The sequence below is a fragment of the Triplophysa dalaica genome, chromosome 7, assembly GCF_015846415.1.
Source record: "Triplophysa dalaica isolate WHDGS20190420 chromosome 7, ASM1584641v1, whole genome shotgun sequence".
Taxonomy (NCBI): domain Eukaryota; kingdom Metazoa; phylum Chordata; class Actinopteri; order Cypriniformes; family Nemacheilidae; genus Triplophysa; species Triplophysa dalaica.
In genome coordinates, this window is record NC_079548.1 from 1,901,055 (window position 1) to 2,045,233 (window position 144,179).

Here is a 144,179-nt window from a genome sequence, read left to right on the forward strand (position 1 = left end):
AAACTAAGCGGCATTAACCTAACAAGTAGACTTTTGACTAAAGTATTTCCATACCAAATATGAAGCCATTTTCATCAATTTGAAAATACTGCCCCTCCCTGACCATCATCATGTTTATATACATATCTCTATATGTATAATTTTCACACTACATGCTACATTTCTTTCTGCTTTGTTTCATTGGTGCCCTCTTGATGTTTCCCTTAAATGTGAGTGATTTGTACTTTCAGTTTTAGGTCATAGAAAAAGAACCTTTCTGAGGCTGAAATTTTCCTCCAGTGGTGATGTAGCTGCTGAGAGCGACAAAATCCTCCATCAGGTGACTTAAACCCCCACATAAATGTGTTATTTAAAAGAGAAGTGATATGCAAGAGTGTTTGATGTGTGTAAAACATGTGGAAATATATTTCATTTTAGCTTCAGTCTGCTCTGGGATTAAACAACTCTGGTGTTAAACTGTCCTGGACACAACAGCCAGTGAAAGAAGAGGAAGAGAAAGCAAACAGAGGCGAGTACACACACACACACAAAAGTCTGGTTTCTTTTCTTCAAAACCAACATCTTTTATTTCAGTCCTTGATTCATGATAAAGCTCAGCCTGTTGTACCTTATTGTTTACATAATCTGATTGATTTCTTCTTGTTTTTTTACAGGTTTTTGTCTTAAACATCTTTAATCTGGACACAAACTGAACGTTTAATGCAAATGTTCATTGATTTCATTCAGTGATTTATATTAATGATGGTGTCACTGCTGAATGTTAGAACATGAAGCTCATTATAATCATTCTCACTATGTTTGTGGTGTTAGTTGTGTATTGTGTGCTATAACCTGAGAGACTGTGTTTAGCACAACAGTCGTGTGTCATTGGTATATTTTATACATTATATATATTTATTCTATGCGTTTTACATCTTTGCTTTGCCTATTCGTTAATTTGCACTTTTGTAAATGCTCACAATTATGCTAATAAACATGTGACATGAATAAATGTTTGCTGTTCTTATTATCCTTCATTTTTGGTCTTATCTGCTTGTCTTTTATGCCCTTATAATGACGTTGTCCGTCAATTGAGGAAGTTTAACCTACTACAGGAGCTTCTGATCCAGTTCTACGGTCATCGAATCTGTTCTGTGCACTTCAATAAATGTTTGGTACGGCGCGGCCACCAAATCAGACCTACAAAGACCACAACGGACAGTTGGTAGTTCTGAGAAGATTATTGGTGCTCCTCTGCCTACACTTCAGGATCTTTATGATTCCATAGTGAGAAACTCCACACGCCCCGGACACACACTGTTGCCCTCTGGGTGGCACTTCAGAGCACCAAACACCAGGACTTCTAGACAGGGAAGCAGCGTCTTCCCCAAGGCAATCCCCCTCAGATACTCCGTCGTACACTGAACCCAACAGCACCGACAGAAGTGATCAATCAGAATCTCATCTGTTCTGTTGATCACATCCAGTTTGACATCAAATGAATCTGTGCTGAACTCTCTACTGATGTCAGACATTACAGGAGGAAGTTCTGCTCTTATCAAATCTTCTAGAAGTTTGAAATCATCAACATCATCATGTTTGACTCCACTGAAGTCACATCTGAGACCTTCAGATTGAAAAACTTCAACTTCAAATCAACATTTCCACTGATCTCTATAACATGTTGAGTAGATTCATGTGATGCTGTCATGACTAGAGAAATGTCCCCTGAGGTAAAAGTAAAAGAGGCGTGAGCCACCAACGCAGTTTTCTTTTTCCTTGTGATTTGCATTTCTTTGATTTGAATCTCTTAACATCACGTTAGCAAAATACTAACGTATTGGGCCGGTTTCACTGACAAAGCTTAAGACAAATCCAAACTTAAATGCACGTTTTTGAGCTGTCTTATCTAAAGCATGCAGTGTTGCAGCTGCCAAATTGCCGGAGCATAACAACAAGCTTGGACAAACAAGATATCTTGCACCATTTATCGTGCTGTTTATCTTTATAAAATAAACCAGTCATGCTTTGGCGCCATGTTAGGTACACAAACAATTTTTACCCATTAATCTTCCTCATAGCAATTTAGAAATGAAACTTCAAGTGGAAGCTCTAAATTTCAATTAAGGAAACTAATGTTTAGATACACAAAGTTGATTAAATATATTTTTGCCATATGAAACCTGTTTAATTTTTCCAAAGTTCTGTTTTTCATAAGTTCTGTAAAATGTATTTTTTTACTTTCTTTTTTTCTGATTTCCTTGTTTTACTATATTAGAGTTTACTATAGTAAATGTCAAAGTATAGGTTTTACCAAATACTACAAAATAGTACAAGTAACTACAGTTTACTGTTGTAAATAATATAGCGTACTAAAATATTTTTCATCCGCGTGTTAAAAGGACTTTTATTTTGGCGAATCGCCGCGAAGACGACTGATTTATTGTAAATGCTCGTCAAATAAAAGGGTGAAATTCCAACTGAAAGTGAAACATATATAACACTGCCCAGTCCTTTAATAATAATGATTAATTGCCCAGTGTATGATAGCTTAAGGTAATAAAAACACCTTGCAATTACCCCAAAGACCACTGGGGGTCAGCACACCCCTGTTTGAGAAACACAAGTTAGAAATAGGGAATGTTTTTGGAAAATAGGGAGCGATTGAAGGCATTATCACCAGTATTACTATTCAATAATAGACACTGTGTATTCATATTCAATATTGTATATCGTCTAACAACAAATACTTGCATTATTATGGCTGCCATATATATACAGACGTGTTCAAATCGGTTGGTGCCCTTACAGCTCATTGAAATTATGCTTCATTCATCCTGAAGAGCTCAGAAAGAAAATAATAGACAAGCATGGAAACATTGGTTCTCATACCATTTTTATGCAGATGATGTGCAGCTTTATTTCTCTTTTCAGCCAGACGATCCCACCATGTCTGCTCACGTCTCTGCCTGCCTTCTGGACATCTCTTCTGGAGCATCACCTACACTCAACCTCTCCAAGACAGAACTCCTGGTTATACCGGCACACCCATCAATTTAACACCCCCTTACCTTTCAGCTCGGATCTAAAAACACCCACCAAGTCTGAGAGGAATCTGGGGGTGATGCTCGACGACCCGCTGAAATTACTGTACTTTCTCTTCTTTATTTACTTCAGCTTTAATCCTCCTGGTAGCATGACATTTTAAACTAATGGTATTGTTTAGCGTGTTGATAAAATGTTTAGATGCTCTCCTACTTGTAAGTCGCTTTGACTAAAGCACCAGCAAGATGAATAAATGTAAATAAATGTAAATGTGGCTGCTGAGAGCGACAAAATCCTCCATCAGGTGACTTAAAACCCCCACATAAATGTGTTATTTAAAAGAGAAGTGATAGACAAGAGTGTTTGATGTGTGTAAAACATGTTAAAATATGACATGAGGGATGAGAGAGATATGAGTATTGAAATATTTGATGAATTTTAGCTTCAGTCTGCTCTGGTATTAAACCACTCTGATGTTAAACTGTCATGGACACAACAGCCAGTGAAAGAAGAGGAAGAGAAGGCAAACAGAGGAGAGTACACACACACACACACACACACATACAAAAGTCTGGTTTCTTTTCTTCAAAACTAACTATCTTTTATTTCAGTCCTTGATTCACGATAAAGCACAGCCTTAATCTGATTGATTTATTCTTGTTTTTTTACAGGTTCTTGTCTTAAACATCTTTAATCTGGACACAAACTGAATGTTTAAAGCAAATGTTTATTGATTTCATTCAGTGATTTATATTATTGTTCTTGCTTGTGTCACTGCTGAATGTTAGAACATGAAGCTCATTATAATCATTCTCACTATGTTTGTGGTGTTAGTTGTGGATTGTGGTCTATAACCTGAGAGACAGTGTGTAGTATAACAGTCGTGTGTCATTGGTATATTCTATACATTATATATATTTATTCTATACGTTTTACATCTTTGCTTTGCCTATTCGTTAATTTGCACTTTTGTAAACGCTTATAATCATGCTAATAGACATGTGATATGATTAAATGTTTGCTGTTCTTTTTATCTTATTATACTTCTTTTTTGGTCTTATCTGGTTGTCTGTATGCTTTCATAACAGTATGTGATATATGTGAAGAAACAACAGGGCGTGCTGCACTGTGGGAAAATGTGGGACTCTGTTTGCTTTTGCTAGACACTATGTTCACAAGCAAAGGGGTCATAATATTATTTTGATTTTGATGATGATCATAAAGTGAAGAAGGTAAATATTTTTACTATGACAAATCTTGACAATGCAGAATAAAATAAAACAAATGTGAACATAAGCAAAGGTATTCAAATAAGCATGGTAGGTTCTGGAATGGAGCTGGTAGAGAAATACAACAAGAAAGATGGATGTGTTAATGTACTGTGTGAAATCTTTCTTTGAGTTTGAATGAAGTAAGCGTAACTAAACTTAAGTACATTTTGCATTTAACTTACTAAAAGTATCTCAGATTTTTTAAAATATTTTTTTCTCAATTATTTTTACTCAAATATACTTAGAGGGACTCCCATAATTGGAAAAAATACAATGACAGTTAAAAGTGCCTCAGAGCTGTTTGTGTCCTACATTCTTCAAAATGTCTTAGTTTGTGATCACCAGAACAAAAAAATCATAAAGATATTATTCCTCCAATAAGAATCAAAATCTATCTACATACAAGCATTCTTTTTAATATATTTCGCTATATTAAGCAGAGAAATTTATAGAAATTTGTAACAACTCAAAGGTGAGTAAACGATGAAAGAATTAACATTTTTGGGTAAATTATCCCTTTAAATGACTCAATTGAACCTGTAATTTTATTTGAACTAATTCCAATATTTAATAGTCTTATTGTTACATACTGTTACTGTGTGTCAAGTCAAACACAATGAGCAAATAAGAAGAGAGACATCTCAGTACTGGCATGAGCACAGTTAATGCTCATCGCATTATACATAATGACAATGCTTTAAAAAAAAAAAAATGAAGTTAAATGAACTTATTTACATTTAGTGACTTTCTTGGTTGGCTTTTACAGTGTGAGATGTGATGTTCGCTGTTTCTCACTCCAAATTCTCTGAAATGCAAAAGCTGTTGAAGGGTTTGTGAATATTGGAACGAATGAAGCACCATTTCGCAGCGGCTCGGTTTTCACAACATAAGCGATGAGAATGTGTCAGAAATGGGGTCTGAATCAGAAGCGGGTTAAACAAGACTTAATAAAACAACACCGGGAACAGTCACAGTATAAGTCATTTCGGCCAGGGTAATAGGCAAGGCTAGAGGAGCAGGGCTTGGTGGCCTGAAGGAGCTCAGAGCTATATGCTTTTGTAACTGGGTGAACCACGTGATTCCTGCGTGGTCAGCTGAATTAATTTGGTTTGATTGAGTTGTGGGTATATGTGAGCAAACTCCGGCCACTTGGATGTGTGTCATGGTTGGCACTGCCTATTTCTGTTGACTTCATCAGCTGTCGTCGTCAGGTAGGAAACGTTATCTATAGCTTACCTCTTTGTATTGAGGATGACTGATAATTGAGTTTACTGCTAGCAGGAACCATTGTGTGTCCATTTGGCTGGGTCCTGGTTGCCTATTTTCTTGGGTATGTGGCTTTTTTAATTCATTTAAGAAATTGTTTAGTATTTTATGGTTTGTTGGGGCTCTTATATCATGTTGCTGGCTGAGGGCCTGTCAAGAATGGCATGAACTGCGGCGTTGGTATGCAAAGTAATATAGGCTATACTAATGTGTTGGTTTCTGCTTAAGTGATTTTTGGTTTGTCTGACAGGTTATGACCACGTAAAAGGGTTTCAATGATCCGGTGGAGCTAAAAGACTTACCACGTGGCTACTTCGCTTTCTTGCCTTTATTTGAACTTTCCTTCTACACTGTCTCAATAGCCAGCGACGCGTCACCTGTAGTGTGTGGCTCACCTGCCCCATTCTAAATGCTCAGTACTGGTGTCAGCTTGTGCTGTGCGAGTACCCTACTTACTTCGTTTGCATGTCGACTGCCTCAGGGGCATTGGTGCTACTGGCATCCGCTCAGTGTAGCATGTGTATGAATTTCATTTATTTTTTTGGTTTATTGTAATTTGTGTTTTGTGTTTAGTTTGGATTTGGTATATATGAATTTATTTATTTTCTTTTTTTACTAATGCGTTTTGGAAGGCAGTTAGTAAATTCCACCCTCGTTGGCTGAACTGGAAGTTTTTGTTTTTGTTTCTTTTTCATTTTTTCTATATTCTTCTATTTTGGGTAATATTATGATTGGTTCATTTTCTTTTCTTTTTGCTACAGGAGTTGAGGGCCAGGGCAGGAAGCCAGCTAGTCTCACACGGTGTGGTGGGTTCCTAGTCACAGAGCGCTGTGTACTGACGTTTCCTCCCCTCGTGTGTACAGTGAGACTTTTGCACCTTATGTTACGTGTGTGCTTCTTGAATTGGAGGCTGGTTGCTGGCTACCTACCCCTGGTGACCTTGCTCTCCTAAGCGTGGACGTGTGTAAGCGTGGACTTGGGAACTATTCGCTGTCCATGTTACTCTACTGTCCTATTTTAAGTATTTAACTTTGTATTGAATAAAAAATGTATTTCTATGTATAGCCACATCTTGAGTCCCTTGTTTGCCCTATTGAACCTGTGTGCCGTTTTCTCTTTTTTTCATTTCCCTGTTAACAGGGTTACGTAGTTTCAATTATTGTGTGTGTGTGTGTGTGTGTGTGTGACCCTTTCTCCGTACATCTCCGTCACACTTTATAAAAAAAAACATTCCTGGTGTGCATCTTGAGACAAAACAATGGCAATGGCTTATTTGACAATATGTCAGGGCAAGTTATTTTCGGTTAAAACAGCCTAAACATTCATTTTATTCTGAGACTATCCTTAAGCCTTGTATGTGAAACCAGGACATATCTACATTTCGGTCCATTGTTGAATACAGATTTTAGCTATATGTATTGCGGACGAAAATTACATAAATCTTAATTTAATCGTTTTGGGTCACATGCAAACATGTGCCTGAATACAGGAATTCAGAAAGAAACTTATTTGTAAGTACTCTGTCAATCAGTCACAAAAGTGATCAAATATGTTAATTATATCTTAACAAGCCAAGATCTTCACTTCCATTGAAACGAATGGAGAGGACCGCAATGCTCAATATGGCCACCCTAGCAAAACTTTGCTTATGTTTTGTAAGTAAAGCAACATGAGAAATTATGTTAAGCGCAATTTGATCGTATGAAACAAAGTTATGATGCAGTTTATGTCATTTATAAATGTTGTTTTTAAATATGTCCTTTAATTAGGATTTTAGCTGATGAGTGGCACGACTATGTAGTTCACGAGTTCACCTACACATATAACAGTGATGTTGATAGGGATAATGATAGAGCTTGGTTATGAAGGTTATGCGTATTTGGCGTGCTGTCCGGGAAGCGGACTCCGAGCTCGCCAGATCTATCCGAGCCCGAAACACTCTACCTTGGTACGAGTGAGTGCGCCGAGCTCGGAACCGGTCTGGGCCCAGAGCACACCCCCATAAAGCGAGAAAGTGGGACAGCCGCCGGAGTACGCATACCCCCCAAAGCGATGCTGAGCGCTGCGGAGGCGTGGCCTGCGTTCGGGTAGAGACGAGAGGATGAGGGCTGCTTAGGAGATGTGGTTCGTTATGAGACAAGGGGTAGGGGTTCCTCCGAGGATGGTTGAGACTGAGAAGGTGAAAGGTGTCTGCTGCAGTGATGAGAAGTTTGAATCCACGAGTGGCTGGTAGTAGTGCGTAGGGAGAGTTCCTAATATGGATTTTTCGGGAACCGTCCAAAATGAACATGGCTTCGTGTGTGTCCCTGTTGTGGAGACTTATACTGGAAAGAGGCGACTGAAGGAGGGAGCCGGCTGTAGTGGAGCGCCTGACGGAGGCTCCTGCTGGGGTGATCATGCTGTAATGCTTGCTTCCGTGGAAAGTCGTAGGTGGCAGGAAGCGAAGCACTGGCCTCTGCGGAGGCGATCGCTGCGGCAACGCTGGCTTCGCCGCCTTAGATGGAAGCGCTGGCCTCTGCGGAGGCGATCGCTGCGGCGACGCTGGCTTCTGCGCATTAGATGGAAGCACTGGCCTTTGGGAGGCGATCGCTGCGGCGACACTGGCTTCTGCGCATTAGATGGAAGCGCTGGCCTCTGTGGAGGCGATCGCTGCGGCGACGCTGGCTTCTGCGCATTAGATGGAAGCGCTGGCCTCTGTGGAGGCGGTCACTGCGGTGATGCTGGCTTCTGCGCCCTAGGTGGAAGCACAGGCCTTTGCGGAGGCGATCGCTGCTGCGACGCTGGCTTCGGCGCTTGTGGTAGGTGCATGGGCGTCTGAGGAGCCAATCCCTTCTGCAACGCTGGTTTTTGCGCCTTACATGGAACCATGGGCGTCTGTGGAGCCGATCCCTGCTGCAACGCTGGCTTTGGCGCTTGTGACAGAAGTGCTGCGGATGATTCCTAGTTGCAGCACTTGGTTCCTTGCTTGAAGTGGAAATGCTGGCCTTGGCTGAGGCTGTTGTGACGCTGACTTCTTTGCTTGGAATGGGAGTGCTGGTCTCTGCCAGGGTAGTCGCTGCTGCGATGTTGGCTCCTGCTGTTAATCTACTGCTGCAGAGCCTGAGACTTGGGCACTGGCCCCTGAGCCGGTTGAAGCAGTGGTGAGATCTCCTGCTAGAGAGATTTAGGCTGGCATGGAGGATGTTCGAGCTTGTGCGTGTGAAGTATGGATTCTCTAGATGATTTTGGAAATGAGGGTTCGATGGGCTTCCCTGATGATGGAGCGATCTGACCTGATGTAGCTCTTGAAAGCTTCCGATGTTCAGCGCCCTAGTGCTTGGATTTGAGACTGCGAGAGGCCTTTTTGGGCTGCTGTGGTTGCTGCGCCTATGCGGAAGGAGTGGCCGGAAAAGTGGTCTGCGGGGATACCGGATAGGAGCAGGACAGCTTTTAGGTGCTTTTGGAACCAGAAGCGTGTAGCTGGGCGGTTAGACTCGTTGACGAACAGAGGATCCGTTGTGGTTTTGGTCTGGGATTCCCTGAAGTGGAGGTATGCTAGGAGGTTCTGGTAAGGTTGAATTGGTGAGTGGAGATTGAATATATAGATGAAATGTCCTCTCCTGGTTTGGTCCGTCTTGCTCTGTTTAATGGAGAATGATATCCTCTCTGAATCGACTACTGACAGGTCGGATACCGTTGGATGGGTTAGGGGGTTGAAAGTGGATGTTGTGGAAATTTCTGAACATCTTAGAAATCCGAAGAATGCTAGGATAAACATGGTGTCGAGTGTGCGATCGACGTGTTTGGAGTGGTATCCTTTACGGAGGGTGGAAATGCAACTGGTCAGTATATCCAGGGTTATGGGTTGCCTTGCATCCTGGCGAGCAGGCTGGGTACGTTGAATGCCTTTGATAAGCATAGATGTTTGGGAGCTGGCTATGGGAGCAGATGGTGAATTGAATAAGAGTTTGTGGAAGAACTGGACTCCACTCATGTAGCCTTTAATTGAGCTGGCCTGGAGGTTTTTGAAGAGTTTAGGAAGGAGATGAAGGAGGTGATGGTGAGGACAGAAAATCGGGAAAGGGAATGTTGAACGCCAGGTGAAAAGACTTGAAGCTTTTCCATGCAGTGAGATAAGATTGGAGGGTCCTGAGGGAGACGGCTTGGATGATGGAGTTTAGAGAAGCATCGAGGAGGGTTTTTTTAGGGGGTGGTTAACCGGAATATCAGCTCTGAATAGGGAGGTACCGGTGTTGGCAAAGGGTCTGCTTCGGGTGCCAGCCGCCTGAACTTCTGCCAAGATCTGATGTTGTCTGGGACTAGGGGCGGTTCCAACGCTGGTGCGTTGATTGCTACTGGCATTGCTGTCGCCGTGGCCAATGTTAAGCTTTATCTCCTCTGTGGGAGAGAGAAAAGGGAGGGGATTGCAGCCGCCTGAGCGGCTAGCGGAGCCATGCTCGCGCTAGCGGCGGCTTCTAAGGGGGCGGTGATATGGCTGAGGACCGGCACCTGCATCGCTAGCTGAGGCAGCCTCACGCTAGTGGTCGATGGAGGAGCCGTGGGTCAAGAGCCAGGGGCAGGGAATGGGTGGGAAAGCACCGGAGCTCCGGGTGCTTGTGAGCTTGTCTCCTGGGTAACTAGCATTGCCAGCTGCTGGCGGGGCATTATTGGGAGACTTGTGCTGGAATGCGGAGTGAAGGACGTCCCGCCTAGGGGTTCCATAGCATCCGGGGAATCTGTGGTGCTACCCACGCTCGCCGATGGCCTGCTACTGCAACCTGACGATCGTGGCTCTTTCTTGTGAGGGAATGTCGACATGTGCGGCCGGAATCTGATGCAGAAGTCTGTGGACTTGTTTGCTTCTGACCAGGGACTCCCCGAGAGCCCATATGGCTGGCAGGCATGTGATGATGTTGAGTTACGCATGGCGAGGTTTGTGAACGTATAATGCCTCTGAAACCTCTGCTTGCAGATGGAGTTAATCCGGAGTGTGCAAGATGCTTAGCTGTGGAGGGTGAGCGTTTTACGGACACCCCAATAAATGTGCTGTTTTAACTTCAAATTGCTGTCCACACTGTATGGGTTGAACACAATTAATTATTTTGGAGTCAACATAGCAGCTGGGGTTTGATTCCAAGATGCGGTTGTGTTCATGTAGAGAGACGAGGGAGATCTTGCGGTGAAGCAACTAGTAAATATGCTTAGGCGTGCTGCTGTCTGTCTAACTTAAAGTAACAGCGGCAAGCATTGACCTTGTTCGAGCATCTACGATTTAAAACGTGATAACTGTATGGACGCATAAACAGACTGCTGGTGTACAGTTAACGAGGTTTAGTACACATTACAAAGCCTTGTTGTCTGCCCGACAGATACAGAAAATAAGTCATTAAGAACATATTTATTTTGTATTTGGCTGTATTGATTTAAAACAAAGCTCTATACGACCACTGAGAGAGTATGAAGCGGAACTAAAGTGCATGGCTAGTCCGATATTACGCGGTGACGTCACTGATGTGCAATTTAGCACTTGACGTCATCTGGCGACATTTAGCTATTTTTCGGGCAGGCTTAGTTACTATCAAATGAAAGGAATTGGCAACACTGGTTCACTGGACAGCACGGGCACAGAGTTCATACATAAAACATTGTCCCTGTAAAATAAACAACCAAGTGAGTGTGCTCGTGCCGGCCAGCGATATACCATTCTCGAGCGCAGCAGAGGCAACGGCGTAACGGTGGATAAAACTAAATGTATTTTCGAGTAAAAAGATTGTACTCACCCAGCTTCTTGCGTTTCGGCTGTTCAAACCCAAGTAAACTCAGTTTATAAATACATTGTGATTTATCACAATTTAATTTGGGGTTAATCCGAGTGACTGCATGGAACAAGAATTAATTATTTCCCCCAAGATGATTGTTTCTCTTCGCAGAAAAAATGTACGCCCCTTGAAACGACATCGTATTGGCGTATCGTATTGATCGGTTCAAAATGCGGCGACCTTGCGAGCCTTAATAGCAAATGCTTAGTGGTAGCCAACAGCCTGCGTCTGAAACACTGTCGTCCCTTTAGCAGTGAGCTCTCGCTAGCAGCACTGGCGTTACAACGGGCCGGCGTTTATCATCGAGCTGGCGTTGTGTTGCGAGCTAGCATGCCGGCAGCACTTGCTTATTCCAGCGGGAATACGTTATCACGTCCCGAAGCTGCGGGGAAGACGTATTGGAAATGTTGCTTTACGGATCGGGCCTGTCGCGTGGCTGGTCGGCGTTTAAAGATCCGTAAGGTCCCTTGAATACATGACGTCCTTCTTGTCGTGATGAACCCATTAAGAGTTTGGTTTTCATTGTAAATGTTTGTCGAAAAGCGGAAATAAGTGTATAATGTAAACAAGCTGCTGTTTTGCGTGTGCGTCGATGGGCATTGCAGTTGCGAGACGTTCGAGACATGATTATTAGCCTACTCATAGAGAATCCTCGGACATGGCTTCGAAAGAAGCGTATCGACGCTTAATCTTAGGAGATCGAGCAGGTAAGATGGTTTCCCCATTTATTAGCGAGCTTGCTAGGGCTAAATGTGTACAGCTGTGATTGCTGATTATAGCCCAGCCGGCTGATTATATGCTCCGGCTCCTCCCGAACTTTGTTAATTAAACATCATTTCTACTGTAATATTTGCCATTAGTACCATCCTCTCTGTGGAAAGGAACACTGATCTCAATTATGTTTTTTTTTTATGTGGTGTAGATGGCTTTACACAAGGGACATTAAACCCAGCAGCACTGACACAAGTGATCGGTCAGAATCTCATCTGCTCTGTAATTCACATCCAGATTTACATCAATTGAACCTGTGCTGAACTCTCTGTGGATGTCAGGCATTACAGGAGGAAGTTCTTCTCTTATCATGTCTTCTAGAAGTTTGTAATCATCAACATCATATTTCACTCCACCGAATTCACATCTGAGAGCGTCTGTATGAAAACCTCAACCACAAATCAACATCTCCACTGATCTCTATAACATGTTGAGTAGATTCATGTGATGCTGTCATGACTAGAGACATTTACCCTGAGGTAAAAGTTAAAGAGGTGCGAGCCACCACCGAAGTTTTGTTTTTCCATGTGGTTTGCATTTCTTTGATTTGAATCTCTTAACATCACGAACACAAACAGCGAGGCCCAATTGATTGTTTTTACCAGATGTGGGGACAAGTCACATATGGTCAAGTCCAAGCAAGTCTCAAATTTTAACCAAGTCTCGATTCAAATCTCAAGTCACAGTTAAGACAAATCAAGCAAGTCAAGTCAAGGGTTCACCCTAAGCAAGTCAAGTTGAGTCCTGATAAGTCAAGTCGAGGCACTAAAATAAACAGAGTTCATTTTTTTCAATACATGCTTATTTTTGCACAGAAAAGATGAACTTGTATACATATATTAAGGAAAATCAATTGTAAATATAAATGAGTTTTAAGTGATGATCACTTGCCTATGTATGTGTTTAAAGTTTGGTTCCAGCAGTCACACATTTTCATATGTTTACATAGACATGGGCACAGAAATGGAAATACATGTATCTGAAAGAATATAAGACTTTTAATCAGGCTATGAAGCTTATAAACTGAGTATTGTTACTGAAAATCTGCCTATTATGCAGGCACGTGCAGACGGGGCACCTGCCTCTTTGGCCCCTTATCCCCAAAGTGCCCTTTTCACAAGGCAAAAAACAAAAACATCTAATTAATATAAAATTAAAATTAAAATAAAAAATTGCAATGGCCTGCCCAATCTAACTATAAGTCAAATTAACTATTAATATTTTAGCAGTAATAAAAAAAGACCTCCAAGATGACCTTTCACCTGACGACCTCATCCGGAAGTAAATCTGGACGATCCGATTACGTTCAGTATTGACACCGTGCATGCCGGCTGCTGGCCTAGCGGAGTTGGAACGGTCTGCTTGTTTACTCATTTTATTTTTGTTGTTATTATTATAAGCAGTAGTAGTTGGTGGTAGCAGTGTAGTGGTCTTACTTCTACACATCTACACGTTTTTTCTGTTATGTTTCTTTTTTAAAACTACATGACAGCATTGGCTGGTATATCAAAACAGAAGCGTCTGTACTGATATGTATTTCTGCAAGGAATTTGTTACAATCTATCTAGCGCCTAAACTTTGAAATATTCTTCCCTGTTATGTCTGGGAGGCAGAGACACTCGATAAAACTAGATTAGGGTTAAAGACTCCTCTTTTTAATCCTGCATACACTACACTTCCATAATATTAATCCTCGAGGATTTAGGCTGCATTATTTAGATCAGTGGTTCTCAACTCCAGTCCTCAGGCCACCCCTGACAGAATACTTTGGATGTCTCCCTATTGAACACATGAACAAGTTAATGAGATAATGACGTGATGATTGATCAATAATGATGAACAGGTGATGTTAATCGCTGGAGAAAACATCATAAGTTCAAAAACCATTAAAAATGGTTCCTTTAGTGGGGCTCTTACCCTTGATTTATTTTTTATATCAGCTGTTATAGTGTGTTTCTGAACAGCCCGACAAAAGACAAAATTGTTGGAATGAAACCTTCTTAAATTGTTATGACAGATACAAATAAGGGGGATTTAAGTCTGACAAATATCGTGACACACCAAAAATCAACCAACATTTGCACAGCTATTACCAACACCAGGACGAAATAATTTTCTCTTTTGTCAGGCTCTTATAAATATGCTTCAGAAACAAACTATTTCAGCTAGCAAAAAATGTAACATAATAAACCAAGGGTAAGAGCCACACTTAATGAAAGCTCAACACTATTATGGTTTTTATTCTAGTGATTGTGTTTGTTAACATCACCTGTTCATCATTAATGACTCAATCATCACTTCATTATCTCATTAACTCGTTCATGTGTTCAATAGGGAGACATCCAAAGTATTCTGTCAGGGGGGGCTGAGGACTGGAGTTGAGAACCACTGATTTAGATCAACCGGAACCAGGAACACATCCAACAACAAATGATGTACTTGTTGCATCAAAGAGTGCAGAACAGCACTCTACTCTCAGCCAGTCTTGTCTCTTTGTTCCAAGGTTACAGCAGGATGGAGTTCATACCCAAACCCGATGTTAGACCTGAGAATGGAAAGCGGTGACCTGACAAGAGCTGAGATGATAGAGCTGGATAAAGGACGCGGCAACTTGACACGATTTTCCTAGAACACTTCAAATGCTTTTAGATTGTTAATGATAATCTTAAATCTATAATTTACCTTATTAGTAAGTTTATTTATTTTTATATTTAGCCTTGTTGTGCAAGCACTGTTGAGCTTGTGCAGAGGCAGCAGCTTTTGCCAGAGGGGAACTGGAATCCCCTGGTCGGGCCTGGGTTCTCCTGAGGGGTTTTTCTCTCGATTGGAGTTTTGGGTTCCATTTGCCTGGCCGGGGGGGCTGCTTCAGAATTCAGAAGTTAGACATAATTAATATTGCATATAAGAATTTATAGTCTGTTTAATGTATGACCTGTGGTTCTCTCTCCTATATCACAAATATATTTGTGCTTTCACTGTACGTGTGCGAGTGTGTTTGCGTGTGTGTTCCCCTTAAAGGTCTCTGCACGGCCCTGCTATATGTTTTATATATGATGTTGTAATACTTGTGCTGTCCATCATAGGGCACAGTAGGGAATTTACATCTAGTGATGGGAATCTTGGATCATTTTATTGGCTTCGTTCTTGAATCTCGTTAATCAAAATGAACTGATCTTTTTAATTTCATTTCAGAATATAAATAAAATGTATGTTAATATAGCCCAGTGATGAAGTTATAATGTTTTAATCGTCATCTCTGCAGTGGACGAGCAATATGCACATAATATATAATCTGTGAATATTTGTTTTTCATTTGAACGGCTTTTATTATTTACAGCACAAAAGGTCTTGTTTTTGTTGTGAGTGTACACAAAAAAATGTAGACACGTAGAATGATGAAATTATTCTTGTCAGTATATGTCATGGTTCCGCCATCTTGTCTATGTCTAGTCTATTCTTGGTCTTGGGACGAGGCCATAACATAGCCTAAGGTTCTTTGTGGAGAGAGAGGTTGAGCCCTAGGATCCTCTCTCTCTCTCTGAGTCTTGTCTGTGTTTCCCCCCCATCGTGGGCTTTTGTTTTTGTTCCTGTTTTTTTAGTTAAAATAAACCTTTGTTTACCCTTCACCACCGTCTGCCTGCAAATGGGTTCTCCCTGTTAAGTTCATGACAGTATGACCAATACGTTTTTAAAGAGTTTTTTAAGTGCAAGTGATCGCACCGGCGTGTCCATCAGCCTGTCATGCAGCGAGTTGCATTTGACAACACATAAGCGAGTTGCTATTCAGTTTCCACACGCTGTCCACACAAACACTTGAAAATGCGCACAGTTAATATAGACATATACTACATACATGTATATAGAGAAGCCCCTTAATTTTAAGATGCTCCCCAACATTAAAATTCCCCCATTGCATGTTTGATAAAATAATAACATATTGGCCCGGTTTCGTTGACAAACCTTAAGCCAAATCCAAGACTAAAATGCATGTTTAGAGCTGTCTTATCTAAAGTACTGTATGCAGTGTTGCAGCTGCCAAATTATCAGCCAGTTTTTACATTTAATCATTTAGCAGAAGCTTTTATCCAAAGAGACTTACAAATTGGATAAACAATGGAAGCAATTGGGACAACATTAGGACAACAAAAAGCATAAGTGCAATATAACTAGTCTCACTATGCCTACCAGAGTATTACAGAGCTATGTTTATTTTTTTATTCTTTTTAGATTGAGTAGAAAAGTGATCAAAATGAGGAATGATCAGTCAGGTGCTGCTGGAAGAGATGTGTTTCTAAAAGATGGCCACATAATCTGCTGATCTTGAGGCAGCGGGAAGATCATTCCACAATGTGGAACAGATACAGAGAAGGTTCATGATAGAGCCTTCTTGGGATGGCAGCACAAGACGTTGTTCAATGGCAGAGCATAAGGATCTGGCGGGTAATTGAGTCTTCATTAGTAAATGAAGATGAGGGTTTTTTTTATTGCTACCGAGCTGTGACGGAATAACCATGTCAGGTATTTATTTGTTCATTTAGCAACTGTACTGATTAAAATCCTAGTATTGTTTTTATTAGTTTCTATTCCTTTAGTGCCTTTTCCTAACAGTTCGCACTATCTTGCCAGGCAATTTTAATTACCTCTAATTGACTTTGTTACAAAGTCTTGTTTAATAATTAGTTTAAACTAAAGAATAGAATCTTTGCTCAAGAGAGATCCTCTACAAACATCATTAAGTATTGAGGAGGTCGCTGACTCAGACTTATATTTGCTCATATGAAATATTGTTGTTCATTATTTCTAAACACTATAAACTGTATTTAAGTGAAACAGAGAAACATGTTCATGTTTGTTTGTTTGTATGTTTTGCGATTTTGAAACTAGAAACAAACAAAACTAAACAGACACCTGATGACCCATTTTCATGACATGGGAAAAGTTTTTATGTTAATTCTGATTTAGCATTTACACCTGCTTGGATTTGTTAATTTGACCTAAAATAGGCGGAAGTGAGAAAATAAATGTTTTTCTAAAGATATAATGACAAGTAAATAAAATTCATCAAACAGCCAGACATGATGTCATGATGAGGGTGGAGACTGAAAGTCAAATGTCCATAGGGATGTATTTATAGAAGAGAGGAGGACACACCTCAACAGACCTTTAACAGAAATTTAAATTCTGCTCATCCATCCATATGAAACTCTATTCTCTTCTGGTCTCTCTCATCAGTCATCTCTGGATCTGCTTCATCATCTTTACACAGTGACATGGACAAACTTGTTCATCTGATTTTACTTTCTGGTGAGTACAGCTCACATCATCTCATATAACACAAATCATGTTAACAACAAATTGAAAATGAAATATTTCACACTACCATTTTGATATAAAAGAGAATTCATTAACTTATTATCAGTCTGAAATGCTGTAAAATGTTTCTCAACAGGTCTTGTGTCCACTTCGGGTATTTTGGAAGGTAAAACAATTCTTCATATCTCTGATATGCTTCTGAAACCTCATATCTCCACTTTTTATTCAGTATTCACTTCACTATTTTTTTTTTGCCATGAATCATGATTATTCTTTTGTTTGTTACTAGGTTTTGCCAATACCAAACCAATACAAATATCAAAGAGTGCTCCTCAACTACTGTGACAACACAGTATGCAAACGTTAAAAATGTTGTGTCTTTTTTCAGTCCCTGAAAAACTCATGCGAGCAAAATGCAAAAAAATATGTAAAGTTAGACTCGTAAAAAATAAATATACAAAAATGTGTTTGAAATTCATTTACTTCAAGCTAAGTATACTGTTAACACTGCTATAGTCTTTGTGGTATACTAAATTTGTATACTGAAGTCTGCTTAATTGGAACAACTAATTTTGCACTTACTTTAAAAGTGCAGAAATAGAGCTGAAATCCACTTAAAGATACATTTTTAGTGTATTTGATTGTGCTAAAGTGTAACTATTCCAAGTATGCTTCAGGTACACTTTAAATGTCTTCAAAAATCATAAAATCCTTTTCAAAAGTGACATTAGGGCACATTTTTATTTAAACACAGTCTTAATATGAAGAAATTTAATTGTGTATAAATAGTACTCCAAATAAAGTTGAATCATAATTTTATATTAGATAGTCATGTCAGTAAATATGATAATACATTTAAACTACACTTAGTATGAAATAAATACAGTTTAACTAAATTGTTTTTTTACTAGGGTAAATAAGTGCTTAATTCTGTTCATGAAGTTCTGATTGTTCTTTTTATGGTTAATAGTGGCATGTTCGTCTTTTTCATAACCATCGCTTATGGAATACATTCTGAATATTTTGGTCAATATTGTTTTCTAGAGAATTTGGCATTGAATGGAACAGTCACACAGTCGTCCACACATCTCACCTGGCTAGCTCAAAATGCCATAGATGGTAAAAAGTATGGATCTGAATACTGCTTTGCCACATCGTATCAAAGTAACCCATGGTGGAGGTTGGATCTCTTGGATGTTTATAACATCAGTACAGTGATCATCACTACTCATGCCAGCTATTTGGATCAAGCCAACGGAGCCGAGATTCGTGTTGGAAACTCACTGGAAAACAACGGAAACAACAACCCTGTGTAAAGTTATTCATGAAATCACTGTGATCGATTGTTTGGTTGATTTGAACTCAGATGAACTGATTTTCTCTATCTCTCATTCTCTCTCTCTCTCTCTCTAGATGTGCTGTAACTTCTGGTCTGCAAGCTGGTCGCACCATCACTTACTCATGTCGTGGGATGTTGGGACGTTATGTGAATGTGATAATGCCTGAACGTACAGCTCATCTGTCTCTGTGTGAGGTGGAGGTGTATGGAACTGGTAAATTTGACTCATAATTCTGTACTGTTAGCATAATTTCAAATAACCTGTTTTCACGTGTTCACATTCATATCAACAAACCAACTATACATAACACCGCGTTTATTGAGACTTGCCAGGTTTCTCCAGCGCAGTGACGTCACCATCGATAGTCCGTCTAATAATTTATAATGCTGCGTGGAATCAGTCAGAAGCTGTATTTTTATATTTATTCTCATGTCTGCAGTATACCTGTAACAATAGCTTTTCATTTATCCGCTTCAACGTCAACTGCATGACTTGAGCGAACCCCCGGTTCGGGAACTGCGGCGGCGGAGGGGACTGTGAGAGTGGGCTGCTTCACCGGTCTCTGCGCCAAGCGCAGAGATGAGGATCGGTGACGCGAAGACAGCTGGACAGGCTATCTGGGGAGTACCTGCCTCATACCACACAAACGCTTCTGGTCCTCTGTGAAACGCTGGATGACGGTATCCACAGAATCCCAGAATAGACCAGAAGGAGACAACGGAGCATTCAGGAGGGCTCTCTTGTTCGCCTCATGAGATCTGTAAGCGTCAGCCACAGGTGACGGTGGAGCGCAACCATGAAGCCCATGGTGCTGGTGATGGCTTGGGCTGTGCGCTTAGAGGCCATAAATGCAAAATCCATGGTCGCGCAGGTCCTTAACGCCGTCCAAGTTCCTGATGAGGTTCCTCCCGATTCAGAGAACTCAGCAGCTGGGCAGTCATCTGGCACGGCTAAGTTGGTAGCACTGCCTCGAAACGCAGCGATGACTAAGACAGACCCAGGTGCGCGCATAAATGCAGGCTTCCGCCCCATCCACCAGGGAGAAAATGGGCGACTGGGGCACAGAACACTCTTTCACGACCTCCTCGTGGGCCCCGAACATACAGTTGAAAGAAAAAGTATGTGAACCCTTTGGGTTTACTTGGATTTCTTCATAAATTGGTCAGAAAATATGTTCTGATCTTCATCTAAGTCACAACAATAGAGAAACGCAGTCTGCTTAAACTAATACCGCACAAACATTATACGTTTTCATGTTTTTATTGAACACAACATGTAAACATTCATAGTGCAGGGTGGAAAAAGTATGTGAAACCCTAGGCTAATGACTTCTCCAAGAGCTAATTGGAGCCAGGAGTCAGCCAACCTGGGGTCCAATCAATGTGATGAGATTGGATGTGTTGATTAAAGCTGGCCTGTCCAGTAAAAAACACACACCATTTTTGAGTTTGCTGTTCTGAAGAAGCGTTGTCTGATGTGAACCATGCCTCGCACAAAAGAGCTCTAGGAAGACCTACGATCAAGAATTGTTGACTTACATAAAGCTGGAAAGGGCTACAAAAGTATATCTAAAAGCCTTGATGTCCATGTGTCCACGGTAAGACAGATTGTCTACAAATGGAGAAAGTTGAGCACTGTTGCTACACTCCCTAGGCGTGGTCGTCCTGTAAAGATGACTGCAAGAGCACAGCGCAGAATGCTCAATGAGGTGAAGAAGAATCCTAGAGTGTCAGCTAAACACTTACAGAAATCTCTGGCACATGCTAACATTTTTGTTGACAAATCTACAATAGGGAAAATATTAAACGAGAATGGACTTCATGGGAGGACACCACGGAGGAAGCCACTGCTGTCCAAAAAAAACATTGCAGCACGTTTGAAGTTTGCAAAAGAGCACCTGGATGTTCCACAGCACTACTGGCAAAACATTCTGTGGACAGATGAAACCAAAATTGAGTTGTTTGGAAAGAACACACAACGCTATGTGTGGAGAACAAAAGGCACAGCACACCAACATCAAAACCTCATCCCAACTGTGAAATATGGTGGAGGGGGCATCATGGTTTGGGGCTGCTTTGCTGCCTCAGGCCCTGGACGGATTACTGTCATTGATGGAAAAATGAATTCCGAAATTTATCAAGACATTTTGCAGGAAAACTTAAGACCATCTGTCCGCCAACTGAAGCTTAACAGAGGATGGACAACGACCCAAAGCATAGAAGTAAATCAACAATAGAATGGCTTCAACAGAAGAAAATACGCCTTCTGGAGTGGACCAGTCAGAGTCCTGACCTCAACCCGATTGAGATGCTGTGGCATGACGTCAAGAGAGCGATTCACACCAGACATCCCAAGAATATTGCTGAACTGAAACACTTTTGTAAAGAGGAATGGTCCAAAATTTCTCCTGACCGTTGTGCAGGTCTGATCTGCAACTATAGGAAATGTTTGGTTGAGGTTATTGCTGCCAAAGGAGGGTCAACCAGTTATTAAACCCAAAGGTTCACATACTTTGTCCACCCTGCACTATGAATGTTTACATGTTGTGTTCAATAAAAACATGAAAACGTATAATGTTTGTGGGGTATTAGTTTAAGCAGACTGTGTTTCTCTATTGCTGTGTCTTAGATGAAGATCAGAACACATTTTATGACCAATTTATGAAGAAATCCAAGTAAGCCCAAAGGGTTCACATACTTTTTCTTTCAACTGTAAGTTGCAAATCGGCATATTGGAACACACGAGCAGAAGTATCCGATGAATTACTCTTCTCTGAAGCGTACCCTCAACTGCATGCAAAAGGTGAGTAAAGGAGGAAGATTCTTAGGAATGCGGTCTTGACCGGCATTGGCCGGTTACATTTTCTTTTCTCTGGCGTTGTTTAATAAGGATTCAGTAAAGGTGGGAGAAGGGGATTCCCCTTGCGTTTCATGCAATAAAGAGAGACCTCTCTTGAAAGGGAACTCAAAACTCTCTGGAACAAAGTGGCGCTCTAGCACGGGACACACGCAACCGCTTGCATTGTACGGAAGTGCTACTCTAAGAGGAGAGGGGCTAGTTTCAGATAAGTTTAGTAGTGAATAAGGGTGTCGGTCATAACACAGCCGAGAGAAGTTTTAACTAGCCGTTAAGATTGACGGTATTTGTAAACCGGTCCAGGTAAGATGCAGGTGGAGATGTAGAGATTTGCAGATGTGGTTTCCCTGCAACAAATAACAACAGACTTCATATTAACTCCTCAGCTTGGGTCTTTTGCAAATGCAGTGTTCTTCAAAAGGGATTTTCAAAAGTAAAACTTGATCGTAATGGTTTCAGTATCTCCCAAAAGTGCAAAATACTCAAAAAGGAAAGAAAACATTTAAACGCTCTGTAGGAAACTATAGTTCAATTCAGAAACTGACTCTCGCGCACTAACAAGTGCACTTGAGTGACTCTTAGGCAGGGAGGGAATCACGTCTCTTGCTAGATAACACGGTTCAGGAGCGACTTACATAATAAAACAGTAAAACCCTCAAAAATACTCATAATCGGGATTTGGAATGACAAGAACGACAGTGTTCAGGATGGGACTCACGGCTCCCGCAACTCTTTTCTCTCCCGTGACGCCGGTCTCCACACCGTACTGTTTCCGATAACGCACTCAAACAAACTTCTGCGTTAACTACGTCTCTAGTTTCACACGATAATGTTGGTGCACATTAAACTCACGAAACTTAAACTGACCGCATACCAGTATGTTTCATTAAATCTAAGGGGGAAAATACAGACTTTTCATGCGGTGATCGCGGCGTATCTGCCCTTAGCGTCTCTCCCCCTTCTCCTACCCAGACGTCTCTGCATTCCCCGTCAACAAACGGAGAATGGGACAACCTGTCAAAATAAAAGTCCTTTAAAAAAATTCCACCATTACACATTTTTTTCCAATGGAGACTTTTACTTTTACACTGTCAGGCGTGCGCACATAAAAAAAAACGCTTCAAATTGTTATTACTTGATGATCACAGATGTTTATATATATCTGCAGACTAACTGATCAACTGGCTCTCAATATATGTTTTCCAGAGAATTTAGCATCGAAAGGAACAGTTACACAGTCATCCACGGCTCAAGTCTATGTACCTGAAAATGCCAAAGATGGTGCAAGATATGATGGAGAAACATGCTGTGTTACAGAATATGAAATTAACCCATGGTGGAGGTTAGATCTTAGTGATATTTATAACATTGGCACAGTGATCATCAGTACCGGATGGTTCCCACTTGAAACCAACAGAGCAGAGATTCGTATCGGAAACTCACTGGTCAACAATGGAAACTACAATCCAATGTAAAGTTATTCATGAAGTCACTTTAACAGTTGATTGTTGAAACACCTCTATGGAGATTCATTGATTTTCTGTCTCTCTAGATGTGCTGTAGTGTCTGGTCTTCTAGCTATTCACACCATCAGTTACTCATGTTTTGGTATGGTGGGACGTTATGTGAATGTGGTCATGACTGGACCGACAAAGCGTCTTTCTCTGTGTGAGGTGGAGGTGTATGGAACAGGTGATTTATGAGTTTGCCTATGAGGTACGGGTATTTGGCGTGCTGTCCGGGAAGCCGGTCCCTGATCGGGGGGTGAGCTCTGGGTTCGGGCCGGTTCCCGAGTTTGGTGCACTCGCCCCGATCAGGGTTCAGCAGTTCCTACAGGAGAAGTGGCTCAAGGAGAGGAGCCGGGGAGGTGGAGGGATGTTAAAGTCTGTAGAGATGATGCAGGTAAGACTGTCTATTTATGGGGAACTCGCTTGACCTGATAGGGTAGATGTAGTGATTGCTGATTATCTGCTCTGGCTCATCCCGAACTTTGCTAATTAAACATCATTTTTTAACATATTTTAATACCATTCGTAGAACTGGGAATTAGGATTCATTTTTGTATATTTCAAATGTGATAAGGGCTGAACCGATTTAGATGATTGTTTGATTCTCTCAGTCGTGTTGATTTATCTGTAGACTGACTGATCGTCTGTCTTTCAATATATATTTTCTAGAGAATTTAGCATTTAAGGGAACAGCCACACAGCCATCAACATATCTCACCTGGATAGCTCAATATGCTGTAGATGGTGTAAGATATGGTTCAGTTGAAGCAGAACACTGCTCTACTACATCATCTGAGAGTAACCCATGGTGGAGGTTAGATCTTCTGGATTATTATGAGATTGATACAGTGATCATCGCTCCTAAACCAACCTGCTGTCCTGAATTTACCAACGGAGCAGAGATTCGTATCGGAAACTCACTGGACAACAATGGAAACAACAATCCAATGTAAAGTTATTCATGACATCACTTCCAGGGGATTGATTGATTGAAATGTCTCTACAGAGATTCACTCTCTCTCTCTCTCTCTCTCTCTCTCTCTCACTCTCTCTAGATGTGCTGTAACTTCTGGTTTTCAAGTTGGTCGCACCATCAGTCACGTATGTGGTGCAATGGAAGGACGTTATGTGAATGTGGTCATGACTGGACAGACAAATTATCTTGCTATTTGTGAAGTGGAGGTTTATGGAAAACGTAATACATACAAAATTATACTCTTTTGTTGAGCTGGCAAAAAAAATCTGAATTTTGCTTTGATTCTTTGGCGACCTCTTAAATGTGATTTAAATTGTATTTGTATGTGAATGTTGAATTTGTGTTTCAGGTCACAGAAAGAAAACTTTTCTGAGACTGAAAATGTCCTCCAGTGGTGATGTAGCTGCTGAAAGAGACAAAATCCTCCATCAGGTGATTTAAAACCCCACATAAATGTGTTATTCAAAAGAGAAGTGATATAAGAGTGTTTGATGTGTGTAAAACATGTTAATAATATGAGTGATGAGAGAATGAGAAATGACAGGATGTTTCATCTTGTGTGTATTGAAACGGTATGTTTGATGAATTTTAGCTTCAATCTGCTCTGGGATTAAACACCTCTGATGTTAAACTGTCCTGGACACAGCGGCCTGAGAAAGTAGAGGAAAAGAAGAAAGAAGAGGAAAATAAGACAAACAGAGGCGAGCACACACGCACACATCCAAAAGCCTGGTTTCATTTATCCAAAACAAACATCTTTTGAAGTTTTTGTTCTTTTTTGAAGTTGCACTTAATTTACTTACTGGTGCTTTAAAGATAGAAACATTGGAAACACGACAGTAAGATTTTCTGTAAAACGGCTCAAATGCTAAATGTTGATATATAAGATGCAAAATAAGATTATTTCCCTGTGGCGTTTTCAAGTGTAAAATGTGACATCTGGTTTCAGTAGATAGAGCGTCATGTCTGAGAGCAACAGGTTGAAGGTTTGAAATGAAATATATGGCCTGAATAAACTGTAAATTGCTTTGGATGAAAGCATCTGCCAAATGTAAATGTAAAACAGTTACTTCCATTCCTTGATTCTGGTTGGTCAATAGCTGTGCTATGACTCTGCCTCATCATGTCATGTGTTTCTTGGTCTTGCGGCAGAGTCGTGGCCTTTGGTTTTACGTGGAGAGAGGCGTTTTGGCACACTTGGCCTTCCACATGCTCTCTCCGGTCCTTGTCTCTGTGCCCGCCATCTCGTTTCTTCGTATAGCTTTCCACCTGTGTCTCATTACCCACACCTGACCATTGTTACCTTCTTTTGTTAGTCTCCCTATTTCATGCCCTTGTGTTTGCTGTCCTGTGCAAGTTCGTTTTGTAATGTTACCTAGTCGTTTGCTGTGCTACCTTGCCGTTTCCTTTCCCTTTCCTTTCCCTTTCCTTTCCCTTTCCTTTCCTTTCCTTTCCTTTCCTTTCCTTTCCTTTCCTTTCCTTTCCTTTCCTTTCCTTTCCTTTCCTTTCCTTTCCTTGCCTAGTCAGAATACCTTCTCTTGTTTAATTACCTGCTCGTGTTAGTTACATTGTTTTCCCCATCGTGGGCTTTTGTTTTGTTATTAAAACCTGGTTTTGTTACCCCTACCGCTGCCTGCATCTAGTTTCTTCTCCTAGCGATCCTGACAAGCTGTGTGTTATTCATGATAAAGCAGTCTGTCGTACCTTATTACTTGTGTAATCTGATTGATTTCTTGTTTTTTTACAGGTTTTTGTCTTAAACATCTTTAATCTGGACACAAACTGAAGGTTTAATGCAAATGTTCATTGATTTCATTCAGTGATTTATATTAATGATGGTGTCACTGCTGAATGTTAGAACATGAAGCTCATTATAATCATTCTCACTATGTTTGTGGTGTTAGTTGTGTATTGTGTGCTATAACCTGAGAGACTGTGTTTAGCACAACAGTAGTGTGTTTTTAGTATATTTGACATCCATATTATTATATATATATATATATATATATATACACACATGTTTTATGCGTTTTACATATTTTCTTTGTCTATTAATTAATGTGCACTTTTGTAAACGCTATTAATCATGATAATAAAAATGTGACTTGAATAAATGTTCACTGTTCTTATGAACTTATTATTATTCTCGCTTGGTCTTGTCTCCTTGTCTGCATGCTTTCATAATAGTCATTTAAAGAAACACATGATATATGTAAAGAAATAACTGGGCATGCTGTACTTAACCTCAGATTTATATTTGGAAAAATGTGTGGGGCGGTTTGCTTTTGTCAGACACCTTGTGCACAAGGGCCAAGATAGACACCAGTATGTTATTTTGATGATCATTATAAAGTGAAGATCGTCGTTTTTTTAAGACAAACTTTGAGAATGCAGAATTAAATAAAACAAATACAAGCGGAACCAAATGTGTTCAAATAAACAGGAAATGTAGCTTACTCTCTTAAAAAAAGTTTCAGCTTCTTCAAAACGTTCTTTAATGGCATAATGACCCTTTAACATCTGAAGAACCTTTCTGTTCACAAAAGGTTCTTTGTGACAAAAAGGTCCTTCAGATGGTACTAAAGAAAGAAAGAGATTTTTCTCCAAAGGAACCTTTGACTGAATGGTTCTTTGTGGTATGAAAAATGGTTCTTCTATGACGTCTCTGTGGAGAACCTTTAAAGCACCTTTTATTTTTAAGAGTGAACGTCATTATTGTTGTCAGAGAGTCTGACCATGTGTGTACATCCCCAACTGTATTTGTACTTCTTTAACATTGATAAAAAACACTACATGTATAAATAAATACATGATATTATATGTTTAATCAGTATTTTTGTTCTGGACGTAAAACTTCAATTTGAATGCAATTTGGAAACTGGATTTAATAATAATAATAATACATTTAATTTATAATGTGCATTTCTTTCACTAAAGGCGCTACAAAATGGTAAAACCATAACAATAAGAAGAATAATAACAATCATTAGAAACAATTAAACAACAATTACAGCATTTACTTCTTAAAATACCTTCTTAAAAGATAAGTCTTAAAACAATCAAGAGAGGTTTGAAAAGGGCAGTGAGTTCAACAGCCTTGGAGCCATACAAGAAAAATACCTTCCTCCAATAGTTTTACGTTTAAACATCACACATCACAGTCGATAAAGGACGCATATGTGGTTTTCACATCACCCCACACAAAAAAATATAAAAACCTATAATAAGCTCCTTGGATAGCCCTTATATCCCCCTTAAGGGGTCACTAGTAAAAAAGGGAAAAGTATTAAATATGCTGATCAATACATAAACACAGATAAAAACCGTGTTACATGGCTATCATGTCATAAATCCAGTATTCAAACTAAATAGTGAACAGGGCAAACATTTTGAACACCTTCAACCCCAACTGCAAACGAAAATAATAAACTCAAAACAAAACGGTACACTCTAATGATAAAGTGATTGTTAAGGCCTTTGAAAAAAGTGCTTGCTAAGCTGCTAAATTACTTAACGTTAATCAAACACAGAATAAAACACTAACTCTGCACAGCGACAGATCAAATACTGCATTAAACAGTGAAATCAGTATGCTCTTACCACAATTTATTAAAAATAGAGGAAAATAATCATATTATTGTCACCGATGTTAGGGCCGAGGCCAATAACCACACTCCGGAGGAGCAGACACCAGAGGACACCAAGAGGCGGACAACAAGAAGTGGATTTAAAAGGGTAAGTATTTTATTAACTTAAAACAATAAAAGCAGTGATGCAAATGTTCGTGGGTGAGACAGTGGCTTCCTTCGTCTCCTCGGATGTGTTCGTGAGACAGGCAGCCGACAATGCTCAGACTCGGCTGGTGTGTAAGTTCACAGAACAGTCCAGGGGATGACAGCAACTTCTCCTCTTCCCCGAGGGACAGACAACGACGGTGTTCGGGCTCGGCTGGTGTGTAAGTTCACAGAACAGTCCAGGGGAGGACAGCAACTTCTCTTCTTCCCCGAGGGACAGACAACGACGGTGTTCGGGCTCGGCTGGTGTGTAAGTTCACAGAACAATCCAGGGGAGGACAGCAACTTCTCCTCTTCCCCGAGGGACAGACAACGACGGTGTTCGGGCTCGGCTGGTGTGTGAGTTCGTAGACCAGTCGGCGGAAGGACAACAGCTTCACCTCTTCCCCGAGGGACAGGCAATGACGGTGTTCAAGCTCAGCTTGAGTCCGTCGCCACTCCGGGCACAAAGGAAAACCTGAACACAGCTTTAGACAGATCAATTCAAAAGGATCTTCATATGCAGACGTCAATTGTCATTCATCTCAGTTTCTGAAGAAACACAGTCGTTAGACCTCACCACACTCGTGCATAAATCACTCTTAGAAATCCTCACGCGTGTGTATTTCACTCTCTCAGACACTGCAAACTCACTTCATCTCCACAGTGATTAGTCGACCTGTTTCTCCTCTTGCTGTAGGGTGAATGACTCCAAGGATGGCGACTGCAGAAGTTTGACGTGAACACATCAGCGACCTTCCCCTCTGCTGTGTAATCTCTTCCCACTAGAACACCGATCAGACATCCAACCTTCAGCTCTCTCCGGTTACGCCGCCGTCAAGACACACACCAGCCCAGATACACCACTGCCTTGCTTGCCCAGAACACCACTCTTTTATACACCCTTGTCCTGAGCGCGTGCTTCAATGAAGCGCAGCTTAATTCACTTCAGCTGCCGCTTGTTATGGCCAGCAATCAAGCCACCCGGTGACACCCTCCCCCACCGGATCCGTTCTAGTCCCGAGAACGGGGTCCCGACTCCCATTCTCCGTATCTTGCAGGGGGTACTCCTCTAGTCTCCCGTTGGGAGCGTCGAGCTGGGGCCTCGGCCTCCCCCTCCCTGGGCTCAGGAGTGGGGGCCCTTCGGATCATAGGCCAGCCCACCCAAGTTGGTGCAGGGGCCACAGGTGCTGGCGGCGCCTCAGTCTCTTGTCGCAGGTAATTTGGACAAGGATGCAGCAGGTTTCGGTGCAGGACTCTCACAGGGCCTGACTTACCCTCGGGACGGATGGTGTACACGGGTTGGTCAGGCCTTTGCTGTTGCTCCACTACGTAGGGGGTGGTTTCCCACCGGTCGCTGAGTTTACCCTTCCCCTGGCGCCGGTTATCCCGCACCAGTACCCGTTCTCCGGGTAACAAAGGAGCCTCTCGAGCGGTGCGGTCGTACAATCTCTTGTTCTTCTTTGCTGCTGCCTCCAGATGCTTGGTTACCTTGTCATAGGCAGAGTGGAGTTGACGATGGTGTCGGTGTACCCATTCAGTGGTGGTGGCGGGGGCTTCAGCCGGGACTGCTCCTAACAGCAGATCTGTGGGCAGGCGCACATGCCTCCCAAACATCAGGTAAGTCGGGGCATACCCCGTTGTGCTGTGGATGCTGTTATTATAGGCCTGCACCAGAGCCGGCAGGCTGTCCGTCCAGTAACCTTGGTGGTCTGCATCTAGTGTTCCCAGTAGACTCAAGAGCGTCTGATTGAAGCGTTCGCACCCTCCGTTCCCCTGTGGGTGATAAGGCGTGGTGCGGGTTTTCCGGCATCCGTACAGACTGCATAGCTCCTGGATGACACGGGACTCAAAGTTCGGCCCTTGGTCAGAATGGAGCGTCTCGGGACATCCAAAGGGCTGGAAGACGTGTCTCCATAGGGCACCGGCAGTGGTGGCGGCGGTCTGGTCCAAGGTTGGTATGGCCCAAGCGTACTTAGTGAACAAGTCAGTCACTACCAAGATGTTCTGGTAGCGGTCTGTTGGGCGACTTAAGGTCAGGAAGTCCATAGCCACCATATGTAACGGGGCTCTGGGTCGCACCGGAACCATAGGGGCCCTCACGTCTCGCCGGGACTTGAACAGCGTGCAACGGGGGCATCCTTGTACATACCTCCCCACCGACTCTTCCATACCACTCCAAAAGAAGTGTCGACGCAGTAGTGATACGGTCCGTTCTTGGCCCTGATGTCCTAACTGGTCATGATAGGCCTGGAGCAACGGCTGAATCTGTGCTTCGGGCACCACCACCTGAGACACCATCTCATGGGTCCTCGAGTCCAGAACAGACCTACAGATCACACCATCTCGCAACTTCAGCCTCTTCCACTGCCCCAGAAGCTTCTTTACCCTCACCGGATGTCCCTGTCGTTCCTCCACCCCAGGGAATTTGTTCCTCTCCAGGTAAGTCCACAGGGTAGCCAGCCCTTCATCCTGCTCTTGCCGTTCCCTCCATCGATGGGGGTCCCATCCCCAATTTGCTGGTATGCCTTCCGCTCGTGCTCCAGGTGCTTCCACCACTCCCACCATCAGCCCTTCTTCTGGTTCTGGCCCTGAAGTTCCCCCTTCCCTAGCTGGTGGTAATCGGGACAGGACATCGGCATTTATGTGCTCTCGGCCTGGTCGATATTGTAGCCGATAGTTGAAGTTGGCGAGCTGGGCCACCCACCGCTGCTCCACCGCTCCCAGTTTCGCGGTCTGCAGGTGCACCAGCGGACTGTTGTCGGTTACTACCAGCACTTCGGCTCCCCACAGGTAATACTTAAACTTCTCGCACAGAGCCCACTTAAGGGCCAGCAGCTCAATTTTGAAAGAGCTGTAATTGGCATCGTTCCGTTCAGCAGGGTGGAGGCTCCGACTGGCGTAGGCAATGACCCTTTCTGTCCCGTCTTGTCGTTGGGCCAGTACGGCTCCCAGCCCGCTATTGCTAGCGTCAGTGTAGAGGACGAAAGGCTGGGTGAAATCGGCGTAAGCCAGAATGGGGGCCTGCAACAACTCCTGCTTGAGTCGGTGGAAGGCGGTCTCGCACTCCTGACTCCAGGTGATGGTAGGGGAACTTCGGCTCCGCGAGGTACCGGTACCGGCCAGCAGCTGATTCAGGGGTTTTGCAATTTTTGAGAAGTCCTTTATGAAGCGTCTGTAGTAGCCGACGAATCCAAGAAAGGACCGTACCTGCCTCACGGTCTTCGGAGGGACCCAGCCCTGCACTGCAGACACCTTCTCCGGATCAACAGCCACTCCTGCAGCGCTCACCCGGTGCCCCAGGAACTGAACCTCTCTTCTGAGAAGCTGGCATTTCCCGGGCTGGAGCTTCAGTCCATACCGTTCCATTGCCCGGAAGACTTGCTCCAAGTGTGACAAGTGACCATTGAAGTCAGGGGAGTAGACGATCACATCGTCTAAGTAAACCAAGGCGGAGTCCATCAGCTGCCCTCCCAGGCATCGCTGCATGAGCCTCTGGAAGGTCGCAGGAGCGTTACAGAGGCCGAAGGGCATACGATCCCATTCAAATAGGCCGAAAGGGGTGGTAAAGGCAGTCTTCTCGCGGTCCTGTTCCTCCATCCTCACCTGCCAGTAGCCACTCGCTAAGTCCAGGGTAGAGTACCAGCTGGCGCCGGTCAGTCCCGTAAGGGAATCCTCGATCCGGGGCAAGGGAAAGGCATCCTTCTTGGTGACCAAGTTCAGTTTCCGATAGTCTACACAAAACCTCCAAGAGCCTGTCTTCTTGCGGACCAGGACAATTGGGGCGGCCCATGGGCTGCTGCTCTCCCGGATAACTCCTCGTCCCAACATTCCTTTCAGTAGGGCTCGTACTTCCGTATACAAAGTCGGAGGGACTGGGCGGTATCGTTCTCGACTTGGTGGGGCGTCTCCAGTAGGAATGGCGTGCTTGACTATGTCGGTGCACCCATAGTCTTCGTCGTGGGTGGAGAAGACGTGTTGCCACTTGGCCAGTAGACTCTGGAGTTTGCAGGTTTGTTCTTCCGTTAGGCCCTCTCCTTCCAGGGACTCGCTCTGAAGGTGGCCCGGCATGCCCTGTGCAGTGGAACCAGGACGAGACTCCTTCTCCGCCAGGCCAACCTCGACCACTGTGGCGCTCACTTGGCAGAAGCGGACCTCCTGCTCCTCCCTCACCTGGTGGGGGTCTACAGGCGTGATACGGGTCAGTCGTTGGTGACGGTACAGATGGTCGGGTTTCTTACTTTAACTGCGACTCGGCCCCGACGGGCTACTGTTAACCCCCGAGCGACTTCAACAGTCTGGCACTCCCAGTGGGGTTCAACAAGGAGGCAATCTTCAGGGCCATAGGTCCGACCTGGCAGCCGAACCCAGACCACAGCTTCGCTCCGGGCAGGGACAGAGACAGCATACCGGCAGGCCACCCGACCCACGTCCTCCCGGTCGCGTTGGGAAATCGCCACCTGCACTCGCCGACAGTCAGTCACAACACGCTCCCACTCCTTCTTCTCGGCTGTGGAGGTGTAACGAAGAGGTCCAGCCTGGAACAGTTCCTCCCAACAGTCCATGATGACGTTCATTCCTAACAGGGCTCGATGTTCTCCCAGACAGGAGTCTCGCACGATCACTACCCCCTTCTTCGGGATTGTGGTGCCGTGAATTTCGAAGTTGGTGACCTGGTATCCGATGTAGGGGATGCTCAGGCCATTTGCCCCACGCAGGGTGAGCCAAGGGACTTCAGCTTCGGGTAAGTGATGAGCATCAAACAGGTCTTTGGACAAACTCTCAGACAACATAGTGACCTGGGACCCTGTGTCTACCAGGCACCGAACAACGCCATTGATCTTAATCTCCAGGAGGGGACAGCGTCCCACTAGGCCGTCTCGTGGAGCTGAGTCCACACAAGGGTCTATCCGGGGGGTCCCGACCACTTGACCCACAGTGGCCGGTCGTTCTAAAAACCCCCTTGCGAGCTACGTCGGGAACCGCATTGGCGGCTGTAGTGTCCGGGCTCTCCGCAGGTGTTGCAGATCGGGCGCCCCTGCTCATCCCACTGGAACCTGGAACTGAACGGACGGCTGGTGCGTCTTCCCGGACCTCTCCCTCCATCAGAATACGAACGTTCTCGAGGTAGGGGCAGGGGCTCTGGCCGTCCACGGCGGAGTTCTCCAAGAATGGATTTTGAGAGTTCGGCCATTTCTTCTCGGACGTCTTTCATTAACTCCGCACGTAGGGTCCGCTCCCAGTCGGTCGGTTCGGGCTGTGTTGGGGCACTCATTCCACTTGCAGCCATACACAGCGGTGTCTCTACAGTCTGATGGTGATCCTGTTCCAAGGCTAGGGCCTCCTTACGTACATCTTCGAATGTCAGGGTGGCGTCCCTTCGAAGCTGTAACCTCAGACTCTGTCGTATTGGACCTTCTCGTAACCCCAACAGGAACTGGTCTCTCAACAATGTCTCTTCCTCTCCCAGTCCATGATGTTCTCGATTCTTCAGCCTGGAGAACAGTTCCCGTAGTCGCAGAGCGAATGCTCGCAGTGTCTGCCCAGGTACCTGCTTACAGTTGAAAAACTGCGTTCGTAACACTGCCACCGGAGTCGAATCACCGTATTGCCCAGACAGAAATTCGAATATGGCCCGTGTAGTGGCTCGGACGGCTTCAGGTGCTGCTCGGACTTCTCTCTTCGCCTCCCCCTCAAGTGAATTCAAGACAAACTGTATCTTCTGGGCTTCACTGAGCCCTTGCAGTCCGGCCAAGTACTCCACTTGCGCCCTCCAGTCTGTAAAACTCAACTCAGAGCCAGATCCACCATACTTTTGAGCCCACGGAACTCCCATGAACATAGATGCCATCGGCTGCCGGACGGCTGGCAAGTCGTCGTCCGCCATCCTGGGTCCTCCGGCCGCTCAACTCCGAGTGGTAACCCTGCCGACTACGCCAAAAGTGATGTCACCGATGTTAGGGCCGAGGGCCAATAACCACACTCCGGAGGAGCAGACACCAGAGGACACCAAGAGGCGGACAACAAGAAGTGGATTTAAAAGGGTAAGTATTTTATTAACTTAAAACAATAAAAGCAGTGATGCAAATGTTCGTGGGTGAGACAGTGGCTTCCTTCGTCTCCTCGGATGTGTTCGTGAGACAGGCAGCCGACAATGCTCAGACTCGGCTGGTGTGTAAGTTCACAGAACAGTCCAGGGGATGACAGCAACTTCTCCTCTTCCCCGAGGGACAGACAACGACGGTGTTCGGGCTCGGCTGGTGTGTAAGTTCACAGAACAGTCCAGGGGAGGACAGCAACTTCTCCTCTTCCCCGAGGGACAGACAACGACGGTGTTCGGGCTCGGCTGGTGTGTCAGTTCACAGAACAATCCAGGGGAGGACAGCAACTTCTCTTCTTCCCCGAGGGACAGACAACGACGGTGTTCGGGCTCGGCTGGTGTGTAAGTTCACAGAACAATCCAGGGGAGGACAGCAACTTCTCCTCTTCCCCGAGGGACAGACAACGACGGTGTTCGGGCTCGGCTGGTGTGTGAGTTCGTAGACCAGTCGGCGGAAGGACAACAGCTTCACCTCTTCCCTGAGGGACAGGCAATGACGGTGTTCAAGCTCAGCTTGAGTCCGTCGCCACTCCGGGCACAAAGGAAAACCTGAACACAGCTTTAGACAGATCAATTCAAAAGGATCTTCATATGCAGACGTCAATTGTCATTCATCTCAGTTTCTGAAGAAACACAGTCGTTAGACCTCACCACACTCGTGCATAAATCACTCTTAGAAATCCTCACGCGTGTGTATTTCACTCTCTCAGACACTGCAAACTCACTTCATCTCCACAGTGATTAGTCGACCTGTTTCTCCTCTTGCTGTAGGGTGAATGACTCCAAGGATGGCGACTGCAGAAGTTTGACGTGAACACATCAGCGACCTTCCCCTCTGCTGTGTAATCTCTTCCCACTAGAACACCGATCAGACATCCAACCTTCAGCTCTCTCCGGTTACGCCGCCGTCAAGACACACACCAGCCCAGATACACCACTGCCTTGCTTGCCCAGAACACCACTCTTTTATACACCCTTGTCCTGAGCGCGTGCTTCAATGAAGCGCAGCTTAATTCACTTCAGCTGCCGCTTGTTATGGCCAGCAATCAAGCCACCCGGTGACATTATCATATTAACTTACTTTAAAAAATCTGCTTGCTGCGATGTGCTGACCGTCTGACAATAAGACGAGTGAAGCATCCAGAAAGTTTGATGAAGAGGAAAAATGAATAAAGCATTTTTAAGAAAAATTTATTTGGAAAGAAGGAAAACCAAGGGTTAAACAAGGTCTTACAGAACAGTAAATGAATAAAGTTCTATTCACTTGTTGAATTATTATACAGCCAATTTTGAACTGGATGCAATTGGATAAGGCATCAAAGTAAAACTGTATGCAAATTAAACCAGATCATGCTAAATACTTATTCATATTATGTAAACTCTTAAAGATGGGATGTTTAGTCAGACATTAAAATAACAGAAGGTACTTTAAACAAAACAAAGTTTAGATTTACATTTTACATTTAGGCATTTTGCAGACGCTTTTATCCAAAGCAAAATTACATTGCTTTTATCCTATACATTTCACATAGGTATTTGCAATCCCCTGGGTTCGAACCCAAAACCTTGCGTTGTTAACACAATGCTCTTAACACTGAGCTACAGGAAAGTTTAAAAGTTCTAAAAACCAAGCAATCTCTATTATGGCAAGAATATGTCTGAAAGATTAATAAAGATATTCAGTACTACAATAAAAACCCTCAAAGTATTACTAATTTTAGGATGCTGAAGAAGCTGAACTTGAAGTCCCCCTGTGGTGAAAATGGCATGTTTGATATGGTTGATACTGTATGTCCATGTGTGTGTTTTAAACCACCTCTGTGTTCTACATAACAACCATGTAACAACCACATCATACAGTTGAGCCAGTATAGACGCCTTTACTGTTATTAAACATTATGACACTTATTGTGGGCGGAGCTTGGGTGGAGGCAGAAAGATCCCCATACCCACATCATTAATAATAGGAAGCATGTTTTGTTTGTTTGCTTTTTGACAATGACTAGAAAAATCAGATTAAATTTTAACATGTAAAGTCACTCACTGTCTAGGAACGCGATAGTTTCTAGACAGTGAAAGTAGTTTCTAGAAAGTTAATATTGTAGCCTGTTCCCTGTTTCCAAATCTGCTTGAATCCCAATGACCTTTAGATATTTAAGAGATATTAAATCAATAAAAAAAAAGAGTTATTATGTGTGGTTGTAAGAGCTTTAAAAATATAGGCAGACGTTAAAGTACCTAGTTGTGTACTTATTTATTCTTGTTTCTGCTAATGGGTTTTTGTTGTGTACTAATGTTAGGTGTTGTTTTGACAAAAGGAAAAATTCAAGTGTCTTACTGCTTCATTAGATTATTATATTGAAACATGTTGAGAATACTCATGTGATGCTGACATGATCTTGCGCTGCAGAAGTTCAGTGTTCTTTTGAAAAGTTCTTTGCTCTTTTCTTAGAGAGTGTTTTCATGATGTGTCTTCTGAGCATCAGTCTTTTTTCTTTAGATCTTGCTGCTGAAGAATCCCATTTAACTTTCTCTTCAATTCTCTGATAATGCTTTCGTGATCATCTGTGATTATTATCTCAAATGAGGTTTTCCACTGAATCAGTAGCTCTGCATCTGTGACTTTAACAAAGAATTCTGACATTGATTCTTTCACGTCTTCACTTTTCTCTTTCAGTTTTCTTTAACAAACTCTTTCTTCAATCAAATCTTTTGTTAATTTTCTATTGTTGTGCTGTTTGTTCTCAATATTCATCATAGCACAGCAAAGAGTCCAGGAACACTTGATGTATTCTGTCTCCAGTCTCATGTACACTGAAATCTTCAAATAATTTGAAGCTGAACTCAAAGATTGTGAGGATTTACTGAATAAGCAATTTAAGAACACATCATTTTATCTAATTTTGTAGCCTGGTTGAAATAATTTCAAATAAAGATCCAAAGAGGATCATATTAAATTGTATGTCCTGTGAATAAATGGCTTCTTGATCTGCTCTTTTAATTTATGTTCATTTAAAATATGTATCCAGACTCTCAATAGCATCCTTTTTTGTGTATATTCTCCATTCCTCTGTTGTTTCACATCTGAATGTTCTCTCGTAGTATTTTTCCAGATCATCCTGGAATCTGCACATGAACCACTTCCAGTAGGGCAGCTCTGAGAGATCAGGAGTGATGCTCCATTCAGCATAAACTCCTCCTGCTTTCCTGTATTCTTTGTGATAGAACCACTGATCTGAGGTCTCTACTTTAAAACTGGCATGTTCCGCTGTCACTACAGTTGTACAAAAGTTAACACAAAGATGGTTTGATTTAGTGTAAAACCACCCATTGATTCCATCCACCCTGTGGAAAGGAACGCTGTGATCTCCATCATGGTTTTCTATTGTGTTGGTGCAGATGGCTTTACAGAACGGACACTGAACCCAACAGCACTGACACAAGTGATCAATCACAATCTCATCTGTTCTGTAGTTCAGATCCAGTTTAACATCAAATGAATCTGTGCTGAACTCTCTAGTGATGTCAGATGTTATTGAAGGAAGTTCTTTTCTTATCACATCTTCTAGAAGTTTGTAATCATCAACATCATCATGTTTGACTCCACTGAAGTCCTTCACAGAGAACATCAGAACATCTGAGAGCTTCTGTGTGAAAAACTTCAACCACACATCAACATTTCCTCTGTTCTCTTGAACATGTTGAGTAGATTTATGTGCTGCTGTCATGATCTTCTTCTGCAGGAGTTCAATGTTCTGATTCATCTTGAGCTGAACACTGACACTGAACTGATCTCTGATGTACTGACTCACTTCATCTCTGATAAAACTCTTGAAGTGATCTCTGGGATTATGAATGTAGTTGATGTATTTGTCAAAGTTCTCCTCTTCTGCCAGTCTCTTCAGGATGTGTTTCTCCAGATTTGATCTGTTTCCATTCAGTGATGGACAGTTTGATCTCATCTCATCTGCTAAATCTCTGGCGGTCTGTCTGTAGACACTCTGTTCAATGGGTTCTTTCAGTTTCTGACAGATGATCTCACCAAAAATAGCAGCTGATGTTGCTCCTTGACAGTATTTCTGGAAAATACTGTAGTATTCTCTCTTCTTCTTCTCCAGATAGAGATCAGGATCATTGGCATCTCTGAACTTTTTGTGTTGGTCAGTCAATGTCTTGTTTACTCTCTTAAATATAGAAAATAATAAATCTATGAAGAATTCTCTCTTGAACACATATTTCACTGGACCTTTCTCATATTCTGTTATTCTTGCTTTGATGTAATCTGTGAGTTGTTGAATGTAGCTGATGTTGTAGCCTAGCTTTGAAATATTATATGACTGAATCATCTCGTCTGTATGATAAGAAACATCTGTGATAAAGGTTCTTATTTGTGTTTCATCCTCTTTAGATAATTTTAAACCAATCTTCTCTTTCGCTGCTTTGATGACATTTTTTAAATGTCCTGTTACTCCACTGGATCTCTTTAACTGAACATAATCTGAATAATTTGGTACAGTAAATATGTTCCTGATGTCGTTCCATGTGTCTACATTGACACTTTCATAGATGTCACTGAGAAGTTCTCTCACATCTTTCAGTATGTCGATGTCTTTGATTGGAGGAGAATCTGTTGTAATCTTCTTCACACACTCTTCCCAGAACACACCAAACTCTCTCTTCAGAGTTTCTTCATCATTTGTTTTGTCTTTGTGTTGTAAAGCAAGTTCTTTGCTCTTTTCTAAGAGAGTGTTTTCATGATGTGTACCCTGAGCATCAAGCTTTCTCTTTAGGTCTCGCTGCTGAAGAATCTCATTTAATTTCCACGTTGTTTCTTTTACAATGTTTTCTTGAAGCTCCGAGAGTTTTATTTCAAATGAAGTTTTCCACTGAATCAGTATATCAGAATCTGTGTCTTTATCAAAGAATTCTGACATTGATTTAGTCACTTCATCGCTTTTCTCTTCCAGTTCTTTCTGAAGATCTGTTTCCACAATCTCATTGATTACTTCATTGTCTATTTGGTTGTGAAGTTTAGTCTGAATCTTCATAATAGCACTGCGAAGAGTCCACGTCCACTTGCTGTATTCTGTCTCCAGTCTCCTATATGCTGAAATCTCCAGAGAATTTCTGAAGCTGAACACAAATCGTTCATTCAGCGAAGCCTCCCAGAGATCCTGAATCCGCTGACATAAATGTGTAAGCCTCATTCCTGTTGAATTTGAGGCATGTGATACAATAGCTTTTCTTAGTTTTTCAACATTCTCACAGTAGTTTGGGTTTGGTGGTGCCATGGGTGGGCTTCCCTCCCACAGTTGAGCAAAATACTCCACATCATTCTGTACATCAAATTTAATGACATCACTGAAACATTCAGCATCATAGACCTCCTCTTTTGCAGCGAGTTCTGTCATTTGATCCAGTGTGTCCAGTAGTCGTCTCCTTCCCTCCATGTTTCTCTCTCCAGCTGTGATGTCTGAAACATTCTGATGTACAAAAATACAGCTGGGGTTCAGTTTGACCTTCTTCATCCTCAGAAAGGCCTGAACAACAATCTGAAGAATTTCCTGCATCTCAGACGGGTTTTCTCCAAAGATGTTGATCAATGTCAGATATCCAAGACCAACAACAAATGTGGCCAGTTCATTGTCATGATGTCTTGTGGACCTTCCAGCCAGTTCAGAAGCCCGAAGACCTTCAGTATCAACAACCAGAATATAATCAAACTTCATCTGATGTTTCATGTCTTCTGAGACTCTGATCAGCTGCATGAAAGCTCCTCTGGTGCAGCGGCCGGCACTGACTGCAAACTCAAGTCCAAACATGGCATTCAGCATGGTGGATTTCCCAGAGCTCTGAATCCCTAAAATTGACAGAACAAACACTCTCTGATCTCCCAGTTTCTGGATGAGTTTATCTAGAACAGCAGTAACCCACATGACAGGAACATGAGCAGCATCTCCATCCATCAGCTCCAGTGGAAATCCAGAGATCATCATATCTGCTGCAAGACTTGGGAGAGAAGAGAAGTCAAACTCAAGATCTGTTTTGTTCTTCTTCACATATAAACATGATTCATAGATCTGACTGATCTCTCTCATGATGTGCTCCAGACCAAAGGCTGTTGCTTGAAGATCTGAAGATATTAGCTCAAGTTGTGTTTGTTCAGCTTTGAGTTGCTCTTCTTCCTCAGATTTAAGTTTAGCATTTTCTTTCAGTTTTAAGACTGTTGACCACTTTTTATTATACTTCTGATATAAAACAGAAAGATCAGCTGATGTGAATTCATCGAGGAGGATTCTGAGCCATCTCAGGAAAAACATCTTCTTAACATCATGTGAGGTCATTTGTTTAATAAATAACTTTATACACTCACTCGTGTCAGATTCATGTTGCTTTTCACGAATCTTCTTCATTTCTGTTTGTTTTCTGCTTATTTCTTGTTCTATGTCTTTCCCTTGAGGTCGATGAAGTTCTTTGTTTTTCTGACACCACAGATGCCAAAGTTCACCCTGATGGGGCAGAAATGATTCTTTGATTTCTTTCAGAGGTTTATTCTTCAATAAACTCATCATCTGTTGTGCTGCTTCTCTTCCTCTCCTGCAGTCTTCATTATCTTCTTCATCTACTCTGATATTTGAGTGTTTGGACACGTCTTCAAGTCTGAACACAGAGGCTGATCCTGAAGATGGGAGACAATCATTTATAGCTCTTCTGAGTTCTTCAGACACATCTGACTGATTCCTGTCTTTCAGACCAATTTTGTATTTTCTGTTCTTCACCTTAGATACAGCAGATTCCTCTGCAGTAAAAAGGAATATGAGTGGCTTTGAGTTTTTTAACAGCTCTTGTATCTTGGATGCATTTTTATCATTCTTGTCAAGTTTTGTCAGAAGAACAACATTGACTGAAGACATTTCAGTGAGAATCTTCATCTGTGTCTCATTGTCTCCTGCATCACCATGAAGATTACAGAAGGCAACACAGTCAGTAAATTTATCTGTGTTTTTTTCAGATGGACAGTACCAGGCGATCTCCACCACTCCATCCATCAGTAGTCTGGTTCTGCTGCTGCCTGGACAGTTTCTGGTGAAGAACGTGTTGTGTTTCTCATTGATCAGACTGTTCATCAGCTGAGATTTAGATGAAGACACAGAACCAAACCTGAAGAACGACACCATTGGAGTTTCTGCTTTACAAACTGACTGGACTCTACTGATGATGTCATTGTCAGGTCTTCTGATCTTCCAGCTCTTGTTGATTTGTCTGAATGTCCAGAGAGGAAACTCAATGTGTTGTGTGAATGGATGAGGAACAAGCAGAGGAAGAGCAAACTGACACTGAGAGAGTTTAGTGACCATCAGCTGCTTTAGGAAAATATCAGCACAATGAAACACGGCCATCTGAACATCCATTGGGTGAATAGAATCTGATTTACTTGTTACTGCATTAGATGAAGACATGATATCAAACAGATCTCCCTCATCATCATCAGAAGCGTTGTCTGTTTCTAGTGTGTGATAATGTTCACTGGTTTCTTTAGTTGTTATGTGTCTTGCTCTGTAGTTCATCATCAGTAGTGTCTGCAGATAATTCTTCACCAGGTCTTCTTCAGCACAAGACTCATTAGACTGTAATGAATGTGATGTTATCTGAAGAACATCTGAAGCTCTCAGATTATTGTGGCTTTTGAGATGAAGCTGATCAAAGAGCTGCTTTACTTTTTCATTAATTTCTTTTTTATGATGTTGTTCCAATCTTATGTGTGTTGATGAATAATATCCTACAATCCCCTGTAAAAGAAAAGCATAATTGATTTTCAGTTTTCTATTAACATGTTTTTGGGAGGTTTTGTTTGAAACAAAACAGATACGGAGACAACAATGGCTCCTAGGCCCTGGACTGTATTTTCGCTATACTCAAGAGACATCTTCATCATTAGAATGTAAACTAATGATAATTTATTTAAATAATAAAGCAATTTTTATGTTCCTTAAAGGCCATCAACATAAGTGCATAGCCACACAAAGCCCACACATGTCTCTGCAATGTTCTACATATGTCAAGAAGAACAAAATCAGATTTTCATGCAATATATCCATTAAGGGAGTAAGGGTGTATTTTAGAATATACCCCCCAAACAGCTCTAGGGTTCAGAATTGAACTTGAAGAGTAACGTTTTGACATTTTAAACTGCATTTGTTTTACCATATGGGGAAAGAATTCTTATGGTCATGTAAAAAGCATTTTCATTCCCCATTAAATGTATTTATTAAATATTGTATTTTCAAAAAATATAAAATATAAACAATAATATTATGTAATGGATTATATATCTTAGCACATGCACACTATGGCCATAAAAATATTTATAACATGACGTTGTTTTTTATTCCAAAAGTGTGTTTAAACACAGAAGATGAATTGTGATGGAAAAACCCTTCTTTCTTGTATCGAAATAAACATTAAAATTCATTTTTTTTGTTGTGTATCTCTATTTTATATTCATACTTCACTCAGCACAGACCTTGTGTATGTATTGCAATTCTCTTGAAGGTGTGTGCTCCATGCTCTTCTTCTTGATTGTGGGTTTATCTTTATAAACAAAAGAAAAAGTGGAAAGTTAATATAGGGTTTAGATTTTACTCATCTTACATTTTTCATCCCGAAGATGATTTTTAGGTAAATAATTTTTTTAAAGAATTTGATTTTAACGTTGTGTTTTGACACGAAACTTGATCTTGTCAGTCGCATTTAAATTTGGTGACATTGCTCCCCTAGTGGTCAAGAGATATAGCGGCATTCTTAAAAGTGCTTATGACCAAATCAACATAATGTAATCTGATTTACATTGATAGATTGTTTGGCTCTAGCCAAGTATTTTGATAACAAGTTTGTCATACTCCACCATATTTCCTGTCCACCTGTCTCATGTGCTGTTTTGCCAGATTGTTTGCTTAAACAAGGCCAAAAATGAGGGCAAACTTGCCTCACCACTTCGAAAAAGACTCAACCATTCAAGTTTGGAACCCTTCACACACATTCAAAAATAAAAGTAAATCCATCGAAACCATCAAGTAAAATGGAACTACGAGAATTATTCTGTGACTATATGACAAGTGCATATACACAGAACACCCAGCTTAAATAAAGTGTAACCAAAATCTTACCACTGTCATTTTCGTTCTTTTGTAAGTTGCTGTGCCTATTTAACTGTGTGTTGTACATTTCTACAGTGTAGCACTGATCTTTATTCTCATTAAACAGACGATCAATCTCCTTCATCAGGTCTCTCATCTCTGATCTGTTGTTCATGGTCTTGCTGCAGGTGTGATATCTTCCTCCACATTTGTTCAGCAGCTGCTCCATGACAGAGTTTTTCTTCAGATCATCTATTATAGTGTCACACTCTTCTTCTCTCTCATAAGTGAAGAGAATTATCACAAACTGAAGAATTCTGTCACCAAATACTGTCTGTAGCCATTCAAGACCCATCTTATCAGCATCTGTTAACTGACCCAGACGAACAACAAAGATGAAGGCACAGATTTCATTTTCATGCACTAGTTGACCAATGAGATGATCCACAGAGTCCAGTTGACGTTCAGTGAAGTCAAGCATGTTGATGACCGAGACATTATGTTCTGATATCTTCATCTGTACGGGATCAATCCTTGAGAATTCTTTAAGAGGATGTGATTCTTCTCCCAGAAGAGTGTTATCATGACCAAATTGAACTGATGTTGAGTTTCCAAACAGAGCAACAGTCAGAGGAGACTCCTTATCACCTAAGCAGAAACACAAAGATTTCAAACACCACAAAATATACACCACTATAAAACATCAAGCAATGATGGTCATTAGTGTTGATTTCTTCCTTAAGCATATCCTACATTAATGTGTTTATATATTTGTTTTTATAGTTTGAAAGTTTTACAATTCTCAAGAATGTGAAATCAAATGTTTCTAAATAGACTTTTGCTATTTGTTTCTTTTTTATAACTTATTTCCAGACAGAACAATCCTCAAACAGAACAATCTCCACTGCAACAAACACGCATTTACTGTAAAGACTCATCATCATCACATGGGAAACATATTCTATGTAAAACGTACTCAAATGAGGATCTTTTTCTTTGCTGCGAGGAGGATTGTTTACAGCATACACTGCAAGAGACAAACACATAACACTTACTGTACATCTGAACAGTAAAAAATTGTAATAGAAAACATCAAGTATTGTTTGTGTATCTCACCTGTGATGTCAGTGCTGGACATCTTCCTGTCCAGTGTCTTTATTTAATCTTTAGTTTTATTTTCTGCACTTTAAACACCGTATGGATTTTAAAGCCTTATAGGAATTTTTCTAAACTGTTTACAGTTTTTCTCCAGTGATACGTGCTGATTCAAATCAATTCGGATAAAAGCACCTGAAAAGTGCATGTTGTAAATTGTCAGATGGAAGAGTGTGACTGGAAATGGTGTGAAATATATACATGATATATTACATATTTAATGAAGCACACACAGGGTAAGTGAAACTGTCGGATGTCATTCACACATTTATAACATTTGCTGCATTACATTTTATTGTGTTGTGTCTAAAAATTATTCATATTTTTCTACACACTCATATAAAAAATATAAGAGTACTAAAATGAAAAATTTGTACCTGAGTCTTAAGATTTCATCATGTTTAGGTGGTTCTTTTATTATTTCCTTCACAAGAGCAGGAAGAGATCTGAGTGTGAGAGTCAGACGCAAACAAATCGAGAAAGACAGCACCAGTCACATAACTCGAGACCTAAGTCTGTTTGCATATTGTGATTTGAATGCTTTCGTTTTAAAGAATTATGGAGTGCCACAGGGATGCCGAGAGTTTTTTAAAATAAAAATAGCTCTGTGACTAACAAAGGTGTGGTACTTACACGTTCAAGATAGTCTTTACAAATGAACACACCATTTGAGACATAAATACAAGCCTCCGACAGCTCTTTCAGACTCCAATTAAAATATGGTCCCCGATAAGTAACTATACTGTGAATTAATCCCCCTCAAACACATTTGAGGATTATGTCATAGAACAAAAATATTTAGAAAAAAAACGTAATCTTTATTTACACCGAGTACAATGGCCCGCCTTGTTGGCAGAGACTATTTACACTAGCTCCTCCCACCAATATGTGATTGGAATAGAGAAAGTGTAAGATTGACCCCATTTCAAATAGCGACTCGAGTGGCATAAAGTGTAAAGTCTATATAGCGCCCATGTGATTTGTGACCGGGGTTCTAATTCCGTCTTTAACTTTTTATTACTTTACAGATCAAAAAGGCATTTGTTTTCAATAAAATTGATTTAAGACTTTACAATTATTTTTTATTCATAAACTTTAATATCTCAATAAGTTGCAATCATTTTAATAATTTTTATAAATATAATGATTTGTTATCATTGCATTATGTTTAATGCACAACAATACTGAGGTGCAAATAGTAGCGTTATCTTTCACTATTTATAAGTAAAAAGAATCATACTAGTATTTCTACTTAATCCAAAGAAAATAGGCCCTACAGCTGTTTTTGGTTAGTGTAAATAGCATATCTCTAAGAAATGCTGCTATTTTCATTTAATGTAAACAGAACTTACTACTATTTAAACTTAGTGTAAATAGCATCTGTCGCTATTGTCTCTCTAAAGTGCAAATAGTCGCTGCCAGATTGACTTTGGAGTGATGGAACCGGCAGCGCTTGTAAATCAGAACTTGCTTCTGAGTTTTGCATACGAAAGCACACCATCCCTTTGGTATTATTATAGATAGTAACTTTAACCCTAACAGTGGGCCAGACCGATTTATTTAGACCCCACTGCCTGTGTCACCCCCTGTATTAAACCAACCGTAGACTTGATGTAATATTTCAAGGGTCTTATCAATATAGGTATTTATGATAGTCATAAATGTCTCTAGTTCCTCAAGTTAAATCAACAGGAACTAACACAGAGATTTTACAATGTAAGAAATATAAAAAGAACAAAAAAAGATCAATTTACTGAAAAAACAGATCATGTTTTGTCAGATTTTTATGTGATTTGGTTGCTGATCAAGAAGTCAAGTCAAGTCAATAAAGCTCACTTGACGTTTTACATAAGTAAACAGTTAAAACAACTAAATTAAAGAAACCCGTGTCATACACACTATACACGTTTGTATATTAACCGTGTTTTATACTCCCACATTCAATATTTTAGTTTCTATTTTTGTTTTCCTCGTATGTATAAACCAAGCGTTGTATTTACTGTACTAGATAAGGTTTGTAGATTTATATATTGAAGTATTTTGCCCTCTGGTGTTGGACTGTGGAACTGAATATCAAAACGGCGCTCTGTACAGAAAATAGTCATTTTTGGGTTCCCATTGTCGACTTTTACTCAAACATGACAAACATGAAAAGTATCAAATATTCATCAAATATCGTGAATTGTGTAGCCCTGTACAGTATAAAGCTGTTTAAGTCTGCGCTCGAGTGTTGTATCTCGTGCAGTTATTACCTGTACATGTTGAATGGGATATTGTGTAGCGCTGAAGCATACAGACCTGCATACAGCTGTACTTCACGTTACACTGTTAATAAGAAGTGGGGAAATACTTTGGTTTTATATGTACTCCTAAAACGTAATAGTTTAACATTAACAATAAATATACAAACTTTGCTGACTAACATGTTGAAGAAAAACTTGACGTCTTTCCTCGCGCTTTCTTACGAGCAGGGGCTAATGCATGTCTGCTTAACTATCCATACACAAAACACTGAAATGAACCTGTCAATCAAACATGAACAACAAACATCGACAAACCGTCTCACCGCACAAGCTCGAATTGCAACCACCCCGTGACATTTGATTTGTGCCGCCGGCGGGAGTTTCAAACCTTCTTACCTGTTGGGCTGTTAAGCTGCTACCAGCAGAGCACCTTTATCTGATTGGGCGATGACGAGTGAACAGCCAACCTTGAGTTACGACACGTTTCTTAGGTCCACGACATAAGGACGAATACACTGGAACGTAATTCGAATATAAATTTGTCTAAAGTGTTCAACGGATACAGTGTTTTAATAAACCCTCAGCGAGCAAACCCGCCAAAAAACCCGAGGGTGGACACGTAACGACTAGAGATGAGTCACGAATTTCGAATATCTGATTCGGTTTTTTAATTATAGAATTTCGAATAGTGTGTGTGATCTTAAAAAAATCGCCGTGTTTTCACGCGTAACGTGTTCAAGTAACCAAAGGGTGGCGCTGCCAATAACTACGCACCTAAAACCTAAAGGCTGCCATTCAAGAGACAATAGAGGAAAACATTTTCTCACAACAATTGTTAACGAAGTTTGTAACGGCGGGCCAGAGAGTTTAAGCCAACGTTAACCGGAATGGAACAGATGGCCATAGCCGATGAAGAAAGTCAACAGTCCATCGGTTTAAGCATCCCGCACACTTTATGGTGTTTAAGAAACGAGGAAGGAAACCCTCCGGTTCCGTCACAAAGAAAATGGAATACATATTGTCAGTGGTAGAGCGACCATCACACCTGTACACTTCTCAGCGTTCCACTCTAACTGCCCGCATTTTCCTTGATAAACCTCACTGCTGTTTTTTAGTTGGTATAAATGCGCATGCTCATATTTTACAAGGAAATGTTCTAGCATTATGAGCGGTTGATGCTGATCGACGTACTGTTAATAAGTGCCGTCATTCGGTTGTTAATATATTAATGTTTCAGCACGTTATCTTAATGCGTGGCTTTATGTAAGATTGCCTATTCCATAATAAATAAAGCAGTGTGCCGTCACGGATTTAAAGCTTAAATGGGGAGGAGGGGTGCGAATTTCGAATAATCTTCGAATAGTTCTCATCGATCTTCGAATATTATTTTTTAGTGGTGGGCCGTTACGGCATTAACGCATCGAGACTCTTATCGCGCGATAAAAAAAATGTCGCCGTTAATCTATTCTCAAAGTTGGGTTGGGAGCTGGGTCTATACTACGCAAGCTATGATGACTTTCATCTTGATATTTTAGCGCGGATGTATACCTAGCTTACTTGCACTGTAGGGGGCGAGAACGAGATTTTTCAACTCGCGGGATTCGCGTGATTCGCGCCACCTCGTCATCTCATAACCAGGGCTTCATTCGCGTCATTCGCGCCGCCTCATCATCTCATAACCAGGGCTTCATTCGCGCGATTCGCGCAGCAAGTAGGTCTATCTCGTCTTTGCATTGATTTAACATGTAAATCACTCGCGCTTGACGCGCCATTAGTGTTTGGTCTGAACACAACATAACGTTACTGTGAAATAACCACATCAAACGTGACGTGCTAACATGGATGCATCTATGAAGCCGCCGGGTTTGCTTCAGGGACAATTTATTTTTAAGAAGCTTCCCAATAGAAACCTCTACAAGACTGAGGTTGTTTGCACCTTGTGCGGTGTGGAATTGGTTTACTGTATGGAATTGCTTTACATACAGTTGGTTTAAAAAAAACTTTCTCTCAACAGGTAGTGGTCTAGCTTTAGTTGAAACCAGTAACTTTATATTGGCACCTAATGTATAATGGCTCCTGTATGACATATCGCATGTTGCTCCCTAAATCTTTGTAAGTTGCTTTGGATAAATGCGTCTGCTAAATGACTAAATGTAAATGTACTGTAGGAGCTCTTCCAGTCTCAAGTACCACCTGAACGCAAAGCATCCCTTAGCTATTGCGGAAGTAACACAAGTACATCTTATTGAACATAATTTAATTTCCATCACAAATTATCATAGTAGAACAGCTTTCTCAAGCAGTTTGTGATGCATTTTGGAAACAGGAGATGAGCCCCTGGTCTAATGCGCCACCTGGCTTGAGAAACCCGTTCTCAAAGACTTACTTTTAGTCATTATTTGGGTAGCACACATATTCTGAATGCCTTCGGCAGAATTCAAATGAGCCATTTTAATCTAGATTAATCTAAATTAATTCCAAGATTAATCTAGATTAAAAAAATTAATCTATGCCCACCACTAATTATTTTTGCTTTAAATGACGATCCCTAGTAATGAAAACTGTTCTCCAAATTCAAGATAAAGGGACAAAACGGTACCTGCATTGTAATAAACTATCTTCGAGAGTCGCAATTTGATTACGCTAAAATGAACAAATGTGGATGACACAGCTTTGAGTATTACAGCCAATCATGAATATACTGGCCAATCGGAGGCGTTTAAATGATTTGCCAGAAGAGTTGTTCTGAAGTGCGCCACACTCATAAAGTTTATCATGAACAACCACGCATAGATAAGCTTAAGAAAGAGATTCAACTTCCTTTTAGACTGTTTAATGAATAACCTGAAGCCATTGAGTTTTGATTTTAGTGATGTTGAATTTTCTTTGTTTGTTTTATATATATGTGACCCTCGACAACAAAACTTATGGGTCAATTTTCAAAGAATAGGACAATATCTGACTGAAATACAACCGTTTAAAACTCATGAATCTGAGAGTGCGAAAAAATATAAATATTGAGAAAAGTTGTGAATCAGAGGCACTGTGGCAGGCCATCCACTTTTACAAAAATAAAGTTTTCATATATTTACGGTAGGATATTTACAAAATATATACAAAACTTTGTTTCTGTTTAAATTAAACAAGTTAATAGGGTTAATCTATGTTTTCAACATTTTCATTATTTATATTTTACAATTTATTTAATATTCATACATTTAGAATGACATTAATCTCATTACGTTGTGCAATTGTTTTGTGCACATTTGTCACATTTTTGACAAACTCTGAGAAGTAAATTATCACTTGTATCTCTAATCAGCAATCCTATGATTTCTTTATTTATAATTCGATGCCAGGACAAGGTTACACACAAATGGTCTGTGGATCTCGACGGTAGACTTGGCCACCCCATGGCCACCGCATATAGAAAACTCTAGTTTTACCACTGCCCGAATTCCCAGTGGCAAACGCGACAGCGTGACTATTATCTTCCATATTTTCTTACAACAAACCATTTTAGTTCCACAAAGAACCATTCAGTCAAAGGTTCTTTAAAGACCCATCTCTTTTTTACGTCTGAATATCCAAAGACATGTTAATGGTATTAATTGAATTTATGCTTGGTGTCATGAGGGTGGAGATAGGAGCTGGTTAGAAAAATACAACGAGAGGGATGCATTGATGTGGTGATAGAAGTGTGAAGAAGAGAGGAGGACACACTTGTGAAAATCTTCATGTGTATAGGGTAAGATACTATATCTCTAACTCACATCCTACATACAGGTTGAGATGCATACATGGAGCTATGAATATAACAGTAAGGATAATGTATCTCGTTTTGATCTTTTGAAAGACTAAGGGGCGGTTTCCCGGACTGGCCTTAAACCTAGTCCCAAACCATCTTAAATGTAAAAGGTGTCTAAATCGATAAAGAAACTTGCACTGACATATCTTCAAATATATCGGTGTGATTGTTTTGTCTCAAGATGCCCACCAGTAATGTTTTTTTGTATGTTTAGAAGATCGACTTAAATATCCTAATTTAACCAAGGCCTAGTTCTCTTTTAAACTAATCCCTGTCCGGGAAAACGCCCCCGTGTGTTTTTTTTTTAAGTGTTTGTGAATGATGTAACTAATGTGGCACCATTAGCACCGGCTCTGTTTTCATAACGTGAGGGATGAGAGCGCTTCATCAGACGGCTGTGACACAAAGGATTATTATTCCAGCTCAAATGACCAAAGGCTAATAGCTTCTGTCTGCTGAACCCAAAATAAACCAGTCCATCATGAGCCCGACACAGCGTCCCCTCGCTTCCGTTCACCATTCACTCTCACAATGAGCAAATCAAACATTTCACTAACACTCCTGAAAGAAATCCTCGAGCATCCATTCATCTCTGAAGCTCTGTAAGTAGGGCAGAATGTTTTCGTTTAAGGCCAGAAACGTCTTAAAGCAGAGCGTGGAGGAGGGATTACTGCAGACGGAGGATTAAGACAAGCCTCCAGATTCACAACACCAGCGTCTGCCAGGAGAACAAAAATATATATCAACAGCTCACCTCAGCATCGTATCATCTTGCACCAGAAAAAATGGAAATAGTATTTTTTGAAATACTTTTGTGTGTATAAAGACATTTTGTGTATAAATGAGAAGTAATCACATGACGTGGCAGCTTGAATGTGGAGCTCAGAGGAGCAGTGTTGTGTACTAACAGCTCAGACAGGCTTTAGCAAACTGAAGCAGACAGTTTTCAGTTCATGTGACTGTGTGGCACCTGTTATATAAGAAACAAAGTCATTACAGCTTATTATCAAAATGTTTCTTACCTTCTGATATTTTATTGTAACCAAGATCAATAGATAACAAATAGACAAACACACAGTGTGTGAAGGCCTGTGTGTGAATGTGTGTTTGTGTGTGTGTGAGACAGAGAGAGAGAGAGAGAGAGAGAGAGGGGAGGAGCGTTGTCATCGAGATGTCCTTCATCTGAGCTCGAGGGAAGAGTGCGTTCAGATCCAACCAGAGAAAATCTGAACACAGATCATCACATCAGAGTCTCAGGTACCATCAGTTCATATTGAAGAATTATATTGAGAGTTTATGTAAGATGTTTATTGTGTGTAAATAGAGTACAGTAAATCTCTCTCTCTCTCTCTCTCTCTCTCTCTCTGCGTGCCTGCGTGTTTAGATCTGTGATACAGTTGAAGAGAAAAAACACTTCTGGATTTAAAAAGCTGCTTTTGTTTTTATTATAACGTGTGTTCAGGTCATCTTCTAGAAATTCAATGCTGAGATCCTGGTTGAACTGAATTTTTCATCTTCAGATTATCAGGATTTTATTTCATTCTTACAGGAATCCTGTTTAATTCCACAAGAATCAGTACAAAAAATTAAATGTCAAATAGTGCAAACAGACCTCAGTGTTTAACTCATCTTAATTTACAATCATCCTCAACAATAATTGTTTAAAAATCATGTAGATCTATGGAGGTCCAGGAATTTATTCTTGAATTTATTCTTATTTGTATTCTTTTTCTATGAACTTTTTTCATTTTATGATCGTTCTGTATTTATTTATTATTCTCCTATGATTTGTTGTTTTATTTTTTTTCTTTGATTTAATTGCTCGTTTATACATTTTATAAAAAATTTTGTTCAAGTATGCGATTTTCTGTGCTTTTTACATATAGGTGTCGTTACACACAGATACACATAAATGTAAATATTTAAATGCACGAAATACAGTATTGTAATATTATTTGCCGATGATCTTTTCTATATCTAACAGGTCAAAATGGGCGTATCCATAGCGTTGCTCGGCCTCGCTCACCTCGCAAGTCTATTGGCTGCCAGTGTGATGAGTCATGAAGGGGCGTGTCTCCAAGACGGTAATCACAAGGCCACGCCCGGTCCAGAGCCGCACCTGCAGGAGTGCTCTCTCTACAGACATAGTGTGTGCACACTTTACTTAATCTGACCTAAATCAATCATATCATAACAATTAAGCCTGAAAAACGTTTTTAACGACCCAGAATGAGGAACAACATGAAATGAATGGATGGATTCGTTCAGGGGTCATTTGTAAATGTTTGTTTGTTTCTTTTCAGATTCATGTTGTTCTCAGAGTCACGTTCAGGATCTTTCTGGATCTGTGGAAAAGTCTGTTTGGGATAAATGTGGTCTCCTGTCTCCACCGTGAGTCTGGTTTTACTCCATCAAGAATCCATCATGAGTACAATGTTAAACCTTCACACAGAATAAAATACTGATGGATTTAATAGCTTAATTGAGAAAATCTTGATTTAATCCAATCAAGCAGTATTATTTCAGTATTCTCAATATTATTTTTTACCACTTGTCTCTCTCTCTCATTTTCTAAAGCTGCGATTCTTTCCTAAAGCGCGTTGTCTGCTTTCACCGCTGTTCACCTGATGCCGCTCGATGGCCACACCCACACCGTGACTCCTCCCTGAAGGCGGTGCCACTGTGCCACAGCTTCTGCAAAGACTGGTGAGACCACACCCAGTCATCACAGACATGTCAACAATCTGTCAAACTAAGCTCAGATTCATCTCGTCTGCAATCAAAAGTCAATATTATTGAAGATCTCATTATGACCTCAAACATTTCTCATCACATTTACTTATTTTACTTCTACAATCACATTCATTATTATTACAACAATTGAGAACACCATCAGATCTCTTGTATATAGATATCTGTTGAGAACATTGTTTATTAAGATGTTTTGTTGTTGCAGGTTCGAGGCTTGTAAAGCAGACATGACGTGTGCTCGGGACTGGACCGCTGATCCACGAGGTCTGAACTGTACCGGTGGATGTGTGCCGTACCAGCAGGTGACTTTATACAACACTCATTTACTCAAGAACATGACTTCTGCTCCCTTCAGATCCACAGAGTGGTTGCCAGGGTGATGCCCGGTGGTTGCTAAGGTCTTCTGGGTATTTCTATGTCTTCAGGCCATTGCACATCGAAATTTCGGCATGTACAACAATAAACACGACCTCACGTTGTGTCAATCACATTTTCACACAGCCTCCGATTTTTTCATCCTTCATGAGAAAATTTGGACCGGGTTCGATTTCAAGCATTTTGAGATGCGTTTGACAATTCAGAGACACCGTACAAACGAGCGCCAAATACAAAAAACCGCATATGAAAATATGCAAAGACCTTTACAGATGTGGCTGTTTCTCATGGTTGCCAAGTAGCAGCTATGCAGTTGCTGGTTGCTTATTGGCTCAATTCAATAGAAATCCATTCTTTTTCTGTTACTTCCCCTGATGTGAGTTTTGCTTATTTGATGGGATGTAACGTTTTGTTCTTCACCAGGTAAATGTCAAAGATCAACAAATACGGCAGAGTAACATTTGTATGTGTGATGTGTGTTCATATACAATAGTGTGCGAGATAATCTGACAACCTTTAATTCTGTGTCAGAAATACATGAAGAGACAGACAGAATGTGTGAAGAGCTCCAGGCATGATGTACACAGATGGAACACACACATAGAAAATTCACATACACACACACACACACACACACAAATGATCATTCCTGTCACCTGTGTGTGTGTTTGTGTCGTGCAGATGTATCAGCACGGACGAGACCTTTGCGAGAGTCTTTGGGGAGATGCTTTCGTGACGGTTGAAGATGACCCCGGGGAAGAGGACGGGGTCGAGGGTCACAGCTGCGGTTGTCTGACTCTCAGTCCCTCAGATGGAGAGGTGATGGCGGCTCTGAGAGTTCAGCAGGGCGACCCGGAGGAACTGGACACGACCAAGAGCGACCTGCCCCAATACAGAGCCCCCTGCCCCCCAACACAGCCCGACACACCCCACGCCCGCAGGAGAAACAGTGTTATGCACAAACGCTCCTTAGTGACCACCGATGTGGAGGGGAGCGGGAGTGGAATGATCTAGATCAATGTTGTCATTATTAATGTACCGGAGAACAAGATCGAGACTACCATAACATTAAACACCACACACTATTAGATTGAGCACAACAATGCGTTATATGGAGAAAAACAAATGCTTCACATGCACACAAAAACATTTGTATTTTGAATGCATGACATTACAGAAGTGAAACGAGTGCAGATTCCTTTGTATGGAACCACATCAGTTAATTTATGGTAATATCATGAGATTTCTGAACTGCTTTTCATGATCAATAAACCATATCACACACAGATTGAACTTGGACACACATACGTGTGTCTGTAACTCGTCGTCTGTAAATGTCCTGACCGGAGTATTAAATGAGAGAGTATGTTTAGAGTATTCACTCACACATGACAGTATCTGAGAATATTGTGTTTGACTGGAGGTGTTTTGACAGTCTTTAACATGAGAATGTTTGTGTCAATGAATAGATGTGTGAACATGAGGTGTTAGGTGTTTTCGAGCTATTACAAGTTTCTAATGATGTCTTAGAACTTATATCGACAGAAATAAAATGTGTTTTTTAAAGTGCAAAGCTCACTCTCTTTAATCCCTTTGAAGATGAATTTGATCTCTGACTCATATAACTGTGTTATTATTACAAACTGCTAATAATAATCAAATAAAATATAGACCTACGGAAATTTAGAAGTCCTAGTAATGAACTGAAATATGTATAATGTTTATATTTATGAGGAACTAAAATTGATAAATCGGAATTAAATATCAATTATGCTTATGTAAAAATAAAGATTAATAAAAATACGACAAAACTAACAAGAATAACTGCTTTATAACAATAGCATTATGTAACAGTCTCGAGGCAGTTCGTGACATAGACACGAAATTTGGAATCTATTAAAGCGTGTTCATGGACACGAATATCCCAATTTTTCGTGTAACTCAAAACGACTTTCAATACACAGACTGCGTGTGTTTTACATTTATATATGCATGACCTGATATCAAAAGAAGTCGTACATATTTTAGGATGCCCAAACCCTAAATTCACAATCGCAGAGGGCTAATTTAGCTAAAAACCTCCAAGTATCTTTGAAATGTTATGGACACTTACGGACAGTAGGTGGCGCCATTGACTAGACTACCGCTAAAATGAAGTGACATCATTTCTGCTGGATGTGCTCATGAGTGTATGTGGGAGAAAGAGACAACATGTGTAGAGACTGTGGTGGAGAAACCATGAACCCACATTTTGTCGTCATAACTCACTAATGTATCGTCCGCGTGCGCGGCGTGCGTGCGTGCGTGCGCGCGTGTGTGAAATCCTTATTTTCCAGATGCTAAAGGAATCTTTCCTATTATATTAAAAAACAATCAATCTAATAATTAGGTTCTAATAAATCAAGGTTCTGTCAACATTATTTAGGATGAGGATAAAGGTCCTATCTAAAGGCCAGAATGTTCTTCAGGCTACAAAGTCCACCTAAAGGCCTAAAGTGTTCTGAAGATGTTAAACTTTGATCAAAGTTCTGGAACATTCTTAGACTAAAAATGAAGGAGGCGGTGTTTAGGCGGTGCTCTATTACGACTCTATAGAAACTTATTCAGTCGTATAGCCTGAGTCTCCCAAGCCTCTAATGCATTCTTTTAGTTAACAATGAAGGCCCTATCAAATCTCTAAAACCTTATTCAAGCGAATGGTTATTATTATTTAGGTGAGTGATGTCATATAATATACATTGAGATTTGACTTGATTTAAAGGGTGTATTAGTTCCACACATTTGTGGGCTATTTTAAGGTAAACAATTCTGGATATATTAGAAACATTAATGAACAAATGAAACCCAAATAAATGTAAACACAGATTCTTAACACACATTTCTAAAGATATAAGGTTGTTCTGAAATAGTTCCTATTATAGCTATACGAGGAAATGAGAGAATTTAATGATCCATTCATATTCAAAACCAGATTGACAGATTAAAACCCACACTGTGACATGAAGCTAAAGATCACCGAGGAATCTTAAAGCGGTGTTCTTCTTGATGTGTTAACAATACATGGAACAAAACAGGTTTGAGAGACAGAGAGGAAACGAGGGTGCGTGAAACTAAACGTGTGAGCCTTAAAATCTCCAAAACAACCTGACATCGTGTGCGTGTGCGCGCCCGCTTCAGCTCTTTGAAGTGGTATTCTTTGAGAGCGAGAGCGAGCAGAAAAACACGCAGGTGGGTCACTGACGTCATTGACACGTGGACCCGAGTGGGCTTTTCTCGCTGTGTAGAAAAGTTCACTTTTAATTCCATACAGGCCCGGTTCCCTCCAGATCTCATTTCAACAACGCGCGCCACCGCCCAACCCTCATTCCAAAGGTCGCAGTCACTTCCCAACAAAATTCGTTTTCCCTTAGCAGCAAAGGAATAAAATAAAAGCAGATGAGACTGACAATGACGGCTCGGTGTATATAATTAATAAAGCAACATACATTGTAATAGGTTAATAATAGTCGTTTAGTGGGTTAGTGTTGGCACTTAAGCCTTTTACTTCGATCTTGCTTTTTCAGTCAAAGTTATTCTTTCTGTTATGGCTTAAGTTAAAGAGAGTCTATAAAAGTGAACTTTTAAATGAAATAAACGGAATAGAACATTTAATAATGAAATGGTCACATTCGGTTTTATGAGCTGTTGTGTTCAACTTATTTCAGTTTTTAGAAAGGTTTCCTAACCGTTATTTGTTATTTTTCCCCTCAAGCATTAAATTCTATGGAAACGCACACGCACACACATCATCCCACTCACTGGCAGTGGTCTTGTCCAACTTCGGAAACCCCCCCTTACTGATCTCCAACGCCACTGTTCCCAGAGCTGCGCAAACACGCACCGCCCAGGCATGTGGGTGGGTAGTGACGTACGTGGCACCAAAAATAACCATATATGGACGTGCAGACTGACGTCAGAAGGAAAGGCCTAGTACCCCCGTGTTAGGTGCGTGAACGCGCTGGAAGCGCTTTTCAAAACACCTGATTTCTGAACGATAAACGCAGATTCAAAACAAAATCTATGTTTACGCGAACGTTCTGTGTGTGAAAGATATATGTTGAAGTGTAGAGTTACGCAAGAGTGGCAAAACAATTCTAGCCCCTTTTTTATGTGAGACAACATGTTAAGTCTCTTATGTCATGTCAAAAATGAACAGCCATACACTCAAAACTTTCATTATTTCAAAACGTTTACTTAAATAAACAGCGCACACAATAAAAAACACATTGTAAACAAGTGACATTGTTAACACAGGTCAGGATCAACCCGACAAGAAGAATAATTTATAAGTTGAGAAATGGTTCAACAACACGAGAATATCAGATGCGTTTACATGGTGAAACATAAATATTGATCGTTATTGTTGACGAAGCGAACTGCCTTTCCATCGAGTCCTCGGACCCGGCTCCGGGGAGCGCAGTGTCCGCTCTCGGTGTCCGATCTCTTCTGATCCGGACGAGGGTTCGAGGTGAGCTGAACGGTGTCCAGAAACACCAGTTCACAGCTCATAGAGTGCTTGTGAACTCCCAGTGTCATTCGGTCGGTGTAGAACACAAACAGTTACCAGTGTCATTTTGCAGTAAACGCTTAAAACGCCTCCATCTTACTGGTGAGCATGAGCTGACAGCCACTGTTCATGTGTCTCAGGACCTTCTGTTTGAGTTGGGCGACCTGTTCCCGCAGTACCGACGCCGTGTTGGACAGCCCGGCGTTGTCGTTCTTGAGACCCTTTACTTTGTCCTCGAGCCGGGCGATGCGCTCCAGCTTGCGCTTGCGGCACTTGGTGGCGGCCAGTCGGTTGCGGAGCTTCTTGCGTTCCGCCTTGATGCGCTCCTGGCTCTCCATGTTGATCGGGGACATGGGCGGCGATCCGTCGCTGCTGTGCATGTCCGGAACGGTCTGCGGTTCCTCCTTTAACGCCACGAAGCGCTGCGGGTGGATCGCGGAGTGATGGAAGCCGTGCGCGCTTTCCTGGTGTTGGTTCTGGTGCGCGTGCGGCGGCAGGTAGTTGATGGTGGCGGACGGGTGGCTGGGTGCTGGGCAATACGCGTTCAACGTCGTGTAAATGGGAGGCTCTGACTGCAGGGAGGAGCCGAAGACGGGCGCAGTCGTGGAGCACGTCGTCACGCCACCCGCTCCAATCGACACGTTGGGCGGAGGCATCTGGTTCATCTTGTGCAACGCATCCAACGCCTCGACGAAACCTTCCGCGAATCCCTCCTGCTCGTCGGTGATGCCCCGGCCGTACAGGTACTGACCCGGCGTGGGTGTCGTCAGGACCCCGTTGCTGTTCTGAATGATCAGTCGCTCGAGCTCGGGCGAGGCGAGTTTGAGTGACCCGACGTCAGAGCTGGTGGTCTGGTACAGGTCCGATTTGAGGTTCCGATAGGGTTCGGACAGATTCAAGTGCATCTGCTTCTGAAGTTTAAAGTCGTGTAGACTGGCGTCAGAATGACCGTAACCCAACAGAAACGAGTCGTCGTGATAAAACGGCTGCTCCATTTTTGCACACATAGAGTTCTTCTTAAATGACAGTTTCGTGTCTGATGAGTTCAATGTGCGAGAGCGCAAACGATGACAGTCAAACAGCGTTCTTGTAGTCCGATGTGATGAATCTTGCTCTTGAATGAATGAAACGAAAGTCCCAAAGATCGTGAAATCAGAACGCTGCTATTGTCGTCTCCTTGTGCGTTTCTGTTCCAAGTGGACGCGAAAGGAGAGCGCGATGTAGCTTTGATTTGGTCTGATGCGTTCGCTCGTGCTGATCGGGATCCCGGTTCGTTTTTATAAGCGAGCTTGGCACTGACAGCTGACCACGCCTCCGACGTCGCATACGTCAGACGCACGCATACGTCATTGTCGGGAACCGTTGGGACGGCAAACAAGCCTGAGGGCGAAGCGTGCAGGTCAACGGGGAGAAATCAGTCTTAAACTTGAGACGTTTTAATACATTTTTTAATATTATAACATTTTTTGGTAATCTTGAGGTTGTTTGTGCTCGACAGAATAACCTCGAACTTTGAATTCACCAGGTAGGCTTTAACGCCACACTCAGACAATCAAAACTTAGGTGTAATAACGCAATACATATTGTTATTGTTACATATTGTACTTCACTGTGACTACGTTTGTAGTTTTACTGCTGAACTAATTTTTCATTGCGTTTCATCGTTCACGTTTTGTATTGTCATCCTTTGACTGACATTTTATTATTATCGTAATAGTGACTTAATTGTTGTTTTTCAACACGCTGAATGCGCAAGTTAGTGAAAGAAACAGACAGCCAATGAAAAAAAACACTGCTCGCTTTGGACGCCCGGACGCGCAGACTTCCTGTAGAAAGTTTACAGTCCAAATATGGGCACGGTGACGTTGGGTTCCTTTCCGAGGGAATGCGACTAGCCCCGCCCACTTTATCTGGAGCGCTTAACAGAGGCGCGTGTTTAATCTCATCATTCATTTGAAACACCTGCTGTACAGCCCAACCCACGAGTCCAGACAAAACTCTTCTTTTTATTCATACCACCACAATCACACATCTAACATTCAGACATTAAAAGACAAAAAGGCATTTATAATTGAACTAAAAGTAATAATCATTATGTGAAATCGGTGTCACGCATGGTTATGTAGTATCTGTTTCATGGAGAAAGAGCTTTTAGTTATAGAAAGATGCTTTTACGGTGTATAAATGAAAACATTATTACAGTATTTAAAGTGACAGTTCACCTCAAAACGATTATTGTTCACTCATCCATAAATCATAAACCTGTATTTCTTTCTTCTTCAGAACACATAAGAAGATATTTGAAGCGTAGCCAAACAACACTGAAGCCTATTGAACACGAAACCACTGAGACATTTCTCAAAATATCTTCTTTTTTGTTCCACTCAAGAAAGACTCGCTAACATGTGTACAACCACACGAGGGGAATGAATGGTGACAGAATTTAGATTTTGGGTGAACCTTCCTTTGTATTTTGTCTGGAATGTGTTTTCTATTCTTTGTGCTTTATTTTCACTTAAAGAAACGGACTCCGTGTTGGTCTCATTCCCTCTTTTAAATTCGATCCGGTTTGTGTGATGTATGTCATCAATATTTAACAGTGATGGCGGTACAGTAACATGAATCTGAATGTTATCGGATCATTTTCATCTTCTCAGAGACAGCAGCATCTCGGGACAGGTGACGCTCCGCTCTGCACCTGTGTGTGTGTTCGGGTACATCAGGTGTTTCATTTCCACCCACGTCAAACCAGCTCCAGAGTTCCCGTAACATATCCCATGTGTTCCCTGTGAAGTAAAGAACTCAATACAATCGTCACTGAAAGATACAGAGTTTATAAAGTTGAAGTTGTATTTGTACACGCACAGACAATACAAGTGATATTGTTTCAGCAAAGCTCTCAAAGTCAGCAGTAAGATTAATAATAACAAACACTACCAGGGCTATACACACCATCAAAACAATACAATACTTAATATGTTTGTAAGACATCAGAATTGATCATTTTATAAATGAAAACCTTCCAATCTGTCATATAATCTACACGTAACAGAAATAAACACACCTATTTTGACCTTTTTTATGTTTATGATACTTTAATGCTTCTAATCCCATAATTAAATTAAACTACTTTAGCCTGAATTCAACAAACTGGGTTTGAAGCACTAATATATAACACTGTATCACTGATACTTATGAAGAATTTTTAAATATGAATTAATCTTATCCATATGATTGCGTGATCTGTGTGTGTGCGTGTGTAAGTATCAAGACATAATATAAGATGTGTCTTCTGTCCTGATAAAAGCATTTCCCTGATACACTGAGTCTAAACTAACCTTTGAGGCCTTCACTTCAAATGATGAACTTGTCAAGATTTACAGATTGTGTTAGTTTATAGCCAGATTTGAAGATGAGGATGAGGATGATGGTGATGAAGATCTGTTCTGTCCCACACTCTTTTGGATTTGAATGGCAGTGTGTGTCTGTAGATAAGTGTGTGTGACGCTGTCAGGCTGTTGTGACATTGAGCCGGCAGATCTGCAGGGGCGGTCGAATATTTACCATAAGACTGAGTGGGCTGTAAGTGTGTTTGTGTGGGGCATGATGCCATCTGGACACTGGCAGAAGTGAAAAATCCCACACAGACGGGTAAACCTGTGTATGTGTGTGTGTTAAGAGGCCAAGGTCAATGTGTTGTTGTTGTTGTTAACCTGGACTCATGGGTGGTTGGTACATGCAGTTCTTTGGCTGAATGTTTCTTTGATGCAGGTGAAGGGCAGGAGGTTATGATGTGACTTTATTCCAGAATTTAAACAAATGTTTCACCATGGTATACCCCTGCAAACTTAAAACATTTCTGTGTTTCTCTGCACACACGCACACACACATAAATAAGCAAACAATGTACAATGTTAATATTGAAACCCTTTAACATATTTTGTTTTGCACAAAATAACACCTTAAAGGGATGGTTCACTCAAAAGATGAAATCTCTGTCATTGTTTGCTCACCCTCATGTAATTTCATACCTGTATAAATGAGAAAGATTTTTAGAAGAATGTTAGTCATTTTCACTTTAAGTCATGTCATACATGCCTCAGAACTGTTTGTTTTCCTAAATACATCTCATTTTATATTCAACATAACAAAATAATCTACAAAATATGTTCTACTATGCTAGCGGATGATGCACAAGAACTGAAAATTGCAAACATTCTTCCAAATATCTTTCTTTGTGTTGAACAGAACAAAGGATCTTGAGAATGAGTTATTTTAGGGCGTAGTATCCCTTTACTGTCCTTTAAAAGAAATGGAATATAAAAAATGAACTGTGTGTATATTGTGTGTATTTTCATATTAGGTTTACATGGGTACAAGCCAGTAAAAATATTGTAACCTGATGATCAGCGAGAGAGAGATTTGCCTGAGGAAAGATCACGTTTGCCGTAAAGAGTGTGAAGCAACATCTTCGAAATGCACACAAAAAACTCTCAAAAGTTGTAATCTATTCTGCATATTTGGATAACAGCTTTAAGACAAATACCTCCAAACCCCTTTTTAGAACAGGATTTGATCACAGAAGTGCATAATTTAGTTCTTCCTCCATGTACCACACACACACACACATCTGTACCGTCTCTCTCTCTTTACAGCGGTTCTGTTCATCAGACGGTCACGTGGTCATGACTCACACAGGCCTCTGGTGTCAGAGGCTGATCAGGGGTCAGCACACACAGACAATCCCCTCAGAGTCGCTTCTGTTCGTGTGTCAGCAGAAAAACACAAGATGTTTGCTGGAGAGAGAGTCGCTGTTGACCGTCAGCAGACAGAAACAGAGCCAAACAAAGAGTTGAAGAGATGTGAAGAGTCAATTGTGTCAGAAATACTCCACAAACAGAGCTGGTAATGATGAGTAAGAAATTATATTCATCTCGTGAGATATTATGTCTTTCTTTAAAACCACCTGAACTGTCTGTTGTCTATGTAGGGAGCCTTCTGAGGCCTCATCTTAATGAAAATGTAATCTCATAAGTGACTAATTCAGAACAATTGATACTCGAAGAAACTAAATATTTTGTAGGGAACGTTCTTCAAACGTTATTCAAAAATGTTCCTGCAGTAACGCAGTTAATTTTGCATTTTATCAACATTACATTTTATTGCTAAACGTTCCAAAAAACATATGAAATGTTTTAACTTTTGGGAAACATTCAGGAATAAAGTTTTCCCAATTTAATGCAATTTTTCTTTAAGCTAGGATACAAGTAGTAGATACAAGGCAGGATGATGTGTGATGGATTATTTTATGAACCCTGTGGATGCTGGGTTTCTTCAAATTCTTTAAAACAAATTCATTTATTTCTGTGTATTTACAAGATTTGTATGAATATTTTGCATGTTTAAGATTGTTGATCTCTTGCTCTAACATATGACTATCAAAGCGAATTTAGAAGTGCTTATCTCGTCATTTTTGATGATCAAGTGAATGTAACTTGTTTTGCTGTTTTAATAATCGTGAATCTTCTTCTCTGGATTAGAGGTCGCGACCTTTGTGTGTAGCCTGACGTCACTGGTGAGATAACAAGTGCCAGAGAAGATAAATCACTGATAATGAGAGTGAGTTGAGTTACAGTAAAACATCACACACACATCCTCAAAAAAAAAACTGATTTCTGTCTGATAGAAGAACCTTTTGACTCCCTTATATCTGTTGGTATTTGATAAACGTTACGGGAAGGTTCATCATTTTAACAAAACAAGACATAAACACAGCATGAAAGTGTCCATTCTTAACCCTTCCATGATCTCCTCTCAACCCCGACCAACTCAATGGTTTACAAATAAAATTAAATTGACTACCACAAAATAATATGCACTTCTGATTCTGGACTGAACATTGAAGACCCTGAGACCCTGAGAACGTTTTATTTGTAAAATAATCATCATGAGAAGAGCTTTTATTTTCCAGACTGTATGTAACGCTCTGTCAATAATGGTACGAAGGCATTTCTTCGGCATGTTCAGACACAGATCAGCTCCACATGAACACCACCTCTCCCCACAGCTACAACACACACACACACACACATTTCTAGGTGGCAGATTGATTATAATATAGCTACAGATTTATGATCATTTCCATGCTTCAGCTATGTCTATTGTAGTGAAAACATGGTTGATTTATGATTGTTTGACTGCAGTGAGCATTGTGGTTTGTTGTTCAGATGATGATGTGAGTTTATGTGTTTTTCTCTGCGCGTATGTCGTGTTCGTCTGTAAAAGGATTTTGAGCTTGAAGAGTTGAGTTTAATTACAGCTTCATCTTGAGCTTTTGGACGGAGGTTTAATGTCTGTATAATGACGTCTAATGTTCAGTAATTACGTGAAGCTCTCATTACACCAGAACTCTGAGTTCTGCCCTATAAACACTGTCTGTATAGCCATCTCTCTCTGACCTCTAGAAGTGTAACTTTTGTTAATGACCATCATACCCGGAGTCACGTTAGCAACCGCCTCGCATCCCCCTAGCAACCACCCAAAACCCTTGAGCATCACTTTACAACAAGAAACTGAAATGTACTTTTGTAAATGTAATTTTTCAATGTTCACGGTAAAAAATAGCTTGGGTTCACGAGAGCTCGAAACTATTGCAGGAACTATAATATTCCATCATGTCAGAGCCCAGGTTTGGATATCCACATTGCTTTGTTCTCATTCGTGTAACTTCATCGGGCAGCCGTTCAGTTCCCAGCGCTGACTCGAGACCAGTCGTCTGCCAAAGGCGGTGCCATCTGACCACACCTTTAATCCACAGAGACGATCGCCCGCTGACGCCCGCCGGCCTCTAATGGCCACCCACAAAACTTTAGTCTCATTGTGATCGCTAAACCAAGCAGATTTTCTGGTTATATAAGAAACCGAAAGAATTCATAATGCAGATTTTACACAAAAACGTCTTGAGGTCAGTTACATCAGAACGTAGATGTCGTGAATTATCCTCTTTACTTGACTCATCAATACCACAGCGGCATGAAACAGATCACTGAAAATCGAAATAGAAAATGCCAAATCATGTTCAGAAGTTGATATTATTAGCAGAACTGAGCATTGTTTGGTGTGTGTGTCCGTGTGTGTGTTGTACAGACGCTCCCTCTCTGGTCTCCAGACTGAAGGTGTGACTCTGGGTTTATATCTGCAGGACAGAAACGTTGCAGCAACGCCCTGCGAGACGACACAGAAACACCGGTTTGATTTTACAGGTTTGAACGGTTAAATTCCTTCCTCACCCATAAACTGATTCTCGCAAGCGTGTCAGTGGGTTAACTCCTCACACATCTCACCCATGCTTCACTTACATTTCAATGTCAGACCCAAACCAACCTTTTACTCTTACCTCGTTTACTTCATGCACGGATTTTTACTTTCAGAAGATCACCTCATATTTTAAAGCTTTTCATATCTTTCTGTCATATGTTATTCTTATATCATAAAATACTTTTTGCTTTATTGTCTTAAGGACAAATGCAAACCACTGTGACTTAAAGTGTCTTGATGAATGTTTAATTTTCACGCTTTCTTAGTGTTTATTCGTTGTGTGTCCAGCCCTCACAGTTCTCGTTATTACTAATAATTGGTGTTAAATAGAGGTTTCGGGTAAAGGATTTATTCAGTGTTGTGATAGTGCAGATGTGGTTTGGTGACGTGCAGGGGATTTGGCAGGATGCTGTGGTCACAGTGGAAGTGAAGTCTATGGTCTGTGTCTGAAAGATGCTTATATTTATATACGACCATTAAAAAAAAATTAAGAGACCTTTTTAACATTATTTACAGTTTTCCAAAATTTACTACGTGTTTAAGTAAAATGATAGTTTATGTTTCGTTCTGTGAACTACTAACACTATTTCCCCCAAAATGTCAAATAAAAATATTTGCATTTATTTGCAGAAAATGAAAACTGGAGAAACAGGTGAAAACAACGGAAAAGATGCTGATGTGTATTTGTTCAGACCTCAAATGCTGCAAAGAAATCAAGTTTGGTTTTAACAATTTTTTTATGTGATAACCTGGATTTTGATCACTGTGGACTGGAATGACCATAACACACCAAGAAATGATGATGTAATGAACACTTGGAATGATTTCTTCATTTTTTCCGTGGCTGTATATCCCACGTGTTTCTCAATGAATCTGACTGTGTGTTTGTCAGACTGTTACCGTTAAAGTTGTCGCTCTGGTGTCTCTACAGGCAATATTAGTTTCAATAATACAACCACACAATCATGAGACTTTTAACGGACGTTTTCTCACTCCTGTCATTGTGTAATGAGTTGTGCACACCTTCTCCAAAGAGCTTGAAAATACACTTTTCTGCTCGTCACACACAAGACTTTGTTTGTGTGTTTTATATCAAAACTCTATGGGCATCTGTCTCTGTTTGTCTGTAGAGACCGAGCGTGTGTAACATCACTTACTCAAGTTGTGTGTGTTATTCTCATTTTAATGGTCCACCTGGACTCAGTAGGTCACCCACCCAAGTGACTCCTTGCTTGCCCGCTTTCACAGTCCATCTGCAACACACACACATACACACTTTTATGATTTGATCTGGTTTCTGAAGAATGTGTTTACATTTTTGTTTGCTTTGAAGATTTAACTGACAATATTCACACACACACACACACTCTTTTATCTCTCACTGTGTTTGCTGTCGGCTGGAATGTGATATGATGTGTGTGTGTCAGTCGTTTATGTTTCACAGGAATGAGTGTTTGATCTCACCGCTGCTCTTTCTGTGCCGAAAAACCAACAACTGAGGTCACTGCACCTCAACATTTGTTTACACACACACACACACACACACATGCATGAAAACACACACACACAGACGCAGAGATTTATCAGTACACATGTAATTTGTGTTGATAAAGATGCTTTTGATGGAACATGTTATTTCTCCTGTCGCGTCTCACATACGAACATTATCTGGAAAAATAAACAGCCATAAAGAACAGATCTTATTTCTGCTCTCTCTCTCTCGCTCAGTCTCCTGGAAAGGCCGAGCAGACGGACAAACAGGAAGCAGCTGTTGCCGTGGAAACAGGCCGTGGCGCGTGGGAGGGATTGTGAGGTAAGAAAGATGAACAAATGAAGGAAAAAATAGACGGAGGGGATAAGGCCGAGCTGGAGAGAGCTAATTAAATTCTGCCAGCCAGGGGAAAGGACGAGTGTGTGTGGGTCTGTGTGTGTTTTTGTGCATCCATGTGTGTGAGTTTGTGTGTGTGAACCTGCGTCGGTAGCTGGGAATAGACAGTGACGCAAAGAGTGACAGCTCAATCCAAACCCTGGCAACTAAACCAGGATCTCTCTCTCTCTTTTTACCTTCATGCCATTCTTTTTTTTTGTCTCTGTAATTTTTTAATTTTAAATTCTTGAAATTAAAAATGATCTATCTCTTTCTCTCTCTCTCTCTCTCTCTCTCTCTCTCTCTCTCTCTCTCTCTCTCTCTCAAGACTCAAAGAAGCTTTATTGGCATGATAAAACTAATTTTACAGTGCCAAAGCACAGGAAAATTAGATCTCTACATTCAATTAAATCTTAAATCTCTCTCTCTCTCTGTGTATAAAGTATTGTAGAATTGCTATAAAATAATTGATAAACAAATTCATAACAGGAGAAGTAACAAAACTAAGTTGTATTTCTTGTAAAATGATTTATTTTTATACACACAGGTTTTGTTTTACACACACACACATATTTCACAATTCTATACTTGGCAGATGGTTTTATTCAAGGTGACTAACATACGAGACAACACGTGAGCATCAATATACATCCGTCAGATTCATTGATTCATGTCACACACAGTACAACAAAAATATAACAGCAATGAAATCCAGCAATTCTTTCACAAATAACATGGAAAGATTTCAGCAAATATCAGTCGAATTAGGAACTCACCCTCCCAACACACACACTCACACAACTAATATAATACATATACACACATATGCACAAACATACAAACTAACCTATACAACATAACACGAACACACTAATGTACACACACGCACATACATTCACACTGACCTACACAATGCAACACGCACACAAGCAGACACGTACACACATTTCAACTTTTTGAGAAGTCACACAGTTCAAATACGTCAATGAATCTCAATGTTGCTCAATCCACCTCCTGAACCACAGGAAATGACCTCATCACTCCACCGGGCCTCCTGATTGGCCAATATTCATCAGGAAAAAAGACTTTTAAGAATAATTTGGAGAGCAACGTGGAAAAACATCACACACACACACACTCACACACACAGTTTCCACACAGGAGGTTGTTAAGGGAAGTGTAAGGCATGTTGTGTGTGTTTGACAACACAATATTTCCATTTCTACAGTACAGAAAAACAGAAGCGTTACCAGTTTAGACATCCTGACCCACTTCAACATTATTAATAAGATCAATATGACCATGTAGGGTGTAGATCCTGAACTCCATCGGCTGAGACCATCACAAAGCCCCCTATGAATTCACTGAATAAACACACACAAACACACACACACACCATAAAGTCCCGTTTTTATATTGACCAAATGGTATTTTCCATTCTCTAATCCTAAACCTGACACTTACACACACACAACACTGAAGTGTGTGTGTGCGTGCCGTGCGTACATACGTGTGTTTGTGTGTTACTCACCACTTTGGCACATACACACATTGTCTTGCAGGACCACCCTGATTGCAGGTCTGGTCTCTACCAAAGGAACAATAATCATTAAAAAAAGATAGTGAACCAAATTTAAGGATTCCTTCATCATTTATTCATTCTCGTGTTACGTCAAACCTGAACGAGTTTCTGAACGAACACAAAAGAAGATATTTTGAAGAACGTCGATAACCAAACAACGCCGAACCCCATTGACTTCCGTTGTAAAAATGCAAACATTTCTCGAAATATCTTCTTTTGTGTTCCACTGAAGAAAGACTCAAACATGAAAGATTTACAAACATGTGAGAGTGAGTGAAGATGTAAAGACACATTATTTCTTTTTGGGTGAACTGGCCCTTTAATTAACATGCAGACGAGCTGGTCCGTTGATCGAAGAGCGAGACAGATGGAAAGAGAGAGAATGCTTATGATTTTCCCGGGCTGTCACGTTGAATTCCTCGGCTGTTAGACATCTTCTGCATGCCTGAACTTCCTTCCTCGGTGAATAGACCTGTCAATCAACGCTGAGCAGAGGTGAGGGTTTCATTCGTTTGAAGCTCACTTTAACTCAGCGTGTGTGAACGCTTCAACCCGCGTCTCCATCTGTCAAACTGTTAACTGAGGCGTCTGTGTCTTTGTGACTCGACCGCAGCATGTGTGATTCACATCCGTGAGTCATGGAAGAGCATCGCCTGTGTGGTCAGAGGGGCGATCCGTCCCCCCGAAACAGAGAAAGAGAGAGAGAGGGGATTCTTCATAGAGCGGCGGGAAGGTCCTGTATCTCAGAACACAACTTTCTCTAAAGCACAACAACAGTCTGGGAATATTTTATGAGGTGGATCATTACTATGAATTTGTCAGATCTTGGGGGCACACTTTGGCCTTCTGAGACACATTTTGAGAATCCTAAAAACTACTGGATGTTCATCAACAAAACCATTGAAGATGAAAATGTTTGTCATGTAGCGTGACTTTTCATGTCAAACTCCAACATAATCTCACACAATTATATTTATACGTTTTGCAATATTAAGATTAGTTTCCGGGTTTGGGTTGAGGCGTCATTACGGTTATTTTCAGATAGTCTAATTTGTTTCTGTTACATTCTCTTCATGAAATTCATTCCAATTAGTTTCCTGGAAAAAGGTCTGAAGTTTCTGTGAGATCAGGTTGACTTTTTCTAATAGTTTGAAGATTCAATATCATATTAGTGTGTGAACATCTGTTCCCAGATCAGACCGACACTCACATTCATTAACAGTGAACATTCAACAGAGTGATTTACACACACAGCTGACATTCTGCAGCACTGATGCATTCTGGGAATAGGTGTGTGTGTGCGTGCGTGCTTTTGTGTGTGTGTCAATGTGTACACACACATAAACACACACAGATATTATATTGCCACTGGCTCTTATAAGAAAAAAAACTTCTTTGATTCAGCATTTCTAAAGACCAGCTGCAACCACTCCATCTCTCTCTCTCTCTCTCTCTCTCTCTCTCTCTTTCTCCCTCTCTCTCTCTCTCTCTCTCTCTGTCTCTCTTTCAATAAGTGGAAATGTAAAACACACCAGTTTATGACTCACAACTCATTTAGGCTCACTTTAGGAAAGGCTCACCACACTAGTGAATGTGTGTGTTTGTGTGTGTGTTCGTGCAGCTGCAGATTTAGTTCTCAGTAAATAGCTGTGGGATCTTTCTTCTGGAGTTAAAGGAACACATTTGGAGTTACAGTAATGTGTGTGCACGTTTGGCTGCTCCTGAAAGTATTTTACTGGAATCTCTATAAAGGATTTCACTCTCCATCATCGGCTCAGGATGTGTTGTGGTTTCGGTTCTGACATTACCGGCAACACAGAAGAATAAACACTTGCATCTGTACTACAACCATCAGCTTCTTCATCAATGTTTGTTAAGACTCTCTATGGACTTCTCACTAGTGTTTCAGGGAAGTCTGACCTTTGTCTGGGATGTTTCTTCTAAAACGGCTCAGGAGGAAAAATACTAAAACGAAACTGTTGTTGGTCAAATACATGAAGGCTTTGAGAAAGAAGTTTTCTTTCTCATGAGGATGCGCTGTCAACAAATTCCCAGAGTGCATTGCAACAAGCAAAGCAAAAATCTAGTACGTTTGTTGAAATAAGACAAATTATGCCGCCGATTTCACAGACAAGGCTTAAGACTAGTCCCAGACTAAAAGGAATTTTGAGCCGTCTTAACTGAAAATATCTTGCCCTGACATATCTTAAAATATGCCAATGTCATTGTTTTGTCTCAAGATGCCCTTCGGTAATGTTGTTTTAATAAAAGCGACCTAAATAGCTTAAATTAACTAAGGCATAGTCCTGATTTAGGCTAAGCCTTGTCAATGAAACAGGGCCTGTAATCGTAATAAATCATTTTGGGCATTTTTGCCGTCATAAATCATTTCTTGGCAAATTCAAATAAGTGTATGTGTAATATTCACTTGTATGGCTGCTAAAGACTAATGTTGTGTATTAATAACATGATCGCTCGTTGAGGTCATCAGCTCCTGCTTTGGTCACATGACCACAGTAAGTCATGATGTGCATGTTTACGCGGGTCCATGCGTCCCCTTGACCCGAGAACAACACATCTCAGTGTGATCTCAGCGTCTCTCTGATGAAGCTTGTGGGTTGTGCGGTTTGCGTACTGATTACTTCATTGCACAACAACAACAACGTCGGCCCAAATATGCCATAAAGGAGTGAAATAATGGAGCTTTGACTGCAGCTGCGGCACACGCGCGTGCCAGAAATAGAAGCAATGAGTGGCTTTCAGTAAGTGCGTTTTTAAAGGTCCACAGCCATCTGCAAAGACCCCAGAACAACAGCCCAGATCACTGTAGTATCTCCATTATTTCTCCTAGAGAAGAGGGAGATTAATATGAGAGCCTCTCGAGTTTGTCTCAGATAAAAAGAGTCTTCAGAACAGATGTCAACAATGTGTCAAATTGACCATAGATTTGTCAAGTCTGCAATCAAAAGTCAATATTTTTGAAGATCTCAATATGAACTCAAACATTTCTCATCAAATTTTCTCAGATCCAGATTATTTGACCTCTACAATCTACATTAATTCACTGCTTCAGACTCTTCATATGTTTCAGTCTTTCATTCGATTTGATTTTTATTTCTCCTGGAGACACAACTGAGACACAACTAAGAACTCCGTCAGTTCCCTGAGCTGTTAAAAAAGTAACATCCGAGCACTAATATTTTTTTCTGGGATTGAGTCTTTTGAAGCGGTCTGTTCTTCTTAATATAGACCGTTTCATCGGACATGTGCGCGCCGGTTTGTCATGGCCCTCTACCATTGACAGTTACAGACCTGTCTCTCTCCTCCCATTATTGCAAAAACACTTGAAAAGGCAGTTTTCAACCAGATGTCTTAAATCCTACCTATCCCAGAATAGCTTCAAAACAAACCACTCCACTGAGACTGCACTACTATCGGTCACAGAAGCACTGCCACTGAAGCACTGCCACTAGCCAATGCGGAATCTAAGTTCTCTATCCTGATTCTGCTAGACCTATCTGCAGCGTTTGACACTGTCAATCACCAGATACTTCTAGCAACCCTGTTATCTCTAGGAATCTCAGGCTATCCTCTCCGGTGGTTCAAATCCTACCTCTCCGGCAGATCCTTCAGGGTGTGTCATGGAGGGGATCGCTGTCCACTGCTCACCACATGATATCTGGGGTACCTCAGGGATCTGTGCTTGGACTGCTGCTTTTTTCCATCTACATGACATCCTGGGGACCCATCATAGGGGGACACGGCTTATCATATCACTATAATGCTGATGACACCCAGATCTACATCTCGTTTCTCCCAGACTATGCCGCTGTAGCAGTTCGCATTACAGCCTGCCTAGAGGACATCTCATCTTGGAGGAAAGAGCATCACCTCCAGCTGAACCCTGCCAAGACAGAAGTACTCGTGTATCCGGCACACCCCATGGTGCAATACGATCTCACCATCCAACTTGGCAATACCACAGTCACTCCTTCCAAAACAGCCAGGACACCTCAGAGTCATATTTGATGAACAGCTGTCCTTCAAAGATCACATTGCCAAGACATCTTGGTCATGCCGATATGCCTTATTCAACATTAGAAAGGTTAGACCCTATCTCACTGAGCATTCGGCACAACTCCTTGTCCAGGCCCTGGTCATCTCAAGGTTGGCAGTAAATCGTTTTTCTATTCATTTTCATTCAAAACTCCTTCATGGTGGAACATTCTTCCTAACTCGATCTGGTCAACCACATCTCACAAGATTACAAACACTACTTAATACCCATCTCTTCTGTGAATACTTGCATGTGTGTATCTTTTACTACTGTAACTAGTCAGCAGGTGCAGACCCACATAACACATGCACAAACTCACATTTAAAAACACATTTGTGTTTGAGAGTCAGTGAATCAGTGAGAAAGTGTCGGGATTGTAAACATTAGAGAGAGATGTGGCTGTCAGGCTGAAAAGAGATGACTCACTCCGCTTCCCAAAACTCCCGCCCGCCTCCCCCCGTTCTTCCCGCCTTACGGGAAATGGAATGTTTTCTGTCTCTCTCTCTCTCTCTCTCTCTCTCCTTCAACTTTGAGTAAAGATCAATGGGCGGTCCCGGGTCATGTGGTGGGCACGCATGAGTATGCGAGACAGTTGTCTCTCTCTCTCTCTCTCTCTCTCTCTCTGTGGGGGTCCTGGTCTCATCATTCAGTGGCTGTTTACTCTGAAGAATTTGTGTGTGTGTGTTTTATTGCTCCGTGAGTATTAACTAAAATTGAAGATGTATAAGAGTTTATATCGAGATCTCTGATCCTATCATAGATGAGTTCAGTTAGAGGAGTTGTTGAGATGTGTGAAGCCCTCGAGGAGATTGTGAATACCACAGTGAAGTGGTTGTTAAATGACAGTGTTGTGTTTGTGAGACGAGTGGGTTTACACTGCAGCGGATCTTCAGAAGTGACGGTGTCATAAATAACCTCACAGCGGCCGTCTGCTCTTTTGAAGTTCGGCAGTGTGTTGTTTAACCTCGACCTGAAGTTTAATTGAATCCTTTCACAGAAAAGTGCACTTTAGCCTTCAGACGGATGAGGAACGCTGGAAACTTCAGGGGATTTCTGCTGTGTATGTGAGCGATGTGTTCGGACTGCAGCCAATGAGATCTCACCAATCACATCAACACAAACTGATCCCAGAACAGCCACTGACGCACCCTGAACTCAGCCCTAAGAGTTCTAGAGTTATGTGTTCAATTCATACAACATAACATCACACAACAGAATACACAACAACACAGTACATTCAACATGACACAACAACACAATACACACAACATGACAACACAAAACACATGACATGACACAAAAACACATGACACCACAACAACATATAAAACAATACACACGACATGACAACACAGCAAAATACACATGACATGACACCACAACACACGACAACACAATACACATGACAAGACACAGCAACACAATACACACGACATGACACAACAACACAACACAATACACACGACATGACACAATAACACAACACAATACACACGACATGACACAACAACACAATACACATGACAACACGACACACTACACATGACATGACACAACAACACAATACATATGACATAACATCACACAACACAATACACACAACACGACACAACAACAAAATGCACATGACATGACACAATAATAGGTAACACAACATGACTTGACAAATCAACAACAGAACACATAACACAATACAACACAAAATGACAAAATGACACAACAATTCAACATTTACATCACAATCTAACCCAATACAAAACAACAACAAAACAAATGAACACACATCAGCACATCTAACCTGCTCAACCCACTCCATTGAAACAATGTTTATTGTGTTTGTGTTTTCTTGTGACTGATCTTGTGACAGCTGTGGTTAGTCATCAGGTTAACCAGCGGTGTATGTACATGTTTGATCAGATCATTCATGATGTTCATGTGTGATTTCATACTTGATATGTGCACTTGGACACACACAACAACATTGTTTGACACTGTTCACAAAACACACAACACGAGGAATCAGCTGTAGTGACATCTGCTTTCACTCTGACCTCAGGTTGACCTGATGAGTTCAGAGGTCATCGCAGTCATGATACCTGCAGCTCTGCAGTCTGTAATTACACACACACCTGTGAGACGCCCGCAGTCACACTTAACTTTCTGTATCATAGCAACTGTTGCTATGTGAGAGCTTCAGACCTACAGACCCTTTGAAAAACATCTGAGTTTGTGTGTGTGTGTGTGTGTATCTGTGTGTGTCGTTTAACCAGATGTGAACGATAATGTGATTTTCTTGAGGTTGCACATTTTCAAGCATTCTGGCACAAGCGAGAAAACACACAGCTGACAGCTGCAGTGTGCGTGTGTGTGTGTGTGTGTTAACATGCTGTGATGTCTTTCTCTAAGGCTGAAGTGCAGATGTGCAGATCTCAGCAGTTTGTCTCTTTCTGTTCCCTCCGGTGAACTTTCTGATGCTTCTGTGTCCAAGTCGGTCAGCAGTTTATGATGATGAAGCACTTTCACTGTGGACGATATCTGGAGTCCACACTTCAGCCACTGTGTTCAACAAAGATCTTTACTAAACAAATGACTAAAATGCTTTCGGTGCACTTTATGGTGTTATTACATTAAGTCTTGATAATGATCATTTCTGTTTTGGAGGAATGTTTGACGATCAGGTACGACTGGTGTGTCAGAAGATTTAGGCCTCATAAATCTCATGAATTCCTCATATGGAAACTGACACATATTTTCCTTTGTACAGGTTTCGTTAAGCCAGTGGGTTTCTCAGATGTATCAGGTGTGTGTGTTTGTGGGTAAACCCTACGTTATGAGGACAAAATGTCCTTGTGGGTACATTTTTTGGTCCCAAAGAGGAAACAAGCTTATGAATCAAACAGAATTAACTTTTTAAAAAATCTGAAAGAGCGGAAAGTTTTGTGTGATTGTTAGGTTTAAGTATGGTTGCGTGTGCTTGTGTGTGTGTGTGTGTGTGTGTGTGTGCGGTGGGTGGGTGGTTCCAGGGCTGCGCTCGGGGCAGGTCAGATGATGTCATTGAGGGTTCATGTCTTTGTAAACCTGTAAAAGCTAAACTACACCCCTGAAACCATCTGCACAAGCCAGTGTTCAGGTGTAAAGAACAAACAGCAGCGATGACACCAATTTTAAGTGATACATCACCCAAAAAAAAAAATTCTGTCATCATTTACTCACCTTCGAGATGTTCCAAATGTGTATTAATGTCTTTGTTGTGATGAACACAGAGAAAGATATTTAAAAGAATGCTTATAATCTTATAATCTTATAATCCATTGACTCCCATAGTAGGAAAAAACAATGGCAGTCAAAAGTGCCCCACAACTGTTTGCTGTACCACATTCTTCAAAATTCCTCTTTTGTGTTCAACATCAAGTATTTTTTCCTACTATGGTAGTCAGTGGGTGTTGAGATCTGTTAGAAGCATTCTTCCAAATATCTTTCTCTGTGATTATCAGAAAAAAGACATTTATACACATATGGAAGACCTCGAGGGTGAGTACATGATGACAGAATTGTGATGACCAGAGATGTCAACAATGTTTCAAACTGAGCTCAGATTTGTCAAGTCTGCAATCAAACGTCAATGTTATTGAAGAATACAATATAAACTCAATGATTTCTCATCAAATGTACTCAAATCCAGATGATTTGACCTCTGCAATCTACATTCATTTACACCTTCAGAATCTTCATGTGTTTACACATCACACTTTCCTTTGTTGATAACAACACTTAACGTGTTCCCATAATCCTGTGCGCTGCTGTCATCTGTTCACTCTACATACGTGAAGCAGACGGCGCTTTTGAATGTCATGTATTTGGTGACTGTAGATATGAACAATAGCAGCTGTGTCATGTTGCTGCGGCCTACAGGCCCATCTGAGCATCAGTGACGACCAGGACACGTGTTGGTGTCTCTCAAACACACACATACACACAGTGGGCAGCGAGAGGTGACTCACTGAAGGCATCTGATCATGTGTTTATAGATGAACACTCGCTGCCATATGAAGGATGTCATTAATAATGTTTGAGGAATGAAGCTCACCTGGTCCACACAACACACCTGTCTCCTCTCCTCATTCCAGAAATCACAGCAAACCATCTCGCCGGCTGTCCTTCTGTGACTCACCGTGATTCACAACTGTTTATTATTTCATTAAAGTCTCATATTAAGTACTTGAGTTCTGGCAGATCTCGCAGGAGTTCAACCAAAACCAAAGCAGCCAGCATTTCCGTTGCTGTAAATCTGTTTTTGTAAGAAGTTGTAAGTCGGTTCCTCAGTTCCCTGACGCCCTGACAAAATGAATCATGATGGTTTTATTATAGTAAAAGTGCAGTAGTCACGGTGTTTCACCACAAACATCATGCTTTCTGTTGTAAAACCGTGGTGGTTTCGTCAGTGGGTTGATATGCAGGGGGCAGGCTGTCGTCAGGGTGTTGCCGTGAAAGTATAATACTTACGGTCTCTGCACATACAGTCCGAAATGTTCGTTTGCATCTTTTCGTTTTTGGCGCTTGTTTGTACGGTGTCTCTGAATTGTCAAAATGCCTCTCAAAATGATTGCTACGCAATATCGTAGGTGGTGTATAAATGTGATTGAGGTCGTGTTTATTTTTTAACGTGCGGAAACTCAATGTGTAACGGCCTTTAGGATGAAAAAATGTTCACCCTAAATATTCCTAAATATTCATTTGATGTTTTAAGGTTATTATTAGACTGAAAACTTTAACCGATTTAATCGATCTAACAAACTTTAAAGATCTTCGCTCAGTTAACGTTAAGAATTTACTGCATCACAAACACAACCCAATAAAGCGCTTTTTAAATGATCTATTCCATGACATGTGTAAAAAGCATTGTTAAAATGACTGAAGTAAGAAAAGTGAAGTTGCACCTGCTTCTGCTAACATGAAATATTCAGAAATATTCATTTTATTGAGCGAAGTTCAAGTATACTTTGAAGTTTGAGTACTACTATACTTAAAGGAGTAGTTCACTTTCAAATTTAAATGCCATGACAATTCACTCACCCACGTCATATAAGTCTGTGTGTTTATTTCTTCTGTCAAAAAGAAATTGCGGCGTTTGGGAAAAGGTTCTTCTCCATATAATGAACCTAAAGGGGGGGCTGTTGGTTAAGGTCCAAATTCCAGTTTCATCGCAGCTTCAAAACGCTCTACCGACACCAGCCGATCTATAGGTATGAGTGTGGTCTAGTGAAATGATTGGTCATTTTCCAAGAAAACTAAAAATGTAAATACTTTTTTATTATAAATACATGGCTTGCACTGCCTCTGCGATCCACATCCACGACTTCCGTATCACGCAATCACGTTGGAAAGGTCTGTATGTGTGAAATGCACACAAACTGACTATTTTAAACAATAATCTTGCTGCACAATGACATATAACGTGTCCTACAACATCCAAGAACTTTTGTATGGTTTCTCTCTCCACACTCGTAAACACTGGGTCGAACTTCCGCTTGACCTTTGCAACGTGGTTCGATCCCAGGGGATTGCGCATAGTCAAAAGCAAATCTATAGTACAATGCAATGTAAGTCGCTTAGGATAATACTTCGGCCAAATGCATGAATGTAAATGTACATGAAGTCAAGGATGCATGTGGGTGAGTGAATTATCATGACATTTTAATTTGATTGCAAACTACTCCTTTAAGTGTATACTACTCTAAGTGTACTCAATTGGCCCCCTTGATTAAAGAATAATTTAATTCACAACTAGTCTACAACTGCATTATTTTCTGAAAAGTAGAGGAAGTATATTCATGAGAAAAAAGTTGATTGAAATGATACTTATTTTTAGTTTGAAAGTACTAATGGGACACTTAAATACCTATAGTTTTTTAGTCAATATTTGTTTTTATTGTCTGTATTGAACAACACCAACGATACTTCCACATGTTTTTTGTTTCTCTACTGTCACATCATCACGTGTGGTCAGATGAAAGGACATCACAGTGTTTATTTTCTTCGGCAGCACCTGTACTATGTGACTCAACACGAGAGAAGCTCATGTCACGTCTGATGTGATCCTGATCCTCTCTCACCTTATCAAAACAGCGAGGTTGTAAATCTTAAGTGGCAGCGGGTGTATAGACGTTGGATTGGACACACACCTGTAGTCTGGCCCGGCCCTCGTGAGCTCACGTCTGGAGTGGTGTCTCTCTGCTTTATCTCTGTCTGCTGTTATTCTCACATTCAGCAAAGTCTTGTTGTTTGTGCCGCACCTGGCGCATCGCTGCGGGGTCTGAGGAGACGTGCCAACATTCCTCCCGGCTCAGAGCTGGCACCGAGCAAACACTAACCACATTCCTCATTTAAACAAGACCGTCATCTGTTTGATCTCAAGCAATGTGCCATTAAAACAGTGCCATTCTGAACATTTGTGTGAAGGATTTATTGACGTCATGTCCTAAAATAAAAGACTGATTTTTCATCCAGCATGCAAAAGCCGAGAACACACTTTCCTTAAGAGTGTTTAATAGCTTCATATAATAATGTGCTATTGAGATGAATAATAGTTGCAAAGACAAACATCGCTGTGAGTGTCCTTCATATTTATGCTATTCGAATGAAACAATTGTAAAAAATACAGACGATTATCACAATTACAAGCCACGCAGACAGAAAATCAAGGAATAAAGAGAAAAAAATACAAATTTAGGATATGACATACAAGTTATTTTTTTGGTAAACATTGAAAATGAAGCCAAAAGTTAACCTAGAATACCCTACCAACCACATAGCAACAGCATAGAAGGATACTCTCATAATAGGATAAGACTTTTATTAAAACGGTTGCTCTACGTGCTGTTTCAAGCTTTGAGTCATGATTATTTAGCAAAAATAGTTTGAGGAAAAACTTTGAGGAAGGGAGAGAGAGATGGGGGGGTAATCAAGACCTAGATGAAAATAGTCGTCCATTCTTGTGAAAATCCCCGTCCTGTCTTCCTCCATCAGGTTAGTCATAAACCTCCGGAGGGTGACTAACATAAACACTAAGCTATGAGAACTTCCTTGAAACTGCTCCGGCTCCATCTACAGAGAGAGAGAGAGAGAGAGAGAGAGAGAAAGTTTATATAGTGATGAGAGGGATTGTGTCAAAGCAGATGATTGACAGCTCCTGAAGGGAGGAACAGGAAGTGACAGACATCAGGTGAAGGTGTGGTCCTCCTGAACAAGTAGAGGTGTGTGAGATAGATTGGGTAAGAAACAGGAAGTGGGCTAAAGATATCAATTAGTCAAGAAACTCAGAGAGAGAGAGAGAGAGAGAGAGAGAGAGAGGGAAATAAACAGCAGTTATTTGTTGAGATTTATGTGGTTGAGAGGAAAACCAAATATACACAAAGAAAAAAATGTATTTTGTTGTTAATAATAATTATCAGAGTGTGCTGATTTAATAATTACAACACCAACAATAATCATGAAGTGTTGAAATGTCATTATGAACAATCAGCTGTTTACAATTTATTAGAGTTTCACATCATCTTGTGTGTTTTGGGCTCTTATTCCAGTAGGATTTAATGGTGTTTTATTGCTTCCGGTCCCATTATTAGGAGCAACACAAGAAATCCAGTAGCGCGCGCGCGCGTGTTCTTCTTCCATCTAGTGGTCACATAAAACATGACAGCTTTTCGTGTTTAGATCATTTTTCAATATATTTAAATACTATAATATAATATGTAACGCTATATACGTATGATGAAATGTAAATAATTAAAACGTAATCAAAATGAAGCTCAAAACACTCTATTTTAACTAAACAAAAACAGAACGCCGGTCGTTCTGTTGCTGTGGCGACGAGCGTCCTTACGGAAGCCCGCAGGGGTCGGGCTAAACGCTCGCGAGGTAAATACGTGTACCGGTGACGCGCTGTTCCCGTGAACGCGCCTGTAACAGCGGAGCTATTGTGTGTAAACAGCAACAATCTACACAATGAGTCTAAACAAACATCAGCTGAGCGATTCTTTATTCATATGGGTAAGAAACAAGAAATAAACTCTTGTCATGCGTGTGTTTGTGTGAGGAGAGTGAAGCGCGTGCCCGCGCGTGTGTTAGCCTGTTAGCAGCAGCAGGTGCAACTTCACTTTAAACGTTACTTACTCCGCTCATTTTATTCACTTTAACAATACTTTTTACAAATGTCATGGAATAGATCATTTAAAAAGCGCTTTATTGAGTTGTACGTGAGTGTTTGTGGTGCGTTAAACTCTTATGTAACTGAGCGAAGGTCTTTAAAGTGCATTAGATCGATTATATCGATTTTTAGTCTCCAAATAATGACGTTAAATACATTTAACAGTTACCAAAACACGTGTTTCCTCCTTAATAAAGTCCAGGAGATGTTTTCTTGTTCTGAAGTCATGGATCATGGACATAGTTGAGGATCAAACTGTCACTTGATTTATGTCATTAAAATCACTCACTTCATCTAATGTGTTTACTGACTTTGTGTTTGAGTCCCAGAGACCTTTAAACTGTAAACACATGGAACAGATTATATTGTCTTGTCTTTGGTGTCTATTGGTTTTGTTTCCTTGATCCAGTCCAGGCCCAGCAGACAGCCCACATGAAGAAAATATTCTCAGTATATTCAGTGGTAGAATGCAGTGGATTGTAGTTACTTGACTTCGTTCATGTTTATTAGACTTTAGGGAATCGATAAACTGTAGAATGCTTCAATTCAAAAACGCTGCAGTGGAACATGAAACGTTTAAACCAGACCTGTTGAACCAAGAATACAGGTTTTGTGTGTTTAATAACACCCATCTCTCGTAAATGGCCATTGGTATGTGAACGGAAAAGGGAAAAAGTCGACCAAATGGCCATCTTAAAGGGACACATCACACCAAGATCAAAATGTCATGGTTCTGATGAACACAGAGAAAGATATTTGGAGGAATGCTTATTACCATACAGATTTTGCCACCCATTGAATCTCATACAAACGTCATCAAAAGTGCCCCTGAACGATTTGCGGTGCTACATTCTTCAAAATATCTTCTTTGTGTTCAACAGAACAAAACAATTTTTAAAGTATTTTTTCCTACTATGGGAGTCATTGGGGGACAAAATCAGTCTGGTTATTCGCATTCTTCCAAATATCTTTCTCTGTGTTCATAAGAACAAAGACATTTATACACATTTGGAACAACACAAAGGTGAGTAAATGAGGACAGCATGTTTGGGTGAAGTATCCCTTCAATGATGTAGTTGTGTTTGTGACCATCAATAAATCATTAGGTGTTATAGAGGAGTTTTGTGTTCCGTGATTGAATATCAAATATCGTTCTTTCTCTCTCCATAGCTGCAGACGTTTCAGATGCCGTCATGCACCAGCAAACACGAGCTGACCAGCGGAGTGGCCATCGCACATGTGCTTAACAAAATGTGAGTGAGTGTGTGTGTTTGTGTTCACATCATTTCCTGTGTGTGTGGTTGTGAGTCTCTGCACGTGTTTGTGATTGAACGTGGACTGCTCGTAAGACAGCTGATATGGCAGATGGTGTAAAAGTCTTATACCAGCACACACATATGTGCGCATCAAACATGTCAACAATGTCAGATATGACAGCTGATCATCGTTCACTGTCAAAATAAAAGTCCCGTCAATGTTTGTTAGCCTTCATGTTTTTGTTAGAAGAAATGAAATATAAAGTCATGCAGGTTTGGTGTATGGTGTCACATGTCTTATGTGTGTATCCGTCAGAGACCCGTCCTGGTTTAATGAGACATGGCTCAGCCGGATAAAAGAGGACGGAGGAACCAACTGGAGACTGAAGGTATTGTGTCTCCGCTGGATTACTGTAAAAACTTTGTTGAACTGTGTTGTGCTGCACGTGGTATGAACATGTTTGATGTGTCTGTTCGTGTGTTTTGACAGGTCAGCAATCTGAAGAAGATTCTGCAGAGTATTATGGAGTATTATCATGATGTGAGTATGATGGGTCTCATACAGAAGCGTCGCGTTCTCTGTGATGTAGAAATAGATTGACGGAGTTGATTGATGGTTCGTTTGATGGGTGGAGCTTATTGACTCTGAGATTGTCTCTGATTGGTTTAGAGTCGGTTGGTTTCATTATTCAGGTGTAAATTAGTTCCCAGACTGCTGTTGTGCTGTTTCTGTTACTCTTCAGAGCGCCGGTCAGAAAAGACCAATCACAATCATTTATGAGAACTATACACGTATATTCCAGAAGCATCCGGAGGTTTGATATTTCATCATATTCGGGGGTTTTGGATCTTTGTGATATGTGTTTTATTATGTGTGCGTGTCAGGTGTTGGGTCAGCAGGTGTCTGATGGACACGTTCCAGACGTGTGTCTGATCGGCGAGATGGGCGATGTGAATGAACTGGGTCGTCTGCTGCAGCTGGTTCTGGGCTGTGCTGTCAGCTGTGAGCACAAGCAAGGTGAGCCGGAGACGACCGGACATAAAACAAGGACACAGAGTATCCATCCCATATATTTGAATGTTGTGTGGGGAAGCAGACATTTTTATTTTCCATTTGTTATTCATGTGAATGGGTGCAAAGTCAGCTTGCTCAGTGATGGAGCTCAGATTTCTCCTCTGTAGAACACATTCAGCAGATCATGACTCTGGAGGAATCTGTGCAACACGTGGTCATGACGGCCATCCAGGAGGTAAACCTCACACCGTCTTGACACCACATTACAGTTTGTCTGTTCTTCAGTCATCTGCAGTGGAGACTCTGAACACTCAGACTGTAGAAACGTAAATCACAGAGGTTAGCTTGATAACGTTAAGACATCACAGAGGTTAGCTTGATAACGCAAGACATCACCCTGATGTTAGTGAGATGTCGGATCATCTATACAGAACATTTGGTTGGATTAGATTCTTTAAACGTGTTTTGGCTTCAGATTGAAGATTGTAATGTCGTGATGAATCTCTGAGCTGGTTGCTTTAAAGCTCTTGACTGAAAAACCTCCTGAATGATGTCAGATTGTTTTGTTTCTCAGCTGCTTGCCAAAGAACACGTGGAGGCTGGAACTGCAGAGACGTACGGCGACTTTGACAATCAGGTCTGCACGTTTGTGGAGTGCTGTTTGGTTTTATGTCATTTTTTATGTGTTTTCTTTATTGTCTTCTCTTTCTGTTTCCGTCATTTCGTCCTTCAGTCCAGAAAATATTACTTTCTGAGTGAAGAAACAGACGACGACTCATCTCAGCGCCTCAGGGAACTCGAGCAGCAGGTGAGAGTCTATTCTGTGGCATCTTTTGGACAGCGAGACTTTACGCAAGCCAATCATAAGAGATCTTATTAATACAAGTTGATGTGGCAACAGCAGCAGCGTGTTCATCTGAGCTGACTGTGTTTCAGGTGTCTGTTCTGATGGAGGAGAAATCATCTCTTCAGACTGAGCTTCAGTCCCTGCGCGAGCGTCTGACTCGCTGCGAGCCGTCTGACGTTTCCTCCACCGTCACCAACAAGAAACTGCTGCTGCTGCAGAGTCAGATGGAGCAACTGCAGGAGGAGAACGACAGGTGTGAGGCCTCTTGTGGAGCTCCGCGCTGGGGCCCAGACGCAGTTTGCGCTGGCGGCTCAGAGTAGTTTTCTGTGAACCGCATGAAATGTGAATTTGTGTTCAGGTTGGAGAGCAGCCGCGATGACGCGCGGCTTCGAGGGGATGTTCTGCAGCGTGAGGTGGCGGACCTTCAGCTGAGGAACGAAGAGTTAACCTGCCTCGCTCAGGAGGCCCAGTCTCTCAAAGACGAGATGGACGTACTAAGGTCAGTGACGCTGACTTCAAAATATTTTATTTTGTGTTCTGCAGAAGAAAGAAACTCGTGCAGGTTTGAAACGACAGGAAGACGAAATATTCGGGGTGAACTGTCACTTTAAGAAGGCTCCTGATGTTTTTGCATATAATCTGCATCATGCGGACGGTACACAGGCGTGTCAGACTGCAGCTTTCATTCTTGTCATCTGTCCGTTAGGCACTCATCTGATCGTGTGAGTCGTCTGGAGGCGATGGTGGACACGTATAAGCGCAAGCTGGAGGATCTGGGAGATCTGCGCAGACAGGTGCGTCTGCTGGAGGAGAGAAACCACATGTACATGCAGCGCACCTGTGAACTGGAGGAGGAGCTGCGCAGAGCAAGCGCCGTCCGCGCGCAGCTCGACACGTACAAGAGACAGGTCACAACACACACATCCTGATTCAGCATGACATGTGAAACTGTTCCTGTATGTATGAATGTTTTGTGTAACAGGCTCATGAGCTCAGCGCCAAACACTCGGCAGAGGCCATGAAAGCTGAGAAATGGCAGTTTGAGTACAAGAACCTCAATGACAAATATGAGACGCTTCTGAAAGAGAAAGAGGTGCAGAACATCACATCAATCCTGAATGTTTGTTCGACCGGGAACATGAAAACAGTCTGCTGATCTGTGTGTGTGTGTGTGTGTGTGTGTTTGCAGAAGCTGATGGGTGAGCGGGACGCATTGAGAGACACGACTGAAGAACTGACATGTGCTCAGGTCCAGCAGCAGTGTTTTACAGGTCTCACACACATCAGCGTCGTCACATAAAACCCATGCAGACACATCCTCATCGGGGTGTAATGATTGTGACACAAATTATTATGATACAGAATAGTATGTATTGCAGATGCATATATTACTGTGGTGATTTGTTTTCATAAATCATGCACATCCTATTGGTTAAACTGCAAACACATGACCTGCGTAAACATGTTTTATTGTTTCGTTTTTTTCGTACTTTTCCTGTTTTAAGACGTTCTCTTGTGAGTTTAGCTTTCCAAAACTCCACCCAATCAGGATTGGTGAGTGATTGATTATGTGATTTGTAGATTCTCTCGCGGGCGATTCGGGGACGGTTGGGAGTCTGGCGTCTGAGATCATGCCTGCTGAGTTCAGGTCAGTAAGTGGGACACGAGCCAGAGAGTTGAAAAAAGAAGGTTGGCTTTAAAAAGCATTCATTTCTTTCTCTTCACAGTTAACTTTGCACTACATGTGATTTTTTTCATGGCAATATATGTGTTTGACAGTCACTCATTCTTTGTTTAAGCCATTCAAGTGATCTTGTTTTATTAGTTGTATGCTCTATCGATTTAGTTTTATGCTGTCACTTCAATTGGCTAATGTCATCTTGTCCCCTTCACTTCACTTGTAGTGACTTTATGTTGCTTTGTATCTTTTGCATAACTGAGTCAACTTAAGCACTTTACATTTCGAGTAACTTTGACTGTTTTGTGTGTGTGTATGTGTGTGTGACAGAGATACAGTTGTGCGTCTGCAGCAGGAGAATAAGACGTTGTGTGTTCAGGAGGAATCATACAGACACAGACTGGAAGATCTACAGAATCACCTGGAGGAGTCACAACGCTCTCGCAACACACTCGAGACACACAACAGGTGTGTGGTTATTTACTACATCAGTTCCTTAAGACAAGAGAGTGTGTGTGTGTGTGTGTGTCTTTATGGTTATTTAAAATCATATAATTCATCACATCCTGTGTGTGTCTGTGTGTCAGTTTCTCACAGTACAACTGTGTGTGTGTGTGTGTGTGTGTGTGTGGGTGTGTGTGTGGTTATTCACTATATTTGTTTTCTATCATTTACTACATCACATCCTGTGTGTGTCTGTGTGTCACTTTCTCACTGTACAACTGTGTGTGTGTGTTTATGGTTATTTACTATCATTTACTACATCACATCCTGTGTGTGTCTGTGTGTCACTGTACAACTGTGTGTGTGTGTGGTTATGGTTATTTACTATCATTTACTACATCAAGTTCAAGTTTATTATTGACACATACACAATCATACAGGGTATAATCAGCAGTGAAATAGAGGTCAGGACAGGTCCGCTCAATGGACAGTGCAAATAAAGGATAAAGAGCATATATTTAAATATAGGTAGGAATAAGATTAAAAATAATAATAATAAGTAAAAACAATAAAATAAGGAGTAAAATGTGAAGTAAACTAGAATGTGCAAAACAGTCCACTGTGGATTTAATAAATATCAATATAAACAGGGATGTGCAAGAGAAATGTGCAAACAGGTTGTACTGGGTATGTGCACATAGCAGCAATGCGAAAGATGGATAATGATGGGTGTTACAGTTAATTAAATGAGTCCTGATGATGTTATGAGACTGAGTTTAGGAGCCTGATGGCCTGAGGATAGAAGCTCCTCCTCAGTCTCTCCGTTTTTGCCATCACGCTTCTAAAGCGCTTGCCCGATGGCAATTGGATGAAGAGACGGTTACCGGGGTGATTTGAGTCCTTGATTTTTTTACAGCTCTGCTTCTGCAGCGTTTGAGGTTTGATCACATCCTGAAGACAAGATACAATGTGTGTGTGTGTGTGTAACGGTACAACTGTGCGTGTCTGTTAAATACATATTTGATAATTGAAGTCTCTCTCTCTTTCTTTGTGTTGGTAATGTCTCTCTCTCTCTCTTTCTCTCTCTGTGTCAGGTTGAGTCAGCAGCATATATCAGAATTACGTTCTCAGATTGAAGAGCTCCAAAGAGCTTTACAGGAGCAGGACAGCAAAACTGAAGATGTCAGTACACACACTCTTACACAATGAATCAACTTGATTTCAACAATTGAAAACTGATTCCTCACATTTCGAATCAAATGAAATTAATAATCATGTTTGTGAACTCTGATGGAAAATCTGCATCAGCAACAGTAGTTCCCAAAAACTGAATCATCAGAACTTAATGGACTGTACTGCTGTACACTGAATATTGAGTTAAACTGTCAAGAGAACATTGTGATGGTTCAATGCTTTCATTTTCACTTTAGAGTGACTTTGACAGGCATTTTTCTTCAGACAGCACAGACAAAGTCATTTCCATGTTTGTGTTTAACTTTTATTATATATTATCACTGCCCGACGTGTGTCTCTCTCTCACTCTGATTTATGATTATAATAATTAAATCTTTGTTTGCCGTGATGAAACATTAACACCTGCTGATTTGTTTCTATCCGCCCTCCTCACCTAATCGACCAATCGTCTGACGCATCAGGTCATTGTAAGTATGGCCCATCCCTCCCATCTGATTTCGCTTGTGTTGTATGGACATATGCAGTGTTGTGTGAGCTGAATTTGAACTGACAGTATGTAATGGGCAAAAGGTGTCCTTCATATTCTTCATTTCTCTCTTGACAGTCATCGCTGTTAAAGAAAAAGTTGGAGGAGCATTTGTGAGTGTCTCTCTTTTCTGCTCTGTCATAACAGAGTTCCGTTCTACACTTCACAAATGTTTATTGAGTCAAGTAAATTGTACATTGATAATGTCAAGGTTTTTGCACACAATTGAAATTATGTGTTGTGATTGGCTGGTGTCTGGGGCCTGTTTTTCATGACGTGTTGTGTTGTCGATGTGTGTTTCTGCAGGGAGAAGCTTCATGAAGCTCATTCTGACCTGCAGAAGAAACGAGAGGTGATCGATGATCTAGAACCACATGCGGACAGTAACAGTGAGTGAACCGCATACACACAAAACCAGCAGCGGGGTCAAAGGTCATTGTGATGATCAACTCATGCACACAGTCTCTGACTGAAGAAAACCAAGCTGGTTTATACCTCATGAAAACTATATAAATATCATATTTACATCATTATTGCTTGTTGGGAGTAATGTTTTACTGTGCGTGCGTGTGATTCAGTGGCCAAGAAGATTGATGACCTGCAGGAGATCTTAAAGAAGAAAGATGAAGACATGAGACGCATGGAGGACAGATACAAGAAATATGTGGAGAAAGCTCGCACGGTCAGATCTCAGACACACAATCTTATCACACACATACTGTCTAATGACACATGTACAATGAACTGTGTGTGTGTGTGTGTGTGTGTGTTAGGTGATTAAAACACTGGATCCAAAACAGAAGAATAACTCAGTTCCTCCTGAAGTTCAAGCCCTGAAGAATCAGCTGTCAGAAAGAGACAGAAAGATACAACATCTGGAGGTGACACACACGTCTACACCTCTAGCAGTGTGAAGTGATTCTTTATATTCTTTTGTCACTAAACTCTTGTGTGTGTTTGTGTGTAGCATGATTACGAGAAGTCACGCTCCAGACAGGATCAGGAGGAGAAGCTCATAATCTCTGCCTGGTACAACATGGTGAGAAAACACACAGAATTTGTACTTTGTAGACAGATTATTTTTATTCTGCTCACACCAGGAAACTGAACCTCTCTCTCTCTCTCTCTCTCTCTCTCTCTGTGTGTGTGTGTGTGTCAGGGAATGGCTCTTCATCAGAAGGTGGCCGGAGAGCGCTCCGGTTCAGCTCCGGCTCAGTCTTTCCTGGCACAGCAGAGACAGTCCACTCAAGCCCGGAGAGGACTGGCCCGCCTCCATCCCAGAAAAACACACTCTCAGCCATCCTCGTAGATGAATTCATGAGCTCCGTCCTGAAACACACCTCTGTCAGTGGCTTAAACGATGACACGGAATCTTATTTCGCTTTTGGCACTTTCCCTGTCTGAGAATGTAGAATATCACAAGTCCGTCTCTGGAGTTTAGAGGATATAGTATTTAATTGTCTTTTAGATGACGTTTGTTTGATTATTATTTTTTTGTTTGTTTTTAGTCGAGTCGCAGCGTAACACTGCTCTTTTATTTAAGTGTCGGTGCGTCTTAACTGGGCGATATGGAGGAGATTAATGAAGCAGGTGGACCTGCGGTGGGTTTCATTATGATTTTTTTAATGTATAGTTCGGCTTGGTTATCAGGGTATGATGCGTGTGACTTCAAACACTCAGTGCCTTTCTGAAGACTTCAACATCTAGATCCATCATAGTCATCAGTCTGTCTACTGACAGCTGTCAATCACCTTATGATGCATTCATGTCTATAGCTCCCTTTTAAACCAAATCCTTTTAAAATAGAATCGCTGAATACTGTGTGATGGGAAGCCTTGAATGCAATGATCAATAATGTGATGTGGTCTACGCGGTTCATTATGCTTGTCATTAAATGTAAGCTGCTTTGTTTTTATGAATGAATGTGAAATTGATATGCTGGACACTAATCCAATGACAGATGAACTACTGAAGGATGCTGGATTCCTGTCAGACATGAAAACTGCTGCTGCTTTATCATTTTATGACGTTTTTGGGATGTAACATCACCAAATTTTGCTGCTAAAGGAGGAAGTCTCTGAGGTTTTATAAATAATATGGAGTGGTGGACACTACACTGGACACAACACTACTGTATGTATGTATATCAGAAACACTAATGTGATGTTATTTTTGACCCTTGTCAGTCCAAGCATTTTTCACGACTCGTCAGAGATCTGTAGATGTGAGTTTGTTTTGTAGTTTTTCACTGTATGTATAATGCCGAAGGTGTGACGTATTTTTCACTGTTGTTGTTGTTCGTGAGTTCTTGATCTTGTTTTGTTTTCAATCACACATGTTCTTTAAGGACTGATGAGGGTCGGTACTGGACATATGAACTATCCTCTCGCTGTCTTACTCTTGCAATACAATTAAAGACAGGTCATTGGTAGAAAATATTTGATGTGAGGATTGTGTGTGCTTTTTGTGGGGGGGGGGGGGTTTACGTGTTGGATTGAGCAAATTTGAAATGTTTAAGTTATCTATGTAGAAATATCCTCATCCAAGATAAGATTAGTTAAAAATATGGTCTATTGAAATGTGGTTTATATGCTGACATCAGTGAGATATGTCGTTTTACGCTTTATGCATTATTTTCGATTAGACAAATTACACAAAACAAAAAATGTAATCGATCAAATATATAATATTTATATATGCGTTGGAGCTTTGAGCTTCACACGTGTCTTCCTACAGGTGGCGCTAAAGTTCCATTCACATTTCAAGATGGTTGTACGCTGGACAGAAACACATTTTGTGTTACGGAGCCGTTCAAGGGACATTGGTGGAAAAAAAACAGAAGATTTTCTCGTGCGCACGCGAAAGTTTGCGTGCTCACGAGTTAGTGTGTGTCTGTTATGCATAAAAAGTCCTTTAGATGGCACCACTTTAAATAAAAAATTAGATTCACTAGAAATTAATAGGTACGTCTATGCAGTTGGGAGGGGATAATTTAAAACGTCTCATGTAAAACATGCACAACGTGTATTAATACATGAAGGCAACTTTTAAAAGACTAAATTCACTACACATCTTAGGTGCCAAATAATATTACTGCTTAGTCTATTATGGGAAGAATCCCGGTGGTCTGTTCATGTCTGTATAATATCAATAAGACTGATCGTGGTATTCGTTGATGAATCGGTTATTTCATAAGCTCGTATAGTGTTTGTCCTACAGACCGTCAGACAGCGTTTGAACAACCGATCCACATGCGCGCATAAAATGACAAACTTGCATTACGATGTGTTAAATACACGAAGCTTCTTCAATAAGCTTTTAATTGAGGATATAGATTATATTATATCTTATATTCATGTCATTTCTGTGTTGTGCGAATTATATAAAGTTTTAAAACAAATTAAACAGTTTTTAATTGAAATATATATTGTTAACCGCAGAGCAAGCAGGTGACTTTTCTCTATTAAGCCCAACCAGCTTGCAAGCACGTTTATAGCCTACAATAAGTCTTATATATCGAAGAACTGTATCACTGAAATCATGTTTTTATCATAAAACAAGTACCCGGGCCGGGCTCTCCGCCTACACGAGTTACAGACACATTGCGCTTTAGTCTGAATGTGTTTTAATGAAAGATGACCGAGGTTCCGTCAGTGCAGAATACATTTAAACCATCGTTAAACCTCAAACATATACAATATAAGCATGTATACTTGTTTAATGATCAAAATCTGTATACAGTGATTCTTCAAAATAAAATGGACTTGTACTAGGCTATAAATCATTTAAACTTGCTTGGCAATCTGGTTGGCCTTATTTGTTTAAATAATAGAGTCGCCTTGCTTGCTCTGCATTTAACAATACATATTTACATTGAAAACGATTAAATTTGTTTTAAAACTTTGTATAATTCGCACTAAATGGAAATGGCCTGGTTACATCACATAATCTATATCGTCAATAAAAAGATTAGTGCCGCCTAAAGGCCTTTTTATGCATAACAGGCACACACTAACTCGTGAGCACGCAAAAAGTTTCTCGTGCGCACTTTCGCGTGAGCACGAGAAAGTCTTCTGTTTTTTTCCACCAATGTCCCTTCAACGGCTCCGTAGAAAGCTGACATTTTAATATATTCTTCGTCGGAAGCACTTTCAAATAATCAACAATGAACTGTGATTGGGTAATCTTGGATAGATTAATTTCTTGACAGAAATGTCATGCATCCAAATCTCGGGACGCCTTTTAAGTGTTCAAAAAGCAGCGTTTGTGTACTCCAAACGAACCTCTTATCTGTAATTGTTTATGAATCACTTCATATATAAATATGTATATATGTATGTGTGTGTGTTTAATAACCCGCTTTATTTTTTAATATTTTGTGTCAAATGAACCTTCTAACTAGTCTCATTTTAAAAACGGTGCAATTCTTCATCCGGCCTGCAGGCGTCAGCAGCGCTTTCATCACGCACACAAACACTGACCGCAGATGAAAAACAGCATGGCGGACAGACACTGAAACAAAACAAACCCGTGTAGAAAAACCCGTAATATTCGGTGATTATATAGTGATTAAATCTATAATCTGCCGGTTCTGAGATTATTAACACACATGGACTCGTTGGTTTATCAACCGCGCTGTTTTGTAAGCTTCTGAATGTGTTTTTTGTTTCATCTGGAGACGCCGCGAGACTTTGCGGTTACTGATTATACAACAAACACTGGTATTGTTTAATTTCCATCTTTGTTCAACCATTTACATTTAAATCAACTTAAAGTATCAGTCGAGCGCGTTGAGAACGCTCGTACCAGGGAAATCCCTACATTTATCGCAAACAACCGCCCCGTATCGCTCAAATCACAGGGGTGACTACGAAACCTCTATTTAAGAATTTTATTTGGAATCAAACTCGAGATGGAGAAAAAACATCATCAATCGGACAAACATCGCCGCCGTCGTCATCATCATCATCAGTCGTCCAGCAGCAGCAGCGAGGAGTCCGGCGGGAACAGCCCGGCTCAAGGTGCGCCGGCGGCGGCCAACGCCTTCGCCAACGACGGCAGCTTCATGGAGATGTTCAAGAAGAAAATGGAGGAAGAGGAGAGGAGAAAGAGAGAGGCTGAAGAGGAGGAGGAGGAGAGGATGAAGAGTACTGCTTCTGCAGGGCAATCCTCACAAGACCCGAAGCCCTGTAGCGTGACTAACTTTGTAAGGGGCTTTGAATGACAGTGGGCCAGATCATTGCATTAGTGTAACATTAACACACACACACATGCACACACATGAATACAGAGCAGTAATGGGTCTGTTCGGGTCCTGGCCGCTTCCCAAAGCCCGTGTAACGCTCTCAGTGTGTTCCCTTAACTCAGGTGGGCAAGCGGAGAGGAGGAGCACGGATGACCCTCAAGACGGGAATGGTGGCCAAGAAACAGAAACTGGATTCTGAGGTGAGTATATATGAGAGATACGACTGTATTCTTTATTCTGTAATACTGGGCAGTGCTACAGGTACAGTATTGTACACTTCATATATAATCATAACTAAAACACACAAAAATAGACGTCATCTCTCTGGTGTGCTTTGCATTGTGGGATACAGGAGTACACTGGGCGTACAGTTCTGTATGATACAATGATAATACAATATTTAAAACGTAACTTCTAAATTATTAACAATTTTCTTAAACTTAATTGCAGCGTGACCACTGTTATTGAATTGAATTCCAGGCATTCTCTTTTAAGTCTATTATAGTATAGATATGAGATATGAATTGGGTCATTTAAATGCGATCCTGATGGTAATGTGTCAAACATAAAGAATTCTGAAGGACCCAAACTTTTTGTCTTAAAAGAATTTAAGGCTTTGGTTTTGTATGTGATTTATTTTTTGTGCCCCAGGCGGAGGCGGGAAAAGGAGACGCCTGGACTAAATACATGGCAGAAGTGAAAAAGTATAAAGCTCATCAGTGTGGAGACGATGATAAAACCAGGCCGCTGGTCAAATAGACTGAACTGCTTCAACACCCGGGAGACCCAGCATCTCTCCACACTGCCACAACATCATCACACAGACAGACACACACACATCACTTCTCATTTGTCCTTTTCTTTGTCGAGGTTGAGTTTTGTCTTGTACTCTTTTGACTTGCATATTATTTAGTCTGTGGGATTAGAAAGACGAGATCTTATTACACCTTATTGATATTTTGTACTCTGTTCATTTGGTGCGTGAATGTGACCTGATCAAAGTTCGTGTTTCAAAATTATAATTAAACTCACATTACCACACAATGTGTTCAAGGGTTTTAAAATTCCCATGGAATCGCATCTTTGTGTATGTGATGTAACGATGATATAAAAAAGGCTTTCACATCATCTCAACATTACTTGATGTATTTTTAATTGTTGGATTGAGGCCGCTTCACTGCTACATAGTATGTGAAGAATAGGTTGTGTGACGAAGTGTGCGTCTCCGTCAGCTCCCTATTCATCATGACATTGACTGCTCAGAGGCTTTTGTGAGCACATCAGCCTGTGACATTTGGACATGGACACTCCATCATCCACCACCAGAATAATATTTCAAAATCAAACAAAGCTTTATGAAGTTTTACACTTTAAAAACCAAACGTTTATTAGTTGAAACGTGTCTTACCTGATTTAAGGATTTTTAATAATCATTACGTCACTAATATTAAATTAATGGAAAGTCCTGTTTGTTTTTACTGCTGTACGCACACTGTCTGCAGCGCGTGCAGTTGTTTTCACGTTCAAGGGGGCGTATTACAGAAAGACTTATTTTAGGCCTTAAAATAAGTTATGATGCGTTAAATTCAGTTTATTTGTATTACAGCTGCAAATCTTAACTTGATTAAGGATTCCTATCTTTACACAATCGTGTCTTATCTCTAGTTAGGAAATCTTAAATTGTACGATAAAGCTTTGCAATCCACTTTCAGGTCTGTTACCAAGCAACCAACAGTGCGCGTGCTGCTGATGAGGTAAACAAAATGGAGGAACAAAACCGACGAGCTTTTCATTTTAGTGCCGCGTTAATAGAAATTCAATTATTAATCAATGTAATGCCATTGTAGGACAGCGAAATTGTGAACATTTTTGTGTGTGTTACTGTTTTAACAAATATGAAGTAGGAGAGCTGTGGTTTCGTCCTGAAGTTAAGACCGTCAAGTTAAGACGCTTCTGTTCCTAAATGTTCCTTTGTTACCGAACAGATATGATAAGATTTTAAAGTTATGATCTTTCTGTTATACGCCCCCTGAACAACATAACAAATCTTTTTTATTTATTTTTATTGCAAACGTCACTCTTGACGAATGGTTTTAGTTGTGGAGAGGTCAGACTTGGTCACATGACATACACCTTTCAATGTGATTTGCTGTCTGTAAGAGTAATAACAAAAAAAAGTTTAACCAAACTGGGGAAAATGAATAGTTCTACAAATGCGAGCATTATATACCATACATATACGATGTTGAGATATAAAGGTTTTGAAATGTAGAAAGGTACATAATAAAGTAGATATTGTTAATCTTGTTCTCATAAAGCTCATAAAGGTAATGTGGCGTCTTTAGCCTAATATAACGAAGTGTTATAACAGTACACAGAGGCGCTTTACACTTCTGAACGACTTGAACAGTGCTGACATTCATTTTCATAAAATTAAATAACGTGACGTTGCCGTTACACTACAAAAAAGACGTTCTTACTTATTATATTTTCTTGTATTCCAGTAATATATATATATATATTAGGAATTCTTGATACATTTGCAGTAAATATTCAGTTGAGATGGTGGTCTAGTGGGTTAAACCACTGAACTGGTAAATCAAAGGTTGCTGGTTTGATCCCAGCAGTCACCACCAGTGTGTCCTTGAGCAAGACACTTTACTCCATGTTGCCTCAGGGGGATTGTCCCTGTAATAAGTGCACTGTAAGTCGCTTTGGATAAAAGCGTCTGCCAAATGACTAAAATGTAGATGTAAATGTAAATTTTCTTGATGAGCAAAATGACCTAAGAAGAAAAGACTCGTTTTTAATAAAAAAATATAACATTTCAGTCAATTTGTGCTTAAACCAATCAAAAAAATCTGCCAATGGGGTAAGAAAAATGAACCTTTATTTGAGTGCCTAGGAAAAGGTAAACCTCAATTCAAAATTGTTTTTCTACCCAATGGGCAGATTTGTTTGCTTGATTTAAGCAAATTCACAATGACATTTCATCTTTTTTCTTATTTGCTCTTCCAGAAAATGCATCTTATTTCAAGATTGTTTGACATTTGTACCGGAAATATAAGACAACAATCCTAAGTAAGAAAGTCAATTTTTTTGCAGTGAAATCGTTACTTATATTTCATCAAGAATATTTACTGCATTGAAGCCACTAACTACATTTCATGCCTCATTTGATTGGAAAAATCATGTTGAAAATGTAAGTATTAAACACGAATCAGCATTTTTTTCAATTCAATCAATGAAATGTCATCCTATCGGATGTAAATTGAGAAGTATCTGTTTTATTATACATGATAATCTCTTGGTAATCATTTGGATATTGAAATGGATCAGTTACTAATAATTGCTTTATTTCGTTGACTTTTGCTAAAGCGATTCTTTCTGATTGTTAGTTTAAAATGGCTGTAAGGTGCTGAAGATGTTCAGTATACATATAGATGGCAATTCAGGGTTTTAAGAAGGTCCTATTTGAGCATACGTTAGAATCTAATTTAGAATTCTAACTTAGCCTAGATCTCTGTCTAGTGTTGACTATCTCCAGGAAATGCAGCATCCAACAGAATGTAAATTATAACAAAGGAGTGAATATAATATATAACTTATAAAGTAAATATATGGCAAAATAAAGAATGAAAGGATAAGAAAATGAATTCAAAACATTATGTATGTTTGGCCTCTCAAGTCAGAATTTCATGATCATTAGAAAACAAACACACACACACACACACACACACAGGTTGCTTTTAAGAAATTCAGGAGAGTAGAGTAGGTCAGACAGATATGGATGCGCAAGATCTTTTAATGCCTAAAATGTTAGAAGTATCTTAAAGTGAATATGTGATCCCACAGGTAGCCAGAGAAGATCATGCAGTAGAGGAGTAATGGGAGCAGAACCCCTAGTGGAGGTGAGACAGAGCTGGTGGTAAAGTTGATTTGAATGTCATCACCAAAGCAATGGAATTGAAGTCCTTGCATGTGTATGATGTCATCAAGTAGAGAAATATAAATGATAAACAGGCCCATTGGGTCTCATTCACCAAGCATGCAAACGCACAAATTTGTGTGTGAAAAACTTTCGTACAGAAATTAAGTCTAAATATAAGAGTAAAGATAGGAACAGTTGGAAAAACACATATACAAAAATCACCATTCTATGAGGGGCCGTTTAGGCCATAATTATTGAAATGACTCTTACAAACACTAGTGAAATAAAAACATCGATCGAATTTAGTGAAATTCATTCACACGTATTACTGAAATACCTCTTACAAACACTAGTGAAAACAAACATACGTATTACTGTAATCTTTTACAAACACTAGTGAAATGTATGTATATGCATGCTGAAAGCCTCTTATAAACAATGGTGCACTAATGAGGCAACACATTTCAGGTATAGTTGATGAAAGATTTCAGTGTAGTTGATGAAAGATTTCAGTGTAGTTGATGAAAGATTTCAGTGTAGTTGATGAAAGATTTCAGTGTAGTTGATGAGAGCATATTTCACTGGAAAAGGAAGCTGCATCCGCACTTCCGTTTAGTTTGGCGCACGTTGATGACGTGCAGATACGCAGCGAACAGGAACCTGTCAGATGCAATTCATTTACGGAGTAATATTTTACATCGCCCCCCACGCTACCTTCGATTTTTCCTTATACAGTTCCGTTGTCAATGCAATTTTTTTCTTTGTCTAAAAATATATTTTGGATGGCATGGTATGCTTTAAAACTCTCCCAAAAAGCTGAAGAGTGGGGTTCCGTAATTTTTGGCTTCTGCAATTACAATAGAAATTACACATGCGAAGGAAGCATTACTCCCACTTACCAGGGGTTTAAGAGTGTGTCGAGGAAATAAAAGTTTGTTTTAAGATTTCAAAATGACGCCATGGCGATGTTTTTTGGTTTTGCAAGTGTTTGCGTTATTTTCATTCACGAGTAACAATGAAGATGATATTACAGCTTTTCTAAGAAGTGCACTTCAGTGTTTAGAGGACATACAAACAGCGAATGGTGGTACGAATATGTTAAGCCTTCACAGAGAGCTAGAGGACCACACGAGAACCTTGCATTCATTGTTGCAAGCTGTAAGAGCTGTGGATGAGGAGAACCCTTGTTTACTAAAACTGCAGTCCTTACATAGATGTATGGTTTCAATAGAGCAGAGCTATAGATCGATGCGAAGACCTGAAGAGGGGTTATTAGTTCCTCCAACAACTCCGACCCACTTGCCAGGAAGACCTCGTTTTGACATTTCACATGCACAGATCTCATACTGCCTTGGCTTAGGTATGAACTGGCAGCGAACTGCAAGCTGCTTGGGCATTAGCCGCCGCACACTTTATAGACACAGACAACGTCTCGGAGTGCAGCCAGTGACATTTACCAGAATGTCGAATCTTGCTCTAAACAGAGCTGTAAGAACAATTTTGGAACGCACCCCTAATGCAGGTGAAAGATATGTCCATGGAAGCCTCAGAGCACGTAATATTCGTGTTCAACGTTGGCGCGTCAGACAGAGCCTTCATGAAGTCAATCCCATAGGACGAGCATTTAGACGGCGCCACGAAATTCGACGAAGGGTTTACAATTATCAAGCTCCAAATCAATTATGGTATGGTTTCGTTTACTCATATAATTATACTGAAAAATCGCACATTGCATAACTTGTTTTTTGTAAGTCAGATATTAAGTGTTAACCAAGACATGTTAGCAAAATGCAGTGGCTTGTTTAAATACAAGTTTGAATCCAGTTACTTTATTCTTCATGCTCTGCATAGCCCATACAATAAAGATCTCGGGACACCGTCGTAACTCTACAAGAATTAAGCATGGTTTTACTACAAATAAAACGAACAAAAAATGGTAACCAAATATTATTAAGGTTTTTTACAGTAAGTTTTACCGTGGTATACAATTAATGTATTTAATAATTCATGTAATTGTAATGTTATTACTCTAGACAAAACATGGTTGGTTGTTAAATTGTATTATGTAACGTACTAGCTGTTTAAATTCATTATGTACATCAAAAACGAATCAGACAAATTCAATTACCAATTAAAGGCGCTGTTGTATTTATATTTTATGCACCTGAGGGGTGATCAGTGCCCTTGAACTATCACCACTATGTAAAGTATGAAGAACTTTAAGTGTTACAGTAAATTTTAAGCTATCTGGGTTTTAACTTGTTGCAAGAAATTATTAATAATTTTGCACATTTGGGTGATTTGGAGTCACTGTCATCTTTTTGAATGGAAAATAAGAGGTTTTTAATTTATATCAAAATATATATTGATGACTACCCAATAAGTTTAGACCTACAAATGTGTTTTTTAATAATATTATGAACTAAAAAAACCTGATATGACATTATGAACCACCAACGTTGTGTTTATGTACTGTCAACAGGCATATTGATGGAAACCATAAGCTTGTGAGGTGGAGAATGGTGTTCCATGGCTGTGTTGATGGCTACAGTCAAACAATAATCTATCTTGACTGCCTTGACAACAACAGAGCTACCAGTGTTCTGTCTTTGTTTCGTGCTGGCGTGCAACATTTTGGATTACCATCTAGAGTACGTTGCGACCATGGAATGGAGAATATTGAAGTGGGACGCTATATGCTTAAACACTGAAGTGCACTTCTTAGAAAAGCTGTAATATCATCTTCATTGTTACTCGTGAATGAAAATAACGCAAACACTTGCAAAACCAAAAACCATCGCCGTGGCGTCATTTTGAAATCTTAAAACAAACTTTTATTTCCTCGACACACTCTTAAACCCCTGGTAAGTGGGAGTAATGCTTCCTTCGCATGTGTAATTTCTATTGTAATTGCAGAAGCCAAAAATTACGGAACCGCACTCTTCAGCTTTTTGGGACTTTTTGTTTTAAAGCATACCATGCCATCCAAAATATATTTTTAGACAAAGAAAAAAATTGCATTGACAACGGAACTGTACAAGGAAAAACCGAAGGTAGCGTGGGGGGCGATGTAAAATATTACTCCGTAAATGAATTGCATCTGACAGGTTCCTGTTCGCTGCGTATCTGCACGTCATCAAGGTGCGCCAAACTAAACGGAAGTGCGGATGCAGCTTCCTTTTCCAGTGAAATATGCTCTCATCAACTACACTGAAATCTTTCATCAACTACACTGAAATCTTTCATCAACTACACTGAAATCTTTCATCAACTACACTGAAATCTTTCATCAACTACACTGAAATCTTTCATCAACTACACTGAAATCTTTCATCAACTACACTGAAATCTTTCATCAACTACACTGAAATCTTTCATCAACTATACCTGAAATGTGTTGCCTCATTAGTGCACCATTGTTTATAAGAGGCTTTCAGCATGCATATACATACATTTCACTAGTGTTTGTAAAAGATTACAGTAATACGTATTTTTGTTTTCACTAGTGTTTGTAAGAGGTATTTCAGTAATACGTGTGAATGAATTTCACTAAGTTCGATCGATGTTTTTATTTCACTAGTGTTTGTAAGAGTCATTTTAATAATTATGGCCTAAACGGCCCCTCATATTTTTGGGATATCTCAGATCCAGTGAGTAAGTGAGACCCAAAAGATAGCAGCAAGCTCTGCTGAGATTGGGCAAGATTTTTGAGGACAGTGATGCCCTCAATCACTATTCCTACATCGGTGACCGCCCCATTGCTCTGCAGGATGTAGATTTTAATAGCCTCCTCTGCCAACTCCTCTTCCACAATGATGGTATGATCAGCAGAATCCTGTAGACACATTGTAAAGATTGCTGGTTAGATTTCACCCTAACTTTCAGCCCGAATGTAACAAGACAGTGACAAAAATATAGCCTCCCTTTAGGGTGCTATAAACCATATTACAGGTGAAATCCTAAAGTTTACTGGGGAAGGTGTTACAACAATTAACAGCAATTTTCTTGTTCTCTATTGGGAAATGCATTTTTAACAAAAAACCTTAAATTCTCAGTTATGGGACAACATTTCTTCAAGCCATAACAGTGCAAAAGCACAGGATCTTTCTGAACAGCCTGAACATGCAAATCATAGTTCTCTTTTGTTCTTGGTGAAAAAGCTCCTGAACGTACTTCCTTCTGCTGATAGTCAGAATGGTCCCCAATACAAAACCTACAGATATAATGTCCAGTAAAACTTTCTAGAAGTCCACTTAAGGAATGAGCACAAAGATTGTCTGCTGAAACACAAACAACAGTCCCTCTGATATTCCTACCAACTTGAGGCAAAAAATACCTTCTTTCTCCAATGTTGAGAGTTCTTTCAAAAAAGGCTCCAGAACACAGTCATAGCCAAATTTTTTAACATCATTGGCTTAAAAGGAAGAGCTAAATAAATTGATGTAAGCTGTGATCTCAGTTGAGACGGTACATCACCAAGAACCCAGTACACTGCTGTGACTTTGTGTTTTTTTCGCGAAGATCCAGGAGGATTGCAGATTTCAAAATCATCAACATAGACTATAACAGAAATGCTAAAATCGTCTTTAGCATGACATTCATTTAGCTTGAAATATTTACCATCCTGGAAGGATGCCAAATGCGAAGTGTTTGAATGTTTAGTCAGTATATGCTTTAGAATATCTTCATTATTTAACAAGTGCTGTAAAGTTTGAAGAAAGGAATGTACTGAAAGCTGTGATTCTCCTCTTGATCCAAAATATACTCTACTGGCTCAGTCACATTAAAGTTTTCTTTAAAATACTTTTCCCTCTTCAATTTTGTGGAGAAAGGACCTTAATATGGGATCAGAATCCCGCCACAAGTATTGCAGGCATATTTAAAAGTATAATAAGCGTAAATCAAAAAATTTAAACCGTGAATCAGAACTTTAAACATATTTTAAATGATATTGGACAGAATTAATATATAAAGACAAAGTTGTTCAAGTCGCAACAAAAATAATCTTCTCCTTGGTTGTTTTACTCATTTTCGTCTCCTTTGATATTTTCTGCTAATATTTAAACTTTTTCTAGGCATACGTTATTTTTTTCCTCGCTTGTTTTTCCACGTTCTGGCTTGCGTTTCCAAAAACTGCAGTTCTAGTTTCATGGTAATTAGGGCGGGCTTTTCCATTGGTCCACTAGTTCTAGATTGACAGCTCGTCCTCTAGCCAATCAGTCGAAGATGGTGTTGACGTCACTTCATACGCGACTCGCGGCATATCCCTGGAGGTGGATTATAACCGTCATCTGCAAATCCCGGACAAGGTCCACAGTGATTGAATTTAATAATATCGTCGTTACTGAGTGTCAGATACACTTCTGTTATGAATATGATCTGCCAGGTTTACCAAGTAATCTGATGTCCGATTCCACCATATAGTCCGATTAGTTAACATACATGTGTCCCGTTAGCTGGGTTTAGTCAGCGGTGCTATAGTTTACAGTTACTTTATTAAGTTATTTAATATTATTGGCTGTGTATTTAGAAATAAACACTATAGTGTTGTAAATGTGATGATGTTGCTAGCTCGTGACAATGATAATGACATGCGAATCATAACTCATTTAGACGAGCACATGATTCAGCATCTTATCTCACAGTAGTGCATTAAATCAGTAATAAGTGCTAATTGAACATAGTGTAACCGGGGAACAGATGTGTTTTGTCAGTTTTGTGAATTTTGCTCCAATGCAAGGAATTATGTCAAAGAGCATGGTACTACACTAGTGTGTAGGAAACAATTTAAACATTTAAAACGGTCTTTCTTAATAGACAAAGCGTGTGAAAAAGATGGCCATTGTTTAAAGCAGAATCTTAACCCAATCAGCTTTGAATCCAGGTGTCCATGTTATGATTAAAAATGCACAGAACAATGCGTACTTCAACTTGTATATTTTTTTTATCCTAGGACCTTTTGGAGCAAGACAGCGCTTGAGGACTTATTGGAAGAGCAAAAACACTAGAGTAACAGTCCCTCATGTGGATGGAGTGTACGTTATCATGATATGGCTCAGTTCATGACAACCAATCTTACATTTCAGAGATATTTACTCATTTCAATTTTGTGATGGAGTCCGTTGCAACTTGAATCTTAAAGCATCAGACTATGATTAATGTAATTTGTGTTATTTTTATGTCATTTAACACCATTATAAAGGTGATTAAAAAAGCAAACATCACTACAGGAACGTGTTTTATGCACAGCTCTTCCGTAAACTACATTTGGTTGATCAGTAGGAAGTACTGGACAATCTGAAATCACTAAGAGATTGAACTGTTTATTATGTGCAGTTGAAAAAGCAACTCTTGTCAAACAACATCATAAATATACTGAAATAAAAACCTGAAAAGGTTTAAAGAACAGCTATACAACATGCACTCTTGCATTTCCTAGAACTACGCGTGTAAATTGTACTAATTCTGTGACCCATATTTGGAGTTTCTGAGTGAGAGTGCCCTCATGCTTTTGGGTTTCACAAAACTCTGTTGTTCGTTTGCATTACTTACAATAAAAAATTTAAATGCATTGAAACAATTACATAACTGCCAAAAGCCTGAATAACAGCTGTCCATTTGTCCTCATTTCTGTACGTATCGGCAGTGTGTTTGGGCATTGATTAGAGTGGCGAATCAGAGACCTGAAGCCATTTGTTTTTGATTTTTTTGCAGCAACATAACCCCCACAATTTTTTTTTTCTTCAAGAATATGACATGCAGCTGCATCATTAAGTAATACAACATTTTTTAAATTCAATGTAAAATCAATTAATCAACAATAATAATTGCTATTACAATATTGAGGTAATAATCAACACTTTTGTTTATTGTCATAATATTAATATTACCCTTTTCAATGTTTGCGCAATCATATAATATATATAACATGAATGACACTTACCTCCAATGTTTTATCTCTTTGGCTTATAGGTGCTGTAAATTAGAAATTTAATATATTTAATAATACAATTAAAATTCATAAGAAAATGCAAGTAAATTAGCCCTGGAATTAACCTCTATTATTAACCTCTATTATAAGATGACTATCTACTCCACAATAGCTGCATCTCAATCTACTGAGAATCAGAATATCAGGTACATGAATTTGGGAAATGGATAGGACCCTGACTCACTACAGAATCAAAAAAAAAAATTTAGGGGCACATCGTAAATCACCCTAGCATTTAATTATTAGACTAAACTTATGATGTGCAGTTTTATTTTCATTTCAGTGGGATACTACATTACTCAATACGATGGTCATACGGAATCTGTATATGTTTTTGTTAATTCAGTGCTTAAATTTTGATTTTTAAATTCTTTGGAACAGTTTTAAATGTGTTTAAATTTGTACAGAAATGTAAATATGTGTAAATCTGTTAGAATAGTTTTAAAATACTACTCTTTGCATTTAACTTCAAGTGACAGCGGTCTGGGTTCCTAAACATCATTTAAAAAGAGGCAGAGCCTACAGAGAAGCTTTAAGAGCTAAGCAAAGAGACTGTTTAAACTCTGAATACACCAGTCCAAATTATAACTGAATTAATTTGAACCAACAGAAAATGTCCATATCCTTTTGTATGAAAAGCATATCCACTATTGTTCATAGTGTTCAAGCAGAATAAAGGGCTCATATTAAGACTTCCTTATGATGAGTTTACTGTATATTAATGACATTTACATTTTGTTCATAATTTTCTGGCAGTTTTCAGAAAGGTTTGGTTTCACTGGACGGGTACTGCGTCTGCGCGTGGAGGAATTGTCAAACAGTATAGAAAACACTGCGGTTTTGAAAATATCGGCGTTCGTGTGTTCGCGTCCCCATAAAGGTTGAGACGCACACGATGAAAACTGCACAGCGCCACTTATTCTCAGAGTCCAGTATATCACACGAATATCAAACGGGCCCTGTTATGTTATGTCGGGCTATACAGTTGATGAGCTGATGAGACCCACGTCTATTGTTAGACCATGATTAACATTCCACAGGACATTATACATTCAAATATCCTGTATTAGCTTTTGTCGGTTGAAATAATAAATATAAGGTGATTCAAAGAGTACCAAGCTACTTATTAAACAAATAGTCACTGGTAGCTTTACAATACAAACGGCTGCGACAACATTGTGAAAACTAAAGTAACACTGCTGTGTAACTTATACACGAACATGAAGCCACATTTTATTTATCTTTTGATTATAGTTTACTCAAATATGCAGTATTAGGTGTTTAAGGTAACTAACCAGGATTTTCAAGAGAAACCATTCAGCATGCTTCCACTTAGCCGCGAAGTTGAGGTAAGTCGATGTTCCTTTTTTAGCTGAAGTAAAATACAAAAACCGTTAATAGTGAATTATTAATATTAAACTATTTGATAAAGTACTAAAAACATACGTATAATTAACGTTAGCCGAATAATTGTTACTTACCAAGATTTCCGAGGCGCGGAGAGCAGATGTGTAGACTTGCTTCTGAGGAAAGCGCGCAGACGTGGTGCGCACGTGATCACTTTAGCCGCGAATGTTACTTAATTTTATTTGTTGATGTTAAATCAATAAGATAATTTATAGGATTTACTTAATATATTTAGATTTTAAAACTGATCAGTACAAGTAAATGATCTTCAAATATATCTATTAGATTTCACCGAAATATTAATGGTATATTAAAAATATAATTTATTAGTTAAGTACATTTTAGAAAAAACAACTGTTGGATTTTTTATGGATTTTTTTAATTTGTCCTACTAAAAAAACACTTAAACGATTTTAAAAGATTGTATTAAATTAATATAGCTGTTTATTTTTGCACCTGGATTATTTTTTAGAGTGTATAAGCATACACCGCCTTAAAATAGCACATATAGCAAAACAAGGAGTTTTTATAATCAAGGATTGTAATAATAATCGCTGTAAATTGTGGGTTTTTTGTTTTTACTGTCTCTTCGCCATGCTGTCCTAGGAAAAAGGGCAAAATTTTCACAAACAAATTTTGTTCTTGGCATATTAAAAAATTATTCTTCAGTATCTTTTACGAAACAGCATGAACATGAACTAAAATATGCTTTAACATATGTTCTCTGTTACCACACTTGACCACAAAGATGGATTCAAGCGTACTGCAGTAAATTCTGTGCATCACATCTAAATGTTTTATCTCAGTCAATAAAAAGGTAATATTGTATTGAGAAAACAATTTTGGCATCTTGACTTTATATCACTACAGAAAGAATTTAAGCACAACGTTGTGAGATAAAAGGGGTTAAAATGACACATTCCCTGTAGTAACACTGAACGCATTATGTGTTGAAGTGAGTTAAATTTAACATCTAAACTATGATCAGGTCACATTTATGTACCAAACAGATTAAGCACAAACTATCAATAAGGTGTATAAAGATCATTCTGTAGTCAGTGCTTCATACGTGAGCTTTGCAGGGAGTGAACAAATAGACGGGTATTTCTTGCAGTGCTAACAAAGCATCAGTTGAGCTCAGAAGTCTGACAAATGTGATGTTCTCATGCTGGGTCCGTGTACGTTTTATTCATTTGATATCCTATTTGAAAAAAATTATCGGAAACTGAAAAATCCGTGTATCATTCGTTCTTTTCATATTCAATTGAGATTCCGAAATCGGAAAATTAAAAAACGGTTTGTTGTTTAGTTATTCGTTTACAAATGTGATACCAAAAAACAAATAACAAATCATTTTCGGTCCGATGAATCGTTTTTGTTTTTTTTCGTTTAGTTCACCAAACGAAAAATTACATTTCAGCCCGATTTTTCATTTTTCGTTTGCCGTTTAAAAAACGGATTTTGGACTCAATATGGATTGGTATATGTGGGCGGGGCATTAACGTCCCTTTCACCCGATTGGTCAAATAGCTCACCATTCTGTACGGACTAAATTCTGCCCAGCAGATTAAGAGTCTGTACGACTGCTATACTGACAAGTGTTTACAATAATTTTCTGATAGAGTTCGCAGACTTCTTATCGGATCTATTGGTTAACGTCGATAAAGTACTGATTGTTGGAGATCTTAAGGTCCACGTAGCTGGTGCTAGCGATCCATTAGCTGTGGCGTTTAAAAAACTGCTAGATTCTTGTGGTGTAACACAATACATCAATAGACCTACTCATCGCCTTAATCATACACTAGACTTGATTATATCTCACGGAGCCGATCTAACCAATATCGATGTTATACCTCAAAGCGACGATGTTTCCGATCACCATCTTATAACATGTACGCACTGCAGAAATCAGTTGTATATCTCGTTATCGACACGGTAGAACAATCACCTCAACTACTAAAGATAGTTTCGTAAAGAACTTGCCAGATCTGACTCCTCTAATAACCTTTCCAACTAATATAGAATCGCTCGATGACATGACCAGCAACATGGGCACTATTTTCTCTAATACATTAGAAGCGGTCGCACCTATGAAGTCAAAAAAGATTAATGAAAAGATCATAGCACCATAGTATAATAACACCACTCGCGCCCTAAAAAGAGAAACGCGTAAACTTGAGCAGCATATACATGCTGCATATACATGCTGCCCCTCGGCAACATTATTAGAAAACATGGAATTAGCTTCCACTGTTATATGCAGATGATACTCAGCTATATATCTCATCAAGACCAGGGGCCAGTTGTTCAAAACATTTAATCTGGATCAAAATTATCCGCATTTGGAAATCCCCTTTTTTCCTTTCCAGGATCAGGTAATCCATCTTACTTTTATGCCGGTTTTTCAAAGCAACATTGGACTGGATCACTCGGATCCAGATACACAGTTTTCAAGACTACCAAATCCGGATTACAGTGCTCTAAATGGGACAACTCAACTCAACTCAACTCAACTTTATTTATATAGCGCTTTTTACAATTTTCATTGTTACAAAGCAGCTGTACATGAGACACATTTAATACAAGTATGAATTCTAAAGCAGCCCCCCCGGCCAGGCAGATAGTGCAAAACAATATGCAAACGGTGGTGAGGAACCCAAAACTCCCATCGAGAAAAAAAACCTCAGGGGAACCCAGGCCCAACCAGGGGATTCCAGTTCCCCTCTGGCAAAAGCTGCTGCCTCTGCACAAGCTCATCAGTGCTTGCACAACAAGGCTTAATAAAAATATAAAAATTAAAGATTATCATTAACAATCTAATAGCATTTGAAATGTTGTAGAAAAAAACAAAGTTGTCGCGTCCTTTATCCAGCTCTATCCTCTTAGCACTTGTCAGGTCACCGCTTCCCATTCTCAGCTCTGCCATCAGGTCTGGGCATGAACTGCATCCTGCGGTAACCTTGGAACAAAGAGACAAGACTGGCTGAGAGTAGAGTACTGTTCTGCACTCTTTGATGCAACAAGTACATCATTGGTTGTTGGATGTGTTCCTGGTTCCGGTTGATCTAAATAATGCAGCCTAAATCCTCTGAGGATTAGTATTATGGAGGTGTAGTGTATGCAAGATTAAAAAGATGAGTCTTTAGTCTAGATTTAAACTGACAGAGTGTGTCTGCCTCCCGGACCGTGCAGGGAAGAATATTCCAAAGTTTAGGCGCTAGATAAGAAAAGGATCTACCACCTGCACTTGATTTTGAAATTCTAGGTATTACCAACTGACAGGACCCCTTAGAACGTAATGTACGTGGTGGTCTGTAATACAATAGAAGTTCATTCAAATACTGCGGCGCTAGACCATGTAGGGCTTTATAGGTAATAAGCAAGATCTTAAAGTTAATGCGATGCTTTATAGGTAACCAGTGCAAGGTTGACAGAACCGGGGTTATATGCTCATACTTTTTTGTACGTGTAAGAACTCGAGCTGCCGCGTTTTGAACCAGTTGCAGTTTTTGTAATAGGCCCGCAGGGCAACCACCTAGAAGTGCATTACAGTAATCTAGTCTTGATGTCATGAATGCATGAATTAATTTCTCTGCATCTGACAGTGACAGCATATGACGTAATTTAGATATATTCTTAAGATGGAAAAATGCAATTTTACAGGTGTTTGCGACATGGCTTTCAAATGAGAGAGTACTGTCAAATACAACGCCAAGATTCTTAGCTGATGACGAGGATTTTATGGAGCATCCGTCAATCGTTAAGCAGTATTCTTGGTTGTTACGCATAGCAGTTTTCGGTCCAGTAAGTAACACTTCTGTTTTGTCCGAGTTTAGTAGTAAAAAATTGTTACTCATCCACATTTTTAAGTCAACTATGCAATCCTTTATTCGATGAAACTGCTGGGTTTCATGAGGCATCGAGGAAATATAAAGTTGAGTATCATCAGCATAACAGTGAAAGCTAATTCCGTGTCGCTTTATTATATCTCCTAGAGGTAGCATGTATAATGCGAAGAGCAGGGGTCCCAAGACTGAGCCCTGTGGTACACCGTACTGGACTTGTGATTTGCGGGACACCTCATTGTTTATTGCTACAAATTGAAAACGGTCGGATAAATAAGACTTAAACCATTTCAATGCTATTCCGTTAATGCCGACGTAATTTTCGAGTCTATGTAGAAGTATGCTGTGGTCAATGGTGTCAAATGCAGCACTGAGGTCTAGCAGCACCAATAACGAAATACAGCCACGGTCAGACGCTAAAAGCAGATCATTTGTAACTCTGATCAAAGCAGTCTCTGTACTGTGACATGCTCGAAATCCAGACTGGAATTCATCATTAATGTCATTCCTTTGGAGGAAGGAGCATAATTGAGTTGAAACTACTTTTTCCAGAACTTTAGATATAAAAGGTAAATTCGATATAGGCCTGTAATTCCCTAGTTCTTTGGGGTCGAGTTTGGTTTTTTTTTAAAAGAGGCCTTATAACAGCCACCTTAAATGCTTTAGGCACATGTCCTAATGTCAGAGATGAGTTAATAATACTAAGAAGAGGATCTATAATTTCGGGGAGCATTTCTTTCAACATATAACAATGTGGGCTATGTAAAGAACAGGTAGAAGTAAGAGCCAACATAGGGTCACTGTAAGTGTTTATTTTGAGCCAAAACACAAAAATAACATAAACATCCACTTCCATTCATAATTTAACTTTAATTAAATTATATTAAATAATAATTATATTAAATAATTACTTTTATGACCCCTCATCTGAACCACAACAAATAAAAAACAAATATACATTAACAAATACATAGTGGATATTTTGAAAACATCTTTAAAAAATAAAATGGCTAAATATCCAATTGTTAACGAAATAAAGAATGTTCAGGGTTCTTCTTCATCTGAGGAGGAGAGACCAGCATTTCCAAGCCCTGCTTTTAGGAGGCGGATCTGAAGTTTCGCTTTGGTTTGCTGCAGTTTGGTCAGCTTGATTTGTTCCTCTGCCAGGAGTATCTGTGCTTCTGCTCTTTCAGTTTCTCGTTTAAGAAGTGATTCATAGGCATCATCATTATTATTCGGCAAAGGATGCTTCAAGCCTCTTTTCTGAGCTCCTGTGACTGCTGGCTCTACCAGTGAGGATCCAGGTTGTTCTTCAATAATAGGGCTGAGATCCAGAATGAATGTTTCCTCTGCATTAGGAAGAACTGGCTCACTTTCCTCTACAATTGTAGGCTCACCATCCCCTACAACACCATGAATCCCATGCAGAGCTTTAGAGTTCTCACCTCAAATAATGTCCAGAACCACATCTGTGTATTCACCTTTCTTAAAGGGTTTGTTGCCTGTTTGGGTGTTTTTTGCCTCAGCAAGGTCCTTCGTTGCTCTGGCCCTCAGATTCTTCCATCTAAATTTCACTTGCTGCAAGGTCCTCTTCTGGCCAGACCCCATTGCATTTACATTCTGGGTGATTTCAACCCAAATGTCTTTCTTCCTTTTGTTAGTCACCATTCCACCTGCAACAGAGCTTCCTACTATTGAGGCATAATGGCACTTAACACCCTCCAGCAGTGCATGGGTTTCTGCAACAGTGAAATTAGGTCCTTTTGAGTCCATGGTTTCACCGCTTCTGTTGTAGTGAACATAGTATTTGTAGGCCTTGGGCATGATTGATTTAATTGAACACAAGCCACAGCACGTCAGCCAATTGGTGTGTGGGTATTTGACAGCCATCTTATATTCAGCCTTTCTCAGAGGACTTAGAGAGAGACACTGACATGGCAGGTATTGTCCATCGCTACCACCGTGTTGGTGGAAGAGGATACCGTCAAAGGGTGTATGTTGAGCGTGCACAACCACTGGAGCAATACACCACTGAAGAACTGTATGCTCGCTTTCGCTTTGGGAATGCTGATATTAAGTACATTGCAGACCTTGTCAGGCCAAAACTTCAACGGAGAACCCGAAGGAGCCACAGTCTGTCTGTGGAAGAACAGGTCCTCATTGCTCTGCGCTTCTATGCATCTGGGACTTTCTACCAAGTTGTTGGTGACAATATAGGAGTGGACAAATCAACTGTGAGTGATGTAGTGAAAGCTGTGTCAATTGCATTGGCCAGCCTGGTCAATCAGTTTGTTTCACTTCCAAAGGATGTCCAGATTGCCCAGACCAAGCACAAGTTTTTTCTTTTGGGGAATATGCCCAATACTATTGGGGTTATTGACTGCACTCATGTGCATATCCAAGCACCTCATGAGAGGGATTGGGAGTACATCAACCGAAAGGGGAGGCGCAGCATCAACATCCAACTTGTGGGCGATGCTGACCTCATCATCACAAACTGTGTCGTGAAGTGGCCTGGGTCTGTTCATGATGCACGCATCCTGAGAGAGAGTGCTTTATACAGAGAGCTCCAAACCAACCGACCGGATGGCATAATATTAGGAGACAGTGCCTATCCACTCCTACCATGGCTGATGACTCCTTTTCTTGCAGCAACCACACCTGCGCAGGCACGCTTCAACACTGCTCATTGCAAAACAAGATGTGCAATTGAGCGTTTAATTGGAGTTCTGAAGAGATGCTTTGCATGCCTTAACTACTTGCGTGTGGAACCACAGGGAGCATGCAACATAATACTTGCGTGTATCGTCCTGCACAACATCGCTACCAGGCGCAATGTCCCTCTCTGTGATGATGTTTGTGATGCACCTGAGCCTGTTGAAGAACCAGACCAACCTCTGGTGGTCTGTCAGAATCAGGGACTGACTGGACGTATATTAAGGGATGCAATTGTTAGACATTATTTTTGACAGGCTCATCTCTGATGATTGTTTCTTTGAAATTAATATACGGTGATGAATGACCGAAAAATGAATATATTATTTTTGTTTATTGAAATCTGTTTGGGGGATTATTTCATGGGGACACGATAATTTTTATTTTATTTTTACTTTACTATACTGAATAGCTTAATTGTTAGCCTATGTCTACTTTATCACTGTTACAACGGTTACACAAGTCAAGTGCAAAATATAAATAAAAGTATATACACTAAATGATACAAATATATTATTTGACCAATTTTAAAGTTTTACTACATTTTCTTCCTGAAATCCACCTTGAAATCCTACCCCCTGTTGGGATCAGGATAATCCTGTTTTTTTTGGATCAAAGTTATCCAAATCCCACTGATAAATTTTGAACAACACAAACTGAAGGTTTGATCCAGATTAAAACTAGGATTGGATTCCCTGATCTAATCTGATTTCAGATTCCTTCTTTCCCTTTTGAACAACTCATTTTCAAGATTTGATCCAATCCGATAAACAAAATCCGAAAGGCCCCAGATGATTCCTTTAAGCTATCCAAACTGGCAGAGTGCATCGAGGACATAAAACATTGTATGACTAGTAATTTCCTACTTTTAAACTCTAGCAAAACAGAAGTTACAATATTTGGTATTAAATGCTAAACTAAAATCACATGTCAGCAGGGGATCTGGCCCTCCCGGTTGAGCCTGGTTTCTCCCGAGGTTTTTTTTCTCCATTAATCAATCATTGGAGTTTGGGTTCCTCGCCACAGCAGGGCAGTCATGGCCTGCTCACCGGGAGACTGCATTCATTCATTCATTTATTTATTTAATTAGAAATTAGATATTATTTATTAGAATGATCTTACTCGTTGTATAAATACCATGCAATGTGCTGTGTTTTAACTTTTCTGTTTTTCCTGTTTGCCCCTGTAAAGCTGCTTTGAAACAAAACACATTGTGAAAAGCGCTATATAAATAAACTTGAATTGAAGTGTTTGCACTTTAAATTATGTTTACTTGAACCACCAGACAGCCTTGCATATAGACCCGCTAGGTTAAGATGGACGACACACTGGACTTTCTCTTGTTTGCTGTGCACCCTGTCAGACAGCAGTTTTAGGCATTGTTCTGTTTTTTTGTTATAAATCATAAATGGCAAGGAGGCATTTTCCCGCAATAGAAAGTCGGTTGGATTGTTCCCTGGTGTGGGCGTGGCCTAAATGCGCTCTCTCTTTATGCGCTAGCTCAAGTTCAAAGTCTACTCCTGATGCAAGTTGGACCAATTTTCACTTATTTGAATGTTTATTGTTATAAAAAATTTGGATGAATAGGCTGTATTTCACGTTAATCCGTTATTGTTATCCTGTTATTCATGTGGTAGAGTTGAATACAAATGAAGGCTTATTCTGTATTAATGCGCTGTTTTTTCACAATATTTGTTTCCATCATGTTAGAAAATGTTTAACCTAAAACCTTGCAACTTATTTTAACTCTTCAGGCCAGGCTTTATCAAGTCAACAAAAAGTTTGTTCTCAAACCTTCTATCTAGTTATTATTAGTTTTCTGAGATGAATCGACTAACTCCTAATAAAGTTATAATGCATTAGCAAATTGGGCTGAGATCTATAGAATAGTCTGTCTTGCATTGCTATATTTTTTTAACTGGTCGAACTTGGATGAAGATCATTTAGATCAAACTCCAAAAATTCCATGACGACCATAATTCTTAATGATGTCCACTGTCAGTCTCTTTCAATCTACTTAATCCACTCTCCGTACAGTAAAAGTAAAAAATATATCTCTAAATTTAATCTGTACTGCCAAGAATTTGTCGTAGCTGTATTTCTGAGAACAAACATCACACATAAGGAACATCAATGAATCTGCACAGTTGGGAGCCTGGATGCAGATGTGTAGGCCTATGTCACTTTGTAAAACACAAAATTAAATCTGAAAAAACTTTTATTTTACTCTCACAACATCACATGTAACCAAACGAAATGTGACCTGAAATGTTTAAGAAATTTGAGAGCTAATTTATCACAAATAATTTTCTTTCAACAGCAACAATTTTATAGTGCAAGTTTATGAACAATTCTGTAATGATGATTGGGAACATTCTTTAAGGAGAATCAGTTCGAGCCATCTATAAAAAACATGTGAAGGGCTCGATTCCTTAGCTCCAACTATATAGATTCAATGACATCCTTTTGTGTAGTTATTATAAATAAATAAATTATTGATCAGTTATATTCCAATAATAAATAATCCTTCGATACTCTTCTGCCCAATAATTATTGTGGTCTGCGTAAATTATATGTACAGTATGCATGTATGTTTGTACAGTGAGGGAAATAATTATTTGATCCCCATACTGATTTTGTAAGTTTGCCTGCTTACAAAGAAATGCAGGATCTATAATGTTTAGGTTTATTTTAACTGATAGAACCTGAAAATCAACCAAAATATCAGTGAAATTATATAAAGGTTATAAATTGATTTGCATTTCAGTCAGTGAAATAAATATTTGATCCCCTACCAACAACCAAGAATTCTGGCCCCAAAGATTGGTAATGTGCTTACATGGTCCACAGATTACTCCTGTCACTTTAAGAAAGTACTCCAAAATCAGCTTGTTATGTATATAAAAGAGGCCTGCCAACAGAATCTGTATCTCCCATTTCAACCTCTACACCACTGTGGTCAAGACCAAATAGTTTTCAAAGGATGTAAGGGACAAGATTGTAGACCTGCACAAACCTTGAAGTTTAAAGGCTTGCTTGGTGAGAGTATAGTAAATAACTATCAATTGCCCCTGGTCTGGAGCTCCCTGCAAGATTACCCCAATGGAGTTAAGATGATCACGAAAAAGGTTACAGAACAGCCCAGAATTACACGGAAGAAGCTTGTTCATGATCTCAAGACAGTTGGGACCACTGTTATCAAGCAAACCATTGGTGATGCGAAATGACACAATAGATTGAAATCCTGAAGCACCCGCAAGGTCCTCCTGCCCAAAATGGCCCGCCTGGCTCACCTGAAGTTTGACAATGAACATCAAGATGATTCAGAAAAGGTTTATAGAAAGTACTGAGAGACCACAGTTGACTCCTGTTTTTGGAGCGAGAGAATTGCTGACTATGACCCCAAGAACACCATCCCTACAGAGAAGCACAGTGTTGGAAACATTTTGCTTTAGGGCTTTTTCTCTGCTATAGATACAGGATAACTTCACTGCATTGAGGGGCTGAAGGACGGGCCAGTGTATCGTAAAATCTTGGACAGGAACCTCCTCCCCTTAACTAGATCACTGAAGATGGGTCGTGGATGTGCCTTTAATATATTGGCCAGGACAACCAAAGAGTGGCGCAGATTAAGGAGTCGCAGATTAAATGTCCTAGCCATTCTCCAGACCCTAGTCCTATAGAAAATCTGTGAATGAGCTTGAACTCCAATTTACTGAGTGACAGCCAAGAAACCTTAAAGATTGACAGAGTGGACTCAAATATGTCCTGACACATGTGCAAACCTGGTGACCAACCATCAGAAATGACTGACCTTTGTGCTTGCCAATAAGGGTTTCTCCACCAAGTACAAAGTTATGTTATGCTTGGGGATCAAATTCTTATTTCACTGACTGAAATGCAAATCAATTTATAACCTTTATATAACCTTTTTCCCCTGATTTTTTGTTGATGATATTCTGCCTCTATCAGTTAAAATAAACCTACCGTAAAAATTATGGACCCTTCATTTCTTCGTAAGCAGGCAAACTTAAATCAGCAGGGGATCAAATAATTATTTCCCTCACTGTATGTATGATAACAATAGTTTTAGTATTTGTCTTTTGTTTTAGTTCTCAGTTTAGGCATTGACGCTTTGTTTCCAGTATAAAATTACAGCTTTATCTGGTTGTGAGACTGTACATATCACCATGTTTTGGAAATGTTTGAGATTAAGCTTGAGGAAGCAGTGTCTGTGTGTGTTTGGTGGTAGAATGACTATATGTAAAAGATCGGATTTATAGAAATGCTAACAGTGTTCTTCCTAAACTAGGGCTTCTGTTGTCATACAGTTTTGAACATATGCTGTGAATTGGACATCCATGTGTTCTGTAGATATTATCCAATTATATTTGGCTTATTTGTATCAGTACCTATTGTATGATTGCTCCTGTTTGACAAATCGCTTATTGCTCCCTGAACTCTCAGTTAGTCGCTTTGGATAAAAGCGTCTGCTAAATGACTAAATTTTTATGAAAATATATATAGTATATATTTATCATTTTGGTTTTGTAACAATTTCTGAATAAGCTCATGCAGACCGAATGAGAAACCCTTTTATAAAGCTGAGTTATATACACTGCCCGTTCAAAATCAGTTAACTGCATGGATTTAACTAAGCAAATAGGTAGCCTCCCTATGGATTTGAGGTCTAGATTCAGCAACGTTATGTGCCCAGAGAATGAGGTCAGTTGCCTGAATGATCAAGTTATGCCATCAACGGGTTCTTTCCTCCCTGATGGCACGGGCATATTTCAACATGACAATGCCAGGATTCATCGGGCTCAAATTGTGATAGAGTGGTTCAGGAAACATGTTCATCATTTTCACTCATTGGTCACCACAGAGCCCACACCTTGACCCTATTGAGAATCTTTGGGATGTGCTGAAGAAGACTTTGCGTAGCGGGTAGATTCTCCCATCATCAAAACAATATTAGTTTTATTTTTTAAATTTTGTAACAATTTCTGAATAAACCGATTGAAAAACGTATTAATAAAGCAGATTAGTTTTTGTTGAGAAAAACAAGCACATCTAGATTTTCTGGTGAAGTCGAGTCTGTACAGTAGCCTAGGTGTCGACAGAGACACTTACATACAGATGTCTTGGTTTGTGCAGAGAACACTCAAGACAAGCAGATACTCCAAACATGTATAATTTAATCCAAAGAGACAGAGGAAATAGCACAACACCATAAACACATTCAACACCGGACAAATAACAAAACCAAAGGAAGAATTTAAATAAGACAGATAACAAGGGGTAGACAGGTGATGGGGATCAGGTGAGACGGGTGCAAAGGATTATGGGGAGTGTAGTCTGGTGATGGAAGCATGCAGACAGTGTGTTGTGACAACAAATAAAGCTGTGTTTTAAAGGTAGAAGTGATCAAGATTATTGAAACGCTTTGTATTTATTCATTTTAAAGGAGTTTCAATATTTAAAACGGCTTTTAGCCTCAGACAAAGTTATTGGTTATTCACACAGGGCGCTTTCTGATGCTGGGAACTTTATTAATACTTCTACGACTACTACAACAAATAGGTACAGTTATAGATCAATCCCACTGACAGCAGCACTCTTACTTTTACTTTTACAGTAATTTTCTGGGATCAACGTCTGTGAAAGGAGTGTTAGATGTCGAAGTAAAAGCATACAGCACACTTCATGGCTTGCAATCTCTTAAATGTCGTACAGTACAATACGAATTTCTGCTTGAATATCACGCACAGTTGACAATAAGCAGTGGTTCGCGTTACGACAATAAACTAAAAAACGAACGACTAGAGGTGAATTCTGCTGCCGGGCAGAATTAAGGCCGTACAGAATGGTACGATTTGACCAATCGGGTGAAAGGGGCGTTACAGCGCCACCCAGAAGTCTGAATGCCATATCGAGTCCAAAATCCGTTTATTAAACGGCAAACGAAAAATGAACAATCGGGCCGAAAAAAGATTTTTGGCATGGTAATCTAATCTAATTTTTTTTTTTTAGTTTCCGTTAATTTATTTAAATTAGGATATCAAATGAATAAAACGTACACGGACCATGTTGCCTTTGAAGTTGGTGCTCTTCCTACCAGTGCCGGCCCGAGCCTCTTGGGGGCCCTAAGCAGAATTTGATTTGGGGGCCCCCTCTCAGCACGTGGAGTCACCTGTGCTTCAAGATTATTGACACAAATGTCACCTTATAATGTTACATTATAACTGAATAAAAATACTCAATACGATACTTAAATAAAAGACTTTACTCTTCAACTTCTGAATACAAACTGTCACAAAACAAGAAATAAATAATTTGCAAATGTGCAAATGCAAATGTAAATCAAATACATTTACATTTAGGCATTTTGCAGACGCTTTTATCCAAAGCAACTTACATTGTTTTATCGTATACATTTTACATAGGTATTTGCAATCCCCTGGGATCGAGCTACAGGAAAGCTTAGTTCGCTTATGCCTCGGGCCGGCCCTGCTTCCTAATTACAAGTGGAACAAATAATTTACTGTTAAATCATTTTGGAAATGAAAGTTGTTTGTGTTCTTATAAATTTTAAACAGCTGCAGGTCTGACTTTGACTTAATACTTGAGGCAGATTCAGTGACACATTAATGGGACGGCTTGAACGTGTTTCCAGTTTTAAGTTCCTGCGGACCCATATTTCGGAGGACCTGTCCTGGACCACCAACACCTCATGCCTGGTCAAGAAGGTTCACCAGCGTCTCTTCTTTCTGAGGACACTGAAGAAGAACCAACTGTCTTCAACTATCCTGGTGAACTTCTATCGCTGCACGATAGAGAGCATCCTAACCAACTGTGTCACAGTCTGGTATGGGACCTGTTCTGTTGCTGAGCGCAAGGCACTGCAGCGGGTGGTGAAAACAGGCCAGCGCATCACAGGGACTACACTCTCTTCCATTGAGGACATCCAAAAGAAACGCTGTCTGCGTCGAGCTCGCAGCATTCTCAAGGACTCCTCTCACCCCGCTCATAGACTATTTACTCTCCTGCCTTCCGGCAGGCGCTTCAGGTGCCTCCGGACAAGAACCAGCAGACTAGGAAACAGTTTTTTTCCCAGAGCTGTTTCATTATTGAACTCTTCCCCCCACTGATTCCACTACACCTCATAACTTTGACTGTAATGCTGCTATTACATTGCTTACATTGCACTACAGGGCTGCCATGCATGACTGAACTGTACACACCAGTACTTCATGTATCTGCTCTACCGGACTGTTTACACACACATAGCATCATTTGCACTCTATACTGCTCACTTGCACACCAGGGATATTATACTGAATGCTCATTTGAACTAATCGACTACTCTCATAACTGCATTACCTCATCTACTGCACTGTAACTTTCATAACTGCATTACCTCATCTACTGCACTGTAACTTTCATAACTGCATTACCTCATCTACTGCACTGTAACTTCAATAACTGCACCAACTTCTCTACTGCACTGTAACTCATCTATTGCATTACTGCATCTATTGCATAACTAACTGCATCTACTCATCTATTGCACTATAACTTCAATAACTGCATTAACTCATCTACTGCACTGTAACCTAAATAACCGCATTAACTCATCTACTGTACTGTAACTTTCATAACTGCATTACCTCATCTACTGCACTGTAACTTCAATAACTGCACCAACTTCTCTACTGCACTGTAACTCATCTATTGCATTACTGCATCTATTGCATAACTAACTGCATCTACTCATCTATTGCACTATAACTTCAATAACCGCATTAACTCATCTACTGCACTGTAACCTAAATAACTGCATTAACTCATCTACTGCACTGTGACCTTAATAACCGCATTAACGCATCTACTGCACTGTAAATGTATAACCGCATCTACTCATGTATTGCACTATAACTTCAATAACTGCATTAACTCATCTACTGCACTGTAACCTAAATAACCGCATTAACTCATCTACTGCACTGTAACTTTCATAACTGCATTACCTCATCTACTGCACTGTAACTTCAATAACTGCACCAACTTCTCTACTGCACTGTAACTCATCTATTGCATTACTGCATCTATTGCATAACTAACTGCATCTACTCATCTATTGCACTATAACTTCAATAACCGCATTAACTCATCTACTGCACTGTAACCTAAATAACTGCATTAACTCATCTACTGCACTGTGACCTTAATAACCGCATTAACGCATCTACTGCACTGTAAATGTATAACCGCATCTACTCATGTATTGCACTATAACTTCAATAACTGCATTAACTCATGTACTGCACCGTACCTTTAATAACCACATTAACTCATCTACTGCACTGTAACTTTAATAGCTAATGTCTGTAACTAATGCACACTCAAGTCACTTGCACTATTGTATAGTCTATATTGTTATCTGTTCATAACCACCTGTACATTAATGTTCCCAGTATATAGCCTTCTGTATATATTGTTCATAGTACATAACGACTGTCATATTTTCATAGTACATGCACATTGTATAGTATTTTCCTAATATTGTATTCTGTATCTATTCACACTGTATATCCTGCACTTGCTAATTGCACTTCTGTTTAGACCTAAACTACATTTCGTTACACTGTACTTGTATATGTGTAATGACAATAAAGTTGAATCTAATCTAATCTAATCTAATCTAATCTAATCTAATCTAATGTAATCTAAAGGGTATATCATGAACATTTATGAATCAATCTTTATGAAACATATGTTTTACCATATATACACTTTTTTATACATTATTTTCTTCTACTACTACTCTATTTGTGCACAAATGTGATCAAACTTATTTCTTTACTTTTTTCTAATCTCTATGTTTATTCAACATGTACAAATATTGAATATTCATTTTGATTTGACCATTTTTAACATTGAATATGTCCATTTCAGATAGGATGTAAGTGAGGACAGTCTATGAAAACCGATTGAAGCTTATGAGAAACATCAATGTGTAAAACCCAATACAGTATCTTTCATAAAACTTTTGTGTTACTGTGACCGTGTGACGGATATAAATGAGTATAGACTCGAAATATTAATGTTTTTCACTAATCATCCTTTCTTTCCATTTTTACTTATTTACTTAGTAATAATTTGTCCACGAAAACATTAAAACTTTGTTTTTATCTTATTTTTGCTGTTCTGGGAAAAGAGTTTTGTATCTGTATTGCGTGGTGACGTCACTTCTGGTGTGCTCGCGCTGCCCGCTCCCTCTGAGTCTGCTGAGGAGAGGTAAGCAGTTAGCGGTGCTTTCTCACTATATGTCGGTAAAAGTGCCGAAAAGTTTGATTAAGACAATGATATGCAGTAATATTATTGTTCACAGTGTTATGGATGCATTAGGAAGTGTTTTATGAATAGATGGATTGTATTTAATGGTTTTATTACCGAGTACAGCGGTTTGAGTATGTGTGTGCGCACACAAAGCGTTGTGATTTTAACTGATTAAATAACTTCAATCTGTGCAGATGAAACATCACACACGAAACATTTTATTATTCTGTAAATTACTTCATTTAATACATCCAGCGACATCTAAAGGCCCCATAATAAAATCTCCATCAACGTCAGTTCCGGTTGTTCCATGTCTTCTGTTACACAACGCAGATCTTGGACAGTCGCCAGAAATAGTCCGGTTACATTACGTTTAACACAACTTGAGATAAATATTAACACACAACACATGTTTAAAAATAACACAATCAATATCCAAAGCGATGTATATTGTGCTTTACTTTACATTCCCATTTCTGCAATCCCTGGGACTGAAGCCATGACCTTGTCGTTGCTTGCAATTAAAAAAATAAAATGAAACATATATTACTAATATCATATTTTATTTATATCCCCTTTGATGTTTGTCCTGAAAGGTTTGTTTCATTAGTGAAATTAGCCTAAACGGTGAAAACACATCCATTAGTGTTAATAGAGCAGTCAGTCTTCTGATGATGATCATGAGTGTTTTCTTTTGTTTCAGTATAACAGACACATCAGTGTTAACAGCTGTTATTATTCAGGCTTATAGTTCCTATTTCACCTTCTTCATTATGCTGATATCTTGTGTAGATTTCCTCACAAAACAAATGTTAGTGTTTGAAAAGGCAAATAAAGAATTTGATTTCTATTTTAAAAGCTCAAACATTCTGTAATTTGGACATCATACAGTCAGTTACATTAAATGTTATTTAACCCTGTGTCTTCTCTAAAAGGTTTTGTCTGTTTGAACTGCTTGAAATAGACTGTGGTCTAGTTTTAATGAGTCATATCAAAGTGCATTTATAGTTATTGAGTTGTTTAACTGAGTTGCTGAATGCATCAAATTTAACTGAAATTCTTTTGAATTCATTGGACATTGAAGTCAGACAGAATTTAATTGTTCAGAGATTGTTTCAATTCAAATATTTTTTTAATCAAACTGTTAACCTTTTGATTATAAATTAATCCAATCGATTTGCTGTCTACATTTACTTTGAGGCACTTGTAATCCAAAGAAACTTAAAGTGAAAATAAGGAAACAATAAAGCGATTTTTCAGTAGGAGGCAATAATATAATAAGCTCTTATACAAGATACTAGTTCTTATGAAGCCAGAACAACACCTATTGAGAGAGAGAGAGAGACTCTCAAACTCTGGTGTCCTAACACGCACAGTGCCCTCAGACTACTGAACAAGGACAACCTAGGATCACCAAGCCACATAATAATCCACACGGGCACAAACGACCTGAGAGCACAACAAGAAAGAGTGGCCACAGCACTACAGAGGGCTATCGAAAAAGCCACAACCACCTTCCCAAATGCCAAAATCACCATCTTGACACTACTTCCACCCAGTACGCCCACTCAATAAAAATGATTAAAACTGGACAGTGTTACACATGGATAGAAATCGACAAGACCATCATTTCAACAGATAAGAATATCTTCCTGCGTGCAACCTACATCCCTCCAGCAGAGTCACCCTTCTTCATTGAAGACAGCTTCACGATCCTGGAAGAGGAGATCAACTATTTCCAGTCACAGGGAAATGTTCTGATCTGCGGTGATCTAAATCCCAGGACAGGTGAAGAATCAGACTCAGTTCACTCCAAGGGAGACAAACACATTTCAGGAGGAGATGTACTTCCCACACCTACACACACACACACACACACACACAAAGACTAAACTACGATAAAACAACAAATAAAAATGGATTAATACTTCTCCATCTTTGTTGCACACTGGGTCTGTACATGGTCAATGGAAGACTATGATGAGATTCATACGGTAGGTACGCCTATAGTTCTAAGCTGGGTAACAGCACAGTAGACTATTTCATCACGGATCTGAATCCTAACTCCCTCAGAGCGTTCACAGTCAGCCCACCATACCCATTGTTAGATCACAGTAAAACCACTCTCAACCTCAATAGATCCGAACCTAACACAGAGGCATCAAAACAAACTCACCTCCATAGCCTAAAACAAGCATACAGATGGAAACAAAATTGTGAAGAAACATACCAAAGCATAACTCGTGAACAAAATTAAAAATCTACTGAATAAATTCCTAGCTACCCCTTTCCCACACAATAATGAAGGTGTAAATTTAGCAGTAGACAGGATTAACCAAATTTTTACAATATCTGCAACACTATCTAATCTAAAACCAACTAACACAAAACCAAACAAAAAGCCTGTAAATGAGAAATGGTTTGACAACAAGTGTAAAAACCTTAGAAAAGAAGTAAGAATTCTATCAAATCAGAAACACAGAGATGCTGACAATGTAAACACACGCCTACTCTACCATGAAAAGCTTAAACAATATAAGGACACACTAAGGAAGAAAAAGAAACAAGATACATAAAATCCGTTAAAAGCAATTGAACAATCTCTAGAAACAAATCGCTTCTGGGAACATTGGAACACACCTAACAAACCCCACCATGAAGTTCTTCCCATTCAGAACGGAGACATATGGATAAAGCACTTCTCAAACCTCTTTAGTAAAATAAACAAGAACCATGAACAATCTTACCTACACAACAAACAATGCACTCTGGAGTCAACAATTAAAGATTACCAGAACCCTTAAGATTATCCATTCACACTCGCTGAACTAGGCCAAAATATACCTTCTCTTAAATCCCAAAAAGCAAGTGGTATCGACGGTATTACATTTACATTACATTTAGTCATTTGGCAGACGCTTTTATCCAAAGCGACTTACAGTGCACTTATAACAGGGACAATCCCCCTGGAGCAGCATGTAGTAATGTGTCTTGCTCAAGGACACACTGGTGGTGGCTGCTGGGATCGAACCAGCAACCTTTGATTTAACCCACTAGACCACCATCTCCGGTATCCTAAATGAGATGATTAAATACGCAGACCAAAAACTCACACTCGCCATCCTCAAACTGTTTAATATCATCTTAAGTACAGGTATATTTCCCACAATCTGGAACCAAGGTCTTATAACTCCAATCCATAAAAGTGGAGACAAATTTGACCCTAATAATTACGGCGGAATATGTGTAAACAGCAACCTAGGTAAACTCCTCTGTAACATTCTTAACAGCAGACTTCTCCAATATCTAAACAAACAAAACATCCTGAGAAAATGTCAAATTGGTTTCCAACCCAAATACCGCACATCCGATCATATATACACTCTTCCTACCTTAATTGACAAAGAAACAAATCAAAATAAATGAAAGCTCTACTCATGCTTTGTTGACTTCAAAAAAGCTTTTGACTCAATCTGGCATGAGGGACTTTTTCTTCAGTTGATTCCAATGTGGCATCGGAGAAAAAAACCTACGACATCATCAAATCAATGTACACCAATAACACATTTGCAATTAAAATTGGCAACAAGCACACAGACTTTCTCTCCCAGAGTCGTGGAGTGAGACAGGGCTGTAGTCTAAGTCCAACACTATTTAACATTTACATGAATGAATTAGCTGGAGCTCTAGAACAGTCACCAGCACCCGGTCCGACCTTACAAGACGCCGAAGTGAAATGCCTCCTGTTTGCAGACGATCTGGTGCTGCTGTCACCCACAAAGGAGGGTCTACAGCAACATCTGGACACCCTGCACACTTTCTGCCAAACATGGGCCCTATCGGTTAACCTTAAGAAGACTCGAGTCATGATATTCCAAAAAAAGCCCAGTAGCCAACACCAACACCACAGTTTCAAACTAAACAACATGCCCCTAGAACACACCAAGAACTACACATATCTTGGTATAAACATTAGTAACACCTGAAACTTAAACAAGGCTGTGAATGACCTGAGAGACAAGGCACAAAGAGCCTTTTACGCAATCAAAAAGAATATCAAAATTATCATCCCAACCGTAATCTGTCTGAAAATAATACAATCCATTATAGAACCAATCGCGCTGTATGGATGTGAGGTTTGGGGTCCTCTCGCCAACCAAGAGTTCAACAGATGGGACAAACACCCAATAGAGATTCTGAAAACAGAAATGTGTAAAAACATTCTACAGGTACAGAGAAAAACTCCAAACAACGCCTGCCGAGCAGAATTAGGACTGTATCCTCTAAAAATTAAAATACAAAAAAGAGCTTTATAATTTTACACACACCTTAAGAACAGCGACACAGACACACTCCATCACAAAGCCTTAAGTCATCAAGAGCTGAGCCCAGAGAGAAACCCCTTCATCCAACTGATCTCACAACTAACTCTACAACCCCAAACATGCCCAAGTCAACACCAAACCCCAGCCAGACTAAACCAAATGATCAAAACACAAAAAGAGAAATACAGTTGAAAGAAAAAGTATGTGAACCTTTGGGTTTAATAACTGGTTGACCCTCCTTTGGCAGCAATTACCTCAACCAAACGTTTCCTATAGTTGCAGATCAGACCTGCACAACGGTCAGGAGAAATTTTGGACCATTCCTCTTTACAAAAGTGTTTCACTTCAGCAATATTCTTGGGATGTCTGGTGTGAATCGCTCTCTTGATGTCATGCCACAGCATCTCAATCGAGTTGAGGTCAGAACTCTGACTGGGCCACTCCAGAAGGCGTATTTTCTTCTGTTGAAGCCATTCTGTTGTTGATTTACTTCTATGCTTTGGGTCGTTGTCCTGTTCCATCGTCCATCCTCTGTTAAGCTTCAGTTGGCGGACAGATGGTCTTAAGTTTTCCTGCAAAATGTCTTGATAAACTTTGGAATTCATTTTCCATCGATGACAGAAATCCGTCCAGGGCCTGAGGCAGCAAAGCAGCCCCAAACCATGATTCCCCCTCCACCATATTTCACAGTTGGGATGAGGTTTTGATGTTGGTGTGCTGTGCCTTTTGTTCTCCACACATAGCGTTGTGTGTTCTTTCCAAACAACTCAATTTTGGTTTCATCTGTCCACAGAATGTTATGCCAGTAGTGCTGTGGAACATCCAGGTGCTCTTTTGCAAACTTCAAACGTGCTGCAATGTTTTTTTGGACAGCAGTGGCTTCCTCCGTGGTGTCCTCCCATGAAGTCCATTCTTGTTTAATGTTTTCCTTATTGTAGATTTGTCAACAAAAATGTTAGCATGTGCCAGAGATTTCTGTAAGTGTTTAGCTGACACTCTAGGATTCTTCTTCACCTCATTGAGCATTCTGCGCTGTGCTCTTGCAGTCATCTTTACAGGACGACCACGCCTAGGGAGTGTAGCAACAGTGCTGAACTTTCTCCATTTGTAGACAATCTGTCTTACCGTGGACACATGGACATCAAGGCTTTTAGATATACTTTTGTAGCCCTTTCCAGCTTTATGTAAGTCAACAATTCTTGATCGTAGGTCTTCTGAGAGCTCTTTTGTGCGAGGCATGGTTCACATCAGACAACGCTTCTTCAGAACAGCAAACTCAAAACTGTTGTGTGTTTTTTCTTGGACAGGCCAGCTTTAATCAACACATCCAATCTCATCACATTGATTGGACCCCAGGTTGGCTGACTCCTGGCTCCAATTAGCTCTTGGAGAAGTTATTAGCCTAGGGTTTCACATGCTTTTTCCACTGTGCACTATGAATGTTTACATGTTGTGTTCAATAAAAACATGAAAACGTATAATGTTTGTGCGGTATTAGTTTAAGCAGACTGTGTTTCTCTATTGCTGTGACTTAGATGAAGATCAGACCACATTTTATGACCAATTTATGCAGAAATCCAAGTAAGCCCAAAGGGTTCACATACTTTTTCTTTCAACTGTATCTCAAACACTGGACAGAAGCAACAGCTCAGCAAAGTAAACTGGAATGCTATCTGTCACTAAAGAGAGAATACAAAGTGTCAGAATACCTCACAAGCATATCAGACCCTAAACTAAGAAAAGTGTTGAGCATGTACAGACTCAGTGATCAGCAGCTCACTGTAGAGACGGGCTGACACAGACACACATGGACACCGAGAGAAGAGCTACACTTTCTCCTCTCCTGTCCAAACTACACACACATCATAGAAACATTCTTCCCCCAGTTTACAAACTTACACAAAGACTTCCACCAGTTTCAACAAAAGGACAAGATCTCATACATACTGGGCGAAAACTCAAGAAGCTCAAACCTGGCTGCAAGATATGTCAACGCCTGCCACGACCAAAGAACAACCAGCACAACACAAACCAACACTGACAGGACAACACACACAAACTGACACTGTCACCCTCATTGATAACTTTGAATAAAACTGTTTTTCTGTTTATACTGAGATGTATATATATATATATATATTTTACTTATAGACTTTTAATTTTATTCTATCTTATTTTTATCTTAATCTGTATTTATATTTAATTTTGTGCTTTGGCAATGTGAAAAAAAATGTATCATGCCAATAAAGCTCCTTTGAATCTTGAATCTTGAGAGAGAGAGAGAGAGAGAGAGAGAGAGTGTTTTTAAAGAGAAGTCAATATTTAAATGTGTCTACCTAAAGTTTCACACCCCCACATACAGTCAATCTCCATAACATGAGAAATGAGCACTATAAAAAAAACAATTGACAGAGGTGCTATACTAGTATTCTTTAGAGATGTTAAATAATGCTGATTTGAGTTACTGTCCATGTCTCTCTAACATCTCCAGTTCACACGAACAGTGATTGACACCTTCAGTGAAGCTCCTCCTACATCAATCCACCAATAAATACCAGAAACCAACAAGCAGAAGAATCACTTCAGGTGTAAGAACTGAAATCTTCACACTGTTGTTGGAGTTACTGGAAGAGAAGCTTGAGAACACGAGAGATCTAGAACTACACAGAACACAAACTGAGGGACTGAAGAACACAGAGGTTGGTTTCTGTTTTTAAATCTTTATTTCTGAATGAATTTAAAATCTAGTTAAGTGCATGTTGGTAGATCATTGAAGCAGAAGTTTATCACTATAAATAAATGCAGTAAAATACATGAATGATCATAACTTTGTATAGTATATAATCTGGTATAGATTCAGTAGAATTGCATTAATCATGTAACAGTAGAGTGACCAGATCACACATCCTGCTTTAAATTGTGCAGCACAACATTTTGACTTCAACTCTAATAAGGATTGATCTATATTCAATTTATAGAGTGAAGATTATACAGTGTTATTTCACATCTGATGACTTTTAATGTTGTACTTGAATTTCTTTAATGTTGAGTTTTGATTTATTCATGATGTTTCAGTGGTTTCGAGTGAACAAATCATGTCAGTAATGATTTTAATTATAAAACGCATAATTTCATATAAAAAATTATACTAATAAACATAAATTTGCTCTCTGGCTAGCAATTTTTTTTATTTTTCTGCTGAAAATCTCATAACTGTAATGTGTGAGTGCATTTTATGTTGTAATATACTCAGTGCACTGGATGTCCTGAAAATAAAACTATGATCTTGTAAAAGACCACCCAATGGCCCAACGACGGAATACAATGTTGTGGTTGAAGGGATCTCATGTTCTGCCGATCTGACTCCAATTTTGATATAATAATAAAAATAACTAATATGACGTTTCAAATGTATCTGTTGATTATAGTTAATTTATCTATAAATCATCATACTTTATTATTTAAAGTTATTCTTTCGATTGGTATCTGAAGTCGCACAAAGTCTCACGCAGGTCGGGTTCAAGGATCTCACGGACACACAACTGTCAGTTCTGATCTTTAGTCAGAGTTTGGCGGCTAAACTAATATCATTAAGTTTGGCCCCTTCATTACTATATAATAAATCAATAGTAACAATGTATTATGCCAGGCAGGTACAACATCAATTAACATAGAATGTGCATACAATGACCATTCTAACTTAATAAGCAAAGATTATCAACATAGTATAAAAATAAAATCACAAAGTTTGATACCTGGCAAATTGTGAAACACAGTTGCAGTGTGAGAAGTTCTGGTTACTGAAGCTCCCCTGAGTCTTTTGCCAAAGCACATTTTATACCCAGATGTAACAAAGCCAATGGTCAGTGAGAAATTTGGTTAGTTTGTTTTTTCGTGATTGAAGAGAGCATCAAATGAGATCTCAATCTATCTGTTAACTACGGAGCCCGGGAGAGGACAGGCGCGGTTCACTTAGTTTTGTCGTGGCCACGAGATATTAACTCGTGGGAACGTGATAATATGATGAGACCACGACATATTATCTCGAGGGAACGTGATATTATGTTGTCGCCACGACATCAGCTTGTTGAGGTAACGATATCCGTTTCTCGTGCCCACGACTTCTTATGTTGAGGGAACGACATCCTTATCTTGTGGCCGCGACTTAGTATGTTGAGGGAACGACATCCTTATCTTGTGGTCACGACTTAAATGCGTGCCCGTCTAAGCACCTGGAACTATCAGAAATAGATAGGACTATCATCATATTTATTTTTAATTAAGATATATCGCTGAACTTATTAAAAACACACACATTCGTTTCCTTTTAGTCGTTTTAATTTTTTCCTGTGATAAATGAACAGGTTTAATTGCGATATGGCTGGGATGTCAGAAGCATATTTTTTACAATATTCCCCTTGATATTGTTATTTTAATTATTATTATTATTTGGTCTTAGTTGTTCTACAATTAACAATACATTTATAAATGAAAAGTATTGTATTTAACATTTAAAAAGCAACAACATATACTACATAATAATAACCCAACAATAAATCGTATTTGGGCCTATATTTGGCAATAAGGAAAGTGGCTATTGAGCCACCTAAACCACCGCAAGAGAATTTCATTCAACATGACAGCCCTGATCGTTCATCAAAAAAAGCACGTAATACAGTACATTACACGTTACGTATATTTGCGGGAACGTTACGATATGTGTGTGAACGCGCGCACACATTCCAGAAAATCACTGGCAGTCTGAACCAAAATCAAACGATCTTGCAACACATTTGCGTGATAATTTTACACTCCTAGGCAAGTCCTGGGACACATTATGCATGAATTATCCGAGATCTCTTTATGAAATCGGCTCATAACTTGCTTTTCGGACAAGATGCGGCCGGAATGCTCCAGAAGCGCAGTACTTCTAAAGCAATATGGGCCAGTATGAATTTAAAGACAGAGAAGACTGGTACGCTGATTGTGGAATTAAATTATATAGACAGACTGTCTCACATATTGATTTCATTTCAATCGCGTCAGTAGGTTTATTTCACTATTTAATCCGAGATGAAGCAAATAGGCCAGAAACACTTGTGACGAAACTTCTCGCATTATTAAAAAGATTTAAATTGTGCGCAATCCCGCGCCGAAATTGGAGCCTTGAAATCATTATAAAATGTAAAAACGAATCATTCTTAATAATTACAATATCAAGGGGAATAATGTAAAAATATGCTTTTGACATGTTCGTGCAGCCCAGACATATCGCAATTAAACCTATTCATTTATCACAGGAAAAAATAAAAACTACTAAAAGGAAACGAATGTGTGTGTTTTAATAAGTTCAGCGATATATCTTAATTAAAAATAAATATGATGATAGTCCTATCTATTTCTGATTGTTCCAGGTGCTTAGACGCGCACGCATTTAAGTCTTGACCACAAGATAAGGATGTCGTTCCCTCAACATAAGAAGTCGTGGGCACGAGATACGGATGTCGTTCCCACATTATAGGATCTTGAGGGAACGACTTCACATCGCGTGGCCACAACATAAGGATGTCGTTACCACAACAAGCTGATGTCGTGGCGACAACATAATATCACGTTCCCACGAGTTAATATCTCGTGGCCACTACAAAACTAAGTGAACCGCGCATGTCCTCTCCCGGGCTCCGTAGTTAACAGGAGTCCCTGAGAAAGTCACACCTCTTGGAGGAGTGCAGGTTATGGATTAGAGTTAAACAAATTTAATACACTCTTTGAAAGAACAAGACCTTTTTACCCATCTCACCATGACCTTTAAAACAATACCATACATGAATCATCAAAACTTCATACTATGACAATAAATGATATACACAGTATGACATGTGTGAGCATTTTCCCGTGATCAGGGCCTGAAGAGATTAAGGGGAGGAGAGAGGTGTGATAAGAAGAAGGGTTCAGTTCCTGGGCATCAACAACCCCTGAGGGGAGGTCAGGATATCACTCTTCAGGATCTAACAACAAATGGGGTCTTTTTGTTTTGTGTCCCAGCATCACAAACAACCTTAATTCTTCTGACTTTCCCAGCTTCCTTACAATCTTGTCTTGTATACTTGTAAAACTTTTTAACGTATAGTTTTGTTCACTTCAGATATGATGGAAGTGAATAACGACAGTCAAGATGAGGTTAAAGATGCCGATGAGAAACATCAACATATTGAAGGAGCTCTGAGAACAGGAGACAAAAAGTGTGAAAAGCAGCTCTTGAGAACTCACACCGGAGAGAAACCTCACACATGTCTACAGTGTGGAAAGAGTTTTACACAAAAAGAAAACCTTAAGATTCACATGAGAATTCACACTGGAGAGAAACCTCACGCATGTCTACAGTGTGGAAAGACTTTTACACACACAGGAAGCCTTAAGACACACATGAGGATTCACACCGGAGAAAAACCTCACGCATGTCAACAGTGTGGAAAGAGTTTTACACAAACAGGACACCTTAAGATACACATGAGAAGTCACACTGGAGAGAAACCTCACGCATGTCTACAGTGTGGAAAGAGTTTTACACAAACAGGAAGCCTTAAGAGACACATGAGAATTCACACTGGAGAGAAACCTCACGCATGTCTACAGTGTTCAAAGAGTTTTACAACTACAAGTTACCTTCAGTCACACATGAGATTTCACACTGGAGAGAAACCTCACGCATGTCTACAGTGTGGAAAGAGTTTTACACAAACAGGAAGTCTTAGGACACACATGAGAATTCACACTGGAGAGAAACCTTACGCATGCCTACAATGTGGAAAGGCTTTTACACAAACAGGAAGTCTTAGGACACACATGAGAATTCACACTGGAGAGAAACCTCACGCATGTCTACAGTGTGGAAAGAGTTTTACAACTACAAGTTACCTTCAGTCACACATGAGATTTCACACTGGAGAGAAACCTCACGCATGTCTACAGTGTGGAAAGAGTTTTACACAAACAGGAAGTCTTAGGACACACATGAGAATTCACACTGGAGAGAAACCTTACGCATGTCTACAGTGTGGAAAGAGTTTTACAACTACAAGTTACCTTCAGTCACACATGAGATTTCACACTGGAGAGAAACCTCACGCATGTCTACAGTGTGGAAAGAGTTTTACACAAACAGGAAGTCTTAGGACACACATGAGAATTCACACTGGAGAGAAACCTTACGCATGCCTACAATGTGGAAAGGCTTTTACACAAACAGGAAGTCTTAGGACACACATGAGAATTCACACTGGAGAGAAACCTCACACATGCCTACAGTGTGGAAAGAGTTTTTCAAAAACAGGATGTCTTAAAATTCACATGAGAATTCACACCGGAGAGAAACCTCACGTATGTTTACATTGTGGAAAGAGTTTTACAAACACAAGTAGCCTTAAGAAACACATGAGAACTCACACCGGAGAGAAACCTCACACATGTCTACTGTGTGGAAAGACTTTTACACGCCAAGGAAGCCTTCAGTTACACATGAGAATTCACACTGGAGAGAAACCTCATGCATGTCTACAGTGTGGAAAGACTTTTACACAAACAGGAAGTCTTAAAATTCACATGGGAATTCACACCGGAGAGAAACCTCACGTATGTTTACATTGTGGAAAGAGTTTTAAAAACACAAGTAGCCTTAAGAAACACATGAGAATTTACACCGGAGAGAAATCTCATGCATGTCAATAGTGTTGAAATAGTTTTACAGAAACAGGAAGCCTTAAGACAAACATGAGAATTCATACCGGAGAGAAACGTCCCGCATGTCTAGAGTGTGGAAAGACTTTTATAACCACGAGCCACCTTAAGATTCACATGAGAATTCACACCGGCGAGAAACCATTTGGATGCAGTCAGTGTGGATAGACATTTACAGTGTCAAGTCACCTTTATAGACACATGAGAACTCACATGAAGAATTAAAAATTGCTGCAGTGTCCCCATTCTTAAAAAACCTTGATCATCTAAATATGAACAATAACAGGAAAACCTCAAATTGACCATTCTTAAGTAAAATATTTGAAAAGTGGAGGCTTCACAATTGACATCTTAGTTGAATTCTAATGGCTCCTTGAATATTTTCAGTCAGAATGTCGCTCATTACATAGCACTGAAACGACCCTGCTTCTTGATACCTACTAGCATCTGGATACCTACTAGCTGTAAAGCAGATATAAAACCGTTATCACTAATTTAATTGATTTCCATGTGTAGCACGCGGCCGTCTGCCACCCCAAACAAAGGGGGAAAATAACCCATATAAGGACACGTGTACATTCCACTTAAAAAGAAAGGCAAGTGGCGTGAGTAACAAAAATATTTGTTCTTTTTATTCAAGTTTAAAACAATTTGGCCAAAAGTCATTTAAAACTAGAAACTAACAAAATAAATATAATAAGTCAAGAACTAAGGCTAACGTCTTTGCTACAGCCTTGATTTGGACCTATTAAGACTAGAACTTGTATACCAATGTGTTAAATGCGTTTAAGTGTTTACATGCATATGTCTCTCACACAGATAATTGATTCTGTTATTCAAAACATTTATGTACATTATTTGTATTTATTAAAATGCAATTACAAACTCAACCGCTAGGTGGAAGAGACATGGTTGCAGGCAGTCGCTCCTTGGGTAACGCGGTAATGTTGCCATGTTATTGCACAAGAGAGGGACGGACAGTCTACACCAAATGAGGAGAAGTTAGATTTGATTTTGTATGTATCTGTGTTTTCGATTTTGCATGTGTTCATTATTCATCTACACTATTTGTTATGTGAACTGTAACATTGAAGCGGAGATCAGTCTACGCCATTGTTGTAGTTAGCTTTAAATGCTCGTGTAACTTAACACCAGTGTTTCTTTGTGCCCTTTGTACATTTTTCCAAATTCAACAGTGTTAACATTCAGATTCGCTATTAAATATCTTGTTAAAAATTATTTTAATATTTGTTTATTGCATTTAAATTCTCATTCATACATCCCTTGTTTTGTAATTTTCCGTATTGTATTTTCGCTATACATTTTTTATAATTCATGATTTTTTACTATCTCAATTTGTCTAACTTGTGAAAGTAATCTTTTTCCTAATAAAAGCATTATATGTTGACTGTTTAATGCCTAGTCTATTCTTGGTCTATGGATAGACTCGATTTTCACTGACAGACGAAATTTAGACTTGTTTTAGCCTAGACGTCCGGGGCTATGTTTGGACGGCTACTAGACATCTTTAAGAATTACAAAATTGCTTGCCAAGAGGCTTCCTATAGAGAGCCAGGGGGGCAGCATTAGAATTTAGAATTCCGAAGTAAATATTGCATATAAGATGTCTGTCTTCTATTTTCTGTATGTCTGTCTTCTGTTGTTTTACCTTTTTCTTGTTTTTACAGATATATGCCTTTAGTTGTTTTACTTGTATTCAATGTGTCTTATGTACAGCTGCTTTGTAACAATGAAAATTGTAAAAAAGCGCTATATAAATTAGGTTGAGTTGAGTATGCACGTGTCGTTACTTTCTCACATGAACACACAGGAACGTGCCTGCTTGGGTGGTATATGTGTAAACCTTGTGAATAATTGTTACTCAAGGTAATCTTTACAGATTTTCTTATTTGCAATTTTTGAAGCATAAATGCAACTGGCAGAAGTAAGAGTTAACACTGTGCCAAAAACAGACAACTCTTAGGTCTACTCTGGTCTGCACGGGACAGTTTTTTCGTTCCGCTCCTGCCCACGCCCAATACATTTTATTTCGGTACCGCTGAAAATTCACTTCTGTTCACCCGCTAATTATTTTGTCCCGACACGACAGAACCCGCTACATATAAATCACGCTTCCAGATCTCACATTGAAGCTCTCACATTAAAAGGACTCTTTCAACAAGTTGGTAAGATTTATTAGGGTCTTCATGAAATGTCTGGAATATTTTCTGCTTAAAAAACGCAATGGCTGTGTAATCAAAACCCTTCTTGCCTAGTCAAAAACAGCTCTGCTCACAGCAACCTGTTTTGGTGCATGCGTCTAAATGATAATGAGTTTCGATCCATCTTGTCAACACACGTGTAGTAGTACCATGGCAATTGTCTAGATGAATGAGGTTTCCAGATTCCTTTGCGGTTAGTCGTTTTAAACTTCTAAAATCATTTGTCCGGAGACTAAAAAAAATCCATCACAGCAAAAAGCGCTCACATTGTAAATGTATGCTTGCCTAAAATCCACGGAGTGCACACCTGCGAATCTCAGCGGAATTATGTTCAAAACTAACTGCAGTGTTCACCCATGTTTATTAGCAAAACAGCTTGCCGCAGCTCAACATATTAGCGCACGGTACAGTTCACGGTACATGTGAGTGAATTCAGACTGTGGATAAATATTACTAAGTTGATAGTTTTGTCTCATTCAGTCGGTCTCAATCCCTCTTAAGGAACAACTTTGAAGCCAATCCTGCTTGGTCCCAGGTTGATAAAGTACTCCGGCTTGATGTGATGGTGCAAATAAGCAGGTTTTTACTTTTGGTTTGTGGGATTTCCACTTAAAATAAAAAAATCCAGTCCTGTCTCTTCCTAGGATAGGAGTCTGTGCAAGCACTACGTTGCATGTTGTCCACAAACTTTAGCCATGGCGTCACATACACCGCTTGTGTAAACAATGGCGGCAGCGCCGTAGGTGGAATTGTGTAGATTAAGGGGCAGTCATATTATAGTAGGAGCCTGTTTCTACGTCACATAAGGAGCAATATCTGAACGGCTCGATTTCTCACATGCTTACAGAAAAAGGCTTACCAAACCAATTATATATATTTTTATATTTTTCGGTTGCTAGATACACCAGGGACCAGATTATATCACTTAAACACAGAAAAAATAAAATCACTTTCATGCAATGGGTTCTTTAAGGTAAACCATTCCTAAACAGGACAAAATGGTATATCATGTTTGGTTTAAAATTGTGTTTGGGATGGTAAATCACAGAACTGGTATCAGCAGGTTTAAGTTTTGGCCTATGAAAAGTTTAAAATTTAAACAATATAACAAGAAAACCGTTTATTCTCATTCCTTCCATTTGACTTCAACAGAGAAGTAGAAATATATGATGAGGATAGAAGGACGAAGTGGCTTTTGGGTTAGTGTTGCAGAAGCTGGTGTAACAGTTGTGTCTGGTTTGCCAGCCGGTGCCAGGGTATGGGAAAAATTGGGATGGAGGATCAAAGTAATGGTGGGAATAGTAATGAGTGTAAAGGTTGGAAAGAACTAGGCCATGGGACAAGAGAAGGGCCACAGGGTAACCCTGTCATAGCATCCACATGAAATAATTCCCTCCCTGAAAAACAATTATCCAAGTGGGCTTTATAGCTTTTAACCTAATACAAGTGCAAATAAAACATGATTACCTGTTGTGCAACACCACATGCATCATAGGGTGTAGCATAAACAAAACTTCCACGAGTGGGTGAAGTGTGTCCACAATCAGGTGGCAAATGTCAAAGAGGAACAGGTGCAGAACCACCTGTGAGCAATAAGTTCAAGGTGACTAAATACTTAAATGAATGTAAAATATCATCCCCAAGTATGCCATTACAATGGAAGACCAATTATCTAAACGCAGTGGAATGAACCAAGTAGTAACAAATCTACGTTTATCTACATGCATCTGGCCCGTTTAAGAACATCGATTCAACACATTTATTGTTATACTATTCATTAAAGGTCCAGCGCAATTTAGTGGCAAAAGGCCCAAGATGTCATTATATCTTGTTATACTATTAATTAAAGGTCCAGTGCATTGGTCCAGTGACATTTAGTGGCAAAAGACCCAAGAAGTCAGTGTGGTTTCACTTCTTTGCCAAAGGATAGAACACGCTCTGTAGAGCAGTTTGCCCATTTAGGGCTACTGTGGAAACATGGCGAATTCCAAAGAACTAAAAGCAAACAGTTAGATTTTATAGGATACTTAAATTGAGCCCAACTGACAAAATAAATCCAGTACATACAATTTATAGTCAATTTTGGCAGTGAATGGTCACCATAAGCAAGTCACAAAAACAAACAGGAATTCCCGACTTACCTCGACAAAGCTCAACTTGGTGCACACCTGAACCACACCTCCGCTTTGGAGACATTGCAGCCCAGCCTCCTTCAGATGAGTTTCCAAATTGTTCTTGTGTTACTTCGCTGCCCTCCAGATCTGCAATACAATGCAAGCGACTTATAAGACTTTTAAATCTTTTATGAATCCATAAACACAACAATGACGGACAATACAATGAATACAATCTGTGGAGAATCAACAACTGGATGACGATCTGAATGCATTTTACTGCAGATTTGAAAAGACCAGACTCACACCCACTCTGATCTGCACTTCAGACATTCACCAACCCCAGTGCAACCGGCCTCTCTTGCTTCCCCGACAATTAAGCCTGCTCCTTAAAGGGTGTTTAGAGGATGTGAACAGGGTCTTAAAGAAGCAAAAGAGGAAGAAAGATCCAGGCCCAGACGGTGTTTCACCAGCCTTTTTACAAGACTGCACTAACCAACTGCCCCCCCATCTTCAACAGCTCTCTGGAGCTTTGCGGAGTTGCCCAGTGCTTCAAACTCCACTATCATTCCGGTCCCTAGAATATCCAAAATAACTGGACTTGTTGTCATGCTCACGTCTGTGGTTATGAAGTTTTTTTTGAGAGACTGGTCCTGGCCTACCTGATGAACATCACTAGACCCATGCTGGATCCTCTTCAGTTTGCCTAGAGAGCACACAGGTCTGTTGATGCAGTAAACATGTCACTCCATTATGTTCTACAACATCTTGATAGACCTGGGAATTACGCAAGGATCTTATTTGTTGTCTTCAGTTCAGCCTTTAATACCATCATGCCTGAACTTCTCTTAGTCAAACTGACCCAGCTCTCCATGCCCACCCCAATCTGTCAATGGATCACTTACCTCCTAACAGACAGGCAAAAACAAGTGAAGCTAGGTAAACTAATCATCATTGGTGCCCCTCAGGGATGCATGCTCTCCCTGCTGCTCTTCTCCCTGTACAAAATTTGCACTGCAAGAGACTCCTGTGTCAAGCTCCGGAAATTTTCAGAGGACACTACCATCACCAGCATTATGAACAAAAGAGACGAGTCTGCCGACAGACAGGAATTTGCAGAACTGGCTGTCTGGTGCGATCACAACAACCTGGAGCTCAACACCCTCAAAACAGTGGAGATGATTGTTGACTTCAGGAGAACGCCCCCCTTCACTGCCCCCACTCACCATCATGATCAACACTGTGGCTGCAGTAGAGACATTCAGGTTCCTGGGCACTAACATCTCTCAGGACCTGAAGTGGGATACTCACTCCATCGCTAAAAAATCCCAGCAGAGGTTTTTCTTCCTCAGTCAGCTGAGGAAATTCAACATGCCACAGGAGCTGCTCACACAGTTGTATTCGGCTATCATCGTGTCAGTCCTGTGCTCATCCCTAACTGTCTGGTTTGGTTCAGCTACCAAATCAGAAATTAAGAGACTACAACGAACATTCCGGACTGCTGAGGGGATAATCAGTGACCCCCCGCCCAATCCCCAAGATCTTTACACCTCCCGAAAGAGGACATTTTCTAAGAAAATCATTTGGACCCAGCTCACTCCCTCTTCGAAATAATGCCATCTGGCCGGCGGTACAGAACACTGACCACTAGAACAGCCAGATAAAAGAACAGTTTTCCCCGAGGCTATACTCAGCCTGAACAATTAAAAGCTCTTACTGCACAAATTCCATCACATTGCACACTGCATATACAAACTGTACATTGTAAGAAACAATGGGTTAAAAGCTTGTAAATAAAAAAAACGTACACTATTATTATTTTTTATGTTTTTGTAAAGAATGCACTATTGTTTTTATTTAAAAAAAAAGATCTTAATGTAAACTTGCACTTTTTCTGCATCATGTGTACACTTTCTTTTGCACTAAACTCCTGTTCCCAAGTCAAATTCCTTGTTGGTAAACATACTTTGCCCATTTCGGCTCAGATCCCGGTTCAGATCCTTCATCAATGGGGTTGTCAAAACCAGCTAACTGCTCATCAAATCCTCCTTAATCGGACATATCAGATAACATTATATTCCCTTCATCGTTGGTTGTTTGTCCAAGACAAATGTTGCAACTTCTGCAGTGTATCAATGTACTGACTGCAAACGCAAATGAATAACAAATTCCTTTCCTCGGACTTTACAAAACGCCATAGTACATACACTATGAGTGCCAGACAGGATACTGGGCTGTTTTATGAGCATATGTCCACGGCCAATCACAAACTTAGTTCAATCACTGACGTATAAGGTTCAGGTGTTTTCAACTTAATGCGACTCTGCGCAGACGATCGGAGTATGACAAATGTCAAATGCAAATTGTTCTGAGCAGCGGAAGTCTGGCACGACAGTTGCTTGGTTCAAGTTTTTCTACCTCCCTCCCAGCAAGCAATTTCGGGTCTAAAAGACGTCTAATAGCCGTCCAAACACACCCCAGACGGCAATTATAAAACAAGGCAAACTTTGGGCTGTACGTCTAACGGCTGTCGAATGACTATATCAATTACAAAATGTATTTGTGAATTAAACATTTGACAATGTGAAATCATTCTAAAAATCATCATAACATGCAAGCATTGTGCATGTAAAATAGCCTTAATGTCTAAACCTTACTGGTGAATACCAACCATTCCACCCACCTTTAAAGCAATAAATTAATAAATGCAATTGTAACTGCCACATTAAGATCAACATTAAAGGGATAGTTCAACCAAAAATGCAAAAGTTGTCATTATGTACTCATCCTCAAGTTGTTCCAAACCCGTATAATTGTTTTCTTCTGTTAAATACCAAGGAAGACATTTGAAGAATGTTGGTAAACAGACGGTTGGGCCCCATTGACTTCCACGGTAATAAAATAATACTATGTAAAGTAAATGGTGTTCATCAAATATCAGAATGTTACAAACATTGTTCAAAATATCCTCTTTTGTGTTCAACAGAAGAAACATGTTCAGGTTTGGAACAATTAAAGGGTGAGTGTTTCATGAAAACATTTACATTTTTGACCAAACTATCCCTTGAAGACAACCATTAAAAAAACATTTCAACAGGATTACCAATTCTTTGCGATGATCTTGAATAGTAGAGACAATCAATAAGAAAAACTTTCAAACCATTTTGTGGGATTATCTTGAATAGTCTATCAAAGCAGCTGGTTATTTAGTCTCTGAATCTTAAACAACAGTTTTGTTGGATCCAGTTCAAGAAGATGTTTTGGGAATACTTCAAACGAGTATCTGTGAGTTTTGGGATATCTCAGATCCAGTGAGTAAGTTAGACCCAAAAGATAGCAGCAAGCTCTGCTGAGATTGGCAAGATTTTTGAGGACAGTGATGCCCTCAATCACTATTCCTACATCGGTGACCGCCCCATTGCTCTGCAGGATGTAGATTTTAATAGCCTCCTCTGCCAACTCCTCTTCCACAATGATGGTATGATCAGCAGAATCCTGTAGACACATTGTAAAGATTGCTGGTTAGACTTCAACCTAACTTTCAGCCCGAACGTTACAAGACAGTGACAAATACACAAAAACATGGCCTCCCTTCAGGGTGCTACAAACCATATTACAGGTGAAATCCTAAAGTTTACTGAGGAAGGTGTAACAACAATTAACAGCAATTTTCTTGTTCTCCATTGGGAAGAAATGGCGCCGATGATGGCAGCCGTGTTGCGAGCTCCGGGAAAACTTTGCAGTTTTTCGTATGTTTTATTTGTTTTTCTTTTGTTGTTTTACGTGTTAGATGTTGTTAGTATAACTGTCTACGATAGAGACACGCTTTTGAACATTGGTTCCTCCGTCGCGCAATGCAAACCGGACTTTGAGTTTTTGAATGCCGGTGGACTGTTCACGGACACGGCATCTGAACCCTTTGTGTGCGTTGCGAAAGCGAGGAGACGCCGACGACGCCGAAAACGCGGAAAACGAGCTGGCGTTCTCGTCAGACTGAGACGCAGTGCTTTCCGACCTCCTCTTCCAACCATTTTATTGGCCAACGTTCAGTCACTGGATAACAAACTCTGTGAACTGCGGGCGCGCATCTCATACCAACGAGAAACAAGGGACTGCTGTGTTATTTGCCTCACAGAAACCTGGATGTCTGCGATGGTTCCAGACTCAGCCATCGAGCTCACGGGCTTCTCCGTGCACCGCTCGGACAGAACTATAGAGCTCACAGGGAAAAGCAGAGGTGGGGGTGTTTGCTTCTACATCAACAACTTATGGTGAAATGAAAGGAACATACACTCTATCAAATCCTTCTGCTCCCCTGATCTGGAATTTCATACGCTTCTGTGTCGACCGTTCTGGCTACCGAGGGAATTTACAGCGATCATAATCACGGCTGTTTATATCCCCCCCCAAGCCAACACAGACCTGGCACTCAAGGAACTGTACAGGATTATAAGTGAGCAGGAATCCGCGCACCCAGATGCAGCTTTTGTTATCACAGGGGACTTTAATATAGCCAACTTCAGAACAATAGCTCCAAAATACTTTCAACACGTCACCATCAACACGCGTGGAGGTCGCACACTCGACCACTGTTACCCCCTTCCGGGACGCATACAAGTCCCTCCCCCGCCAATCTTTTGGCAAATCGGATCACTCTTCCGTTCTGCTACTGCCTGCTTATAGGCAGAAACTGAAACGTGAAGCACCCGCTCTCAGGACAGTTCATTGTTGGTCAGACCAATCGGATGCTATACTACAGGACTGTTTTGATCACGTGGACTGGGACATGTTCCGGGCAGCGTCTGATGACGACATAGAGGCGTATTCAGATACGGTCACGTGTTTCATCAGGAAGTGTATAGACGATGTAGTTCCGACCAAAACAATCCGCATCTACCCCAACCAAAAACCGTGGATTAACAGCGATGTTCGATCAGCCTTGTCAGCGCGGACATCTGCCTTTAAATCCGGAAACACTGACGATCGGAAACAAGCAAGTTACGATCTCAGGAGATCCATCAAAGCAGCCAAACGAACATATAAAAACAAAGTTGAAGAACACTTCAACAACAATAACCCAAGAAGCATGTGGCGGGGCATTAACAACATCACAGGCTTTAAAGGAAATAAACCAGCTACTGTGAACATTGCCGCCTCTCTACCGGACGAGCTCAACACCTTTTATGCTCGGTTCGAGGCTGATAACACCGCCCACACAGAGAGCGCTGCCGCGGCTGCCGCAGAAGAGGTGAGTCCACTCACGCTTTCTGTCGCGGATGTAACTCGATCCTTCAAACGGGTGAACATCCGTAAAGCCGTGGGCCCTGATGGCATACCAGGCCGTGTGCTCAAAGCATGCGCTTTCCAGCTAGCCGGGGTTTTTACAGATATTTCCAATCTGTCCCTCTCTCAGTCTGTGGTTCCCTCATGCTTCAAAAAATCCATCATTGTGCCCATACCGAAGAAAAATAAAATCACATGCTTGAATGACTGGAGGCCCGTTGCTCTGACCCCCATCTTCAGCAAGTGTTTTGAGAAGCTCGTCAGAGAACACATCTGCTCTGTGCTGCCTGCTTCACTGGACCCACTACAATTTGCATACCGCAGTAACCGTTCAACAGACGATGCTATTGCCTTCACCCTGCACACTGCTCTCTCCCACCTGGAAAATAAGAACACCTATGTGAGGATTCTGTTCGTGGATTATAGTTCGGCATTTAACACCATAGTGCCTGCCATACTGGTTGCGAAGCTCCAGACTCTAGGACTGAACAGATCTCTGTGCAGCTGGATCCTGGACTTCCTGACAGGCAGAAGTCAGGTGGTCAGAATGGGCAACAACACATCATCTCCCCTGATCCTCAACACTGGTGCACCGCAGGGCTGCGTCCTCAGCCCACTCCTGTACTCCCTGTACACACACGACTGTACAGCTACACACAGCTCCAATGTCATCGTCAAATTTGCTGATGACACAACGGTGATAGGCCTGATCACCGACAACGATGAGACGGCCTACAGAGAGGAGGTGAGTACCCTGACTAAATGGTGTCAGGAGAACCACCTCTCACTCAACATCGACAAGACCAAGGAGCTGGTGGTGGATTACAGGAGACAGAGCAGAGAACACACACCCATCACCATCAACAAGACACCTGTGGAGCGGGTGAGCAGCTTTAAGTTCCTCGGCGTTCACATCACCGAGGATCTCACATGGTCTGCTCACACAGATGCAGTGCTGAAGAAGGCACATCAGCGTCTCTTCTTCCTGAGACGGCTGAGGAAGTTTGGAACGAGCCCCAGAATCC

The 144,179-nt window shown here is 40.2% G+C and overlaps 8 protein-coding genes across 13 annotated transcripts; 6 read left to right on the forward strand and 2 right to left on the reverse strand.

Annotated features, from left to right (window-relative positions):
- The first annotated feature begins 12,017 nt into the window (after nt 1-12,017).
- LOC130425732 (fucolectin-like) lies at nt 12,018-19,013 on the forward strand. Its single transcript, XM_056752105.1, has 4 exons — nt 12,018-12,066; nt 17,363-17,434; nt 18,488-18,755; nt 18,857-19,013. The coding sequence occupies exons 1-4, from the start codon at nt 12,018-12,020 to the stop codon at nt 19,011-19,013; spliced, it is 546 nt and encodes a 181-aa protein (XP_056608083.1).
- A 17,991-nt stretch (nt 19,014-37,004) lies between these two features.
- Nucleotides 37,005-44,380, reverse strand: LOC130425734 (interferon-induced very large GTPase 1-like). Its single transcript, XM_056752107.1, has 5 exons — nt 44,250-44,380; nt 44,110-44,160; nt 43,164-43,781; nt 42,521-42,588; nt 37,005-41,786 (listed from the first exon to the last, which is right to left on the reverse strand). Exons 1-5 carry the CDS (start codon nt 44,269-44,271, stop codon nt 37,005-37,007), a joined length of 5,541 nt encoding a protein of 1,846 aa, XP_056608085.1. The 5' UTR covers nt 44,272-44,380.
- A 7,100-nt stretch (nt 44,381-51,480) lies between these two features.
- Nucleotides 51,481-55,032, forward strand: rtbdn (retbindin). The gene is made up of 6 exons (XM_056752464.1): nt 51,481-51,596; nt 52,324-52,486; nt 52,643-52,730; nt 52,917-53,045; nt 53,296-53,392; nt 54,147-55,032. Exons 2-6 carry the CDS (start codon nt 52,330-52,332, stop codon nt 54,477-54,479), a joined length of 804 nt encoding a protein of 267 aa, XP_056608442.1. The 5' UTR covers nt 51,481-51,596; nt 52,324-52,329; the 3' UTR covers nt 54,480-55,032.
- A 2,643-nt stretch (nt 55,033-57,675) lies between these two features.
- On the reverse strand, nt 57,676-59,262 carry junbb (JunB proto-oncogene, AP-1 transcription factor subunit b). Its single transcript, XM_056752441.1, has one exon. The coding sequence runs from the start codon at nt 59,016-59,018 to the stop codon at nt 58,092-58,094; it is 927 nt and encodes a 308-aa protein (XP_056608419.1). The 5' UTR covers nt 59,019-59,262; the 3' UTR covers nt 57,676-58,091.
- Nucleotides 59,263-59,379: 117 nt separating this feature from the next.
- hook2 (hook microtubule-tethering protein 2) lies at nt 59,380-90,446 on the forward strand. Of its 6 annotated transcripts, XM_056752368.1 has the most exons (27): nt 59,394-59,536; nt 62,667-62,916; nt 63,552-63,630; nt 65,158-65,273; nt 65,959-66,045; nt 67,057-67,141; nt 82,208-82,290; nt 82,610-82,682; nt 82,784-82,834; nt 83,179-83,311; nt 83,476-83,543; nt 83,883-83,945; nt 84,042-84,116; nt 84,245-84,408; nt 84,514-84,654; nt 84,862-85,063; nt 85,138-85,248; nt 85,345-85,426; nt 85,737-85,803; nt 86,164-86,301; nt 87,372-87,459; nt 88,076-88,110; nt 88,304-88,386; nt 88,576-88,679; nt 88,771-88,878; nt 88,965-89,036; nt 89,157-90,446. In XM_056752368.1, the coding sequence occupies exons 5-27, from the start codon at nt 65,999-66,001 to the stop codon at nt 89,304-89,306; spliced, it is 2,223 nt and encodes a 740-aa protein (XP_056608346.1). In that variant the 5' UTR covers nt 59,394-59,536; nt 62,667-62,916; nt 63,552-63,630; nt 65,158-65,273; nt 65,959-65,998; the 3' UTR covers nt 89,307-90,446. The 6 variants fall into 6 exon arrangements, with proteins under 6 accessions (XP_056608348.1, XP_056608349.1, XP_056608346.1 ...); XM_056752370.1 differs by having other exon boundaries at nt 59,380-59,536; nt 62,790-62,916; nt 65,158-66,045; XM_056752369.1 differs by having other exon boundaries at nt 62,667-62,926; nt 65,158-66,045.
- A 2,023-nt stretch (nt 90,447-92,469) lies between these two features.
- On the forward strand, nt 92,470-94,613 carry trir (telomerase RNA component interacting RNase). The gene is made up of 3 exons (XM_056752477.1): nt 92,470-93,203; nt 93,365-93,442; nt 93,894-94,613. The coding sequence occupies exons 1-3, from the start codon at nt 92,910-92,912 to the stop codon at nt 93,999-94,001; spliced, it is 480 nt and encodes a 159-aa protein (XP_056608455.1). The 5' UTR covers nt 92,470-92,909; the 3' UTR covers nt 94,002-94,613.
- A 16,737-nt stretch (nt 94,614-111,350) lies between these two features.
- On the forward strand, nt 111,351-112,385 carry LOC130425735 (putative nuclease HARBI1). The gene has a single exon (XM_056752108.1). It carries the CDS (start codon nt 111,351-111,353, stop codon nt 112,383-112,385), a length of 1,035 nt encoding a protein of 344 aa, XP_056608086.1.
- Nucleotides 112,386-132,098: 19,713 nt separating this feature from the next.
- Nucleotides 132,099-134,121, forward strand: LOC130425942 (gastrula zinc finger protein XlCGF57.1-like). The gene is made up of 2 exons (XM_056752403.1): nt 132,099-133,484; nt 133,653-134,121. Exons 1-2 carry the CDS (start codon nt 132,141-132,143, stop codon nt 133,701-133,703), a joined length of 1,395 nt encoding a protein of 464 aa, XP_056608381.1. The 5' UTR covers nt 132,099-132,140; the 3' UTR covers nt 133,704-134,121.
- Nucleotides 134,122-144,179: the final 10,058 nt, after the last annotated feature.

Coding starts and splice junctions, on each gene's coding strand:
- junbb (XM_056752441.1), bottom strand. CDS start 59,018: ATGTGTGCAAAAATGGAGCAGCCGTTTTATCACGACGACTCGTTTCTG.
- hook2 (XM_056752370.1), top strand. CDS start 65,999: ATGCTGATGTGTATTTGTTCAGACCTCAAATGCTGCAAAGAAATCAA. Junction 84,117..84,244: donor TCAGGGAACTCGAGCAGCAG/GTGAGAGTCTAT, acceptor ACTGTGTTTCAG/GTGTCTGTTCTGATGGAGGA. Junction 88,111..88,303: donor AAAAAGTTGGAGGAGCATTT/GTGAGTGTCTCT, acceptor GTGTTTCTGCAG/GGAGAAGCTTCATGAAGCTC.
- LOC130425942 (XM_056752403.1), top strand. CDS start 132,141: ATGAGAATTCACACTGGAGAGAAACCTCACGCATGTCTACAGTGTGGA. Junction 133,485..133,652: donor CAAGTAGCCTTAAGAAACAC/ATGAGAATTTAC, acceptor CTTAAGATTCAC/ATGAGAATTCACACCGGCGA.
- rtbdn (XM_056752464.1), top strand. CDS start 52,330: ATGGGCGTATCCATAGCGTTGCTCGGCCTCGCTCACCTCGCAAGTCTA. Junction 52,487..52,642: donor GTGCTCTCTCTACAGACATA/GTGTGTGCACAC, acceptor GTTTCTTTTCAG/ATTCATGTTGTTCTCAGAGT. Junction 52,731..52,916: donor TGTGGTCTCCTGTCTCCACC/GTGAGTCTGGTT, acceptor CATTTTCTAAAG/CTGCGATTCTTTCCTAAAGC.
- LOC130425734 (XM_056752107.1), bottom strand. CDS start 44,271: ATGTCCAGCACTGACATCACAG. Junction 44,161..44,249: donor GTCCAGCACTGACATCACAG/GTGAGATACACA, acceptor TGTCTCTTGCAG/TGTATGCTGTAAACAATCCT. Junction 42,589..43,163: donor AAAGAACGAAAATGACAGTG/GTAAGATTTTGG, acceptor TTGTTTATAAAG/ATAAACCCACAATCAAGAAG.
- LOC130425735 (XM_056752108.1), top strand. CDS start 111,351: ATGGCAGGTATTGTCCATCGCTACCACCGTGTTGGTGGAAGAGGATAC.
- LOC130425732 (XM_056752105.1), top strand. CDS start 12,018: ATGGCTTCGAAAGAAGCGTATCGACGCTTAATCTTAGGAGATCGAGCA. Junction 12,067..17,362: donor AATCTTAGGAGATCGAGCAG/GTAAGATGGTTT, acceptor CTCTCTCATCAG/TCATCTCTGGATCTGCTTCA. Junction 17,435..18,487: donor TCATCTGATTTTACTTTCTG/GTGAGTACAGCT, acceptor ATTGTTTTCTAG/AGAATTTGGCATTGAATGGA.
- trir (XM_056752477.1), top strand. CDS start 92,910: ATGGAGAAAAAACATCATCAATCGGACAAACATCGCCGCCGTCGTCAT. Junction 93,204..93,364: donor CCTGTAGCGTGACTAACTTT/GTAAGGGGCTTT, acceptor CCCTTAACTCAG/GTGGGCAAGCGGAGAGGAGG. Junction 93,443..93,893: donor AACAGAAACTGGATTCTGAG/GTGAGTATATAT, acceptor TTTGTGCCCCAG/GCGGAGGCGGGAAAAGGAGA.